General features: G+C 35.4%; 13 protein-coding genes and 1 long non-coding RNA gene across 30 annotated transcripts; 7 read left to right on the forward strand and 7 right to left on the reverse strand.

The window, feature by feature from the left end:
• Positions 1–15,071: 15,071 nt before the first annotated feature.
• On the reverse strand, positions 15,072–19,779 carry LOC122280501 (homogentisate 1,2-dioxygenase-like). 2 transcript variants are annotated; one of them, XM_043091420.1, is made up of 9 exons: positions 19,339–19,779; positions 18,677–18,907; positions 17,609–17,688; positions 17,094–17,261; positions 16,785–16,960; positions 16,603–16,612; positions 16,286–16,440; positions 15,698–15,781; positions 15,072–15,565 (listed from the first exon to the last, which is right to left on the reverse strand). In XM_043091420.1, exons 1-9 carry the CDS (start codon positions 19,548–19,550, stop codon positions 15,371–15,373), a joined length of 1,311 nt encoding a protein of 436 aa, XP_042947354.1. In that variant the 5' UTR covers positions 19,551–19,779; the 3' UTR covers positions 15,072–15,370. The 2 variants fall into 2 exon arrangements, with proteins under 2 accessions (XP_042947354.1, XP_042947353.1); XM_043091419.1 differs by having other exon boundaries at positions 16,543–16,612.
• Positions 19,780–23,425: 3,646 nt separating this feature from the next.
• Positions 23,426–24,262, forward strand: LOC122280502. Its single transcript, XR_006229920.1, has 2 exons — positions 23,426–23,572; positions 23,743–24,262. It is a non-coding gene; the product is annotated as an uncharacterized LOC122280502 (long non-coding RNA).
• A 1,570-nt stretch (positions 24,263–25,832) lies between these two features.
• LOC122280395 (ketol-acid reductoisomerase, chloroplastic-like) lies at positions 25,833–28,497 on the reverse strand. The gene is made up of 4 exons (XM_043091280.1): positions 27,894–28,497; positions 27,309–27,401; positions 26,294–26,359; positions 25,833–26,198 (listed from the first exon to the last, which is right to left on the reverse strand). The coding sequence occupies exons 1-4, from the start codon at positions 28,173–28,175 to the stop codon at positions 26,028–26,030; spliced, it is 612 nt and encodes a 203-aa protein (XP_042947214.1). The 5' UTR covers positions 28,176–28,497; the 3' UTR covers positions 25,833–26,027.
• Positions 28,498–38,358: 9,861 nt separating this feature from the next.
• Positions 38,359–51,560, forward strand: LOC122281327. Of its 5 annotated transcripts, none has more exons than XM_043092721.1 (9): positions 38,360–39,119; positions 39,864–39,980; positions 41,018–41,089; positions 42,331–42,791; positions 43,301–43,410; positions 48,874–48,959; positions 50,029–50,162; positions 50,512–50,811; positions 51,313–51,560. In XM_043092721.1, exons 4-8 carry the CDS (start codon positions 42,530–42,532, stop codon positions 50,577–50,579), a joined length of 660 nt encoding a protein of 219 aa, XP_042948655.1. In that variant the 5' UTR covers positions 38,360–39,119; positions 39,864–39,980; positions 41,018–41,089; positions 42,331–42,529; the 3' UTR covers positions 50,580–50,811; positions 51,313–51,560. The 5 variants fall into 5 exon arrangements, with proteins under 5 accessions (XP_042948656.1, XP_042948655.1, XP_042948653.1 ...); XM_043092719.1 differs by having other exon boundaries at positions 38,361–39,119; positions 41,018–41,094; positions 43,301–43,479; XM_043092718.1 differs by having other exon boundaries at positions 38,361–39,119; positions 43,301–43,479.
• Positions 51,561–52,320: 760 nt separating this feature from the next.
• On the reverse strand, positions 52,321–56,154 carry LOC122280902 (probable E3 ubiquitin-protein ligase ZFP1). 2 transcript variants are annotated; one of them, XM_043092023.1, is made up of 6 exons: positions 55,879–56,154; positions 54,319–55,126; positions 53,543–53,949; positions 53,282–53,383; positions 52,926–53,093; positions 52,321–52,747 (listed from the first exon to the last, which is right to left on the reverse strand). In XM_043092023.1, the coding sequence occupies exons 2-6, from the start codon at positions 55,112–55,114 to the stop codon at positions 52,601–52,603; spliced, it is 1,620 nt and encodes a 539-aa protein (XP_042947957.1). In that variant the 5' UTR covers positions 55,115–55,126; positions 55,879–56,154; the 3' UTR covers positions 52,321–52,600. The 2 variants fall into 2 exon arrangements, with proteins under 2 accessions (XP_042947957.1, XP_042947956.1); XM_043092022.1 differs by having other exon boundaries at positions 54,319–55,123; positions 55,879–56,153.
• A 2,466-nt stretch (positions 56,155–58,620) lies between these two features.
• LOC122282071 (28 kDa heat- and acid-stable phosphoprotein-like) lies at positions 58,621–63,061 on the forward strand. The gene is made up of 8 exons (XM_043094000.1): positions 58,621–58,791; positions 59,484–59,521; positions 60,914–60,979; positions 61,072–61,155; positions 61,243–61,277; positions 61,971–62,056; positions 62,503–62,568; positions 62,797–63,061. Exons 1-8 carry the CDS (start codon positions 58,725–58,727, stop codon positions 62,829–62,831), a joined length of 477 nt encoding a protein of 158 aa, XP_042949934.1. The 5' UTR covers positions 58,621–58,724; the 3' UTR covers positions 62,832–63,061.
• A 2,578-nt stretch (positions 63,062–65,639) lies between these two features.
• LOC122281585 (probable E3 ubiquitin-protein ligase ZFP1) lies at positions 65,640–70,600 on the forward strand. Of its 4 annotated transcripts, none has more exons than XM_043093205.1 (6): positions 65,640–65,833; positions 67,760–68,613; positions 68,984–69,381; positions 69,530–69,628; positions 69,864–70,031; positions 70,206–70,600. In XM_043093205.1, exons 2-6 carry the CDS (start codon positions 67,773–67,775, stop codon positions 70,350–70,352), a joined length of 1,653 nt encoding a protein of 550 aa, XP_042949139.1. In that variant the 5' UTR covers positions 65,640–65,833; positions 67,760–67,772; the 3' UTR covers positions 70,353–70,600. The 4 variants fall into 4 exon arrangements, with proteins under 4 accessions (XP_042949139.1, XP_042949141.1, XP_042949137.1 ...); XM_043093207.1 differs by having other exon boundaries at positions 67,763–68,574; XM_043093203.1 differs by having other exon boundaries at positions 65,641–65,833; positions 67,763–68,613.
• Positions 70,601–76,085: 5,485 nt separating this feature from the next.
• LOC122280482 (protein SAWADEE HOMEODOMAIN HOMOLOG 2-like) lies at positions 76,086–80,928 on the forward strand. 2 transcript variants are annotated; one of them, XM_043091384.1, is made up of 10 exons: positions 76,086–76,381; positions 77,074–77,159; positions 77,231–77,276; positions 77,353–77,506; positions 77,905–77,980; positions 78,142–78,193; positions 78,652–78,795; positions 79,128–79,247; positions 80,317–80,679; positions 80,776–80,928. In XM_043091384.1, the coding sequence occupies exons 1-9, from the start codon at positions 76,328–76,330 to the stop codon at positions 80,674–80,676; spliced, it is 1,092 nt and encodes a 363-aa protein (XP_042947318.1). In that variant the 5' UTR covers positions 76,086–76,327; the 3' UTR covers positions 80,677–80,679; positions 80,776–80,928. The 2 variants fall into 2 exon arrangements, with proteins under 2 accessions (XP_042947318.1, XP_042947317.1); XM_043091383.1 differs by having other exon boundaries at positions 80,317–80,928.
• A 444-nt stretch (positions 80,929–81,372) lies between these two features.
• On the forward strand, positions 81,373–87,215 carry LOC122280484 (reticulon-4-interacting protein 1, mitochondrial-like). Of its 4 annotated transcripts, XR_006229919.1 has the most exons (9): positions 81,373–81,852; positions 82,182–82,409; positions 83,074–83,147; positions 83,842–84,001; positions 84,091–84,210; positions 84,312–84,420; positions 85,620–85,775; positions 86,414–86,531; positions 87,109–87,215. XR_006229919.1 is itself a non-coding variant. In XM_043091389.1 (8 exons), the coding sequence occupies exons 1-8, from the start codon at positions 81,622–81,624 to the stop codon at positions 86,428–86,430; spliced, it is 1,095 nt and encodes a 364-aa protein (XP_042947323.1). In that variant the 5' UTR covers positions 81,373–81,621; the 3' UTR covers positions 86,431–87,215. The 4 variants fall into 4 exon arrangements, 3 of the variants coding, with proteins under 3 accessions (XP_042947323.1, XP_042947324.1, XP_042947322.1); XM_043091389.1 differs by having other exon boundaries at positions 86,414–87,215; XM_043091390.1 differs by lacking the exons at positions 86,414–86,531; positions 87,109–87,215 and having other exon boundaries at positions 81,375–81,852; positions 82,182–82,338; positions 83,074–83,125; positions 85,620–86,056.
• Positions 87,216–87,360: 145 nt separating this feature from the next.
• On the forward strand, positions 87,361–95,340 carry LOC122280483. 3 transcript variants are annotated; one of them, XR_006229918.1, is made up of 3 exons: positions 87,361–91,298; positions 92,578–92,783; positions 94,345–95,340. XR_006229918.1 is itself a non-coding variant. In XM_043091385.1 (2 exons), exon 1 carries the CDS (start codon positions 89,091–89,093, stop codon positions 91,290–91,292), a length of 2,202 nt encoding a protein of 733 aa, XP_042947319.1. In that variant the 5' UTR covers positions 87,361–89,090; the 3' UTR covers positions 91,293–91,298; positions 92,578–92,907. The 3 variants fall into 3 exon arrangements, 2 of the variants coding, with proteins under 2 accessions (XP_042947319.1, XP_042947320.1); XM_043091385.1 differs by lacking the exon at positions 94,345–95,340 and having other exon boundaries at positions 92,578–92,907; XM_043091386.1 differs by lacking the exons at positions 92,578–92,783; positions 94,345–95,340 and adding an exon at positions 92,285–92,568.
• Positions 95,341–95,525: 185 nt separating this feature from the next.
• Positions 95,526–97,484, reverse strand: LOC122280485. Its single transcript, XM_043091391.1, has 2 exons — positions 96,512–97,484; positions 95,526–96,239 (listed from the first exon to the last, which is right to left on the reverse strand). Exons 1-2 carry the CDS (start codon positions 97,109–97,111, stop codon positions 95,832–95,834), a joined length of 1,008 nt encoding a protein of 335 aa, XP_042947325.1. The 5' UTR covers positions 97,112–97,484; the 3' UTR covers positions 95,526–95,831.
• A 1,195-nt stretch (positions 97,485–98,679) lies between these two features.
• LOC122280486 lies at positions 98,680–108,245 on the reverse strand. The gene is made up of 6 exons (XM_043091392.1): positions 106,467–108,245; positions 105,167–105,307; positions 103,280–105,041; positions 101,978–102,258; positions 100,400–101,256; positions 98,680–100,312 (listed from the first exon to the last, which is right to left on the reverse strand). Exons 1-6 carry the CDS (start codon positions 107,793–107,795, stop codon positions 99,121–99,123), a joined length of 5,562 nt encoding a protein of 1,853 aa, XP_042947326.1. The 5' UTR covers positions 107,796–108,245; the 3' UTR covers positions 98,680–99,120.
• Positions 108,246–110,128: 1,883 nt separating this feature from the next.
• Positions 110,129–114,153, reverse strand: LOC122282104 (uncharacterized exonuclease domain-containing protein At3g15140). 2 transcript variants are annotated; one of them, XM_043094059.1, is made up of 6 exons: positions 113,768–114,152; positions 112,217–112,419; positions 111,679–111,759; positions 111,099–111,224; positions 110,682–110,805; positions 110,129–110,422 (listed from the first exon to the last, which is right to left on the reverse strand). In XM_043094059.1, the coding sequence occupies exons 1-6, from the start codon at positions 114,020–114,022 to the stop codon at positions 110,222–110,224; spliced, it is 990 nt and encodes a 329-aa protein (XP_042949993.1). In that variant the 5' UTR covers positions 114,023–114,152; the 3' UTR covers positions 110,129–110,221. The 2 variants fall into 2 exon arrangements, with proteins under 2 accessions (XP_042949993.1, XP_042949994.1); XM_043094060.1 differs by having other exon boundaries at positions 110,274–110,415; positions 113,768–114,153.
• Positions 114,154–114,745: 592 nt separating this feature from the next.
• Positions 114,746–119,222, reverse strand: LOC122282105 (E3 SUMO-protein ligase MMS21). Its single transcript, XM_043094061.1, has 7 exons — positions 119,005–119,222; positions 117,867–117,938; positions 117,023–117,133; positions 116,783–116,893; positions 115,605–115,744; positions 115,079–115,164; positions 114,746–115,000 (listed from the first exon to the last, which is right to left on the reverse strand). Exons 1-7 carry the CDS (start codon positions 119,098–119,100, stop codon positions 114,852–114,854), a joined length of 765 nt encoding a protein of 254 aa, XP_042949995.1. The 5' UTR covers positions 119,101–119,222; the 3' UTR covers positions 114,746–114,851.
• Positions 119,223–123,691: the final 4,469 nt, after the last annotated feature.

Below are 123,691 nucleotides of genomic sequence, written 5' to 3' on the forward strand. Positions count from 1 at the left end.
GGAAGGAAGAAAAGGGATCAATTAATGTGTCATGATCATAATTTGGATTGGTCTAAAGATGATGATCTAAAGGTCAATTCTCTGTGCAAGCGTATATATATTGTTGTGGAAAGAATACATGGGAGAAAATCTTTTTGGGAGGATAAAATATAAATATATTGTATAGTGGAATATATATAGTGGGATCAAGATGTATGCTGTAGCAGGATTTAGGGAGGATATCGATGAGCTGTGAAAACAAAACAAAGGTTGGGTTTGTAAGAATCCTCCCATGTGAGCTCTTTGTAAGAGCCCTCTTTGCTTTGTCTCCAAATCAGGCTCACATGGGAGGGCGTTTGTGACCCTATGTTCTCTCTCTCTCTCTCTCTCTCTCTCTCTCTCTCTCTCTCTCTCTCTCTCTCTCTCTCTCTCTCTCTCTATGTATGCAGGTTTCTTGATAACTTCCATCATCTCATGTCGGAATTTATTAATGAAAGTACTTGGAAGACAGCGATAATGATTAGTGGAAAAGGTTAGAATGCATGTTATGTACCTGATCCCCTGTTTAATACACAATGAACAGCTTGTCTATATCTTTGTTTTTTAACAGTACTGGTGATGATCTTCATGCTGCATGCAACTAATCCCATGTTCCGATTTGTAATTAGTTATAACCACCACCCAACCAATACAACCTTTTATCTTAAAAAACATATTTATGGATCATATATACACTAATATATATATATGCTGATAATTTAATTATTTGATCGTCACAAATAAATGCTACTTAAATGGTCTGCATGTGCATGCCATCAGTAGCTAGCTCACAGCTCACCAATTAATAACACAAATATATATATATTCCTACTATATATACAATATATAAAAATAATAATAATAAATAATTTTTCTTTATTTTAGGGATCCCAAAAACAAAAACTCTGAAGTACCGTACAGGAGAGTGAAGGGAGGGGGGGAAGGGGCAGAGGACTGCTGTGAACTGAACATAAAAGAAGCATTATTGCACGTGGAAGCAGCAAAGCAGAACCCAGTACCCTACTCGTGTACTCTTTGTGTGTGTGTGTTTTATATTATTATTATTATTATTACTTCAAACACTAAATAATAAAAGGTCCAAAAAGAGGACGCGCAAACACATTAATCAAGTAGCAACGGTGGGTGGTGACCACATTTTGCACAGTCCCATCCATTTGCACCAACTAGAGCGCTCTCTCTCTCTCTCCTCTTCTATTTTCTGACTTAATATATATATAGCTTTTTTGATAGTATATTATCTTAGTTTCTCACAATTTCTTGCATACTGTCGATGCCAGCATGCATGCCCTCGGTTGTTCCTGTTTTTATAAGGACCCCAAATGCAGGGCACATGATAATGAAGTTTCGCATGCATGCATGGTTGGTTCCCATCTAGCCAGCTCACCCCTGCCAGATGCTAGCTTAAGTGTATCATCATCAACAAGATATTCAGATTGAAAATTCCCACTTCTGATCTAATTTCCCTCTTCTTCTTCTTTTTTTTTTTTTTTTTTTTTTCTTTTTCTCTTGTTACATGAAAAAATATATGTGCTTGTGTGTGTATATATATAATTGCTACGGCCACAAAAAAATTTCACAAACATAAATCTATAAATTAACATGATTTCATATTTGTTAATATCGTATTTCATATCCCTGGATAAAATTCTAGCAATTCGAATTGGGGTCTTCACCTGCGAACAAAAAGGAGAAGAAGGGCTCAAGGTTGTTCGAGGAACTTCTAATGCCTAAATTAGTCTTATGCATTCTTAGCGTTAGCTTAAAATAATTGAGTTCAAAATCCTTTCTAATTTGTATATGGAACGTAGCTTTTATATGAAGTTCAGAGGGAACCTTTGTGTCAAAGTTGAGTCATCTTGCCCGCATCTATCTTAATCTAGTAGTTAATGTGATGTGGCTCCTAAGATAGCGCTTTTGAATGCGACATGGATTCCAAGGCGCATCCAGCGGTGGGTGAACGGTACGGTCATTTATGGTCCCATTCGTCAGAGAATGAAGGGTTGTCTGGGTCCTCTATTCACTTACCGACACAAGCCTTTTAATACTTGGCATCGCAGGGGATGTCAGAGTCGACGTGTCCCATCTATCCCCCCTTGTCTAGTTTTCTCACTCAAGGTGCCCCTCGTCAGCTAATGCAATTGAAAACGGTGGTTTTGGGCTTATAGAGGGTAAGGCCTAAGGGGCCCAGGCTGCCTTGGGCCTCACTGTTTTGCCCAAGCCCAACTATCATGGATCGGGTGGGAAGCATACCTCACATATATGATATGTTAAATCTACTTTATAATAAAAATAATTTTATAATTTAACGTACTACATAAATCCATGTCAATTTATTAATTTATTTTTGTGAAATCTTTTTATGAGTAAAATATTTCTCATATCTATTCTATTATAATAAGTGGCTATCTAACTACTACACTAACTTTTTTTATTTTTCCGTTAACATTTATTGTTTTTTATTAAATCTATTACTTTCTTATTTTAGGGATACAATTGTCTTTTTCTACCTCTATCTCATTCCCAATTCCCTCTCTCTTTTCATCTCGAATCTCTCTTCCACTCTCTGATGCCTGCCTCTCTACCACCCCCTCAAACCCACCCTCTCACACGTTTATCTAAAATACTCAGATCTTTATTTGAATAGAAATGTTTAGATCAGTACAAAAAAAAAAGGTCAATAAATAACAAGAGGTACAACACGGAAAAAAAAATTTCCACAAAGAAAAACACTCAAATCTGAACAAGATTTATTCAAATATGTCAAGATTAAAAAAATTATATCAAAAGATTCAAAACATATGATTTGGATTTATCATCCAATATCTCAAAAAAATTTTAAATCTCATGTATCTAAATATCTAATTATTATACTTACCGACGTATCATTATCCAAACATATTTGCTAAAGTTTTTTTTTTTTTTTCGTCTCTATACATTAAATTATTCATTAATCAAGTTTGATGAAAAAATCATATTATTTTTATAAAAAACTTTTTTAATCCAACTAGGCCAACGTGTTACACTTGCTCATGATCTAGTATAAATATATTCATATATATTGTTGTGATTTTCGGTTATTGAAATTTTGGGCCCTTGAGCTACTCAATCTGATCTCACCCGATTTCATAAATATACCTAACTTATATATAACTTCCTCTGGTTGTAAGTTATAATTATTAATTGCCGGTATCAAGTAGACATTATTATGATGAGTCCAATCCTATAAATAGAAAAGAAATTAAGCCAAAAAAAAAAAGAGGAGCAAATGGAGAAAGAATATTTTATTTCATTTTATCTTATTATTGTAATTTTTTAAAATTTTTATATAAAATATAATAAATAATTTATTTTTTAAAATTTTAAAATAATAATAAATTTTAATAATATTTTATTCAATTTCACCGGCTATGATCAGTTTCGACTTAAGCAATTATGATCCCCTGTGTCGTTGAGCTATGGTTCCTCCTATTTTTTTCTCCCAAATATTTTAATTCTGCATGATAGTTATATATATTTCTGCACTCGGAATTCAATAATTTTTAGGAATTATTAAAATACATGGTGCAGCTAGCTAGCCCGACCCTGTGATCTGCACTTAAAAAACAAGTCAACAATAATGATTATCTTAACTTTTGGTAGCATTCATTAATTCTTAGACAGGAAATATTTGTACGATATATATTTTTTGGAAATTTTTGTATGAATCTACACCAATTAGAAGCGTGAATAATAATATATTCCAAACTTTCCCACTCAAAATTAATCAAGAATACATAACAGCTCGGAGATCAGTAGTAGTGAAGGTCAAAATAATGTGATCTTATTGGTGTCTTAACGTGGTAAACAACACTACTAGTACATCCCATCTGTGAGGAGGTTTATTACCAGAGCTGGATCAAGCTAAACGGACTTGGTCCACAGAGCTCATAAAGACTTAGGGCCCAAGAGCAAAGGACGGACCGGCTCAAGCCTACCCAGGAAGTCCAAAAGTAGAGGCAGTTGGACAACACGTGCTGATCGAGAATCGCCTGATACCCCTACTGACTTACAAGTCTCTGCAAGCAAGGATAAGAACAGTCCCTACCTCAAAGCCATGACGACTAAGCATGTTCAGGAGTGGGTGCGCCTGATCGAGGACACACTATATTCAATGCTCCCCAAGGGCAGGCACGCTACGACATGCTTCCTAGGTGCTAGTGGTTGCCACAACCATGTCCTACTATACTGTTGCCTTGTAGAGGTTGACAGCGAAACTTGACCTAAGTACAAACTGACACCCCCACGATCTCCCCTAAGAGCCCAAGCCAAGTATAAATATCTCATTCCTCAATTTTTTTCTTTTTTTGGTTGGGGGGTTGTTCTATATACACTAACTTTAGCATCAAAGGTTCCCTCACCACCTTGAAGCTTTCATTTTTTCTTAAGTTGTAGGTCACCAAGTTAGACTTATGTGGAGTTACTCAGATTATGAAACACGCCATTAACATTATCATACTACAAAATTTAGTGAAGGTCTCGAGATTCGAGAATGTGATTTTAGTATATGATTTCAAGCATAATGAGGACAGCGTATATGTTAAAGGAAGGGGTTTTTTTCTTTTTTTTTTTTTCTTTCTAAAGAGAACGACAATGTGTAGGAGAGGTTTTCCCAACTCTTGAATTTATGGTTGATATTGACTAGAAAGAATATTTGGGAAAACCAAATTGTCGCTTTTGGTGTTCAATATATTCATATTCTAAATTCTCTTTCATATTCATAAAAGTTTTTCTATAATTAAGAGAGATATATAGACACAACATGTAACCTCATAATATTAAATATTGTTTATAAACAGTGTAAACTCTAGCTTTAAAGATTATGAAGTTTCTGTTGTAAAATAACATTGTTGTAAAATAAATTGTATGACCATCTTGAGCCAGCCATCAAATGCACAGTGCATAGTACTAGCATAGTGAGTTAGCCGTCAAATGCACAGTGCATAGTGAGCTAGTCGTCAAATACATAGTGCATAGTGCTAGCATAGTGAGAATGCATAGTGCTAGTCGTCAAAAGTATAGTCTCCTTTGTACTCCTATATATATCGTTGAATCCTTTAAGAAATTCATAAGTTTCATAACCTCTCTGAGTTCTATCTCTTTCTCTCTCCTTTCGAAAGTTTTATAACACGTTATCAGCACGAAAGTTCTGACGATTTTGAAGCTAGTAGTCCTCTACTTCAAGTAAGTTTTTCAATATATTTTTATAGTTTTCAAAATGAATATGAAATATTAAACATACTTATGTTTCTGATTTATATATGTAGAAAATGTCAAATCTTACAAAATTGGAATTCGTTGCTCTTGACATTTCTAGAAAAAATTATTTATCTTGGATCCTTGATGCTGAGATCCATCTGGATGCGATGAACCTGGGAGATACAATTAAAGAAGGAAATCAAGGGTCCCTGCAGGACCGTGCTAAGGCAATGATTTTCCTTCGGTACCATCTTCATGAAGAATTAAAAACTGAGTATCTAACGGTGAAAGATCCACTTATTTTGTGGAATGATTTAAGGGAGAGATATGAACACCAGAAAACTGTAATCCTCCCAAAAGCTCGTCATGATTGGATGCACCTGAGGTTGCAAGACTTCAAGAGTGTTAGTGAGTATAACTCTGCACTCTTTAAAATTAGCTCGCTATTGAAATTATGTGGTAAAAAAGTCACTGATGATGACTTATTAGAGAAGACATATACTACTTTTCATGCCTCGAATGTGCTCCTGTAGCAGCAGTATCAAGAGCAAAAGTTCAAAAAATATTCTGAACTTATATCTTGTCTTCTATTAGCTGAGCAAAATAATGAGCTTTTATTAAGAAATCACCAGTCACGTCCTACTAGTTCTATATCATTCCCTAAAGTGAATGATATTAGATTTACATCATTTTCAGAAGCGAATGGTGCATCTTTTCAAAGAAAAAGAGAGCGTGGACGTGGTAAGAAAAATTATAGAAGTAGAGGTCCTAGAAGTGACCACACTAAAAGGGATAATAATAGATATACACCGTACCACCAGAAGTGGTTCAACTCAGAAAAGGGCAAAGGTCCTCAAAACAAATTTTTAAATAATTTATTTTTTAAAATTTTAAAATAATAATAAATTTTAATAATATTTTATTCAACTTCACCGGCTATGATCAGTTTCGACTTAAGCAATTATGATCCGCTGCGTCGTTGAGCTATGGTTCCTCCTATTTTTTTCTCCCAAATATTTTAATTCTGCATGATAGTTATATATATTTCTGCACTCGGAATTCAATAATTTTTAGAAATTATTAAAATACATGGTGCAGCTAGCTAGCCCGACCCTGTGATCTGCACTTAAAAAACAAGTCAACAATAATGATTATCTTAACTTTTGGTAGCATTCATTAATTCTTAGACAGGAAATATTTGTACGATATATATTTTTTGGAAATTTTTGTACTGAATCTACACCAATTAGAAGCGTGAATAATAATATATTCCAAACTTTCCCACTCAAAATTAATCAAGAATACATAACAGCTCGGAGATCAGTAGTAGTGAAGGTCAAAAGAATGTGATCTTATTGGCGTCTTAACGTGGTAAACAACACTACTAGTACATTCCATCTGTGAGGAGGTTTATTCCCAGGGCTGGATCAAGTTAAACGGACTTGGTCCACAGAGCTCATAAAGACTTAGGGCCTGAGAGCAAAGGACGGACTGGCTCAAGCCTACCCAGGAAGTCCAAAAGTAGAGGCAGTTGGACAAAACATGCTAATCGAGAATCGCCTGATACTCCTACTGACTTACAAGTCTCTGCAAGCAAGGATAAGAACAGTCCCTACCTCAAAGCCATGACGACTAAGCACGTCCAGGAGTGGGTGCGCCTGATCGAAGACACACTATATTCAATGCTCCCCAAGGGCAGGCACGCTACGACATGCTTCCTAGGTGCTAGTGGTTGCCACAACCATGTCCTACTATACTGTTGCCTTGTAGGTAGGGGTGAACAAAATAACCGGTAATCGAACTCAGCCGAAAATTTCGATCCAAACTGACACAAATCAACCGACCTGGAAAGCAGAATTTGGAATTCAGAATCTTCCGTAACCGTTCCAGTCAAAAGGTTCGGAATCGGGTTATTAACCGATTTCCGTTTTTTTGCCCGTCTTCTTTCTCTGGGCTTTTGTTCTCTGGAATTTTTCATGTATTGTACTTGGTAAGCAAAGAAAATATTTTGAAGGAAAACGAAGGCAACGAAAAATTATGGATGTAAAAGACAATGTCTAATACAAATTCATGTAATAAGATTTTGAAGTTTGCACCCAAAACACCAGAGAAGGACGTGAGAGTGCAGAACAAACTGATTTCCAAAGAAAAAAATTTATGTGCAGATGGAACAGAAAATGAGAAATGAGAGAAGCTGGAGAATGAAATTATCAAAGCAAGAGTTGGCATCAATGAATTCCAACACAATAAAGAACTCTTAAAGCCTGTGATTCATCAATTGCTGCCATTTCCACTCCATTTAAGGAGGACCACAATCTGACAAGGGAGGCAACCATGGTATTTATCCAAATAAAATGCCACAGGAGAAACCAAGGTGAAAAAAGCACCGGCCCAAGGTGATCACAGAAGGAAAACACCGACTCCAAGACAGAAGTTATTCCAAGATTTCTCTGCTAACTCAAAGATGATGAAGCAATTATCAATGACGATGAAGAAAATAGAAGTAAACAATATTTTAGGCTTTATCTGGTTTTATCTGCTTTATCTGGTTTCAGATCTTGTTCTCCGAAACTTGATCTTCAAAAGATCTTCTTGAACATTCTGATAGCCCACTTGAAAGGGAAAACAAATATAAAATGAAAAAGATGATAAAAAATAAAAAATAAAGATGACTTGCATTAACAACGACGTGACTTAAAGTAAATTGAAGTACTAGACTAGTCTGCATGTTAGGCCATATAAAATGAAGAAAATGACAAAAAAACAAAAAAGTAGATGAATTGTCGAGTCATTAACTGCAGTCTACACTGTTATCACAAAGGCGTATTTAAAATATGAAAATAAAAAGGGGTCGGGTCGGAAACCCGCTTTTCCTAGAATTGAAATCAATTCGGTCAAACGGGTATTCGGCTTATCGATATAAATTGCAATCATTTAATCGGGTCGATTCGGAATTTGAACTTTTCGGTTCGGGTTGGGTCGGATGAACAGTCCTACTTATAGGGGTTGACAGCGAAACTTGACCTAAGTATAGACTGACACCCCCACGATCTCCCCTAAGAGCCCAAGCCAAGTATAAATATCTCATTCCTCAATTTTTTTCTTTTTTTGGTTGGGGGGTTGTTCTTTATACACTGACTTTAGCATCAAAGGTTCCCTCACCACCTTGAAGCTTTCACATCAAAGGTTCCCTCACCACCTTGAAGCTTTCATTTTTTCTTAAGTTGTAGATCACCAAGTTAGACTTATGTGGAGTTGCTCAGATTACGAAACACGCCATTAACATTATCATACTACAAAATTTAGTGAAGGTCTCGAGATTTGAGAATGTGATTTTAGTATATGATTTCAAGCATAATGAGGACAGCGTATATGTTAAAGGAAGGGGTTTTTTTCTTTTTTTTTTCTTTCTAAAGAGAACGACAATGTGTAGGAGAGGTTTTCCCAACTCTTGAATTTATGGTTGATATTGACTAGAAAGAATATTTGGGAAAACCAAATTGTCACTTTTGGTGTTCTTTTGGTGTTCAATATATTCATATTCTAAATTCTCTTTCATATTCATAAAAGTTTTTCTATAATTAAGAGAGATATATAGACACAACATGTAACCTCATAATATTAAATATTGTTTATAAACAGTGTAAACTCTAGCTTTAAAGATTATGAGGTTCCTGTTATAAAATAATATTGTTGTAAAATAAATTGTATGACCACCTTGAGTCAGCCTTCAAATGCACAGTGCATAGTACTAGCATAGTGAGCTAGCCGTCAAATGCACAGTGCATAGTACTAGCATAGTGAGCTAGCCGTCAAATGCATAGTGTATAGTGCTAGCATAGTGAGAATGCATAGTGCTAGTCGTCAAAAGCATAGTCCCCTTTGTACTCCTATATATATCGTTGAATCCTTTAAGAAATTCATAAGTTTCATAACCTCTCTGAGTTCTATATCTTTCTCTCTCCTTTCGAAAGTTTTATAACACGTTATCAGCACGAAAGTTCTGACGATTTTGAAGCTAGTAGTCCTCTACTTCAAGTAAGTTTTTCAATATATTTTTATAGTTTTCAAAATGAATATGAAATATTAAACATACTTATGTTCCTGATTTATATATGTAGAAAATGTCAAATCTTACAAAATTGGAATTCGTTGCTCTTGACATTTCTGAAAAAAATTATTTATCTTGGATCCTTGATGCTGAGATCCATCTGGATGCGATGAACCTGGGAGATACAATTAAAGAAGGAAATCAAGGGTCCCTGCAGGACCATGCTAAGGCAATGATTTTCCTTCGGCACCATCTTCATGAAGAATTAAAAACTGAGTATCTAACGGTGAAAGATCCATTTATTTTGTGGAATGATTTAAGGGAGAGATATGAACACCAGAAAACTGTAATCCTCCCAAAAGCTCGTCATGATTGGATGCATCTGATGTTGCAAGATTTCAAGAGTGTTAGTGAGTATAACTCTGCACTCTTTAAAATTAACTCGCTATTGAAATTATGTGGTGAAAAAGTCACTGATGATGACTTATTAGAGAAGACATATACTACTTTTCATGCCTCGAATGTACTCCTGCAGCAGCAGTATCGAGAGCAAAAGTTCAAAAAATATTCTGAACTTATATCTTGTCTTCTATTAGCTGAGCAAAATAATGAGCTTTTGTTAAGAAATCACCAGTCACGTCCTACTGGTTCTATATCATTCTCTGAAGTGAATGATACTAGATTTACATCATTCCCAGAAGCGAATGGTGCATCTTTTCAAAGAAAAAGAGGGCGTGAACGTGGTAAGAAAAATTATAGAAGTGGAGGTCCTAAAAGTGACAACACTAAAAGGGATAATAATAGATATACACCGTACCACCAGAAGTGGTTCAGTGGTTCAACTCAGAAAAGGGCAAAGGTCCTCAAAACAAATTTTTAAAGAAATATGAAGATGGATGCCATAGATGTGGTATGACTGGACATTGGGCTCGTACCTGTCGTACAGCTAAGCACTTGGTTAACTTATACCAATCTTCTATAAAAGAAAAAATAAAGAAATTTGAAACAAATTTTGCTGAACCATCATATGCTTTAAATTCTATAGATGGAGAAGATATTACAAGCCTTGATGTTTCTGATTTCTTTGAGGATTCTAGTGGTAGAGTTGATCATGGAAGTGTTCTTTTTTAATTAATGTATTTACTTTATATTATTGTAAAATATTTTTATATTCTGCAATGTTTTGTAATAATGAAAGTTTTATATATTTTGTAGAATCATGAGTCTTATTGATGAACTTTCTATCTCTAAGATGAATAATAGAGATGTATGTCTGGCTGACAGTGCTACAACTTACACAATTCTTAAGGATAAAAAATATTTTCAAAATCTAACATTGAGTAAAGCCTATGTTCATACCATTTCTGGTTCATCGAATCTAATTGAAGGCTTCGGAAGAGCTTATATTGTGTTGCCTAATGGCACCAAATTTTGTATTGATGATACTCTATTTTCTTCACAATTCAGAAGAAATTTATTGAGTTTTAAAGATATACGTCGTAATGGTTGTCATATTGAAACCATTAACGAAGATGATAAAGAGCATCTTCTCATTACTAAAATAATTTCGAGCCAGAAACTCGTATTAGGAAAACTGTCTGCCCTCTTATCTGGATTGTATTATACATAAATGAGAACAATTGAATCATATGTTGTAATGCACCAGAAATGCATTGATCCCAAAATATTTATGACTTGGCATGATCGCCTTAGACATCCGGGATCAATAATGATGAGACGAATAATTGATAATTCGTATGGGCATCCCCTAAAGAATCAGAAGATTATCTTACCTAATGAATATCCATACTCTGCATGTTCTCAAGGTAAATTGATTATCAAACCATCTATCTCAAAGGTTGTTTTTGAATCTCCATTTTTTTTACAAATGATTCATGGGGATATATGTGGGCCTATTCAACCATCAAGTGGACCGTTCAGATATTTTATGGTTTTAATTGATGCATCAAGTCGATGGTCACATGTTTGTCTACTTTCCACTAGAAATGTTACATTTGCTAAACTTCTTGCACAAATAATTAAGCTACGAGCACAATTTCCTGATTATCCAATTAAAACTATTCGATTGGACAATGCAGGAGAATTTACATCTCAAGTTTTTGGTAATTATTGCATGTCAATAGGAATAGATGTTGAACATCCAGTTGCCCACACACACACTCAAAATGGTTTAGCCGAATCATTGATTAAAAGGTTTCAGCTAATTGCTAGACCTTTACTCATGAAATCAAATATTCCTATTTCTGCTTGGGGACATGCTATAATTCATGCAGCATCATTAATTCGAGTTAGGCCATCATCATATCACAAATATTCACCATTACAGCTTGCATTTGGTCAACAACCAAATATTTCTCATCTTCGTATTTTTGGATGTACTATATATGTTCCAATTGCACCTCTACAACGTACAAAGATGGGCCATCAACGTAGACTTGGGATATATGTTGGGTTTGATTCTCCATCTATTATCAGATACCTTGAGCCTCTTACAGGGGATATGTTTAAGACACGTTTTGAGGATTGTCATTTTGACGAATCCATTTTTCCAACATTGGGTAATGAGAAGTCGGTGCCTGAAGCACGGCAAGAAATTACTTGGGAAAATAAAGCGCTTTCCCAATTTGATCATCGTACAAAAGAATGTAATCTAGAGGTTCAAAAGATTATTCGTTTGCAAAGTGTTGCAAACTAATTACCGGATGTATTTACTGACACTAAAGGTGTGGTAAAATCATATATTCCTGCTGTTAATGTTCCAGCAAGGATTGCAGTCCCTGAAGGACAAGTTGCCAAAATAGCAATAGGCGAGTCTAAGATACGCCTGAAGCGTGGACGGCCTATTGGTGCTAAGGACAAAATTCCTCGGAAGAGGAAAATACAAAATAAATTTGGTACTCCTGAAGAGTCCATACCAACATAGGCCATAAAAGTCATTGATGCTCCTGAAGAGAGTAAATCTCCTGAGAAAGAACCTCTTGAAGAGGTATTTCATGAAATATCTTCCCTTGAAGAGGGACAGGTACCTGAAAATAACGAGATCTCGATACATTTCATGAGTACAGGAGAAATTTTGAATAGAAATAAAACTATTGTTGACAACATATTTTCATATAAAATGGCTCTTGACATTACCAGAAGTAATGAAAAAATTGAGCCAAAAACTGTAGAAGAATGTCGACGTAGAAATGACTGGCCAAAATGGAAATCAGCTATTGAATCTGAATTAAACTCGCTAGCAAAGCGAGAGGTCTTTGGACCAATTATACAAATACCAAAGGGTGTAATGCCCGTTAGATATAAATGGGTATTTATACGTAAGCATAATGAAAGCAATAAAATTGTGCGATATAAATCACGACTTGTTGCACAAGGTTTCTTGCAAAAAACGGGGATTGATTATGAGGAAACATACTCTCCTGTTGTTGATGCAATCACATTCAGATATTTGATCAGTTTGACAGTTATAAAAAGATTGGATATGCAGTTGATGGATGTGGTCACTGCATATTTATATGGATCATTAGATCATGACATATATATGAAAATCCCTAAAGGATATAAAATGCCTAAAGCTTCTAATCTGAGTACATCCAGAAGTATGTATTCTATTAAACTTCAAAGATCTTTATATGGGTTAAAGCAATCCGGACGCATGTGGTATAACGCCTTAGCGAATATCTATTGAAAGAAGGATTTGAGAATAATCCAATATGCTCATGTGTTTTTATTAAGAAATCAGACTCCGGATTTGTTATTATTGCGGTTTATGTTGATGATCTAAATCTTGTTGGAACTCCTGAAGAGATCAGAAGAACCGCTACATATTTAAAAAATGAATTTGAAATGAAAGATCTTGGCAAAATGAAATTTTGTCTCGGCCTGCAGCTCGAGCATTTGCCAAATGGAATTCTCATTCATAAGTTAAATTATACAGAGAAAATCTTGAAACACTTTTACATGGACAAAACTCATCCCCTGAGTACTCCAATGGTTGTCCGATCACTTGATGTGCAGAAGGATCCATTTCGTCCTTGTGAAGACAATGAAGAAATTCTCGGTCCTGAAATACTTTATCTCAGTGCAATTGGAGCCCTGATGTATCTTGCAAATTGCACTCTGCCTGATATTGCATTTTCAGTTAATTTACTTGCAAGATATAGTTCCGCACCAACTCGAAGACATTGGAATGGCATTAAACATATCATTCGATACCTTCGAGGTACGGTTGATATGGTATTATTTTATCAACATGGTTCAAGTCCACAATTAGTTGGATATGCAGATGCAGGTTATCTTTCAGATCCACACAGAGGTAGATCTCAAACTGGATATGTATTTACTTATGGAAATTCTGCTATATCATGGAGATCTGTCAAACAAACACTATCTGCTACCTCTTCAAATCACTCAGAGACCATTGCAATTCATGAAACAAGTCGAGAATGCATTTGGCCAAGATCAATGATCCAACATATTCAAGAAAAGTGTGGTCTTCCAGTGATTAATGATAGTCCAACAACTTTATACGAAGATAATGCTGCTTGTATTACTCAAATTAGAGGAGGATATATCAAAGGTGCTAGAACCAAACATATTTCACCTAAATTCTTTTATACTCATGAATTTCAAGAAAAAGGTGAAATTAAAGTCAAGCAGATACGATCAAGTGATAATCTGGCAGATTTATTCATAAAAGCATTAACAACTGCAACATTTAAGAAGATTGTGCAGAACATTGGAATACGGAGACTTGAAGACCTTTTATCATGCACTTTTCAGGGGGAGTAATGTCTTGAAGACTTATGCTGATTGTACTCTTTTTCCTTCGCTAAAGTTTTATCCCACTGGGTTTTCCTTTGCAAGGTTTTAATGAGGCAATCTTAAAGCATTTTACGGTACACATGAATATTGTACTCTTTTTCCTTCGCCATTGATTTTTTTCCCACAGGGTTTTTCCTTGGCAAGGTTTTAACAAGGCATATTCATTATATGTGGTCATCCAAAGAGGGAGTGTTGTAAAATAACATTATTGTAAAATAAATTGTATGACCACCTTAAGCCAGCCGTCAAATGCACAATGCATAGTACTAGCATAGTGAGCTAGCTGTCAAATACACAGTGCATAGTACTAGTATAGTGAGCTAGCCGTCAAATGCATAGTGCATAGTGCTAGCATAGTGAGAATGCATAGTGCTAGTCGTCAAAAGCATAGTCCCATTTGTACTCCTATATATATCGTTGAATCCTTTAAAAAATTCATAAATTTCATAACCTCTCTGAGTTCTATCTCTTTCTCTCTCCTTTCGAAAGTTTTATAACGGTTCCCATATTATATATTTTTATTTTGAATTGTACACACAATTGAAAAGAATAAATCCTTTTAATTAATTGCAAATGGAATCCAAATCCATATTATACTAACTTGCCTAGTTGTACCGTACTGATAAAAATGGTGCAGATCAGCCGGCTTCCTCTCACAATTTTGATGCCCGCGGGGCCCAAGTTATACGATGTCGTTTTCTTTTGTATAGTTTTATCTATCGAGTGGATACCGATCCATCAAATATGTGTGTGTGTGTGTTGATGTACCTTAACATGTTCCCATCTTGCAATTACGAAGAAAAAAAGGCTTAGGAAAGTCCTTGAATTCCCTAACTTTTGCTGTAAAACAAACAGTACTTAAGGATCCAAATAGAGTATAAATAGCTTAAGAAAACAAATATTTAATAAGTAAATATTATGACAATCATATTTATAAACAGCAAATGTAATAGTTTGCACAATCACGAGATTATTATACAAAGACACGACAAGCAGCACCACAAGACAGACAGACAGACATGCACTCAATCCTCTCACACTTCCTATTATTATTATAATTTTTAATTGTGTTGTATATTAATTATATATGTACATTCTGGATGGAAATATATATTTTTGCCTTTAGCTTGGTAATGTCCATAGTGTAATATCAAGCACCACGAAAGGATGGAATTTAAATGTCATCGTGTCCATTCCCTATCATGATTTGTGTCTCGATGATCCAGGTTTAAAATGGGATCTCAGTCCAAGCCAACACTGGTAATAGTCAGGATCCATGAAAGGTGAGTCGAGAGCCCATGGGCAGATGCGGGGGATGAGACTGGATTCGAACATAAAAGCCATGGTATCAGCAATTCTACACGGCCCTGCCTCATTTCCGCGTGCAATGGTTCCCTGTGCATCACATAGATGGATGTGAGGTTAGAACTTCCTTGACCCTTGAAGGGGCTGCTGGCTCAAGAGTTGAGCCACAAAGTTTGAATTGCTCCACTGTCAGCTTCACTCGAGGTTTTAAAAGAGGAATACCTCATATGACTTGGTATCAGGACCATGGGGACTCATGCAGCTGTGAAGGCTTGCACCACCTGGGAAGAAACCATCAGCTTTTGCCTGAGAACAAAATTACGTAAATAGTTATTATCTGCCATACCAAAGAACAAAGCTGAATTTTCTGTTTCCACTTCCTCAAACATGTTGATCTTCCCATCTATTACCCTGGCACATCTCAACATGAGCATGATCCTAAAATTTGCTGGTTTTACAAGAACATCTATAGGCATAAGTGGCGATTTCACAGCCCTAGTATAATGATGCTATTCGCTTTAAATTTCAATGGCATTTGGAAAAGAAGCTTTACATTTTTTTCATAAGTAAGCCAATCTGATTCAGAGTGTAGAGAGGTGCAACCAAAATACAGTGGAAGTATACAATAGGAAACACCCAACTAGAGAGAATAAGAAAAAGAACACAATTCCATGTAATCTAGGCAGCTAGTCTCTTTTTCCATTCATATGAAGGTTTTTCTTATCTTTTACATTCACTAATCTCACTCAAAGATCAATACCAACACATACGAATATGCTGAGCTGAGCAGTTAGAAGTCAAATTTATTACCTCATAGCCACCGTGAATGAGGCCCATGAATTCACTCATACAATTGCGATGGTAATATGGAGGCCGGAATGTATGCTCAGCAACCACCCATCGAGGAGGGAAAATGACAAAATCGAGGAGCGCCACACCAGGTTTTTCAGTAGGCACTGTCAATACTGCATTATAGTTGGAAAATACCAATCAAGATTATTAAACACACGATATAATTGGACGAAAAAAAGAAAGAAAGGAAATCAAGGTTTCCCCATAAAGAATACCTGTGTTTATCGATGGATCACCATGATCAATTAAAACGGTATTGTAAGGGCAGAACTTACCTAGATCGTACTGCAAGTAAATAACATTTTACTTCAAATCAGGTCCACGCATAATCATACTAAGAAGTGATTTTTCAGTCTTTGTGTCTTATCAACAACAACTATACACAGTAAAGAAAAGCTGTCGGTTCTCATTGTTTCATATGTGTAGAAAGGATTAATTCTTTCCCAGTGACACCCACCTTGTATGGAAAATAGTTACCATGCCAAGCAACTACATTGAATGGAGAGAAATCCTGTCTCGCAGTAAACAGTTCACCGCCAAACTTTTGTACAATGGTATAGCCTGGACAGGAACCGTCTTCAAACCAGGCTATAGGAACAAGAAAATCCCTTGGAGCAGCAAGACCATTAGCACCTACATTTAATCAAAATAAGACCTCCACATAATGAAAATGTTCAAAAAAGTAATTTATGTAATATAATCTGTATATGATAAGAGTTACAAAGATTTCCACACAATGGCCACAGCTAAACAGGAGATTAGGTACCTATGAGTCCAAGATCAGGAAGTTGAAAATGGTTACCAAAAACCTCAGCAACATAACCACGTGACGGGCCATCAGGTAGATCAACAGCAAAACGAAATCCTTGAGGTAAAACAGCAATTTCACCAGGGGAAACGTGCAATTTCCCACATTCGGTAGTGATCCATAGCCCTACACAGTCAGCATGGTGTATTCAATTCCAAGGCAAGAAGGCATGATGGTTACGTGATTCATGTGAAAAAAAGAAACAAAAAGCTCATCACTCATCCTCGTCCAAAAATCAATAATTTGCCATGCATCTCCTTAATTAAGGGAAATGTGTTTCACAGAAGGTCGTCTATAAATTTCATTCCTCCCTAGTCTTTAGTGAAAGATGGCCTTCTAACAGGGTAATGGAGAATATATATATATCCAAACAAAGAAAAATCCCATAGTCATAAGCCAAAGAAACAATTCCTTTAATGAAAAGTGACATCAAGAATGGAAGCGCAGGTATCAAGATAGTGACAATCACTTACTTCCCTCTTGTGGAACTATTAAGAAGTCACCATCAGCATTGCAAAAGGCGCAGCTATCCATTGTTTTGTTGGCTGCGTACCTACAGATCGAATTCCTTCGTTATCAAGGTGAATATATAAACTGCAAAGTTTCAACAATAATTGCATCGAATCTGGTCATAAGGGAATGAAAGACAGTTAAATGAAGGCAGCTTAAAGTTGTGTTGATGACATAGACGAACTGCTTGTAAGCATTTCTTGCCACCGGGCATACAAGCATAATGCATAAAAAAGAAAGAATAATGCTAGATGCAGTTATAAAGTGTGCAAGTTCAGCACGATCCTTTTGGAAAGGAGTGGGATTCGCTATTAAAAAATGTATTTTTTTGTATGGGTCCATATTTGTTCAGTTTTTTCAAAGAGATTGCACTGCTGCATTTGCACACTCAATATCATTTCTCAAAAAGAAAATGCTTTTGGTCTACAACAGTTTAGTCAATACTGATATACAGACTAGTGGCGCCTAAGATAAGTATCTCATTTTGTTTAGCTTGTGAGACCAGTTCAAGCTTAGGTGTAACATCACAACTAGACTTTAAAGGTCCTTTACATTAAATCCATCAAAAGACAGCTGTTTGATAGTTGGAAAAATAAAAAACCCCAAATTAAAATCAAAGAAAGCTTCGACACATGGAAACCCGAAGTAAAATTTATGGTCATTCGACAATTATGGTTTCCCGGAAATAAAACAGAGCTCAAAGTAAATACTAGATCCTTTTCCCTTTTTTTTTTCTTTTTCTTTTTACAAAAAGAAAAAAATTCTTAATTCTGTTTCAAAACTTGGACCTTCGTTTAAGCTTGGTGCTCTTCACCATGTGTAGGTAAATTTAGTGGTTTTCAGAACACTAATGGGTGGGTTAATGCCAATTGGAGAAGTGTCAATAATGCTAGATTTCTCCTAATTCTCATTCGACTATCAGAAAATAGAAGAGAATCAATTGTAGATAACATATCAAACAAATCAAAATTCTGAAACTCAAACTGTGAATTGAATTGTAACTAATATACCGGCTATAGAATACCGATTACATGTGAATAGCAAATCCATGCCGTAGGAATGAGCTGCCAGCCCCGCATACAGTGTATAGCCCATCAATAAAATCTGTTGGTGAATGGGGAAGATCTGCAGGCTTCCATCGTAGTTGAGTCGGCGTGAGAGAACTGTTGGACTGGTTAAATTCACTCACGAGCTTCCCATGACCTGGTGCACGAGGTTTAAATGGCTCGTGGGTAACCGATGGTTTGATACGATATAGCCAACTGTCAAAGGGAAAAAGAAAACAAAAATTACATGTAAAAGCAGAACCATGAAAGATACATAGCACAACCTGAATCACAGAAGATAGAGCTACAAACACTGAATAAAAGAAACTGATCGAGAAATAAAAATTTTAACACTACAAACTCAAGAAATAATGCAAGGCTGCCATAAATGCACCAATGCAAGCGGCTGATTTCATAAAAGAACGAGTCCAAAAGAACATGGATACAGTAAATGCGAAAAGGCACGATTGCGATGATTTTGGCCGAGAAACTGCTTTCAACATCGAATAGTTAAGGATTCACGTAGTAATCCGCAATAATTATTTGACACCAGAGCTTTGTTGAGTTTTTTTTTATAAGTCCTCCGTAAATTTTAATCTTGAGAGATTAATATTCAAACAAAGGAAAGAAAGCCGCTAAATATGGACCTGCGCAGGTTGAGCTTGCGAGGGGAGGTGAAGGAGGTGCCAGATATCTGCTCGGCATAGAGGCCGTAGGGGCAGATGAGCGGGCTGTTTTGACCCTCAGGCAGAGCTCCGGGGATAGCCTCTGACGCCAAGTGGTTCCCAAACCCAGATTGGTAAGAAAGGTCTTGGGGGAAACCAGAGCTGTCGGTTTTGCTGACCGGTTTGCTATCCATGTGTAGTCCTACGAAGCACAAGGCAGACCAGAGGAATTATGGAGATGATGGTATTAATACCGATGACAGAATAGCGAAAGAGGATGACGGGGATTACGTGGCAAGATTGCCCGCCAAGGAATATAACTAATTCTCTTTCACAGCATGTGCATGAATAGTAAATTAATATAATTCGTTAACGAAATCCTGTCCGCCATGGGGAACTCGAGAGGATCCATCATCCCCTCTGGCCTATGGAATGGCGTTTCAGCAATGCTACTCGTGATTTTATATTATATATTTTAAAATTATTTTTTATTTTATTTTATTCTTATTAAATTAATTAAATTATTTTATTTATCATTCATACACTACATATTTAATATAATAAAAAAATAAAAAAGATATAATATATGATGTGTAAAGATGATAAGTATAATTATTATTTTTTTTCTTTCAAAAAAATTCATTTTACTTTCCCAAAATATATTTTTTAAAAATTGCCTAATATTATTAAATTATCATTTTATCTTTAATTTATTATTTAATTCATTTTCTCTTTTAAGAACAAGGAAAAAAAATATTATTTTCACTAATAAATTAGTATTATAACAAAATGTGTGATCATTTGAGCTTTAATAACTTCGATTGTTATCTAGTTTATTGCTTACTATTAGAGAACGTGGATATGATTGATCGGAGTCACTTATACCCAATATCCTATTGAGATAGTTTTGAAATGTTAAAATTATCTAATGTTATTATAGTTTAGGAAATGGGTGAAAGGGATTAAGAATCTCTCAAATTATTATCCAAATTTTAGTATCAAGTAATGTTGGACATAAGATATTAAAATGAAATGAACTGCAATGCTCTGCATATCCTAAGAGGCCTAAAAGAAATCATACTGGAAAGTGAAACATGCTTAAAAAGTAAAAGGAAACATTTGGAACAAAAACTGAAAAGGAAAAAGAAAAAGACACCTTTTAGTCACTGTGCCGAATGGGTGGCACTGCAGCCATCGCTCCCATTTGGGCCATTGGGAGTTGGGAGTTATCATTAGTTATGTTGGTATGCTTTTTTTTTTTTTTTTTTACATGTATTTTTTTAATATTTATATATATATATATTTAAAAATCACAATATCATTAACAAATAATTTTTTAATTATTGAGTAAAAAAAGATTACCAGCAATAGCTCCCAAAGTTTTTTGGTGTTAATCAATAGAAATAGCCAATTTCTTAGAAGTAAATTTTGTAGAAGAGCAATACTATACAACTTTTTAATTACACATTACTTTTTTTTTTAATTTTTCAAATTTTTAATATTTTTTTGAGTTTATTTTTCTTAAATTAATTCAATTTTTCTGTTTATTATTCTTATATTAAATACTTGATAAAAAAATATGATATATAAAAAAGATGTAAATAGGAAGAAGTTGCGTAAAATTCACAAAATGTTTACAACCTAATTATTGATACAGTGATATTTATATAAAAAGTAGTACAAAAATTAATTCATTTTTCTGAACACTTTGACTTGACACAGTCATTGTCGTTGTGCTTTGTGTAGCACGCCTTTCAATAGCCTTGACAACAAGCCAAGCATGACAAAACACGATTTGTTTTATCTCGTCGTATTATTATAATTTTTATATAAAATATAATAAATAATTTTAATTTTTTAAATATTAAAATAAAAATATTATTTAAAAATATTTTATTTAACTTTCATAATTAATTTATCTCATTTTAATTTACTATTCAAATTGTACCCAAACAAAAGGTTAAATGCTAATAAATATTTGAGTCTTCATGTTTATACAAATTGATATCATATTTTTCAAGTTTTGCGAGCTCGTAGGAATTAAAATATTCACAATTAAGTACATTTATCAATTACCTCTTAAAAAGTTAATTAGAGAATTGTCACGTGACATTCCGCTAATAATTATTTGTAAAAATATGAAAAATGTAATTTGTATCGTTTAATTACTCAATTCAAATTAGATAGTTTGTTAAAAATTAAATAAATTATTATTATAATATAATTTTTTAATATTAATTTTATTTTAAAATTTAAAAAAATTAAATTATTTATTATATTTTATGTAAAATTTTAAAAAATTATAATAATTATATTAAATAAAATAGTTTAATTTTGTGTAACTAAAATAGTTTATTTTACTAATCTTTTCTAATAATGACACATTTGGCAACTAGAATGTGCATTCGTATTTCCTCGTATTCTTAAAATAAAAGAGAAAAAAAATCAATTTTTTTTTTTAATTTGTCGGGTAACAACACATTATCCATTCGTTGGAATCAGATGAAACAATACAAATTATTCCAAATATAGATACAGTTGTGCACGTCTTTTATGATATCAGAATTTTTGCAAATACATATTTTATAGACAAGAGGAGAATTTGTATCATTAATAATTAATAATTACAACTTTTTTTATTTTTTCTAGACTTGAAACTAAATCATTATCTTTTATTTTTATTTTTATTTTTATTTTTATTTTGTAGTTGAGTCGTCCAATGTTAATCATCACATACAGTTTGGCCTTATCGATGATCCCAAAGGGGTTTAGGACAGACAGACACTTCCGTAACAACAATGCCATAGAAAAAAGCAACCCACCAAGTCCCTTTCGTTTGGAGGACAGGCCATTTCATCTAAAGTTTATTGTTTATCATAATATTAGGCATGCGAATTACCTCCATTATCTTGCCCCATTTGATTTCATCTTTTTAATTGAGATACAAGTGTAAAATAGATAAATGTTATATAATTTTTTTCATAACAAATGGGTATCATTAAAAATAAATATATATATTTTTATATTATTTTATAAAAGAATGACCTAAAAGTTATCTATTTAGAATTGTACAAATCATTTCTCTTTTAAAAATTTTTTCTTCTTGTTGAAAAACGTATGGAATCATGTGGTGTGATGGTACGAGGAGTTACCTCATAGTTTTAAATTATGTTTTGCTCCAACTATTGCGTTCAAAATTTTTAGTTTCGATTTAATATCTGATACACTATATTTCATTGTTTCATTCCGTTATAAATTCTAGCTTATTTTAGCTATTTTGGCCAGAATTGGCATTTCAGGATCCATTCCATTTTTGACTTTTTTAAATATTTTAAATATCATTAATTTTAATAATTTCTCTATTATTTTATTTTGTTTCTTTGTTTTTGTATCTCAATTATTTAAGTTTGTGATTTTTTCTATGTATATTCATTTTATAAATTTTTAATTTTTTCACATATATATATATACATATATATGATACACACTTACACATATATATTTATTCTATTAGTTCTTAGTTTATATAGACACATAAATATTTATATATAATATATAGTTAATTTTGAAACGATATATTAAAATATACTGCTATCGAAATATTTCAATTACTGTACTTAAATTAGAATGATCACTTAAATGGAATCTAAAACATTGAATTATATTAAGAGTAAATTCTTATGTGTGAGCGAGGACCCTTTCACTAGGCATTTAGTCATTGTCAAATCTTCAAGTCAACCTTCATCTCTAGTTGGCGGGTAAATATTGCAGTCGAGTTTCCGTTTGCCTTTGCCCTCTTCTAGCAAATCTAGGTTTAGTTGGAGAAAACATTTATGAATCATGATAGGGACATGAATGTTCTGCACAGGAACAGACATATATGCCAACCCGCCTCCGTTATAGAAATTGCTGATCTGAAATCAGGGATGAAAAACAATCAACATAAGCAAATATAAATAAATTAATCACACGATGTAGTTTAATACAAAAATGATGAATGCAATCGACGTGCGTAACCGGTGCGTCTCCATGTCCTTTGTGGATTAATGAAATGGAGGGTTTCATTCAGAAAACCAAGGAAACCAAAATTTCTGACCCTGCCAAACTAGAGAACATTTAAGATGCTGATTAGTAGTAGAAACTATACTGATTTCAGAATCCTCTTTCAAAAACAGCCAAATATTGCCTTCTTCTAAGTCATTGGAGATCACCTCAGGTAAACCAAGCTTTCCTCCCATTTTTCAAACTTTATCAAATTCAACCATCTCTCCAATATAGCTACATACTCAAGCTTTCAATGATTCTCTCTCGTAACTCAACCAAGAAATGTGGAACAAAAATATTGAACTAATTTATTGGATCCATTGTCCCTTTTTATTCCATCAGCCTTCAATGAGCTATGGAAAACAGTACGACTACATCCACGAAGATGAATGTTCAGCTGGATGGTATTGATGCCAAACCAGACAAAGATGAAGACGAATACACAAAGATTGATGAAGACGAAGCAACTCGCCCACGGAGACACTCGTGTGCACGACACCCATTTCGCCGGACACCCATATCTCTTTCTTCTCAACTATGGAAGACGAAGATGAAGAAGCTACCAAATATGCCGCTGCATCTCTTCCTCTTTCAGTCAGTTTTGAGTTTTGTTTCTTTTCAGTTGTGGAAGACCCAGACGAAGAAGCTCAACACCCACGAACGCTTCTTCCTCTTTCCACTTCTAATTTATGTTTTCTTTCTAATTTCGTCTAATTTCGTCTAGTTTCTTTTTTTTCGTTTTTTTTTTTTATTCAACTGATGTGGCTTGCCCGCTTCCCCCTCGGTTACCCGTCCTGGTGGTACGTAGAAGAACTGTTATGTTCCAGGCAAGATTTCGGTGTGTTTGAACCAAATTCCATTATTCTGACTGGAATACTAATTTTAGTCCAAAATATTAGATTAGGGGGTTTGCTAGACGCAGTCGGTAAATACAGTTGGTATGCAGTCGGCTGTATGGAATAAATAAAAAAAATTATAAAAATATTTTTTTTTTCATGATTGTACAGAATGAATAAAAAAAAATTTATTTTTTTCATATAGGTTCCATATTAATTCATTTTTTTCAAAGTGACTGCATGCCGACTGTATTTTTCGACTGCATAAATCATTTCTCAATAGATTATGGCATTTTTTTAAGTTTATTTGGTAATTTCAACAGTATCAAATATTAGATTATTGGCATTTTTTTAAGTCTAGTACATTTTGATGATCTTTCTCCACTTGACTCTTTCTTTTAAATCCGTTTTGGTTGAAAAATACTTTCAATCCATTTTATTTCATCATTAAAATTTTTTTAAATTTTTACATAAAATATAATAAATAATTCAACTTTTTTAAATCACAATTCAATCTTTTCAAATTCTATTACAATAATAATATTAAAAAAATAATATTTTAATAATATTTTATTTAATTTCATCTAAAATATTGTTAGAATTTTATTTTTTTAATATTATTATTGTTTTGAAATTTGAAAATATTGAATTGTTTATTATATTTTGTGTGAAAATTTAAAAAAATTAAAATGATAAGATAAAATGAGATGAGATAGTTTCTCAATCTAAACAACTTGTTAGTCACCAAATCCAGCCACTTACAATTCAACAAATGATGAATTTTTTTATTAATAAAACTTGGATTTATATTAGAATACGGGATTGTATGATGTAAGAATTAATATTATTCTTACTATTAGATCTATGTGATGGTTTTTTTTTTTTTTTGGTTTTTAAGTTAATAAACGTTAATCTATTATATATACACACATATATAATGATATACATTAGTTATCTTGGAATGGTATACTAATATCCAAATATTTAGTTGCAAGAATAATGCAAGTCCTACCATTGCTAACTCCCGCTGGAATTTTTTTTAAATTTTATATTTACTTCGTGATTAAGTAAATATATTTTTAATGATGTTATGAAATTTAAAAAAAAATATATTTAAAATTATTAAAAATATACATGTTAAAAAAAAACTAAAATAACTAGCGATAAGCTACCAGCTCTGCCTGTAGTGCGACCCTAGTTGCAATAACGTACTAAATCAAAATGATGAATTTAACTTTTGGTTCGAGGAGTTCGACCGTGCCATAGTCAAGAATGCTATCCCAAGAGCATTGACATTGGCTTCATCAAAGCTATCTTCAAATTTTGATGAAAAGTACAAATTTTCCATAATTCTAAATCTTCCTATCCATAATCTCACATTGGATTAGCCATTAGATTCATCAAAATAATAATATAATATTATATTTTTAATAATATTTTTTTTTCATATTTTACAATTAAACCTACTATATATACATTAATAATTTAATTTGATATTTAAATTATTGATTTCCAATTAATTTTTTTTCTCAACCTAATTACCAACAAACACATTTTGCCAATCCTTCTTCTACCTAACAATCAAATATATAATAATTTAAGGAACAACAAACACATATACAATTTGTTCATCCAAGATAAAATATGTTGAATGTTGGTAATTAAATATGTTGGTAATTAAATATGAGGCAGTGGATTAAAAGCTACACATCTCGTATGGATCTCTACAAATAAAACCAGCTTCATATTATCTACACAATATCACTAATATCACCCATACATCTCTACAAATCAGATTCTAAAATTCCCATATATCACTGCCTGTGCAGAGTCAGATATCAATAGCAACACAAGATCACTGCCTGAGACAGTTTCCCATATATCACCTAGAGTGCCATTCTCTTCAGTGAAACCAGCTGAGCGAGCTTCAGCAAAGGAACGGGAACCTTTCCTAAGTCCAATCTGTCAGAAGCAATAAACCACAGATGAGTAAAATCCTAGAGTGAATAAACACCTAGAGTGAATAAACACAATAAAACATACAAAATAATAACCACCTTGACCACGATATCAGATTTCACTTCGGCAAGAGAATCTCTTAAATTCTGGGCTTGAGAGGGTCCCTAAACACAAGAAACAGAGGTTAGTATATCCACACCTTCTGGGAACAGATGTCCAAACTGTGTCCAAAATTTCATTCAAGAAAACAAGGGTGAGAAGGTAATGAATTTACAGGGAGGAAATAAAGTATCCAAGCATGAGAAGGTGCCAATGGCCTTTAGGCAAAATGGCACCTCCAGCTTCATAAGCATGTGGTGCTGGTGGGTAAAGAGTTCAAAATTCATGTTCCCATGGGTATGCAAGTAAATTACAAGGTTAAGCAAAAATAAAGGGTTGGTCAGGCCTTGAATTTGCTCCCCAATGGTCACCAATTCGAGTCCCCTCAGGCCACTGGAGGTTTACTTGATAGTTAATTCTAGGGTTTTGTAGGATCAGTCGAGATGCATGCAAACTAGCCCAAACACCCACAGATATCAAAAAAATAAAAATAAATAAATAAAAAATAAACAACAATGGCAGTAAGCAAGAGACACGTTCTATAGGACAGCTAGCATGTTGTAACTTTAGTCTTTAGTAGAGAAAAAGAAGTAGCCAGTAGTGATTGATAATCAAGTACTGCAAATTATCTTCTAACCAACTTGCACTAAAAATAACAAGATGCCACACTACTTATCCGAGAGAAATATTTTCTCCATGGCCATTTATAAGCAAAAAACCTCTGAGAAGTTTGAAAAGACCTACTAATTCCCACATCACTGACATCTCAATTTTTCTTTTATCGAGAAATAAGATTTTATTGATCATAAGAATAGGTAAACAACTCAAATCTCTTGTAGAAATTAATTTTTTGCGCAAGTACAACTTGGACAAAAAAGTGCACTCAATGGATATAAGATACACTCTTTTCCAATAAAAAAAGTGATACCTCCTCAAAATTTATAACAAGTCACATAAAACTACTCAAGTAATTGCCTAATGATCAAGATATAATATTGAGCTCAATTAATTTACCTGGGAACCCCAGCCAATACAACCAATCTGCTTAATCCCCTTGAATGCATCCGGCAGCAAAGGGAATAAATCCCTCCCTTCTGTCACAATATACTGCATTAACAATTATATAGCACTAAATTATCATTCATCGTTCTGTTTTACGTATATATAAAAGTAAAACTATCATTCACCATTAAAACAGAGAATGCTATACATTCATGCACACGCAGCCACATATATAAGTAGATGTCTTTGCTGCAGAGCAGAATCGAGTTTTTATAATTTTAATTTACATCCCTCATACTCTATCTATACATCCAACGGACCAACAATCTTATTAAGTCAAGAACATTTTCTCCCAAAGAGTTCTCTTTTTTTCTATTAGTATGGTAATCTCCCCTAAGAAAATGAATAATTCCAAAAAAAATTTTGGTTCCCCAGAAAGAACGAGAGAAAATCAACACGAGTATTTACGCAAATCAACGAGAAATGTACACACCTGACTCATCCAGGAAAATAAAACGAACATTAGCTATAACTTTCCCACGCTTTCCCTCATATATTTCCTGAGAACAAGACAGACAGAGTGAGAAATCTATGTACCTCGTCGTGACGAGCGAGGTTGACCTTCTCCTTCTTAAAGATATTGGTCTCGAAATCAAGCGAGGTCAGGGGCTTTATGGCCGGCATCGAAACCATTTTGGCACCGAGAGCAGACGCGCCGACAAAACCAGGGGCTTTAGCTCTGAGAGCCCCCAGGCCCTTCGAAACCGACGTCGCGAAACCTAGACTGAAGGTTTTAGAGACGGGTTTAAGGGTTTTAGAAGACGACAATGATGAAGGCTCACAAAGAGCCAGAGAGAATGAAGAGGTAGCCGCCGCCATAAAAGAACGAGCTAAGGTTGAAGGAGAAAAAAAACAGCAACCAACCTGAAGCCACGAATCTGATCTGAGCCAACCCAGAGTATGCGAAGATGTTTCTGCTGAAGAATAGAAGGAATTTACCGATCGGCGTTAGAGCTTGAAAACGATAGAAAGAGGGAAAGGGGGAGAGAAAACATACGGGTTGGAAAGGAGATGAAGCTCGCGTGAATATCCGAGAGATACACACCCTTCTTCTCTGATGAAATCGGTTCTACGTGAAGAATCCGAGAGATTTTGTTTTCGTCGATGGCTAGAAATGAAAAAGAGAGGCACGGGGGAGAGAAAACGCGGGGAGGAAAAAGGAGAGAAGGAAGAGAGGGGGAAAATAAAACAGGCGGTTGGACATTAAATGATGAATAAAATAAGTAAAAGATGCACATTCCAAAGTTGAAGGAAACGGAAGATTTACTGTATGTCAAAACTTCAGATTTGAAATTTACCGAGACAAATGCAGTGGTTTTTCGTAGACATTCATCAATTTATGCATTTGCATTGGCTTTTCATGAAGCCAATGCCAATGCTCATCCCAAGATACCACCCTCATGGGCATTGGAGATTGGCTGACCACCGCATAGGTTATGGGGACTATTCATTTGTGTAGTCACGTGATTTTTATTTTTAAATTCTCTTACGTTTAAAAGAATTTAAGATTCTGTTTGGCCACTGAGAATTTTTAGATAAAAATTTTGAGTTTTAAGATTAAATATTAAAATATTATATTTTAATATTATTATTGTATTGAAATTTGAAAATGTTAAGAAAAAGTTAAATTGTTTATTATATTTTATATGAGAATTTAAGAAAGTTGTAATGATGAGATGAGAATTTTATGTTTGAGATAAAAATTTCTTAAGACCAAGCAAAACCTAACTCATTTTTTAACAATTTTTCTATATACAGTCACTAGTCACAAACGATTGGAAGTTGTTGATGGCACATCAGCTCAAAAAAAAACCAAAAACAAAAGGCTAAATTTCATCTGCACTAGGACGGCTAGATAGCTTTCATGATAAGAAAGGATAACAAACTTTGAAAGAAACTTGTTTGCTATCCTTTCATCTGCACCTTGTTTGCCGCCCTTTCATCAAAGAATAAGAAATAAACTTTTACACTGAAACAGAGCTCGTTAGCTTTCAGAGAGGTTTTGGCTAGATTTCATATGGGTTTTGGTTTGATCTGTTATGAAAAACGATGACAATGAATTGAAAAATAACAACGAACGAGAAAAAACGATCACACACGCAATCACACACGACACAAGATGTACGTGGTTCGGCAAATTGCCTACGTCCACGGGAGCTGCAGAGGATTTTATTATTGAGAAATATCACACTACAAGATGGGTCTCAACACTGTTCATCCACAGTGTTTTCGTGTCTACTGTGCACTGACATAAGAGGCAAAAAATCATATATATAGTTCAAACGGCGGAATCCCTAAATCGCATGTTCGCTCGAGCGGCGTGTCGAGCCCGCGTCGAGCGAACTTCCATTCCGCGTCTCGCTCGAGCTCACTGTCGAGCTGACGTCGAGCGTTCGACTCTGCCTGATTTCACTCGAGCGGCCAATGCCTCCGCTCGAGCGAACTCCTCCCGCTCGAGCTCACTGTCGAGCTGACGTCGAACGTTCGACTCTGCCTGACTTCACTCGAGCGGCCAATGCCTCCGCTCGAGCGGTGTGGACCAGACTCCACAGTACTCAACATGATAATGTTCATGTTAGTTCTATGTCTTCCTGCTCGTCTGTTCTAATTCGTTGTGTTCGTCTGGAATCGTCGATCGTTTCGTGGGTATTTTCCTACTTGTCTAAATATCCTTTTTTTCTCTCTCTGAAAGAAGAAAGTAACGTAGAAGCGAACGAGCTAAAGAATAATACGATATTAAAAATTGGCTGCTGAAACTCCTAGTTTCTTCTTTTTACTCACAAATTAGGAAAGTTTGATCTATCCTATAGGTATACACACCTTGCAAAGTCCTCTTTTTATTTATTTTTTATTTTATTTTTTCCCATTACTATGATGTGAATTATCTATATATGTAATGGGCTTTGAGTTTTCTTCGTTGAAATCATGTTGGTGGAGTAGCTCTGTTCACACTGAGTTTGCAGGACACATTGGTCCGCTTATACTCTTATTTATTTATGCAAATATTGATTCTATACTTGTCGAGTGCATTTATGGTTTTATTATAACATGCAAATCAATAAAATATGGTATAATTATAATATTCCTGCATTCAATTTGGTCTACCTGTACATAGGTTAGAGCTTGGAATAGAAATGAAAACGAGGGGGCTGACAAAGGGGAGGGAGGCTTTGAGGCTGGCTTCGAGGGAGGGAGACATGAGTGGCTTTCACTTGACGTTCGCGTGAGTCTGATTCAACAGGTAGCTTGAGCGAAAATTATACTGAGATCTTGCTCTAGAGGCACTCGATACTCCCTTTGAGTGAATAATGCATAAAAGTAAAAATTAAGATTTTTACTGCGTGACACTATAAATATATACTTAATAAAAGATTTAGCACATCTTGAGTGTTCTAAATAGTAAAATTTCATTTTAAAGTATATTTTATGATTCCTTAATATAATAAAATTCTTAGTTACTTTGTGGATATAGACACGTTATTAAACTCGAAAACTCTTCTTGCAGTCGACTGAAGGAAGCGTCGCGCAACCGTGTCTTACGTGGTTAATGAAACGGTTCGTTTCATGCATTTTTGGATTCCATGAAGACAAGCTACCCTTACAGTTCGTTTCTCCTTCTCCCCTCCACTTCGCCGTTCCCCTTCCTCCTCCATCTTGAGTTTCATTTCTCTCCTCCTTCTCCCGAGTTTCCATCCTCCTCTGATATTCTCCTTCATTTCATTTGCTGAATAGACTGAACAAGCATTACTTTGATCTCAAGGGAAAATAGACAGACAAATGCAACGATCAGAGAAAAGGAATTTCTTATTTGTGCTGTTCTTGTGCTCTAGAATTTTTTTCAAAGACAAGTGTTGTTCTTGTGCTGGTCAAAAAGTGCTGCTCATATGCTCTAGAATTTAAAAAACAAAACAAAAACAAAAATAACAAAAATTGATCTTAAAGTCTATCTTTACTTCCTACTTGATAATTATTTAGTCGGAATAATCAAGTTGTTCGAATTTTTTAATTATATTTAGGCAAACACAGAAAGGTATACAATTATTTTTTTAACAAAACTCAAATCGATATTAACAGCAACCTAAACATATCCAAAACTTCGATTATTTGGAAACTCACCCAGGTATAATTATAGAGCACAAGAACAACACTTCATAACATTTCATATTATTTGGAAACTCCCCCAGCTAGCTTCGAACTCACCCAGGTATGATTATACAAATATATTCTTCCTCCAGCCGACTGCAAGAAGAGTTTTTCTTTCATGGAAGGCTACCACAGTATTCCCCTTAGGTATTTAGTTAACAAAAAGTTATACAAAGGTAAATTTCAAATTTTTTAATTACATTCAGGCAACCTGAAACTAAGGCTTTGCCAACCGAGAGAGATCCGTTCCAAAATTTTTCAACCCTGCTCAAATGAAGCCCATATGCCTATATGTGGAGAACCCATGAAGAGAACACCTCCAACCCACGAAGAGAAGGTCGGTTACGCATGTAGACAAGCTCCACGAAAACGACGAAGCTCCAACCCACGATGAACAAATTGAAGATAACCCACAAAGAAACACCGAAGAGCAACTCAGTTACGCACGTAGACAAGCTTCTCGAAGATGACGAGAACCTCCAACCCATAAAGAGAACCCACCGCTCGATCGATTATGCACGAGATGCTCCACCCACGAAGACGAAGAGAACCTCAACGAATAGAACCTCTGCATCTGAATATTTCGGGACTACACGCACAAAGCAAACGTCTATTTTTGTTTTTGTTTTATTTTATTTTTTATAATTAAAATAGCAGCTGACGTAGCAGCCGACTCCGCGGCGATTGAATAAGACGACTGTATGTAGCAATTTTGATTTCTAAATGGGAAATTCCGACCGACCGAAATGGAACAAAATTGAAAACCTTGAAGCACTATCGTGGGCTTTTGTCTAGGGTTCATCATCCCAAGAACTTCATTTTCTTCAAAATTTATAGTCTTTTTTCAAAAGAGTTTTTTTTTTTTTTTTGAAAATTTCGTGTATAAATGTACTATACATATTGTCATTTTCCGAAAGAATATTCTCCCGAAAAATCTATTTCTCCTTATAAAAAGAAAAAATATACTTAATACCTAATATGATAAATATCAATAATTTAATTTTTAACTTGATTTTAATTTGATTAATACCGAGTCAAAATCTTTCAATCGCTTGAGCTGGTCACTTTTTTAAGATTTTGCAACTCTTATCCATTAATAGAAGAGAGCGTGAGGACATCGAGTAAGGTAGAGACAAATACATAAAAGAGAAATACTTTTTGCAGTCGGTAGATGCAGTCGGCGTGCAGTCGGTTGTAAAAAAATGAATTAATACGGGAGTTACATGAAAAAAAAAATTATTTTTATAACTTTTTTTTTATTCATGTAAGTCCCCCTGAATATAAAAAAAATTTTATAATTTTTTTTTATTCATTCCATACAGCCGACTGCACGCCGACTGTATTTGCCGACTGTATGTAGCAAATCCCTTTTTTTTTTGAACCCTTTCGTAAGAATTTGCAAAAACATTAATTCGAGAAGAACAAATGAAGTGTATAAAGACTCGCATGCTGCTTAGCTATAGTATTTATAAAAGTTTTTCTTTGGCAAATGATTGTTCATAGTCATCTGGATTGTTTTATTGTTATGTAATTGACTCGTGGTTTTCCTCGTGAATCTTCTTCTCCCAACACTCATTTTCTCTTCGTCGCCTTTTTTCCCTTCCCTCTACCTTGAATGCCTCTTTCATTTTTATTTTATTTTTTCCATTTTCACTTTCCCCTTTTCTTTTTCTCCCTTTCTCTCTTCCCTCTAGATGGGCCTGACCCTCCCTCTCTCCCCTTCGCTCCATTTTTTTCCCAGTTACATTACTGCTTTCATCCTTCGAAAGTTGTCGATTTCTTCTCTCTTGGCTTAGATCAGAAGCAGTCGGTAATTTTGTATCAGTGGAAAACCAAATCTCGACATCAAATATTTCACTCCTCTAGCTTATGCTTTCTACCCTAGACCGCCTCTCCGAGTTGGTCAATTTTGATTTCTATTGTGTGGCAATGGTAAAATTCCTACTTTAGCTTGTGGATTCGATTTGTATTTGTATTGGTTGGTTTTTTTTTTTTTTTTAAAAAAAAAAACTCATTTGATCAGTGGTGTTTTCGAAGGTTGGCAAGTATTATTTGATCTATAGATTCGATATGTGGTCCTTTTGGTATTTGTAAATTTTGAAAGTTGCTTCCTAATTGAGTTTGAATAGGTTATTTCTAGTTGTTAGGATTATTAGGTTGGCTATGCTAAAATGAAGCTGGCGTATAGTTTGAGTTGAGTGAAGTAAAATTGGATTCTTTCAAGTCTATTTAGTTTAATGCGTATTTCGGCAAAAGAGAAGATTTTGAGCAAACTGTGGGTGATATTTAGTTGCAAAAAACATAAATCTAATTTTTTTTATTAAGTTTTGGAAATTAGAATACATGGATGATATTTATGAGGAAGTTTATCAAAATTAATAATTCATTGGATTGATTTTACTTGGGAATGCCGAGAAGATATTAATTGGTCTCATAGATGTTAAGTTCAGATTGGAGTTTGAGTTTGGACTGCATAGTTCAGGATTATTCTCAGTTTGAGTTTGGTATATGAAAATGTGTAATGCTGTAATTGGGGCTGTAAGGATTTTTCTACATAATGCAGGCTTTTATTACTTATTAGAAGAGTAGAAGAGCATAGTGTGTAATAGCCCGCTAGAAATTTAATTGTGAAATTTCTATTAACTTTAAGAACCTCGTGAAAACCCCATAAGTTTTCACGAATCCATTAATCATATAGGTTTTTGTCTAATTACATAGTTAGTGTTATTATTTACTATGGTATCAGAAGTGTGTTTTTGATTATTGGAGATAGTTAGAAGTGTCAAAATGTATTATGGTTTGTGCCATTAGACTCGGAGGGTTATTTAAAGTCTTATGGCGCAATAACATTTTTTCATATTTCGGTAAAAAACGTCTGTTTAAAACTGTAGATATTATTGGATAAAAAGAAATATCTTGAGGTAATTTTCATGAATATTATTGGGTAAAAATATTTTGAGTTGATTTTTATAGATATTATTAGATAAAATATTATGAGATAATCTTTTATAGATATTTTGGGTAGGAGAAAACTACACTCAACTCTCAACTCCAGCCTCATTTCTTCCATATCTCATCCATAATTATCTCCAGCCACCTCTCCCCACGAAATTATCTAATTACACCTTCCAATAAAAGATTATCAAACACTCTCTCTCGGACAGCTTTTAGGAGGTCTTTTGCACGCCCATTTCGAAGCTGTTGTAAGTGTTTTATCATAAAGTCTCCTTCATATAAGTTGTTCCTTTTTGAGTCTAGTTTACATGGATATCTTATTTGCCCCCATTTGAAGATCATTTGGTCAGTCAAATATTGTATAAACTATAAAAAGGTCATTCTGGGAGATAAACTGGAGAATATGTTATAGTTTGGAGTTTTTGACCAAGCTAATGGATAGATATTGGTCCGAAATTTTTATGGAGTATTGTTAACATGTATATGTGACTATTGGTTGAGGATTTTTGCATGATTAAAGGTTTTGATGAAAGATTTACTTAGATTTAGAAACTTAGAAACTGGAAGAAGAAAAACAGTTTCTGTTTTGAGAAAGTTTAACTCTTTGGTGGTCTAAACCTATTCTAATGACTTTAATAATTTTATTGGAGGATCCTAAGTATCTTATATACATTTTATATTATTATTTTGAAGATATTTGATGTTAGTTTCAAAGATATGAAATTTTATGCAAAGAGATATTCAAACAAGCCAAAGTGTGGATATTCTTGGCTAAATTTATGTTTTGGTTAATTTCTAACCATGTGATCTTGAATTAGAAGCTTATATATGTTTTAGGACATCTTTTTAAACCATGTGATGATTTGGTTTGAAGATCATATATTTATAAGTCATAGATCAAGATATTTATCAAAACTAGTTGAGGAAAAAGTTTCTGTTTTTGGATTAAGTGTAAAACCAAAAACTCCAAATGTTATTTTGTGATTTTGGTGACTTTGGTTTGATGATTTAAAGCATGGTTGATGTTAGGATGATATTATGAATATGTTAGAAGTAAGATTTGATTTTTTGAAACTCTTGGAGATGTTTTGATTTAATGTCAAAACTTGTGATTCAAGTGCTTGGATCTTTTTACAAAAAAGTTTGGTGTTAATTATTAGCTTTTTCTAAATGGATGTTTTAAGTATGATTTTGAACTTAGGATTGGAAGATGTTTGTTGCAAAATTTTGGTTTAAGCATGAGTTTTGAAATTTGAAGGAATTGCAACAAAAATCAATGGAAATGGCCTATGGATGTTTCGGCCATAATGTGTTCTTCATAGTTGTGTTTTGTTTTAAATTTTTCTGAGTTGATATTTAAGTTTAGGACAAAATTTACATGATGAATGTAAATTTTGGAAACTTTTGGAGTTAGTATGCAAAATCCTTAAGTTATGGGTAAAACGGTCATTTTCCCACATGTAGAGAGTAAAATGAAAATTTTACTCTTTAAGTTAGTATTTTTCCATATTTCAAATTATTAGTGATTTAGTTCTAACTTTTAGAATCACTAATTACAGTTCCTCGTGATCGCACTTGAAGTTTTATAAGAAACGCGGAGATCGAGGTAAGTTAGCTTTTAACTTACTAGCAGTCTACTGTGTATGTGTGCTAAGTAAAGGAACTACAGTGTATGTATGTATGTTATCAAATATGTCATGTCATGCCAAGTTATCACGTAATTGTCTATTATACAGAATTTATTCTGTCATCAATTTTTATCTGTTACATAATATATTCTGTCATGTATTACTGTACATTACAAGTATGTCATGTTAAATATGTTGTCTGTTATATGTTATGCCATGTTATGAAATGTTTCTATCTCAAGTTGGTCATGTATTTCAAGTTATGTTCAAATCACGTTATGTTACGTTAGGGCTTCAATCCTTTCGTATTCTAGTCACGTTTCATATTAAGTTTGTGTAGAATACATGGGGCCACAACAACTGTGGAGTATGTATTTACACATAGAATACATGGGGCCACAACAACTGTGGAGTATGTATTTTTCATGTTAAGTCAAGTTTATGTAGGATACATGGGGCCACAACAACTGTGGAGTATGTATTTAACTGCATTGTGATGTGTAGAATACATGGGGCCACAACAACTGTGGAGTATGTATTTACACGTAGAATACATGGGGCCACAACAACTGTGGAGTATGTATTTTTAATGTTAAGTCAAGTTTGTGTAGAATACATGGGGCCACAACAACTGTGGAGTATGTATTTACACGTAGAATACATGGAGTCACAACAACTGTGGAGTATGTATTTTTCATGTTAAGTCAAGTTTGTGTAGAATACATGGGGCCACAACAATTGTGGAGTATGTATTTTTAAATGTTAAGTCAAGTTGTGTAGAATACATGGGGCCACAACAACTGTGGAGTATGTATTTAACTACAAATGTGATGCGTAAAATACATGGGACCACAACAACTGTGGAGTATGTATTTTTCATGTTAAGTCAAGTTTGTGTAGAATACATGGGGCCACAACAACTGTGGAGTATGTATTTTTAATGTTAAGTCAAGTTTGTGAAGAATACATGGGGCCACAACAACTGTGGAGTATGTATTTACACGTAGAATACATGGGGCCACAACAACTGTGGAGTATGTATTTTTCATGTTAATTCAAGTTTCAGAGCAAGTTCATGCTAAGTCAAGTTCACTTCATGATTCAATTTAAGCTATGTCAATTATGTTATGTTGTATACTAAGTTATGTTTTAATTACTTATGAATTTGATTATGCATTTATGCTTTTACTGTCATCCATGCATCATTAGTCTGTATGGAAGTTTTTTGTTAACTTGCTGAGATTTGTAATCAAATCTCACTGTGGTAGTCCCAACTACCATTCCCCCCGAATGGTAGATCTTGTTACAGGACCTGAAAGAAGATCAGGAGCTGACCAACTAGGTACAGTCGACTGAACGACGGTGCGTCGTTAAGGTTAATATAGTAGTTAAATTACTACTTGTACGATGAAGTTGCATCTCCAGTACTTTTAGATCATAACTATTTTGGAATAGTTCTGTGATCTTAGTTATTCAATGTATCTTTATATATGAAGTATGTTTTTAAGTATTTGGGATATTTTAATTTGGTGCATAGTATTGCTAAAGAAAAAAATTATCCGCTGCGAATATTGCATAATGTTAGATGCATGTTAGGATTATTGCATCTTATATGTCATGAACGGGGGCAGGTAACCTTGTGTTGCATGTCTCGACGCTTCAAATGTCCGTCCAATCCCAAACGGAATTTGGGGGCGTCACATAGTGCATGCTTTTATCATAATAGCAAAGTTTGTGATATTTTTCATCATTGATGCATCAAAATTAGACAGTATTGTGGACAACCATGTTATTGGTTTTTCTACGTTTATTAGCACTTATTGGTTTAGATTTACTTATCACCGACGGATAAATGGGTTGAGATTTTGAAAATGGGTTGGTTGAGTAGTCAGTTATTTTTATCTACACTCCATATTAAAAAAGAGAAAAGCTAATATGTCTTCTGTAGTTGACCGTTCTATTTGACTGCTTAGTAATTTTTTTTTAAATTTTCTTATTTAATGATTAAGTAATTGATTTTTAATGTATTGATATATCATTTTTATTTTTTAAAGATATTTAAAAATAATAAAAAAATGTGAATAAAAAAATGAGATAAAAATAAAAGAAGAATTTAAGACTTAACAGTCATAAGCTGCAAACGGCACCGATCCACTAAAAAATGGGTTGAATTGTATTTGCAAAATATTAAAAAAAAATATTATTATTAAAATATAAAATATTATATTATTATTTTAAAATCGCTGGTCTAATATAAATCACCATCTCGTCTGGATTTAGCCAAAAATTATAATTTTAGTCGAAAGCAATGCTCTTAACACTAGAACACTACCTTCTTTGCCCAGAACTCTCTCTCTCTCTCAAGAATTGCATAACTTGCTGCTAGTCCAACAAAACTCTCTCTCAATTTCTCTCTTCTCTGGTTTATTGGCAGTTGAACGACGTTTTTTTTTTTTTTTTTTTTTTTGCCAGGAATCTGCAAGATCAAGAATAGGGGAACCATGCTGAGTTGATCGGTCTTTTGGGGATCTGAAATACTCTGTTGAAAGTTTAATACGTATATTTATGTCGTTTTTATTGCTTTCAACATCTTGAGAAAATTTGTAGTTCGGAAGAGGAATTGGACTTTTGAGAGTAGTTTGGTTCTTCGGTATGGGTTCGGACTCCATAATGTTGGAAGCTCAAGAAGTAAAATTAGAAGACGGTGCTGAAAGATCCAAAAATCGGAAAAGAAAGTTAAATAAAACCGTGGATAATGCGCACGCCATACCAGAAAAACTTGTCAAAAGGATTATATTATCTTTGACCAAGCCATCTTCCGTTCTAGGACTTGGCCCAAGGACTGGCTCGAAGATTGTGAGATGGGAAAATCGTGTCAGGTTATGCTATCTGTTGCGCAAGCTCGCGAGACAGCACAATTGGATAGAATTAGGCGGCGTGCTGAGCATGTTCTTAAAAGGGACATGCAAGGACAGATCTCCCGCAAACAAGAACATGCAAGGACAGATCTCCCGCAAACAATCGTTTGAAGTATTCGGTATGGTTTTGAAGCTAGATTTCTGGCCTGGCGGTTTTGATATTTTCTGAGTAGCTTATGTTTTAATTGTTTGTCACACCTCGATAATTTAGTACGTTCGTTATAATGGTTATAGGTCTTTGTGGCTGAATAGGCGAGAGCTACCCTGCACTGAAACAGAAGAATGTTATGTGTGTATTAATGCGCTTGTTTCTGTATGGAATTAGAGAAATTACATGCAGCAGTGATTATATATCACAACACCAATGTGTACTTAAGTATATAATATCATTACATTCAATGTTTATGACCTGATATAAGTTCAAATTTGTTCTGATTGTATCATTCTTATAGGAGCATTGGTTTTTCCTATTATTGGATTAGGATCTTGAGCTTTGCATTGTAGTTTTAGTCCTCTAGAATTAAATCATCATCTGATTATATTAAGTATACAATCAGTTGCATATATAGAACCAATAGCACCCGACTAAACTAATGACATAATGCTCGATTGTTTTGGTCTGAATTCTACTGCAGATTTTCTTTGCATGATATATATATATAATGCATATATTCTTAAGACTTCATATATACTCATATATGTATATATATATATGTATATATAAAAGTTTCAGGTTCACAAGTATATTTATTTTAATGGGTTCTTCTTGAAGCTACTCATTTTTATACTTGATACATCTTTAACATTGATATCATGATTCTGAAATTATAGAACCCACTCATATACGTTACCAATACTTTTAGGTTTCAATGGAGCTTCTTAAGTATATGAAAAGTGATCGTATCAACCCCAGCAGGATTAAGAACATTTATGACGTTTGGATGAGAAAGAATGGATCAATGAAAGATTGCCCATCAGAGGTAATGCCTGGAAAACTTGATCTTAAATATCTCAGAATCATCGACATTAAGTGTTTGTGCTATTTTCAAGAATGAGCATATCATATTTCAAGCTGCCCTTTTATTTTCCTTTTTTTCCCAATAATAATAAAACTGGATTCAGGATATGGATTGTAATTCTTTGTTTTATCAATTACTCTGTTGTAGTAATTGAAAAGGGGTATCCAATGGAAGGAGGGGAATTTATAGAAGCACAAGAGATTTCTCCTGAAATAAACATAGACAATGCAAACTGCACTGCAACTAGATACGTTAAAGAGGAGAAATTTCCTCTCGAGACTTTATAATATTAGTCATTGCATTTTGTAATCAGGCCAATATGAAGAGTCAAGTCTTGCGTTTGATCCCATTAATAAAATTTCTTTCACCTATTAGAAAAAGAAGAAGAATAAAAAGAGTCAAGTCTTGTGTGCTATACTTGATAAAAGAAAAAAAATATTATTCTTCTTTTTTATCACTGCCTCCCTAACCGATGTTGATAATGGATATGTTTAGACATTTTCCTTCCGTAGACCAGAGGACAAGCTAAGCTGATCCCGAACTACATTCATAGTTCAGGTTTTGAATAGACACAGATAATTTTCCTGTAATGTGTTTATCGATAAATTTACTTAAAAAAATGTGTTGATTGGTACATTTATACGTGATTGAACCTGTATGTCTGTATAAACTCTTTTGGTGAAGTAGAAAGAAAATTTTCTATTGATGTTTGAGGAAATGAGAGATGGGATCCTCATTTTTAGATCTACAAAATGAGGTTGGTTTCTTGAATTATTTCAGAGGCTTTTGCACATTCCTATCATGGGATGAATTCCTGAAAAGCATATTGTCTAAATATATAGATTCCAATAGTGGGGAAGTTTATGCACCAAAGTTCATATTGTGAAGGATTTTAGTTGATAAGCGGAGGCCTTTTGGGCTTACATTATATCAAATATCGCACTTGACTCACTTCAAAAGGCTGAAGTTTCTCGTGTTTACCTTTTTTTGTTGAGCAGGATAAATTTGTGGTTCATCCTGTTCTGTCTTATGCACGATAATGTTGAGGAAGCACATCAGGCTGCCCTTTGGTAAGGTTATCATTTTTTCCTGTGCCTAGTAGCTGTGATGTTGAAGCTTCAGTTTCTGATGCGTAACCTTGTGGGGAGTTCTTCTTATATCTCAACAATGTGGTTTGTGCAGTGCTGCACATAGCTTTTGTTGATTACTGGAATTAAAATTGTGGTCAAAATTTTTAATCCATAAGCCAATGAGCTCTAGCTCCAGTGGCCACACTTGCTCCTTTAAGAATCTGATAGAGGGTATGGTCGTGATGTAAGATCCAACAGATCCTGCCAATTAGAAAAAATCACAATGGCCGGCAGAGTCTTAGTAAGGTTCCTTTTGAAATGTAACTAGATTTTGAAAAATCCCTCGTCTGATTGCATCTCAAAGCTAATAAGTTGTACCATAACATCTTTTTATCAGTAGCAAGAACTTAATTAAAAAATAGGCATAGCCAAGTACCATAACATATTGTAGATAGCATTCGAATTTTTTTAGGCTGTGCTGGTATCTATAGTATAGTATAGATGTTTTCTTAGTGTGCTCCTTTTTTAAATCTTAAGACATCCTTTATGAGGGGGATGAGATAAAAACAAAGCTTTAAAAAAAAGCTAATTAATCAGTTATAGTTAAAAGTGAAGAGTTCTATTGCTGTGTGTACCACATGTTAACCTTCTTTTCAACAAGCTTGAGAGCTAATTGTGAATTCAAATATATTCTATTCCTGTAGTTTGAAGTAAACGTGTTAATTTAGTTATTTTGTTTGCAACATGATTTGGTTTTGCAAAAAATGGTGAAGGCAAAAAGCACAATAAGATTGACTATATTTGTATAAGCACTTTTTTTTCTCTCTTGACTTCTTGAGTTTGCAGTGTTCTTTATTTGAATTATGTGGTCTTAAAAAATTGTGTCAATTTGTATGCTCCCTGTGTAAATGGACTATGCCTAATTACTTGGTTTAATAAAATTTCTTTTTACCTGTAAAAAAAAATTATGTGGTCTTGTAAAACATGCGTTTTCATACCTTGATACAATTGCATAATATACATATATATAATATAATATGGTCTACTGACAAAGGACATGATTAGCATCTTCAGAAACAGTTGTACTCTTGCTTTGGTTGCATCACTAATAAGTTTTGGCCTTCTTTGGTAATAAGTTTTACATGGATGCTGAACAATGGCATGATTCTAGGAAGAGTATGAATGGCTTAATGAGAAATTAGCAATGTTGGGTTTCAGTCATTTATCACTTTTCTTTTCAGCCTCAAGCAAGAACGTGAACTTGGTGCTGACCTATTTCAAATATGGTCTTGGGCTTGACATTCTATCAGCTTTGGTACTCAACTATCCCAAAAGAGATACAGTGGGGAGATTCAGATCAGTTTTACTCCCCCAGGCGTTCGGACATGTTGGGAACAAGATTCATCAACTCAGTTGGAAATTCTGAGTGGGATAATACAAATGATACTTACAAGGCTGATATTCCCTCTCGACGTGATTCAGAAACCTGTCATGAATGATAAACAAATATCTGGGGATGCTGATATTAATCAATCCAGAGAAGTATCTATGAATGTTGATGTTGGTCTGCAAGGAGAAAATCATACGCAGAATTTCCAGCCTCAAGATGTTTCCATGAACTCTGATGAAAATACTGGAAATGAAACCCCGTTCTTTAATCATGGTGATTATATGCAGTATGCTTCCAATTTATCTACTCTTTGTGAGTTCTAAATCCTTTTCACTTTTTTAGTGTTTTTACGTTTTACTCCTTAATCATCTCATTGTACCACCTCCACTCCCAGGAAATGGCACATATATCTATTATGAACTTCAATTAGGGCTTGCTTTTTTTAATTGTCTTGTTTTGTGATTCCTTTGCCACTATTGTTTATTAAAATGCATTCTTTTTCAGAATGCTTGCTTGATTTCCAATAGTAGGAGAAACTCTTACACCTGTGAGAATAATTTCTTATTTCCACACACACAGACACGCACACACACATATTCAGAAGCTAAGTATTCTAACAAGTGTATTAACCAATTTTAAATTCCTGAACTAACAAAATTGCTACTAAATGCTATCTCCAGCTAATATATATATATATATTAGAAGTATTTTTGCCCTTCCCCTAATCCTGAAGTTTTCATGTAGTAATCAACTACCTTAGGAGAAAGATCTGAATTACTTAAAAAAATTATCATTCACTGAATTTCTCTCTCTTGACTAAGGGGGCATGAATACCTGGCTGCTGCCCTTGCAATTGCCACAACCTACAGAGAATCCCAAGGACTTCATCAATTTGCATAGGAAAATGCTTAATGACTATTATATGGATGCAGTTAAGTATTTTCAACAGGCTCTTTACTCAACACCCCCTTTGTTGGTGGCCTTACTTCCTTTGATACAGGTATTTAAATATTTATTCCCATATTTTGCAAACAAACTTTTGAACTCCTATGAGATGTAATAGAATTTGAATTGATCCACAATATTCGTTCATTTCCAACATATATCAATAATGGAATTAGTGCGGCTTTCATTTTTGCTTTATTAGGCTCAAGTAGGAGATTTTGGTAAAAGATGGTCATTCAAAATGGTCTAGTGTTATTAAATTTCTCTTTCAGCCAAAAATGTATTAGAAGGGGAGTGTAGTGTGGAAAGGATGGACAATGTTCATGGGTCTTCTGGAATTTTGTCTCGGGGGTTCTCTGCTCTCAATCAGTTGCATCTGACTTGCATATGGTTGTCGGTGAAGATTCTGTTATTTCTCTTAGTGGGTCAGATGGTTCGGATGAGTTTGATGCAGATCCCTATCCTCTATGTTCTATTCATCTGGGGCTTGAATTGGCTAATATTTCTTCCGATTGGGTGCTTATAAAGTTTGATGAAATTAAGGAATGTGTGGGGATTTCTTGTGAAGGATTTGAAGAGCAGTTCAAAGCTCTCCTCATAGCCATTGAAAGCTGGTCATCCATCTTTGGCCAGATTCGCCTCTAAAAAGGAAAGGGAATTGAAGAGATTATCTTGTTCCATCAACTATGATGCTCGGGAAGGGAGTGCACTTAGAGGCAAAGGTAAGGAGAGGGCTGTCTCTAGCCTCTCATGAATCCCAAAATCTTTTCATGGAATGTTCGGGGGCTTAATAATTTTTAAAAGTGCCTCTGGGTGAAAAATTTATTTCGAAAATGGAAGGTGGATGTAATATGTTTACAGGAAACTAAACTGAAGTTTGTCGATCAAAACCTTATCTATAACTTATGGAGCTATCCCTATGTGGGTTAGTCCACTTTGGTCTCCAAGGGGCCTCGGGTGGCATTGTAGTTATGAGGGATAGGAGGGTAGTGGTACTGGTTGGAGAACTAGTGGAAGATTTTTCGGTGGCATGTCACTTTAAAAATGTGGAGGATGGTTTTGAGTGGGCTTCGCGGGTCTTTATGGCCCAAATATAGATAGTAGTAGGAGCCTTTTGTGGGATGAGATGGCTGGACTATATGGTTGTTGGGATCTTTCTTGGTGTTTTGGAGGGGATTTCAATATTATTCGCTTCCCTAATGAGCGTTTGGGCAAATCTTCTCTCTCTTCAGCAATATCTGATTTTTCAGATCTTATTTTTGAGCTGAATCTTGTTGACTTACCTATGATTGGAGGGGATTTCACGTGGTCTAATGGGAGATCATGGTCGAGGCTGGATAGATTCTTGGTTTCCTCTTCTTGGGAGGTTCATTTTCCTGATTTATGTTAGAAATGGCTTCCAAGATTATGCTTTGATCACTTTCCCATTCTTTTGCATTGTGGGGGTATTAATGGAGGGCACATATATTTTAAATTTGAAAATAATGTGGTTGAAGGAAAAGGGTTTCGTGGATAGGGTGAGGGCTTGGTGGTTGTCGTATCAGTTTTTTGGTTCTCTAAGTTTTGTTTTAGCTAGAAAACTCAAAGCATTAAAAAATGACAGATTTGGAATGCGGAAGTATTTGGGAATTTGGATAAACAAAGGAAGACTCTTGTTGATCAGCTGCAAGCATTGGAGGATAGGGAGGTGATGGGTCGAATCTCAAAGGAGGATAAATTGAGAAAAAGTGAGGTGGTTGCTGAACTAGAGAAGATTTCTCTATTGGAGGAGATCTCATGGAGGCAAAAATCTCAGGCTCTTCGGCTGAAGGAAGGTGACAATTGCACTAATTTTTTCATCATATGTTGAACTCTCATAGCAGAAATAATGCCATTGAATTTCTTCAATCTGGGGATACTATTCTTTCAGATCCTTTGAATATTAAGCATCACATTGTTACATTCTATGAGAAGCTTTTTCGGGAGGACTTCTCTTGGAGACCCAAACTTGATGGGCTGGATTTTAGGCATATTGACCAGCACTCCGTGGACTGGTTGGAGAGACCTTTTGAGAAAGAGGAGGTTCTTTATGTGGTTAGAGGGATGGTGCATGATAGAGCCCTAAGTCTTGATGGTTTTTCTATGGCTTTCTTCCAAGATTGTTGGGATATTGTGCAAGAGGATATTATGAAGGTTTTTCTCGAATTTCATGTGTACATGAAAGTTGAGAAAAGCCTTAATGCCACCTTTATTGCCCTTATTCTCAAAAAAGTGGGGGCTGTGGAGATGAAGGATTTCCGTCCTATAAGCTTGGTCAACTGGGACAAGATCATTTCGAAGGTTCTCACCAACCATATGAGTGTGGTGATGGAAAAGATCATTTTGAAAACTCAGAATGCATTCATTAGGGGGAGACAAATCCTTGATTTAGTTTTAGTTGGTAGTGAATGTTTGGAAAGCAGACTTAGAGAGGGAGTTCCTGACATTCTTGCTAAGCTGGACATGGAAAAGGTTTTTGATCATATCAACTCGGAGTTTTTTTTTTTTTTTTTTTTAATATTTACTTGGTAGACATAGCTTTGAAGAGAAATGGTGTGCTTGGATCAGATATTGTATCTCAACGGTCGGATTTTCGATCTTGGTGAACGACTCCCTAGCTGGATTTTTCACTAGTTCTCAAGGTTTGAGACAAGAAGATCCTTTGCCTCTTTTCCCCTTTATTATTGTTGAAAAATCAGTGGTTCTAACCTAATACAACACCTAGAGAGGAGGGGGGGGGGGGGTGAATAGGTGCTTTTCAATTTTACTGCACTATTTAAAAATGTTGTCAAACAAGCAGTCAATCAATGAAACAAATCATAGAAAAATAATCAACACAACAATTTGGTCACGAAGTGGAAACTCATTTGAAGAACATCTTCAAAATCTAAAACCACTCCGGTGTAAGTCACCACCTAAAATCCATTATAGAAATTTAGTTTGTTACAAACAATTTAGGAACACCTACAAGACTCTTGTAGTAGCTAAATTTGGTTTGCAATATCTCGAGTGATGGTCACACTCGAGCTTTACACGCATGCAGCTCCGAAACTCTGGCCTTTCTAAGCTTCACCACAAGAATCTCTCAATCTCTACTTCAACAACAGCTCTAGAATCCCTTCCTTTTATAGCCACAATGGGACACGATGCTGAAACTCTAGTCAGTCATATTTTTGAACATTCGCTCTAGCTGGGTGTTGAGCACAGGTCGAGCAAACTTTCTATTTGGGTTACTGCTTGAGCGCCATGTCAAGCTGGTGTCAAGCGAACTCTTTGTATGAACTTCTACTTGAGTGCCATGTCGAGCGAGTGCCAAGCGAAATCTCTGTATGAGCTTCGCTCGAGCAACAGATCAAGCACAGGTCAAGTTAACTTTCTGTTTGAAGTAGCTCGAGCCATGTTGAGCTGATTTCAATCCCTAGTCAATTTATTAGTTTTCTTCAACCACTTAACATTGAACAAGTTATAACACAATTTAACACAGGTTGTCACATGAATATGCTAACACACTCATTTTACATTAACAATATCCCCATTTGGCATTTCTGTTACAAAACCTTTAACCTAGACATGAACCTAATCCTGACATATCCCACAATAGATTCCCAAGTATAGGTACAGTCTCTGAACAAGATGGAATATTTCTGCAATTACTTAACAAACAGGTAAACGCACCAAAAACATAGAGATACAAGAAATATTCGCACATGTTTAATCAATGCCTGGTAACAAATCAAAAAACAAGAATTCAAGCATAAAAATGACAAGTACATTTTTAATCAAGGAAATCATCATTAAGAAACAATCAAACATTGAGTTTAATCAAGGACTCCAACAACATAAAAGATTGTTTTACAAAAAAATTTCAAAATTTTCCCTTTGTTTCCAAGCTACTCGCTCTATATGTAACCTATTCTACTCGTCCTACATATATGCCACTCCCCCTACATATCTGCCACTCCCCCTTTTTGTGACAAAATGACAAAGGGCTCTTACAATCAACTCTCACCATCCTCTTCAGTTGAGGCAGCTAGGATCTCTTGCATGTTGTTGAAGCACCATGTTACCAACCATTGGAGGCTATCTACGCGAGCATTCAGACGATCAAATCGAGCATCCATGTGATCAAGAAGAGCATCCATACAGATCAAGCACCATCTATATGGTTGGCTCAGTAGAATCCGGTGAAGAAGTGGATGGTGCCAAGTCGTATGGGGCAGAGCTGGATGGTCGAGTGGTGGGTGTTCAACATCCAAAGGATTAGGACGAATATGTGCATGACTCAACTAGATAGTCTTACGACCAATAGGAGCCTTAAGAGTAATTATGGGCTCATGAAGAGAAATAGCAACGGACTGGGACGAAGCAATACGCATGATAATACATGCAAAAGGTAATCCAGTCCGTATCTTGCTAGACTGAAACACCTCAAGAATAACTCGGCAAAGGTGACTCCCAAATCAATGGGAATGTCATTGATTAGAACATAGAGCAGAGTAGCTATGTCTAGGCCTATATTCCTTTTGATTGGTTGTAGGGTAGAGATTAGTGAGCACTACTCAATTGAGAAGGAGATAGTCAAGTGGAAACTCAACTAGTCGACTATATGAAGTGGTTGCCTACCATCCTGACCGAATTCATACCCACAAAGTCGCAATAGCGGCCTTACTGGGAGTAGAAGTGGAAGAATAGGTAATAGGAAGAGTTGGTCACACGAGGGACATTAAGCAAGTCAGCTAACATGCGTAGAGTTACTTGGAATTGGATGTTACGTAGACTAACTCCAAATGAGTTGTCTGCTGAGATGGCATGAAGGTTGGAGCAAAACTCCCAAACCAACTCCACAAAAGGAGATGGATGACAAGTGGTTAACACCACCCACCGACGAGGCTCAAAGATGCGAGGCACTATGGTCTTGTGAACCTCACTTAAACAAATCTCAAGCTCAACAATCAGAGTGCAAAGATAGAAGTTTTGAACATAAAGTTTCCTTGCCAAAGCATCATAGAATTGTGCTTGATGCACACGCTGAGACATGGTAGCACTTTGTAGACGGTCCACACAATAATAACCATTAGACTCTGTGTGCAAGAGTGACATGAATGACCCAATGAATGCATGCAATGCTTATGAGACCCAAGATGCCTAACATGCCTAAAATGAGATGACTCATTTTGGATGCCTTAGATGACTTTTTATATATTACCTGCGTACTAGAGCTGCAACGTTTCTTTCTTAATAATTTTTTCACTTAAAACTCGTTCAATTATGTATTTAGGTCTTCAATGGGCCTTGCAAAACATAATTTCTTTTAACACAAAAAAATATCATTTTTCTACGATTAAGTATAGGTTTGCAATTTCTGCAATAATTTTTTATCTGCATTCTTAAATTCAATTACTCTATTCTTAGTTTTTTCTCTTTATGTCAGTTGTTGCTGATTGGTGGTCAAGTTGACGAGGCCCTAATTGAGCTAGAGAAGCTCTGTTCTCATTCAAGCGCAGCACTTCCTATCAGGTACTGTCACCTTTGCATACTAGATTTCTTTCACTGATTGCTAAGAAATGGAAGGAGCCCGGAAATATAAAAACATTCTACATGGGAAATAAACTTGAAATTAATTTGATTGGGAAAGATGATTTAAGTTCATCTGATTGCTTGAGAAAGTATAGGATCAAAACAATTAAAGAATGGCTGCCATAGACTTTGACCATATGAAGTGGGCAGTGGTGCTTGTCATGTTGGAGGTCTATTGGCATCGGTGGTGGTGTTAGCTTAAAACTGGTAGGATGTTGTTACGGTTTGGTATAGGACTTTGTTCAGGTCAGTTGGCCTGCATTGTGGGAGATTTCTGTACTAAAATGAAGTGGATGGTTGCTCTCTTTTTCTTTTAATGGATAACCTAGCCAAGGCAGTTCACCAACCAGTGAGAACCGAAAATGTGATTATCTTGTCTCAAATGACAAATGTGATGAGCTTTGACAATTAGAACGTCACCAACCAGTGAAAACCGAAAATGTGATTGTGCTGTCTCGAATAACAAATGTGATGAGCTTGACGTATAGAATGGTGGCACTGCAAACAAAGTTCAAAGACACCACTGAAGCAGAGCAATAAAGGTGATTTAGAGAGAGAGAGAGAGAGAGAGAGAGAGAGAGAGAGAGAGAGAGAGAGAGTAGATGAAAATGAGAGAGGATTTGCATCTGTGGCAGCAATGGACACGGGTGTAAGGCAGCAACAAGGACTGAGGGGGAAGTGAGATGTGGAGGAGAGCATCGAATATCGAATCGAACTGAGGGTAAGCAGATTAGGTTTTAGTGGTAGTTTATCAGGTGTATACATGTTCGTGGTTACATATGAAACAGTCACTAGACTTTTGCCATGTTCCTTTTTTGACAAAATATTTATATCTTTGGTTATTCTTAATCCACCTGCAGAAACGACTCTAATACTGATAAAAAATATATATATATCTCTTAGCTCCAAATTCAGTTGTTATCTTTTTGTTGTTTGTAATTATATACTTTTTCACCAATGTTACTCATGCCGTGAGGTCTTGACACCAATAAAAACGCACATGCTGCAGGTTGAAGGCTAGTCTTTTGGAACATTTTAATTCCAACAACTCTGTGGTGCTTTCAGCCTGCTTTGAGGATATCCTAAAGAAGGACCCAACATGTTCCCATTCATTGGCAAAGCTTGTCAGGATGCATCAAAGTGGTATTTCATCATTCTGAGTGATCTTCAATACACTCTAGATGAGACATAATGTTTTCGTTTAATTCCCTTCTCTTGGTGATCAAGCTGTAAAATTTCCGCCCTAGTTTTGAAACTATTTTTTATTAAGTAATAAATATAATGAAAAGAGGAAAATAGGATGCACTAGTATGTAACTACTGTGCCAGTGGATAGTAGACCAAAAATTGGTTGAGTGATTCCCCACTTGATATTTTCATACCGAACCAAACTGTTATTACTTTTCATTTAATTTACTGTCATTTAAGATGACAATATTGCCCTTAACTAGATTACTAAGAAAGTATAATTTCTTCCTCCTTATATTTTGCAGGGGATTATGGTCTTGAATCCCTATTGGAAATGATAGCTTTGCATTTAGATGCTACCTATGCAGAGTAGAATACATGGAGAGAGTTTGCTTCATGTTTCATCAAACTTTCTCAATATGAAGAGGATCGATTGTCTGTGTGCCAGAATGAAAACGAAGATATGAGGAGCAACCTGACTCTATTCATTTTAGTAAGACCCCCAGGATATTTACAGAGGAAATTAGGAAAGAGTTGGAGGCTTTGATGCAGATGGTGGTTATGTCACTTCAGTAACAACATTCTTGTATCAGAAATTGCGGCAGGTATTTTCCATGATTCATATAAAGAAAACTGCTTCACTTTGTGCTACCCGTATCATGCTGTGCTGTTGCTTCTAAACTTGTCTGGGAAGCCAAAGTTAGTTAACCATGATGAAATTTTTGTGCATTGATTGATGTGCATGCATCTGAACTAGACAACAACCAATTTAATTGGAATATTGTTAGCCACCTTAGTGAATCAGTTTGATTCAGTTCCATTGGTTTATTTTTGATTGGCTAAAGCTCTTCCTAATGCACATAACTTAGTAAATTGGTCTCATGCGGTTGGATTGATTTAGTTGTGATTAGCTAAGGTTCCCCTTAATGCATGTTGTGAGAAACACAGGGCTTTCCACATTGAGTAACGGTTGAATATGACCTACAAGGGGATCTCCTAATTAGATCTGCATTGCAATGTCTCAGTGGATGTGAATTGTGTACTTTCAATCGCTTTCTTTTATCCAAATTAGCTAAAATTGGTTGTCTTGTTTTTACTTGCCACAGGTGATTTGCAGCTCCTGACTTATAAAGCTGTATGTGCAACACATCTTTATGGACAAGAGTTCAAATATGTTGTGGAAGCTTATAATTGTTTGGAAAAGCAAAATGAGAGGGATTTGTTCATGGTCTTGCAAAATCACATGTAGAACTCAATCAGAATATACGCAAACGCAAACTCACGTGCAGAACTCATTCGGCTTATACTCAAACTTTCTCTACAAAAATAGATTATATCATCTTCCATTTTGAAAGGCACAAAAGTTCATTTTCTTGATTGGTGAATTATAATCATTTTCTCTACAAAAATAAATTGTTCCTTGTACATCTACACGATTATTGGAAAAGTCAAGGGGCAACTGCTTTTAATAGATGTTTTTTATACAATTCGACCGGCAGTCGACCTTGGCTGGAGACCATGTACATTTTGTTACTCACTAACCATACCAACATCTCTCTCTCTCTCTCTCTCTCTCTCTCTCTCTCCACTGGCCAGTGAGTAATAATAATACTTACCACTCTTTTACTACTATTTTACTACTTGTAGTGTATTTATTTTTTTAAAGTATTTTTTTAATATCCTTAGCCATTAAGAAAAAATTTTAAAAATATATAATTTTAATGATAGTCACTTGCTTAATCATTAAGTAAAAGAAAAATTTTTAAAAAAATTAAAAAGAGTAGTAAAATAGTGGTAAGACTATCATTATTCATAATAATAATAAGTACACTCTACACACTCCAAAAAAAAATTATAATAATAATTGGGGAATGAAGAATGATGGACTGGCTTTCTCACGGTGCATGGAATTATGTTCTCAAGAGTTTCCGGCAGAGAGTTCTAGAATAGCAAAACCATACGGTCTGATAAAAGCATAGTCCCAAATGTAGTCTAAACTCGCAAAGTCAATTAAGCAATTACAACAGCATGTATATGGATATTCAGGACTAAAAAAGATGCATGCAAGCTCATGATATACCGTCATGGACATTGATTAGAAAAGCTTAAATCAATTCATCAACAAGTACCAATGGATTTTCATTGCGATCAGGTTCATTGCATATGATAGAATAAAGCCTACAGAGCATACTTTTTTAGTTTAGGCATACTCACACGAGAAAGTGCGTACAGTTTTCCAGAAACCAGCGAATAAATGAGTGGGGCAATGTAACTGTTAGTCTTATGCGCTAGTACACTTTCATAATATCAACTTGTTACTGTAGTGAGCTTTTTAAAGTGAAAATACAAATGGAAAATTTTTTCACTTTAATCTTCTAGCTCTCACCCCCATTTCTATGGGTCCTTCCTTCCTGTGGTCAGTGCTTCAGATTTGCATATGGGGCAGACATTCCTAACGAGCAGCCACTTCTTTAAGCAATCCGCATGATACTCATGCCCACAATCAAGAAGTCCTATATTCTCTTGGTTCTTGTATTCATCCTGCAAATTCATAAGAACCCATATTTTTAGTAGGAAAATGGATTAATTGTAACCTAAAGACTAATCCAATATTCTGAATTGCTTTAAGTTGTACGTGATAATGTCAGGAAACATGGTAGCAATATGAGCAGATACAATTTAAACTTAAACTCTCAGTTGACAGTAGGTTATAAGGTACCTGACATATAACGCATAAATCAGCTTCCTGATCCTCACAAATTGCCTCTTCCAAATTGTTAATGGTAGCGAATGATTCATAAGTTTTTGTCCTTAATTGACTTGTGATCATTTCCTTTGACAACCCAGTGCTTACATTGCCAATCTGTTCCCCCAATGCCAGAAGCTCCTGAGGGAATCAAAAATTTCCAGTTCAGAGGTTTTTTATAGAGGTCTACAAAAATCAAGGAGAACAACACGATCAATTTTTCAAACCTATGAAGGACTATCGCCATGCAATTCTCCTTGTTTCAATTATCTACACCAATATACTTTTCCTGGTTAAGGATTATTCGTAATTAGAAGTCCTGAGCGTACCTCATAAGACACATGCTCTTCAACATCCAACCGTGTGTCTCTGTTATGGTCCATCCGGTTCACCACCTGATAGAATTCTGGCAGATCTATCACAGCAGTTTCCTACACATTAACCAGAACAGTTTATCCAACTTATCTAAACAAGTAACATGAATGGTCACTTACATAAATATATATACTTGCATTCCAAATAAAAAACCACCACTTATTTTCAGATGAAAAAAAGTGAAATAAGAAGGGCACAATAGAAGAGAATACTACATCAGCCCGCAGAACTCTCAAGTGTGGCAAGCTACGTTGTCTAAGAGTTGCCTCAGGCACAAATCCCCTTATGTGAGGACGATATATCCGAAGTCCAGTTGATCGAACAGATACAGGATGCCTATGACCCATCTCCAAACTGTTATGAGCAGAACGCAGAGTGCTGTGCGAAGGATTTGTAGGAATTCTATATGAAGCTGCAGCCACTTGGGGGTGAGAATTAATATTCTGGCCTCTCACTCCTTGCATTGGCAGGTTTGGATGATGATGATAGTGGTGCCGGTGGTTGATGGGAGGAGGACGCGGAAAACTAGGAGAACTGCTGCTGCCAGCTGTTTCATGGTATCTCTGCATGCCAATGCTCCGGGTATCCATAGAACCTCCATTGACATTGCTGCCTGTGACGACTGTGAAAAAAAAAAGGTATCTAATTAGTGGAAAATAGCTTAGTAACCATAACATAGGCTCCATTTTCCGCAACAGAGATCTTCTCAGAAAACAGACACTTTAGAGTTATCTTTGAATGGTAACAACCATGCTTATCAGAATAGGATTGACTAATCTACACGAAACCAATAGAACTGCTTTCACAATTTTTAGGGGAGAGACAAAATCGACAAAACAAATTCAAAAGCTTTCTGCTAATTCTATCAGGTAAACCTAAAAATAGCTTGTTGCAGATCAATAAGAAATATGAGCTTCCTGACATTAAATTACTTCCATTGGTAAACCTGAGAACTAGGAAGGAGAAATGAATTAGGGAATAAATGATTTACCATGCACGTAAGGTGTTGCAGAAGCCTGGTTCCAGGACGAAGTACCCCTATCGCCAGGATGACTGCTCAACTGTTGGTCCAACGAGAGAGTACCAGCCGGTTGAATATACTGAACCGTATTGTTGTCTTGAATCAATTGAGTATGATCATGGAACCTAAGAAAATCCATCCCAGTAAAGCCTGATCTGTTCCTCAAACTACTTGGATGTCCTACTCTTATGATTGATGGAAAACGAGGCCCTCTATACACAGGCAGGGCAAAAGGTGCAGAATCAATCACAACAACTCCTTCAGGATGCCTATTATTTGAGGGGGCAACTGAAGAACTAAAGCTTGACGAGGAATTACCACGTTGGAAACTACCAGAAATTCCTTCAGAATATTTTCTCTCGCGTGGAACCCTGACATCATCCCTGAAGTGAGAGTTCCTTCCATGCTCATCTGCAGAACCTCCAATGACTCCATAATTGCTGGAAGATGACAACTGACTGGAGGCCCCAAATGAAGGCGTCATGTCGGAAGACTCGGAACAACAAAAGTTGGTTGCAGGTGCAACACTTAGATTATGATGATGCTGAATTTCATTGAACTGCGTCATCCCATGGTTTATGACATTGTCACAGTGGTCTAGTACAACTTGGGCGTCGACATTAGCTGCGTTATCTGAAGCTGATGCCATTGTTCTGACATTAGGTTGTGTAAAGGATGGGTTCTCAGGACGGATATAATTCTGGCCATGTCGACCCGATTCAAAATCAGTCATCTGATTAGTACATAGCTTAGTTCTTTGCCCCATGTTCTATACCTGCTGTCAAGCCACAATACTTACAAAAATTAGTCTGGTCAGGGGAATAATATACCATAATAACAACTATAACATTGATAAATATGTACGGTTTCAACGCAGAACAAAAAAACTCGTGTTTTTATTTAACTTATGAGGGGATGGAGCATATGACAACCTAAATTTCCGCAAGCATGTTATAGCTTCCGGTAAAGCATTCCAAGTTCTACACCAATAATATGGTACAAGGAACTCAATCTACAAGGACGCTACCATGTTAGATCCCTATTTCAACTCCATATTCCTTGCTTGTTTCGGGATTTCATTTGAAGAGTCATAGATAATAATAAAAATGCCCCTCAAGGTACATCCTGACATTGGATGAAAAGGAAGAGGAAAAAATCCCGGGAAGAGAGAGACAAAAATCCCAGGAAGAGGAGAAAAATCAGAGGCTTTGAGAGAGAGAGAGAGAGAGAGAGTTCTGCAGACGAGTCTACAATGGCATCAAGAACACCCAACGGTGTATAAGCAACAACTAAAAAAAGACACGATTCTGAAGTATCTCGTCAAAATCAATATGAGGAGCATCCATAAAGATCTTGCTCTCTTTAGTACTCTGAAACCGATCCTAAATCCTTTACTTTATCCTCTACAATCTACCAACCCCATGATGAGTGCATGAATAAACTTTGGTAAATCTTTGACGAACAAGAAAAAGAAGAAATCTTTTACACTGTATCAAACTAAACAAGCGAATACCCAGAAGAAAAATTTACCGATAACAAAAGTATTCCCTCGCTTTCAACCAACCAATACCGAAGAGAGATGAAAACCAAGAAAGCTGAGCGGCCGTGCGCCGGTGCGTTTTATTTTTACTTTTCGATACCTCTACGTCGGTGCTGGAAGCTAATGGCTGAGACGATCACAGAAGCTAGGTGCTTTGCTTTTCCTAGACAACTATGACGATGTTGATCTGATGGGGGTGAGCGGGCCGCGGCATGTGTTTATATACTGCAACAAAACGCATGCAGAGAAGGTTTCCTGTCGATTTCGGGTTTCGTGGAGCGAAAGTATTACCGTTTGAGTGCGGGTTTTCTCTTTATAATTTCCAATTAAAAACAAAAAACAAAAAGCCTTCATTCGTAGGATTGAGATCTTGATTCTTACCGGACCAAATCCCATGACTTTTCGAGAATCGCATGGACGTTTGGGTTACGTAGGTCACTGTTCCATTTATTTATGAGAGACAAAGGTAAACTTAAATGGAGCAGATACCATGAGAGACTAGACGATCATAAATTTCAGCTTAAAACCGGGTTTACGTTATTCATGTTGCGCGTATTGTAAAAGCGCGTAAATAAGTTGAGTTCCAACAAATAAAAGTGAGTAGATATTTCTGTGTAAAATACAAGTTGAGTTTAACTTCTCACTCGATTATATTTTATTCTTTTCTCGAATAATTTATTTATTCAATTTAGATGTTAAGATGAGTTTAGTTTTTTTTATAAATAATAATAAATTTTGTAAAGTCCATTTAATACAAGTTTATATATATTTAGATATTAATATGAGTTTAGATGTATTTATAGAAAGTTGAAAAAAATTATGAATCTCGCGTGTAAATAGGTGTTGAGTTAAAAAAGATTACAGGTCTCAAGTATAAAGAGATTTTGAATTAATATGAATTTAGTGATTTGGAAATTAGATATTTAGATGTTAGACTTAAGTTTAAATCATCTCAGTTTAGTTCAAGTTTTAAATAGAGTTATTTGTTTAGATCAATATTTTAAATTTTGTTATGGTGAAAATTACAATTTAAGTATTGGAATCGAATATTTCAATATTAATTTATTTTTGTGTACTATTTTGCTAATAGCTATATATATATATATATATATATTTATATATAAACTGATAATTAATTGAAGAAATACATATATGTATATGTGTGGAAGAATTTAATATTTTTAAAAGAGTGTTATTTACACCACACGAACCATATGTCATGTGTTGATTTGTAATATTAAAATTTTAAAATTTATCTTTTAAATTAAATTATGTAATGTAAATGGTGTATAGTATAAAAGCTTTCAAATAAAATTATTCTTTCTAAAATAAATATACGTTGAAAACATTAAAAAAAATAGAGATATTAGTGTCAAAATATAATGTTAAAAGAATATAAACTTTATATAAAATAAATTAAAGAAAAAAAAGAGCGGGCAAATTATTAAAAATAATGAGATTATAAAAAAGATAATGATGAGATATTTAAAGTTAGAGACAAAATTAAAATCATATAAATCTCTTTTAAATTTGAAAATTACATGAATACTATTGACATTTGAAATTTATAAAAAGGTAATCAAAACTCAAGAAAATTATAAAATTGTTGTTAAAATAGTATGGAACAAAACATAGTTTGGAATTGGCTGAAACATACCGAAATTGGCCAAAATAAGACAGTATCTAGAACAAAATAGAATGAGAATAAGGTTGAAAGTCTATCGGTTTGGACCGGACCGGACCAATAGTTTTATTGGTCATTTTTGGGATGTGGTTTTTTTTTTAACTGGACTGAATCCAAAACCAACCAAATGTATGCATATTTTTCAAATATTTTTTTATATATAATATATTATTTTATATAGTAATTGTATAAATTAATTATATGATTTTCATCTAAAAGATCATTAGCATTGACTATATATATAATGAAATTATTTAATATTCATTAAATATATATAAAATATTAAAGAGATCACTTAATTTTAATTTTACTAATTTAATTAATTTTTGTATTAATTTATTTGTAAAAAAAGAGGAAAAAGAATTAATGGATCGAATCAAACCAAATGAAATGACAAGACCAATAGTTAACAGTTCAGTTCGACAAAAATGATACATCAAAATTTTCGATTTGTGATCCCTTCTGGACCGAACCGATTACATCCTTAAATGAAAATATATAATATATCGAGCACTGCACTAAACCAAAAAGTCCAACTATTTCATCCAAAACATAACGGAATTTAAAACTATGGTATAGATGCGACAATTTGTTTGTTTCCTTTCAAAAGGGGAAAAAAAAAGCAAGAATGATATCAATAATGGAGTGAGGATCTTTAAAGCTTTCAAATCTCTCACATTTACAACCGCATATTTTCTATAGGTTATAGAAAATTTCATAAGCAGGGGATAAGTTTAGAGTCCAATTCTAATTAAAAATGAGTTCGAAAAAGTACTCATAATTTCTACATTATGTATTTGTTTTTATTTTTTATTTTTTTATTTTTTAAATAAGTGTGTAATGTAAAAATATGAGTAAAATAATTGATTAAAACGGGAGAGAATAATTATAAATTTTCCTTTTATTATTTGAAGAAAAGAAAGTAAATAATTCGATTAAAACGGGAAACAATAATTAATTATAAAGTTTCCTTTTATTATTTGAAGAAAAGAAAGTAGAGGAATACAGAAATTCGCAATAATGGCGAATGTGACATTATAAAAAGCCTAACAAATTAGTAGGGGTAGAACTGCGTGCAAGAGCTTCCACCCAAACACAGCGAAAAACCACCTCGCCCTCTCTCTCTCTCTCTCTCCGTTTTCTGCTTCAAAGATGGGCAGAGGAAAGTTCAAGGGCAAGCCCACCGGTCACCGCAACTTCTCGACTCGCGAAGAAATGAGTAACCCTTCTCTCTCTCTCTATTTATAATAATATGCTATATGTAGGGTTTTAGTTCTGCTCAATAGCATCGGATTCACCAAAATATCCTCTTTTTTATTTTTTTATTTTTTTTTACACCATTGAGTTTGGCTTAAATTATTGTCATTTTCTGTTCTCTGATTTTAGATTTATGGTAAATAAACTTCGTCTGCTTGCACGGTATATGGATTTGTACGATGTTATTTGTAATTTTTGGGAGACTCATTAATTTCATAGAAAAACGAAAGATTTTTAAAGAATTTGGTGGGAGTTGGTCGTATTAATGTTGATTTAGTCGAATCCGTTAGAAATTTGACCAACCTCGGAAACGAAAATAAAATTTTAAGGCAGTTGCGATCATCTTATTTGGAAGATTTTGTATTGTTGACCCGGCCTGTCCTTGGGTGTAAGTTTTGAAACTTGGTTCAGTAATTATCCAAAGTTTTGAGCTTGAAATTAGAAATTGTAGTGAACCATTGAATTACAAAACAATGGTTAATTGTGGGGCCGTTGTTTCTTAAGTGGTTTGGAATTTGTGAATGTTCATTACAGTTTAATGAGTGATTTTAGTGTAAGGTGCTTTTTAACATGCTTTTATTTTATTAGTTAGAGTTTGATGAAGTTCATTTATTTGATTTGACACATGTAATGAGCTGACTCTATGTGTTGCAGTTGCTGGTAGCTCTTCTCGCCCACGAACTTTTAAGAAGGTATGTATTTTATTAATTAGCCCAGCCAAATAAAGGTGATTTACTTCTTGGTTCATGTCATTCTACACTATTTGATGCACTCGGATTAGTCTCTGTGTTGAAACTTTACAGGAATGTGTGCTTCTTGACTTCATTATGTTTCCAAATTTCCAAGAACAAAAACTACCAGCAGAACTAAAATTTTCTTGTGTCAAGTCAATAGCTACTTTGCTGTTTAGAACTCAAATCATCTCCGGGACTTTTTATAGTTTCCGTCATGAGTTACACTGATGCTTTGCTTTTTAGAATTCAATTAAATGTTTGTAGCTGTTCACATGGGGCAAATTGCATGAATGTAAAAATATGATAAAACCGAGAAAAGAATCAAGAATGAAGTTCTGCAAATACAAACTAGGTTTGTTAGGGATTTATAAAGAAGGGCAATAACAGTCATCATTGATGTTTTGTTTAGCTTATTTCCTCGCCTTTTATGGTTCATTTGGACATTTGTATCCCCCCTCTAAGGAACAGTTTAGGAGGGCAATTCAATGGTATATGAGAATCCATTGTCCTGGTATAAACATTGCACTTATAGCTGGTGACAGGGTCTCAAAGAAGATATTTCCCCAAAACTAGCTTATCTTTTTTATCTATTTTTTAGGCATATAGGAGGAGTGGAGGGAAACAGGTATATGTTCTTATACAGCCCAGAATCATTTAAGTGTATTCTTGCTGGTAAGGAGTGTCCAAGCCTTGATTTTTTCAAAAATCTATTTCAAGAATATGGCAGATCCTATATCGTAAAACAAATATTGTTTCTCCTTTGACCCATGCCTGTAGCATATCCCAAGATTATGGACTAGTTGTGTTTGGTAATTGACTGTGTGGCCGACGGTGAACTTTGGGCTGTATTTGATTACTAGTGGGTGCCCCCCTCCCCTCCTCCCCTCCCGTAAGAAAAAGAGAGCTGAAACTAAAAAATAAAATAAAATTAGGCTAATCTGTGATTTGTTGGCTTTTGTTCTTTCTTTTTGCTACATGTTCAGAATCGTTAGTGCTGATTGTAACTTGAATTAAGCAATGGATTACGCTAATACCTGCCTTCTCTCTCTCTCTCTCTCTCTCTCTCTCTCTCTCTCTCTCTCTCTCTCTCTCTCTCTCTCTCTCTCTCTCTCTCTCTCTCTCTCTCTATATATATATATATATATATATATGTATGTATGTATGTATGTATATTTAAATTCCTTGAATTACCCGAGGTACACTTGTGGGAAACTTCTTGTCGAGGACCTATGCACCCTTAGGATTAGTCGGGATACTATTCCTAGACACCCGGTGCCAATCAAAAAAATTATTATATATTTAAATTGTTGTGCTTACGTTACAAAGAATTGATTTCTTTGGTACTCTTAGGAAGAAGTCGAAGAAGAGGTAGAAGAGTCTGAAGAGGAAGTAGAAGAAGAAGATGAAGAACCTGAGGTCAGTTCACTCTTTGGTGCTTCAGTTTTATATCTGTATGACTTTCTAGCTTCCAAATTATTTCTTGTTGAGCCTCTACCAAATTTTGGCAGAAGCGGAAAGGCACCCAAGGTCTAATTGAGATTGAAAATCCCAATTTGGTGAAAGCAAAGAATGTGAAGGCTGGAAATGTTGATGTAAGTTTGGCAAATTTATTTCTTGTTTGCTGCTTCAGTGGCTTGTTTGCAGCTTAATGATTTGAGTAATCTATATCCATGTTGCAGCTGGAGAAAACGACTGAACTCTCAAGGCGTGAAAGGTCAGTATGTGTTCTTGACTTCTCGTTTACTGGAAGACTTGAGTCCCACTGCATTAAATGCATATGGGTACTGCTTGATTTGGGAAACATAAATCATAATTTAGTAGAATTTACACTGCATTGCAATTTTACCTCTTAAGAGCACAATTTTGCAATACTCCAGGATGCTCACCAACCAAGCATGATTGATATATGAATGCTTTACTACAATCATGCTTGTTCTTTTTGGCATGTGATTGAGATTTGAAATATTTTTTGCTTTCATATTTGAAAGACTTGAGTCCAACTGCATTAAATACACTCAAGAGTATTGCAATTTTACCTCTCAAGAGCACAATTTTGCAATACTCCAGTATGTTCACCAGCCAATCATGATTGATGTATGAATGCTTTACTACAATCATGCTTGTTCTTTTTGGCATGTGATTCTGATTTGAAATATCTGTTACTTTCATATTTGGTTGGTGAACATACTGGACTCTTTAATGTTAATACTATATCACTTTTGAACTCTATATGTTTTAAGGCATCGATATTCTGTAGTTATTATTGTTGCATCTTTCTCTGACATTTATATACTGGGGCTTGTGATTATTGCACTTCAATTACTTTTGTGTCTTAACCTAGTAAGGAACTGCTTTAGGTAACAAACAACTTCTCTCATTGACTCAATTTCCATATATTTATTTACAGAGAAGAGATAGAAAAACAAAAAGCACATGAGCGATACATGAGGCTGCAGGAACAAGGAAAAACAGAACAAGCAAAAAAAGATTTAGGTAATTCATTTGAAAGTGAAAGGTCTTTAGCTTTTTTATTTTCTGTGGATTGAATTATCTTGGGCGTGGTATATACCAATCGACTTCACTTTAATATATGCAAGGACTGGACTACTCTTGATGTATTCTTGCATTAAAAAAAAATTATATTCTTTATCTTTCCTTTGTGATATGCCGTTCAACTTCTTTTGGTGGTTAATTTAGTATAAAGTGTGCATAAAACAAGGGAAACATATTTAAAGAATCATTGAATCTCGAGATCTGGAATCCTTGACAACCAAACAGGCCTTTAATGGCTTTCTCTTATCAAGATGTTACGCGATTGGGTTTAGCATCCTGCTTCCTGATCTATACCACCTGGCCTTATGCTTTGCCATCTTCATGAACCTTTGAAAATGTTACTTTTCTTCATGAACGTTGTTGTTTCACTAAAATTGTTATTGCAGAACGCTTAGCCATGATACGGCAACAAAGAGCGGAGGCTGCTAAGAAACGAGAAGAAGAAAAGGCTGGTATGATTCTAGTAATCCCTAACTGTGTGCCTTTGCTCTCTGAGCAGCCCTCTTATTGCTACACAATTCCCGATGCTTCCGCTCCATGGTCTTCCCTCATTTGGGTTAAAGCATTACAATGGAGCAGGAACAGGATGCCAATGGTTTCTTGTTTGGTTTTCTTGGTGCTTCTCTTTTCTACTTTCCCCGGGATAAAAAGATTGATTGTTACTTATTTATTCTTGTCAGCCAAGGAACAGAAAAAAGCGGAGGCCCGCAAGTGAAAGATTCAGAAGACGCCAACTAGATAAATCTTGGTTGTTTATCTCAATATTTAACTCTTCTACCTGTACTCTCATGCTATTAAATTTCCATAAATAGTGAAGCATTTTATCTTGCATCCGTCCGGAAAATGTCAAGAAAAATTGTAACAGCCGTTGTCCTGTCATGGAGGAAAACTTGGTGTTGACTGTTGACGCTTATTATTCTGGTAGATGGTTGGTTTTCTCTTTTATGAACTTGTACATATCTTCGTCATTTTCATTCTGAGCTCTTTTGGCTACAAAACGGCTTGCAAAGTGATTGGTGGTTGTGATCTTAGGCTTACTAGTCCAATCCTATCCCTTCCCTGAACCCCCACCACCAAACCCCAAAAAAAAGTATTTTTCAGCTAACCTGATGCTTATTGCAGTTGGAATCAATTGTTCTAGCCTGCATAAGGTTTGCTCTGTGTGTGTGTGTGTGTCTCTCTCTCTCTCTCTCGATTAGCTGAACTAGATAGCCACTTTAAGCTTTCCTGTGATTTTAATAAATACTAAAAGGATGAGAGAGGGCGACGTTCGTCGATCCTTCGGATTTCTTCCTTTAAAGAAATTGAACTCTTGGAAAGAAATGGTTGGTGGGAGAGGTAGCCCCCAAAACTGACGAAGCCACCTCATTTGGTTTGGTTGGTTTCAAGTTTCAACTTTGAGGGTAAAAGATCAGAACCTGATTCGACCCAATTGTTCAAGCAATTCACAAGCGGACGAATGAAGGAAGATACCTTTGATAATATGCCTTGTTCATCTCAGTTCGGCGGCTAGGTGCAAAAGGGCTACATAAAACAGACTTCCATTGAAGTTATTCTTTAGATTGTATATTAAGTTGGGAACTCAATCAACAGCCCAGTTTCTCACGAAACCCAGTTATGATAATTTAGTTGTCAGCCGATCGTTATTGTAATTTGTCGATGATGCAAAAATGGGAGAGAATCAGAGCACATTGATGCATGTGGATGAGAATAAGGAACCAGTGGGCCCAACTCAATGAAGTGTTTTTGCGGCTAAAAGAGAAGTGAGGAGAGGACGGACCCACATGAATATTTTAGCAATCTTATAAAACTTAACATTTGCTGAGAAGAATATACTTTGGCATTTATACCCCCAATGTTTTGGTCAACTACTTTCTACACTTTTATTCTCTTTTTATTGATGGATATTATATATTTTATTGTATACATTTGATTATCTTTTACAGTTAACATAAAAACACAAATTATCTTTTACACCTAATACCCAATGCTTTTGTTTTTATGCAATTATGCCTATCTTGATTAATAAAATAAAAATTATTCTTACTAATTTATTAAATAAAAATTGTATATATATTTATTTTTACATATTTTTTTATATATTTTACTAATGGTTAGATATTAATAAAATATATAAAAAATGATTATATATAATATTTTTATTTTTTAAAAATATTAACAACTTAAAAGGTTGTAACAGTAGTCGTACAAAAAGGTAATTTGATAAAAATGTACCTCTCATGAGTCATAACTCAGAAGTTGCTTTTTATCGTAATGCGATCAGAATATTGTAAGGTGTTGGTAACCTTGTGGGGCCGATTAAAAGGAAAATCTGTGGAGATTTTCCACTTTGTACTCAAGATTATCCCTCTCTCCCTTTTTTTTTTTTTTTTTAAATAAATTTTTATAATCCACACTGTGATCACTTTTATGGTGAGCTTTGATGACAAGATTTGGATTGGGATCATGTATTAAAATTGGGATTGAAACTTTCCAAATAAGATTTTAAGCTTTTTAAAATTGTGATTATTTAAAATCTACATCTAAATCTAAATTTTTATATCCAAACACAATCTTAGTTAATTTATAACCATTCCTCTCTTTATTTCGATAAAATAAAAAAAAATTATAGTTATAATCGTAAATGTACAAGTGTTGTATAATCATTTAAAGAAATAAATAAATATAAAATTTATGTGAAAAAAATTAATTTTTTAATAATAAATCTTACTATTTTTTAAAATAACTATACAATACTTATAGACTACACGACTGTATATAATATTATTTCTAAATTAGACAAAACTCTAGACATATGTCGTACACATTATATTTCTTAGGTGCAATATCTAAAATGCTTTGATTTTGAATATAGATCTTTCAAGAAATAATTTTACCCCGTACCCATATACCCTTAATTATGAATGTATGAAAGTGATTGTGGGTCATTCACTATGTAGGATGGTGATCCTCAAGCCAGTTAACCAATCCTTCTGAATCGGTTTTGTCTCCGATCCACAGTTTCTTGTCAATATCCTCCTAAGGCTGTTTGCTGTTGTTGCACTGTTTTAACATTTCCATTCAACTTGCTCTTCACATGGCAGATTTTGGGAAGATGCATTGCAAAAGAAGTTAAAACTCTTTAAAATATCAGCCACTGTTTGTCTGAAACTTCTCAGATTCCGATCATTCACTGTCAGTCTGTCACTGCATTTACCATCTATCTGCAACGCAGCGCATGCCTATCTACAGACCCAACTTTTTATTACTGAACTCCTATCCTATGCAAATGCAGACCCAACTGTTCTTGATTGCACGTAAACAACGCTTGGTAGAGAGTAGAGAATAGAGGATTAGATTAGGATTAGGTAATTTTAGGTGTCTTGGTTTTAGTTATATATTATTTATTTATAGGCATAATTGATTTTTTAATGTATATAATCATTTTTTCTTCCTTTTCTAGCCTTCTGGTCTCTAATATTTACATATATATATAATAATTAATATATGTAGACGGTGGACGTGACCCGCTTTCTCCATTGTTGCGCTATAAAAAATACGAACCGCTTCTCTCATCGAAGTTTCTCTCTCTCTCTCTCCCCGAGATCAAGCTTTATTATCTCCTTCCCGAACCTTTCGTTAATCCTCTCTGCATCTGTCTGAAGATTGTCTCTTTTCTCTCGGCGAGATCGTGGATCGCCTTCTCTACGATCACAAGTGAGTATTTTATGCTGGGAATTCTTATCCTCTCTTCAAAGTTCAACGTGATCGGTAATAAAATAACAGTAAAATCTTTTTTTTCTCTTTTATTTTTTCTTCTTGAAATTTCCGTATAGGGTTCAATATTATATGTTTGGTTACCTGGAAACCGAGGAAAGATGATGAAAGGAAAGGAATTTTTTAAGTGATGATAATTTTCTTCTGGGTGTACAAGAGTTGGGATAAAAATCGTATAAACAGCCCATACTCTTCGATGTATTTTTTGTTTTTTAAATTTCGGCATGATCGTTAACAAAATAACGCTGAAATCTTTAATATTATTCTTCAACTTTCCATAATGGGTTTCATTATCCATTTTTATGTTTACCTGGAAAACTCGGGAAAGAAGAAGTGTGAAAGAAATTTGTTTGCATCTGGTGATAAATCTCCTTCTGGGTATCAAAGAATTCGGTAAAAATATTATCGACAATTCGTGCTCTTTTATGTTTTTGTGTGTGTGTGTGTGTTTTCTTTTTAAATATTTCGAGCATGATCGTACTCTTCTTTTTTTTTTTCAAAAAACATAAAAGAAAAGGCCTTGGCTTTCTTATCCTCTGGTTTGATTACCCGGAAACTGGGGAAAGAGAAGGAAATTTTTGACTATTTTCTTCTGGGTATCCAAGAAACTGGTAAAAACCGTAACTTCTATTAAAAAAAAAAAAATGTTAAAAACCGTATCAAGATTTTTTTTTAATGTTTTACCATGGTCGAGCTCGTATTTTCCCTGCAATGAGACGGGTTACTTTTTGTTTTCCCCATTAGGCAAAAATCTGCTTGCAATTAAAAGTCAGGGTCTTTATTGGTTGAATTCAAATATAAATATTTTAGATGTTCTAACAAATGTAAGTCCCTCTCTATGGGGTCATGATGGTAGAAAGAGAGCGGGTGGTCATGCAGTCTTTGTTTGATAAAATTGTTGGGCGTTTTATGCAAGTGAGGTTTTCATCATTTGGCGAGAGCGCCATTCTCTTAGTTGTTTACAGTGAAGGTTGCGCTATTCATTGTTAATTTGTTATAGTGGAGAGAGAGAGAGAGAGAGAGAGAGAGAGAGAGAGAGAGAGAGAGAGAGAGAGGGGAGAAATGGAAAATTAGATCCTAGAATTTGGGTTTCTAGAAATACTAGCTGAAGGAGCGATATAAAAGTTTTTAAATAGGAGTCTCGAGGTGGTATCTAGAGAGACCATGTTTAAGAGTAGAAATTATTGACATGCATAGATTATTCTCATATTGATCGGGAGGTCTCTGAGCTTACCTTATAGATTTTGGAGGAGATAATGCAGATCTAGTTTTATTAAAATTGAGGCTCAGTAACTGTAGTGGGACCGTTGTGGCATTTTAGACTGAAGTGCTGTAGAATCTCTATTCCTCTATCTCAATGCTTCTGGTTCTTTTTCCCCTTGTTGGGGTTTTATAACTGGAAAAAGATCATTCCAATTCTAGAACATCAATTTAGGAACTTTGCACACCTTGTGGGAGCACTCTTTCTTTTGCGACTTGTTGAATGAAATCCTGAAAGAAGGAATATGGAGCCAAAATAGGGATAGTGCATGGTAGTGGCCTTGTAGGTTGAGTTCCTCACTTCCCTGCTCCATATCTTTGGTGTAGAATCTGCGATGCTTCAGAGGAAGCTATGGTTAAACATAAGGGAAATCTAATCTCATATCACATATTCTAGTTTTGAAGGTCTTTTAAATTTCTTTGCTGGGTGATGGGGATGTGTAGTCAATCACCTGACAAGTTGAATAGCAGCACATAAACATTTTTATATCTTGAATCGGTGCCTATTCACCAATATTTATGGTTATTGCTTTTGCATATATTGTGGAGCATCATTCTCCTGACTTGACTGATTTTTGTCGGTATTGTGGGCCTGTGGCTTGAAAGCAGGTAATTCAAGATGGGGCAGAGAAATATACTATGCCCTAATCAGATGATTGGTCTTGAACCAGATCGGAATGGCCAGAATTATCTCCATCCTGATCCTTGCATCCTTTTCGGGGCCAATACAAACTTTGCACAACCCAATATTCGGAATATGGTATCATCTTCAGGGAGCCTAGCTAATGTTGACCTCCAATATTCAGTAGAGCACTGCAACAATCCCATGATCTATGGGATGCCGCAGTACAATGGAATGCAGCGTCATCCTAATCTCGATTTAGCTGTTGCACCTGCAGGCAACTTTTATTATTCTTACATGACACCATCATCTGGTGGTGGGGCATTGCCTGCTCCCCAAAGCCATGGGGCCTCTGGTCAGTTGCCATCTTCTAGCAGTTATGGAGTCATTGGAATATCTGCAGATGAGCATGGAAGCAACGGACACTTTACGGATGACATCAGGGGTCCATGCAAGAGAAAATATGCTGAAGGAATTCCGGGGAGTTTTCAACATAATGTTGCCTCATCAAGCGCTAGTTCTTCAGCTTCCCCTTTGAATACAAGGCATCCAGATGGGGTTGCTGTGATGGATGTTACCTCTTTTGACCTGTCTCTGCACAGAGGGGCTGGTACTCCATCACTCATGGAAGTAGGACCGCAGAGTAGTTTGAGGAACAGATCAGGTGCTACTGGGATGGATTCTCTTATGATGCATGAACATAATCATTTGGTTCGAGGAAATTATATGGGACAGCCTTTTCAACCAGCGGGTGCTCTCTGGTTGGATCAACAGTTGAGCAGTACGTCTGGTGATGGAGGTACCTGGAACCAGCCTCCTGCAATGCCTTATGTGCACGGTTAATCACTCTTTCTTCAAGTCATTTCTCCTTTTCAGAGCTCCATTTGTACGAGCGGTAGTAATTTTATGTCAGAAAACTCATGTTTCTTGTTGGTTTGCAACAAGCTATTTGTGGGTTTACATGATGGATTTAGCAATTTAAAAATCAATACTATCAAGTTATAGATTTTGTCCTGTTCTGTATCTTTAATTTATTTTAGGATGTTAAAGCAGTTCCAGATCTTCGTATGGATCTAATGAAACCTATTCTGATAAGCATGGTTGTTTCTATTCGACCCCATGCTTCCATATCTCTGTCATGACAAATGAAGCCTAATTATATTGCTCGACATTTTGTACTAAGATACCTGTCTCCTCATTCCTCTTAGGGAGCAATGCCAATGGAGGTTCTATGGAGACTCGCAGCGTGGGTGTGCCAGGATATCATGATGCAGCTACCAACAGAACTCCCCCTAGTTTCCAGCATCCTCCTCCCGTCAATCACCGCCACCACAGCCATCACCATCCAAGCCCGCCAATGATAGGAGTGAGGGGCCCGAATATTAACTTTCAACCTCAAGTAGCTGCACCTGTATATAGAGGTTCTACAAATTCTTCTCGCAGCACTCTGAATCCTGCTCAGAACAGTTTTGAGATGGATCTTAGGCATCTGGGATCTGTTCTACCGACTGGGCTTCGGATATACCGTCCTCACAGAGGGGGATTTGTGTCAGAGGCAAACCTTAGACATCACAACATGCCACACCTGAGAGTTCTGCAGGCTGAAGTATTATTCTTTACTAATTTTTGTTCTTTCTCTATTTTAATTGAAATAAGCGGATGGTCTTTTATTTGGAACGAACCATATAATATTTGTGACTATTCATGTTACTTGTTTATACAAACTGGCTTAACTCTTGGCTTGATATGTGTAGGAAACTGCCATACTAGATATGCCAAACTTTTATGAGGTGGGGAATTCGATGGACCATCACAGAGACATGAGGCTGGATATAGAGCACATGTCTTATGAGGTTAGCAAAGGATGTTTAGTTTGGTATAGCTCTTGCTAGGAAATGAGTACGCTTTATAGATAATGGAATTTGGGAATTTGGAAAAGTTGTAATGATTAGATTAGATAAGATGAGTTGAAATCAACTTTCAATCCAAACGGGGAAGAAAATATTACTGCTTTGATTTTGAATTTGTATAAAGTTCAGAGACCTCTTAAGAACTTTTTTTTTAACTTGGCATTTTTAATTTCCTCAGGACCTTCTTGCTTTGGGGGAACAGATTGGGAATGTGAGCACCGGGTTGTCAGAGGAAACTGTCACAAGTCAATTAAGGACAAAAACCTATGCATCATCTGCTTCTGTTATAAATCTGGAGGAGGCACCTTCTGGGGATCAGGAAGTTGATTCTTGCATTATATGCCAGGTACCTTACAACATGCTGTTTAGTAATATAAAAATTGAATTGTATTTTGCTCATATTTCGATGAGGTATCCTGGCCTTGTTACTCAATTCAAATATGTTTCAGAATATTTTATTGTTTTTGACTTTATCATTGAAAACCCATATTCCTCGGTAACATATGGGTTGATTTTGCAGGATGAATATAAGAACCAAGAGAAAATTGGTATTCTTGATTGTGGGCATGAATATCATGCGGGTTGCTTGAAGAAGTGGCTGCTCCTGAAGAATGTCTGCCCCATCTGCAAATCCGAAGCACTGACCACAGGAAGGAAGGATGTATAGAGATGGGACAAAAATTGGAAGATCAAGAGAAAACTTCTTCCATTTTGCCTTTTCACTTTAAAGCTAATTATGTTAGCAAGTTTATATTTTGTACATGTACCTTAGGATATATATGACTAACGGCTGTATTATCCGACTCATTTATTTGTTGGCTCATGAGAACAACGGGTCTCGCGCCTTAAACAAAAACTGTACAGACTTCTCATGCTGCTCTGTATACTCTATTCTATCACATTCTTGTTCTTTCATGTGTTGATATATAAAGGCATGCTGATATATTGTTACTTATAAAACAAAACTAATATAGGCTTTTGCTATCAATGTCTTATACTTGCAGTTATATCTGTTTGTACGTAGAGTGCACACGACTATGCAAGGACAAAGTTGCTTTCCTTTCTCTCTTATAAAATGATGAAATCTTCACCACTTTGATACGTATGGTTTCCTTGTTCTTGAGATTGTTTATATTGAAGTTTGAGAAAGTGATGAGATCCATTGAAATGTTGTTTAGAGAGAGCTTTTTGTGAGAGGTTCATTGAAATGGACAAACTTGTCTTTGATACGCCAATCTCTCGACCCTCCTTGTCTGAGTCCGAAGTACACCAACAGATTGAGGAGAATGAAGGGTGCAAGTCTACCTTGAATGATGGATTCTCCAACAGTTTCCGTCACTGCAAGCACCTGCAACACCGCTTCAACTAGTGTTACACTATTCTCGAGCTTGTGACAGGCATGTTTGGACAGCTAAAGAATTCTCGTAATTATTAAAACTTTTTGTAATTTTATTTCTAAATATCACTCATATAAATTTTTAATACTGTTGGATAGTGAGTTAAAATAAGATAAAAGTTAAAATTTAAATAAAATACTGTTAGAATATTATTTTTTTAATCTATTTTAGAATTTGAAAAAGTTGAATTGTTTATTATATATTATATAGAAATCTGAAAAAATTATAAGGATAAGATGATATTAAATAAGATACTTATTGTATCCAAACTAGGCTGTGTTTTAAAAAAATATATTTAAATTTTCAATATTTTCATCTAATCACTATCTAATTATCATTTAAAGATAAATGATATTTACAGTTGTGAAGTGCGCAAGCGCTTTTAAAAAAGTGAGTAAATACATGATCCACATGAAAAAATATATATTTTTTTAATAGTGAATCTCATTTTTTTTTCAAAACGATTATGGGGTGTTTGTGCACTCCACAATTATATGTAGTATTATTCTTATTCAAATACAAAAAACAATACAACTTGTTAATGCCTATAAATAGTGCAACAGTTCGGAATGGGAGAAAGATCCGTTCACAGTCTGTTGAGGTTGTTTGAGTCTCAATCGGTGATATATGGAGCCTCCAATGGTGGTCTGTGCAGCTGTATGGTGTCCGTGCATACATCTATACGTCAGTGAATAATAATAAAATGTAGAGGAAATAAATAGAATGAGACACATGGATTTACCTAATTCGATAATGGGCCTACATCCACGAGAGTTCAGGGAATGAGAGAATCCACTATAATATGCTTGTTTACAATCTCTCATAATCTCTCGACCTCACTGTACAATAGAAATCTGAGTCCTATCATTTGGTTTCCATCCTCTCGCTTGAGTCTTTATGGTGAGGTTGAAGAATGTGAAGTCAATAAGAAGCCTAGCCAAAAGTTCATGAAGTTGTATTTGTTTGTGTCTTTTATCTCTTGCCCATCTTTGTTTTATGTCACATTTGTTTGCTTTATGTCATGTCATCCATTTTCTCTCTTGATACTTTGTCCTCCCTCATCCCTTTGTCTTATTCTTTACTCTTTTTTTTCCCTCTAGATAAGTTATCTCTCACCGTAGGGTTGGGCTTAAGAAATATTATGAGCTTATTATATTTTATCCCTTATACAATTTTTATAAATTTTAAAACAAAACATAAAAACCTATACAACTTTAACAAATTTCAAAATAAAAATTATATTCGAATAATCTTTTAACTTTATTACTTTTAATTTAACTTTTTATCTCGTTTTCTAAAGCCTAAAAAAGCATTTCGCTTGTACCATTTCATAATTATTTACAAATTTTTTAAAATAAACATTTCTTAAATCTTTTAACAAATTGTCAGAATTTTAAAATTAAAATATATATATATATATATATAAAATATATTTTATAGTGTTTGCTTATCATTTAAACATGTCCAAAAAATTTTACTTGCTAACTATAATTTTATATGTTTTTTTTTTCTTAAATCATCAACAGAAACTCCAAGAATTTAAAAGCCAAACATAACTCCATCGGCTCGTAATCTTTTAAAAGGAACCCAAGTTATTCTCTTGTAAAAATAGCTCTTTTTCTTTCCTTAAAAAAATAAAAAATAAAATAAGAGAACTCTTTTCTCGATGCGTCTCAGGTCGCTGTTGGCGTATGGACATGTGGCGCCGTAGGATAGTGATATGTACTACGACATGTGATTTCAAACAAAATTAATCTGTTTTTTTATCTGTTTATATTATATTTTAAAATTATAATTTTATTATTATTAAAGTGTAATATTGATATTTTTTAATATATTTATATTTTTATTATTGAGACTGAAGTTCTAGACTTATAGTTATATTTATTATTATAGGATCTGTAATATTTGTTTTACAATATGTTAAAATTTAAAAAATACTGATTTTCTTTTTTTTTTATAATTAGTCTTATTTCTTTTTTAAAAAATAATATGGCTACTAATAAATTTATATTTTAATATATACTTGAAATTATGTTAATTAGGTCTAATGACTTATGCGTGTTAATTTAACCTTTTACATAAAATAAATTTAAATGAATCGTGTCGTGTTGACTTATTTTTAATTAATTATTAAGATGATTAAAATAGATGACACAACACGACTAATTATCTAACTAATTCTAATTAGAAGTTAAAAATTTGACATGTTTAACTTAATGAATTGGGTTCGGATTGATTATACAGTCAGATGTTTGTAACTTGCAAAACACAATTCGTATACACGAATTGGAAAATGATACCATGCCCCCTAAGTTTGTTCCCTCAATTTGACCGCTCATGTATTTTGTTTTATTTAATGGTTAAAAAAGTGATTATTAGTATATTAACTTTTTCTTTTAAATTTTTTAAAATTATTTAAAAGAGAAAAAGTATAATTTATATTAATAAAAACTATATACAATCACTTTTATATACTTATTATATATAATTTATTTAAAAAATAATAATTGTATATAACAAAACCTATTAGTCACATGCCTAATGGACAAACTTGGATGGAATCCTATCACTAATTTCACTAACCCTCACACGAATTACCACCTATGTGGTCAAACCGTGCATTAGATAAGAATAATGATAGGGTTACTATCTCACTATTATCTATTTATTGCTCTTTTTGTATTTGATTTGATTTTTTATTTTACTTAATGATTAAAAGCTCTCTCTCTCCGTGCAAAAACATATTCTAAGCTACGCTCGTTTAGCTACGCTTACGTTCCTTTTGTTCCCTTGATTAGGTTCGGTTTGGTAATAAATAATTTTGAGATCAAAATTTTGAATTTTAAAATGAAATATTAAAATATTATATTTTAATGTATTATTGTTTTGAGATTTAAAAAAATTAAGAAAAAATTGAATTATTTATTATATTTTGTATAGGAATTTAGAAAAGTTATAATGATAAGATAATAATTTTAAATTTGAGATGAGAATTTTTATGTGCCAAACCGAATCTCTTCTTTTTCATTTTATTTTTTTGCTGTTGTGGAAATATTTAATCTTTCGATTTGGTTGCCAATAAAGAGAAGAAAAATTATTGAACTTCTGATTATTTGTTTTGGTTCTTGTGGGAGAAAAAGGTATCATTTACTAGAGTTTCCTGCTTCTTGGATGATCAATACTGTAAATCAAATAAAGTTAGGGACTTTTGTTTGTATTTATACTAGTTTACTTGTCAAGATAATTTGAACTTTAGATCTCGAGGGAGCATATCATAAAGACTAGATTCTGCTTGACCATTGAAATTTTTTAAATGAGAATTTTAAGTTTTAAGATTAAATATTAAAATATTATATTTTAATATTATTATTATTTTAAAATTTGAAAAAATTAAGAAAAAATTGAATTGTTTATTATATTTTGTATAAAGATTTGAAAAAGTTATAACAATGATATGTGAATTTTGTGTTTGAGATAAGAAATCTTGATGGCCAAACCGAACCTAAGATCTTTACCACTTGAGGTAACTCCCAGGGGTTCATTGGAGTTATTTGTAGCTGATATAAATAATAAATAATTGTGAGAGATACGATTATGTGACAATTTGACATATTCCATTTCACTTCTGGTTCTGAAGTATGTAGTTGTAATTCATTGGAGTTATTTTTAACTTAGAGTACTAGCATTGGCTTTATCAAAAATCAATGCATCTTCAAATTTTGATGAATTTATTTAAAATGAACATACATTGAATTCATCAAAGAGATATTTGGAAAGTTTTGAACTACATTAATTGTTGTTCTTTTTTCAAATTTGAAAGTTTATTATTCCACATTTAAACTAATATTTTATTCTAATTTTAATAGGCAATAGTTTTATTTTATTTTATTTTAAATTAGTTGGAAATTAATTATTTAAGTACTAAATTATACTATTAATGTCCATATGGTTAGTATAATTACAAAATATGAAAAAAAATTAAAAATATTATTATTAAAAAAATAATATTATATTATTATTTTGATGAATCTAATGGTTAATTAATGTGGAATTATAGATATGAAAGTTTTAGATTTATAAAAAATATGTATTTTTAATTAAAATTTAAAGGTGAATTTGATGAGTCTTTCATGAAGTCATAATTGCTGGTTCTGATCTTAAGCAGAGCAAACCGGGAAGTATGTAGTCGTACGTTGTGCTCGTATCTTGTATTGAGTCTACATTGTTGGCGAGGATGTTCTATTCCTGATTTCCACATACGATGTATTGCATGTATATGGTCTAATATTTGTAAATGACATCGATAAATATGAGCATTGCAATTTAAAGACAGACTAGACAAGAAGTTACCTTTTGAGGGCAACTCGTTTTCTTCTGGCTCTCTGGGTGCGTTCTGATGATGGCTTAGCAACGGAAGGAGGGATTGCCTCACAAAAGTTATTCTCGTACTATCACTTTTACGATATTGCAATGATATCAGATTTTGAAAGTTATCATCTTAATAATTTCTCATAATTTATTTATTTATTTATTTTTTATTCCTCACCTATTTTTCATTTATATCAACAATCAATCTTAATGAAAAATTGTGTTTTAAATTGGAAGACTTGACAATTGTGTTTTTATCGATGTAAAAATTAGGAATAGAATTACTACAATTGATATTTACGAATGCAAAGCAATATAATTGTTTCCAGTTATACCCTTTATCTATAAACGATATAAATTGATGGGATTTAATATGATATATTAAATTATAAAATTAAAATAGATATAATATTAATTTATAATTATTTTTTATAAAATTTTTTTGTGGATGTAATATCTTTTTTATTTTTTCTTGAGATAGGAGAAGCAAAAATTTATCTAGGAAGATGGTGATTGGTTTCAAGAACAGGAGTATCATTTTCCAAGAGTAGACCAAAAATAACCCTGTCCCCGAAATAGTCACGTGACTTTCGATTTGCTTTTGGCAACAAAATGTTCGCAGTTTGCACTCCAACACGCCTCTCTCTCTCTCTCTCTCTCTCTCTCTGTGCCATCGGAAAAGTTTGCAGGGATTTTTTAAACAAAAATTGTCTACAGCTCTCGGAGCCTTCTAAATTCTAATTATTAATTAATTATAATACCCATTTTGGCGACCACCAGCACTGGTTTTATCAGAATCGACCCACGTTTTTTTTTTTTTTCTCGTTGAAGCACTTCGTTCCGGAGGGAGATAAACAGAGAGGGGGAAGAGATTATGGGTCGGCCTCCTAGTAATGGAGGCCCTGCCTTCCGCTTCACACAAAACGAGGTATCTTTTTTTTTTTTTCTTATTCTTCTGCAACTTCTGTGTTACTAATTTGCGATTGATAATTCTATCTACGAGTATGGAAAACCAGTATATGGATGTATGTGGTATGTATTTATGTATTGATTTGACATATTACAGAATTGAAGCCAGAATTTTGGGTTTTGGAGTGTAAATTGCTTAATGGGTTAGCTTGATTTAAAAAATTTCTTTTCTTGATTTTCTGGGTTTTCGATATCTGCCTTCGTATGCGTGCGCGCGCGCTAAATTTTAAATTTAGCAGTGAAATTATTAAATGGTTCAACTAAATTGCGGGTCTATTTGCTACGTTTTCTGGGCTTTTTGAATCCCATGGTTGATAGTTGATTTAATATAGAGCGTTGCATTTACAGTTGCATGTGAATACGTGTCAAATTCGAAGTTGAAGTTCAATTCGTCAGATGGGTCCGTTCTATTGCAGTTATCCGCGTAATTTATTGAATTATTTGTTTGTTTGGTATCTTTGTAACTTAGATTGCATTTTGCACTGAACACGCAGGCAGAGGTAGATCTTATCACTGACCTTTATGTTCATGATGCCATATTAGTAACTATCTTCATTAATATGGGAACAGAATAGAAAAATGGCGTTTGATGGAGATTCTAGCTATAATTTTTATACCCTCAGTTATTTAATGTCTTGCTCCTTTACCAAGGTTGCTGAGATGGACGTCATTCTGCAACAACACAATAATACTATGCCATCACGTGATGTTCTCGTGTCACTTGCTGAGAAATTCAGGTGTGCCTTCATCTCTTTCAATATGTTAATCATTGAAATTGTACTTGTGATGCATCTGTCTTTTGATGTAGTGAGTCAGTGGAGCGTAAAGGCAAGATAACAGTTCAGATGAAGCAAGTATGAAAACTTACAGTATTTTTTCCTGAGGAGGAATCATTTGGAATCAATTTCTCATTTAGAATCTTCATTTTAGGTTTGGAATTGGTTCCAAAATAGGCGGTATGCTATAAGGGCAAAACTAAGCAAGGCTCCTGGGAAGTTAAATGTCTCTCCTATGCCTCGGGATGATTCAACTCCAGTGAGAAATGTGTCACAATCTATAGCTGCTCCTATACCTGCTCCTTCAGGTAGGATGTGTCCTGCTTTGTGTTCAAAGTTTTGATTAACTCCTCCTTTGCTTTATCTGGACATTTGGTCTTATGTGCTTGTTTGAAATAGAGCCAGGTAGCCAGATTAAAGTCACTCCCTACTCAGATTTCTTGAATATATATACGTGGCTTCATATCTATTAGAGTGCTTAACTTGGCTAAATTTGCTAGTTTTGTCAAGCAGTCTTGTATATAGCTCAATATGTGAATATATTGGCTTTCATGCACATGACTTGTTTGTTATTTCCCATTCTGGGCTATTACAAGGTGTAGCAAATATCTAGGCATCCCTCACATTTTCTGAGGCCTATTTGGTTAGGCATCTAGTTCTACATATCCTATTTCCAATATATTTAGCCTCATTTTCTTTTAGCCAGTTCCAAGTGCTGGAAAGGGTGCTCCCGAAAATTCTCCTATGGAGTTTGAAGCCAAATCTGGGAGGGATGGTGCATGGTTAGTATTTCTTGTCATTTATGTGTAGTAATTCTAGTGTATATTTTTTTATGCTTCCCTTATTCTATCTGATACTTGTCTTTTTTATTTATTTATTTATTTTAAATTCTGGTGAATGAGTTACTTCTATTTAATCTAAAACTATTGGGTTTTTTTCTTAGGTATGACGTTGCTTCTTTTCTTTCACATAGATATTTGGAAACTGGCAATCCAGTAAGTTTCAAGTTCTTCTTCAATACATTATTAAAGATACTTTACCTATAAAAAACATGGTTAAAGATACCTCAGTTTTTTAAAACACATTTTTATTTTTTTATTTTTTGTAAATATTCGTTTCATATGTGTCCATGCAGCCCTTTACATTGTGATTTCTTCACACATTATTATTAGGAATCACTTTATTTTGAGTGAATTAATGGTCATAGGATAATTCCTTGATTCCTGGGAGAAAGTTTAGTCATGAAGGTGTCAAGTCTGAATACTTGATTGGATTTGCTCCTTATCTCCCTGGTCAATCCCTCGCTATTGCTGTGCTTGTCTTAAATTTTGGTCCTTAATAAAGTGTGCCATGAAATGGAAATAACATTGGTGTTATGTTTTGGGACAAATTTTTTTGGTCTTAACCTGCTGCTTATCTCACATCATTTCTATCATCTTGCTGGATGTTTCAGGAAGTACTGGTCCGTTTTGCTGGTTTTGGACCCGAGGAGGACGAGTGGGTTAATGTTCGCAAGCATGTCAGGCCACGGTCTCTCCCATGTGAATCTTCAGAATGTGTAGCAGTTCTTCCTGGAGATCTTATACTCTGTTTTCAGGTGGGAATATATTTCTGTGAGTGCCAATAGGAAATATATATAATAAACGGAAATAAAAGGAGTTATTCTAGTCAGATTTCAGAACTTTTTTAACCCCTAGGGGTCTTGGTGGTATGCTCCCTCTAGGTTTAAGGTTCAAATCCCCTTGGGTGCAAACAATTTCTTGGGGCCATGGGATTGGGGGAACTTTTCCTTGAATTATTCAAGTTGCAGTTGTGGAAAACTCCTTGACGATGGCTTGTGCACCCTGGGGACTTTGTTCTCGGAGACCCCGTGCCAATAAAAAAATAAGATTTCAGAACTTTTTTGTTTAATGTTTTAAAAATTTTCAGGAAGGTAAAGAGCAGGCTCTGTACTTTGATGCCCATGTCCTTGACGCACAAAGACGAAGGCATGATGTGAGAGGTTGTCGTTGTAGGTTTTTAGTGCGCTATGACCATGATCAGTCTGAGGTATATAATTGCCCGTATTTTCCTAGTTTGGGATTTCATTCTCTTTTGTTTTTCAATAATTTAGCTCTCTATCTCTCTTCTCCTTGGCCTATCAGATATAAATTTTCTGACTTCGTATGATGTTGGGTTCTTTTACATTGTTTAGGTTGCCAATTTGTCTATTCATGGTGGAATTTTTATATTTCTTTGTGATCATTCTATGTGAGTTTCTGTTCAACAGTAAGATTTGAGTCCCATACACACCTTGTCATGTAGGTGTTTATTATCTAATGCTTCAGGGAATCCATTTGATTTCAAGAAGCCACGAAAGGGACTGAAAATTTTGATTTTCTCCTTTCCTTGCAATTTACCATGGCATTTCAGCCAATATAAGCCTTTTATCCTGTCCCCACCTCGCCTTCCTGTTCTTAGGTTTGAAGGAAATCATTTCTTGATACAAGACTAACGGAAGAGTGATTTAACTGGATTTGTTTGTTGATGTGGGGAAAAGGTGAGGAGCAATAAATGCAATTTAGCGAGGGTTTCCTGCGAAATAATTTAAGTGCTATACAGTAGAAATAAATCCCCCTTACGTTATGAAGTGAGCTGTTGAAGCATGAGTACCCTGTTAACGTTTAAGTAATGACTTCCATTGGAATGACTAATGGGAACGGATGCCCATGAATGCTATAAATGCAATTTTGTTTCATGTGGTCTTGGGAATGGATTTCTAGGGATGCTGGATGTGAATTTAAACATAATATGCAGCCCCCAACGCCCAATACCCAATGTTTCATGCGGTCGTAAAAAATTGATCGTTCTTTGACCTCTTTAATATGAATTGAATGGCTATTTTGGTTGTACATTTTTCAGTATCCGTAGTTTTGTTTTTCTTTTATGTGCTTTATCTTCTGAGCACATTACAACTTTATCAAAAGGCACTGGAGATGGTATTCAATAACTTGTACTGTGTACTTAACATAAGATGCATAGACTCTTAAACAGGACTTAATGATTGCAGTGTTATGCCCATTCAAATGCAGTTTATGATCTTCTCTTATATGTTTGCTTCATAAATTTTAACCCACAGGAAATTGTGCCACTGAGAAAGGTTTGCCGTAGGCCTGAAACTGACTACAGGTTGCACCAACTTCACGCCGTGAACGATGCAGCAGCATCCATAGAACAGCAGAAAAATAGCATGGATCCTTCAGCAGTTACTGTGCCAAGGTCAAGCACTCCTGCCGAAACAATGCAAAAGCAGCGGTATGTTGATGCAGCTGTGGTGGCCCCAGTATCGAATGCCAATGTTTCTGTAGCCACGCATACAGTAGCCCCAGAACCAAAACAAGCTGAAATTAGCAACACTAATATCGCAGGAAATTCTATTGTTCCTCCAGGTGCTGCACCCGTGAGCAGCGATGCTGCCGGTGGCCGTGGCTCTATATAGAAGGTTGATCAGACATTCTGCTATGATCTTTATTTTCATTCTCGCTTTCAAGTCTTAACGAGCTTAATTCCGTCTTCTTCCTTTTTTCTTTCAATTCAGTGATGTGATGGTTTCCCTCATCACTTCTGCTTTGTTTTCGTCTGAGCCTATGATTATTGAACATGAAATTACGCTCGTGATTTCTCTGAATGCTAAGAACAGCAAACTGGAAAGGAGAGGGAATGAAGAAATTATAGCTGTTACTATCTCCAATTATTTGGATTTTTTTAAATCTTTTTCTCAAGTTTCCTTGGCCTCGGAGCAAAGCATTATACCATTGTGTATTAATCTCTAAGGTATTAAAGCTCTTTTTAATTTCGAGACACACACATTGAAATGTATCCTCCCAATAGAAATAAAAAATAAAAATTTATTTACATTTTGAGATTTTTAATTTTAATTTAGTTTTTATATAAAGACGATTAATCAAATTGTATTTGTTTACTTATTATTAGTGAGAAAATAAGATGAAACAGATCAGTAATTATTATTATTATTATTTTATAAATTGGGGAGCGGGAAGTAATTAAATAATTAAAAAATATTATTATTTATGTGCTATTAAATAATTAAAAAAAACTGTTTTCTTAATAATCATTTAAATTTTAATGTCATCTCCTGAAGAAAGCATTAAAAGAGAAAAATAAATAAAAAAAATAAATCGGCGGCGCGGCTGATCAAAATGATGGTCAATGGCGCATGTTAGTAACAAGCCCAACGTCCCCCCCGCCATATTTGCGGACCAAAACACAAACACGTCTTCACTATGCACTCTTCTCTTCATTTATTGATTCGATTTGATTCCCGGATTTATCCAAACCCTGTCGAATACTCCGACTCTTCTTTTGTTCTATCTTTCCGATTACGTAACAAAATAATTTTCTCAGCTCACAAATTTATAGAAAAATGCGAATTCTGCGGTCTCGGAGCTTCGCAATGAACAGAAACTTTCTTAGTCCGAATTCAATGGCTGTGGGGCTGAGAGGCATCGTTACCAGCTGCAGAGCCGTGGTGTTACCGCGCTTTGGTGGCCCGGAGGTGCTTGAGCTCCTGCCCAACGTCGAAGTCCCCGATCTCAAGCCCAGTGAAGTCCTCGTCCGCACTCGTGCCGTCTCCATTAACCCCCTCGATACCAGAGTATGCTCTCATTTTTTTTTGTTAAATTTGTCCGTGTGCAGGAAGCTTGGTGAATTCGTTGCTGCAATTAGATATACTTAAACCGCCAAAAAATATTATTCGGAATAACTTGAATGTTCACCTATTTTACAATCTTAGAATTAGCGTAAGATTTTTTTTTTTTTAACCTGCAACTCCTGTGGATGCTAAAAATTTATATATACACACACACATATATCTATTAGCTATGTGCAGTGCTTGAACAGTCTAATCTTCTGACATACCCCGTGCCTCTTCCATTTCCCTCCACTTTGGGCACATATTGAATGTCTTAGATTTAATGTTTTCAGATGCGATCTGGTTATGGTCGTTCCATATTCGAACCACATCTACCTCTCATTTTGGGGCGTGATATTAGTGGTGAAGTTGCAGCGCTTGGAGCTTCAGTTCGGTCACTGAGTGTTGGGCAAGAAGTTTTCGGGGCATTGCATCCTACTGCCATTAGGGGTACTTATGCTGACTATGCTATTCTTTCTGAAGATGAGCTTGCTCCCAAACCCGTTGGAGTTACACATGTGGTAAATATTGGAGCGTTTTGCGGTTTTAGCCGAAGCATTATTGACATAAATCTTTACCTCATGCGAGTGGACGTTTTCATCGCAACTATCAAAATCTGTTGTAGTGCCAAATGAAGTTCGTTTACAGGATTATTTCAATAAACTTTGTGTCCTTTTGAACGAAGTGTTGAACGGTGATGTCTAATAATCAGAATGCCCTGACATTTTTGAGATGGAAAAAATAAAAATAAAAAAGCTGCAAAAAATATCATTTTAGGACATTACAGGTAGTCAAGAGAACAAAAACAAAAAAGAATTTGGCTTCAGATTGTTTGATTGGTGAGCACTACTTTGAATTCTGAAAATCGCCTCTTCAGAATGCACTGTTGCAAAAACTGTAGTTGGTATTTCCATACCTTGTTTTAGCCTGTGATTTGGAATTTTCATGCGAGAAAACATAAATTAGTTTTTTTTAATAAGAAATGGTTGATTTATGGAGAAAACATTGAATAAGTTGTGATGATAACATTTCCTTGTTGCAGTCCAGATTTTCTTATTTCAGCATGACATGTGGCCTAACAGCAGCTCTCAACATATGATGAATAACATAATTGAAAAGTTGTTAAAATGTGCATATTTCCTTGTCTGTGGAGATTGACTTTGCATATACCTTTTGTGCTCCTAGGAGGCAAGCGCCATTCCTTTTGCTGCACTGACAGCATGGCGTGGTTTAAAAGGTACTGCTAGGATAAGCGAGGGGTATGGTTTGATCTCTCTCTCTCTCTCTCTCTCTCTCTCTCAAATACGTTTTCATTGCCATTTCTTAGCCACTTTTTTTTTCATCAAGGTGTATAAATACTGAGTTACTTTGTATTGTTTATACGTTTCATTGTCATTTTCTTTTCCATAGTATTGAAGGTACAAAGCTGTCACCATTATAGATATTGGAGTCTTCACCACAAAATGGCTGAAAGCTGAGAAGAATTTATTTCAGGAATTTGGGCAATAATTTTACAAATGAGGACGGTTTTACAAAAAGATTTTCCTGGAAGTTTTCTGAATTTAGCATATTTTTGAGTTGATTGTGTGAATGTAGACATGCTTATTTAACGAGTGTCAGCCATTGATGGTGCTTACCCAGGAGAAAAAAAAAAAAGAAAAAAAAAGGTCATTGATGATGCTTGACTGGCCCTTTTTTTAATTTAATTTAATTTATTACAATTATCACTTCACTGGGATATGCTGGTATGATTGATACTGACGGAAGAATTTAGTAACTGGTATGCAATTTTAATATAATAGCAATTACATACTTAAGTTCATTACATGAGCTTTGGAAAAAATGATGAGATATGTGACCACGCATTTTTCAACCCGAAGTTACCATATGTTCTTTATGTTAGGTTTTCATTATGTATTCCCTCGTAATGCATCCTTGATCTCATCTTCACAGGCAAAGACTATTAGTTGTGGGTGGTGGAGGAGCAGTAGGGTTTGCTGCAATTCAGCTTTCAGTGGCTGCAGGGTGCCATGTTACAACTACATGTGGAAGTCAAAGTATTGGTCGATTATTGGCGGCCGGTGCTGAGCAGGCAGTTGACTACACTGCTGAGGTCACTATCACTCTCTTCAGATACCTTACTAGATAGTGATTTGATTGGAATGTGGGGACCGATACTGAAATTCCTTCATCAATTTACAGGACCTTGAATCGGCAATAAAAGGGAAGTTTGATGCTGTTTTGGACACTATTGGTGTATCAGAAACGGAAAGAATAAGCATCAACTTCTTGAAGAGAGGTGGACACTATATGACACTTCAGGTAGGAGATAATTTCATGGTTTTCTCTAAATAATTTATGTATGCTCCTTTGCTGAATTCTGCAACAGGAGCGTTTGAAGTTTTTAGCCTCTTACATTGTAGGGTGAGGCTGCAGCTTTGGCTGATAGGTATGGGCTAGCTGTTGGGCTTCCTTTAGCTACGGCTGTCTTACTGAAGAAACAAATTCAATACCGTTATTCTCATGGAATAGGTAAAAGGCTATAGGCTACATCTTTATTTTAGCAGAATATTTGATTTTTTTTTTTTTTGAGAAAAGTAAGAAGATATATTCAAAAGAATAGGCAAAATGCCACGTTCAGTACAAAGAATGTCCTACACTACGTAGGATCAAAAGAAATAAGAAACTCATGTCCTACACTACATCTTAATTTCTCAATAAATTGTTGGTTCAAAAGTCCCCGTTTTAGCCTCAGTGTAGGTTGCTTTTAAAGTTTTGATCTATGTACAAAAAAACAAATGCCAAACAAGATCAGGTAAAAGGCTATAAATGGGGAAGTAAGAAGGGAAAACATGATCGCACATGAAACACTTTGATTGTTCGTTGTGGCACTCTTGTTATTGGGTTTGTGGTTTATTGAGTGTAGTCATTAATCTGATGCGGCATACATCTCTAATCTGATAAATGATAAATTCAGAAATATATTATCACCCTTGTGAAAAGATCTTTAGGGAGTTAAGGTCCTTCCTCAAGCAATTTGTGAGTGTTAATTACCTTGTATTCAGAAGTTGGAGGATCAAACCTCTCTAGGGCCCAAACTCCACTTCTCCTCCTTTCTTGCTTAGGCCTTCTCAAAGGGGGTTGTTGCGCACCAACTTTAGGAATACCTTCGTCCTTGGTTATCTTTCTTAGAGCCTAGTTCAGTGGTGCATGTGTGAGAAATTATAAACCTTGACTCGAATCGGGTTGCGGGTCTTTGTCAGAAAAATGAGTTTATGCTAAAGAAAAAATTCAGGGTTAAAAATAAAAATCAATAAATAGCACTTGGAGGGAATGCTACTGCCATCTTTATAAAACATTTTATCAGATGAGGAAATTTTGGCATCCACTTACTGTTATTGTCCATGGTAGGACTTGAATGGTCTTGACATATCTGCAACTCTATTTAACTCTGTTAAAGTACATATCTAACTTCCAGAATGAAATTTTGACAAATTCCAATGTATTCTGTCATGGGTTCCAACCTTGATCCCATAATCGATCATTTTTAATGCCTATTAGCTCTGCTTATAATACACGAGGCCTCTTCATTGTGTGTTTGTTCATATTAATTTCTGTCTTCAAATTCTATGAATTACACATCTTCATACGGTTTTTGTACCCTGCATTAACATGTGCAAGCACCTTAAGGTCATTTAACCAATGCCTGCAATTTTGTTTTGATGGTGCAGAATATTGGTGGACTTACATGAGGGCTGACTCAGAAGGTTTAGATGAGATACGCAGGCTCTCTGAAGCTGGGAAGCTGAAAATGCCCGTGGAAAAAACGTTTCCCATCACACAGGTGGGAGAAGCTCACAAGGCCAAAGACAAGAGGCACATTCCCGGTAAAATAGTGCTGGAACTTGACTGAAGAATATGCCATGACTTCTACTTTTTGTTTTGCATGACTGGGATTTTAAGACCAAAGTGCCATTACATTGAAGTGCCATTTTGGTCGGTGGATACTGCATTATTGGTCGTTCCAGTACAATAAGTATTAGGATTTTGTACAAGAGCTGAAAGTTTTCGTGGTAGAAACATTAAATATCTAGTTGGCAATCTGTAAATGTTTGAGAACGATTTATTATGCTAAATGTTTGTTATTATTTCATTGTTATTGATCTCAGTTTGATGTTCACTGGAGATGGGCAGTACGTGTATTTACTAGTTTGGGTAGTGGAGTGTTTTGAGAATACTCCACTACTATTTATTATTTTATCATTATTTTTCACATAATTTTATTTATTTATTTTGTACTACTATTCAATATTATTTAATATTTTATTATTACTTCTTCATTACTATTCACAAAATATGATCACTTGAATCTATAGCATGCCTGAGGAATTACCAAATAAACCTGTCATATATAACTTCGTCTCTAACTACCATTTCCACCTAGTAAGGCAAAATCGAATTTCAGAAGCTTGAAGAAACAATATCTCTTTTTTATTTTTATTTTTTTCGTGCAATATGGATATAGGTACAAAAGAGGTCTAAAAGATAATCTTGAAATTGAAGAAACGCTGGTGGACTGTGGGACTGCAGCAAGGCAATCATGCCAGCCATATCCCAGGTGCCTTCGTTTGTGTTCAATTAGAGTAAGTTGGATTTTCTGTTTGCCTTCAACCCCAACTTTTCATTCCTTGCTTTCTTTGCCCTGATCTTGCCCAAGCACTACCCTACCACCACGTCCAGCACCACCTAACGGCAGCCTTTCTGAACCAGATAGTAGTACGAAATTTTTTTATTTGTCCCTACAAAAATTTTACACCAAATAATGCAAAGAACTTTCGATTATAATCATGGAAGTAGGAGAGAAAAACCATGTAGGGAGTAAAACTAATCGAGGATGAGAAAAGCAGAGCGCATGCATGGTCTCTGCACTGGCTCGAACCCCAGCATCTTGAAGTGTTGTCCTTCTTTAACAGTAACACTGCACTAAAAAAGAAAATACAATTAATGGTTGTTTCGTCAGGGATCAGTTGCTTTCTATGGTCTGGCTGGTCTGGTCAGCTTGGGGTATTAATTGTGGTCAAACTCATCCCTTCAGGAGCATTCTTTTACTTACGGGTCCAGCTTGTAAGGAGTTGTGAGCTGTTTCTGTGCATTAGCATTAGCTTAGGCTTTATACATGTACTTCGGTGTAAATTTGCACCAAATTCAGTTTCCGCACAGCCCGTCTACACAGTGAAAAGCGGCCATGGACCACCTAATCTTGAAGCACATGCAAAGTGGGTGATTTTCCGCTCAAAAAAAAAAAAAAAAAAGTGGGTGAGTCACCACCTCAGGTACAATATCATCTTTTAATCTACAGCCTTAAAAAAAAAAAAAAAAAAGGCACTCTTTTTGTCACATTCAAGCTGTTTATTTTCCTGCTTTCTGGGCAACATTTAAAAAGCCCATTATAATATTGGATCCTCTTTTTTTTGGGTTAAAAGAAATCATTAACTTATAGTCTGCTTTTAAAAAGTAATTAAGAAAAAAAGAAAAGAAAAGAAATAGTTTTGTTGTCTGCTTGTGGTGTAAATGTTTGGTCAAAGCCCTTCCCTTTAGGTGAAGTAACCTTGACCCACTCATTATTTTGGTTATCATTTCACTCTGAAGTTAGGGTTTATGATTCTTTTATTGTATTGTATTGGGGTTAGCTTTCTGCAGCTTAGGCTTTCACTATGAAATTACGACTTGGTACAAGCCGTGGGTCGAAGTATGCTTTTTTTTATCATAATTGATGCATGCATGGGAAAGATCATCATCATGGTCACCATCTGTATTGGGCTCCGGTCACGTGCACCTTTGGATTCTTATCTCTGTTAACACAGCCTACACCTCGTCCCTCTCGACCCCTCCCCATGTGAGCTCGAGCTCCCCTCCAAAAAGGACTTTCATTGTCGTATTTAATATCGAAAATACCACTTTGTCATTTAGCTTCGAGAAAACGGCTCCCGTGCGTTTGTGTGGGTAACTCTGAAGAGAGAGGCCGAGGCTGAGAGGCTCAGGGATGATGTCACACGTACGGATGGGTCATGGGTTCTTGATGTTCTTCCCAATACATACTTCCCCTTTTATCTCTGTTTCTTTTTCTTGTGTTGTCTTTGATCTGGCCGCGTTATTGTAATGTAAAAGACCAACCTTAGAACATGCTACACACATTTTTACCGTAAAAAATATGAATCAAGTCCTGACTATTCTCTTCTCCCACTATGCCATTAGAAATATAAACCAAGTGGTAAGAATTTAAGGCACAGTATATACTGTCAGTGCTTTAACTCGGGCATGTCTTGTATATTATAATGCTTGTTGTCATTGTATTCTGCTGCTTTTATCAGATGTTCATCTTGAAGGATGTTAATGGCATTAGAAACTTTATTCGATGAAAGTTGCTTGAAGGGCATAAATCTCATACTCTGTCCCCCAGTTTCTCTTATCTTGAACAAAGATGATAACTTATAAATCTATGACATTCTGGTAGGATCCATCAAGTATAATCTGTAATCTTACAACATTGGTGACTATTCTCAATCAACCTTATTGGTAATTTGGTCTACCATTTAGAGATTGCGACAGTTTGGTTGATGGGGTATTGTACCCCAAAATGAATGGGAAAAGAGCTAAAACACAAAGCAGAGCACTAGCTACTTTCTAGGAAAACATTGCTTTCCAGTTTTCTTTTTAGGGCTTTCCCTTTTCCTTTATGAGTTTCAGACTGGTAAGCATCAGAATTCCACACCTAGAACTGAAAACATCGTGGAAACCAGGACACAAAACCTCCTTGTCCACCTGTGTGAACTGAAAACCTCTGCCTAGATGCAAGTGATGAGCTTTATCGTTATCCTAGCACAAGTGTCCAAAGGCTTTGTTGTGGCAAAAGGTAAGGGCATTATTGTCGCTATAAGTTTTTAACACCGGGGCCCATATAAGCGGACCCTACCCTCACTTGGTTACATAAACTTACATTTTGCTAAAGACAGAGCCACCCCCTCTCTCTCTGTGGCTCTGCAGTCTGTACCTCTGAAGCCACAGCCCAACGATACCACCAACCAAAGATCTTCTTCATCCAATAGTCTCCTCCATTCGATTGACTGTCCCAAAAAAGGTCACACACGTATTTCACCTCCAATGGCCGAAACAAATTGAAAGATTACCGAGAAAAATTGAAAATGGAATCAGGGAGACCACATCGCACAGCAAGCACTAATAGCAGTAGCACCAGCGAGCTATTCATCTGCTTCACCTCGCGGCTTTCCTCCTCTTCCTCCATGAAGCTCTCCAAATCCATCCTCAGCCCAGGCCGTACAAGAGAACCATCCCAAATCTCTCTCTCCTCCTCTCTAAGCCGAAGATTGAAAAGCAGTGGTAGCATGAAGGGCGGCCAGGCATCGCCAATGTTCCCAACTGGGGGCAAGAAACGAGGGTGCGCTTTCGAAAACCCGGAGCCTTCGTCCCCCAAAGTCACCTGTATTGGCCAGGTGAGAGTCAAGACCAAGAAGCATGGGAAAAAGATGAGAACGAGATCGAAAAGAAGAGGCGAAGCGAGCTTCCGGATAGTGGAGCAGCAAAATGCGACAGTTGTCACACATCAAGAGCTTAACATTCAGAATAATGCGACTAGTCAGTTTCAAAGCCACCAGATTTTACAACAACAGCATCAGGAGTGCTTGCCGCATCGGAACCAAAGATGGGTACATCTACCAGTAACAATTTGCGAAGCTTTGAGGGCTTTCGGTGCTGAGTTTAATTGTTTCCTGCCGTGTCGGTCTTCTTGTATGACAAGCGAGAGGGAAAAGGAAGAAAAGGCCGCAAGATCGGACGGCGGTGAGAGTGGAAATGTCAGTTCTTGTGGGGCTGTGTTTGGGAGGTGGCTGGTGACAATGCAAGAAGGGGAAGACAAGGGGAGGGAGATAGAGTTAGTAGTGGGAGAGGAAGACGGAGTGACGGATAGGAGTCAGAGTCTGCGGAGGAGGGAGATTTTTGATGGGGGCTTTGAGATCAAGGAGCAGGGGAATGAGGTTGCTGAAGAAGAGGAAGCAAGGGTGAGTATTTGTATTCCTCCCAAGAACGCTCTGTTGCTCATGAGGTGCAGATCTGACCCAGTGAAAATGGCGGCCTTGGCGAATCGATTTTGGGAGTCCCCGGTTCAGAAAGATGAGGACGGCGATGAAGATGAGCGTCAGAAAGATGAGGGAGAAGACCAAGGGGATGTGGTAGTGGGTGAAGAAAGGCAAGGTAAAGTTGAGGTGGAAACAGAGGTAGAGGGGGATGAGATTCGTGAAAAGCGGGTTTCTGATGGTGAAGAGTATTCACACATGATTATTGAGGAACAAGACGGGGGTGTAGAAGAAAACCCAGAAAGGAGCCTAGAATATGTCAATGAGCTACAAGAACACCGATTGGAGCAAGATGACGACGAAGACGACGATGATGCAGAAGAAGACGTAGAAGACGAGGAAGAAGAAGAGTTAGAGTTGTGCCGGGTGGTACCAGCAGAAGAATCTCAGTTGAGTTCCTCACCTGAAGCTCTCGTAGCTCGAGAGAACTCAGAGACGGAACAAAATATGCACAAGCTTGTTCAAAAGGATGAGGAAGTCCACCAAAATGAAGCCGAGGCGGCTCATGAAGAACCAGAAGCAGAAGATGACAAAGTGGCTAGCTTTTCAACTTCTTCTGTAATTTCGGCACAGTCTGAGCAAGAATCAGAAGCGCAAGAAGAAGGGCAAGAAGAGAAGACTGGAGCTTTAGCCAAAGAAGCAGATGAGTCAAAGGAGGAGAAAGAGACGCAAGAGAGGCCTCGGGAAGACGGAGAGATAGCGACCCACGAAAAACCCAAACCCGAAGTACGGAGTACCAACGAAGATAATCCGAGTTTAGAGTCAAAGACACGAGAAAGTCGATCAAAGTCAGAGAGAGGGAGTTCGGGCTTGCCGGATTGCTTGCTGTTAATGATGTGCGAGCCGAAGCTGTCCATGGAGGTCTCCAAAGAAACCTGGGTTTGCAGTACGGACTTCATCCGATGCCTCCCAGAGAGACCGGTCAACAAAACGAACGGCGGAGATGTGATCAAGAAACGAGTCAGCACCGAGGACTCCAATCCAACGTATCCCGCGCAGCAGCAGCCGCCTCGATCTTCGTGTTCGTTTCCTATTGCGGCGGCTCCGGGAGCCGGCGCTTCGATGGCTGGCATGATAGAGCAGAAGCTGGTGGGGTCCAACGGGTACGAGCCGTTCGTGCTGACACGGTGCAAATCGGAACCAATGAGGCCGTCGAGAAAGTTCGCACCGGATGCTTGTTTCTGGAAGAATCGGAAGCTGGAGCCTCACCGCCCGGCGACGTTTGGGGTGGGCGCGGCTGGGGTCGGATTCTGAGCCGAGGTAATTATGGGAATATGATAAAAAGAAGAAACAAAGGCGTAGCAAATTCAGAATGTGTTTTTACTGTAGTTTTTACAGGCTGCTTTTATCGCTCTCTCATGTTTGTAAATCTCTGTTTAACGATTTCTGAGCAGTTTTTTTTTTTTTTCTCTTTTTTGTTCTTTTTCCTGTCCTTCTCTTATTTTTGTTCATCCAATTTCCCCCATTTGGGTAATAGTTATAAAGTTAAAATCTGTTTAATGGTCCATGTGTATATGTAGGCTTAATACTCTAAATTTTAATTCATTATTTCTGTAATTCTAAATTGTTATCAAATTGTCAAATAGTATAAAAAATAAGAAAAAAAATCATTTAAAAACACAAAAAATACAACTTAAGAAAACATCTACAGCATATAAAAATAATTGAAAGTCTAAAAAAGAAAAATGTAAAATTGAAGAAATAATGACTTTTAAAGTATGTTTTATTTTTGTATTTTTCTAATTTTTATTGTTTGGTTTCTCAGATGGTTTTTAATTATATATACCACTTGAAGCTTTTTTTTTTTTTTTTTTTCTTTATTGTGTCATGTCACGTGGCACGTCAAGTTAACTTGTGTTTATTATCTGAAGGTTAGTTAAACAGCATATGGTTCAAAATTAAAATATGAAAATAAGCTATTTAATCCTAATAATAATAATAATTCATGAATAATGATAGAGGGGGTGGGGTTGGCAAAAGGCACACCAGTGGGACAGTGAAGGGGGGAGGCAGTCAAGCTGGAACTTGATGGTTCTGGATGATTAAAGATTGGCAGTTTGCTTTAGCTGTTTATTACGTGTCTCTGAAATAATGTTTGGTAGTTATATGGTCTAATCATACACCTTCCTCTTCTAGCTATCTTTCTTTTCATTACGTGCCTCTGAAATATTACGAGTTTTTTGCTTCAATCAGCATTTTGATGAATATTCATGTTTGATTTTTTGCTGCGATCAAATTTGAAATAGACTCCACTGATTCTGTATCAAGTATCAACAGCTTTAGAAATTGACTATTTAAACCCTTGAAACAAAAGTCAAGAAACCGATGAAAGGGTTTATACAACTCCCTCCAGAACAGAAAATAAAGGAAAATGCCAAAATAGCTCCAGACCAGAATGGATGAGTTGTACTGTTGTAGGCTGCATGCACTAATCAATTTCCAAGGCAGCAGAAGCTAGTGGATTCAATATCATATCTTTTACAGAGATTCCAGCCTTTCTGAGGCTATATTTTTTCATTTTTCTTTCACCTGTACTCAGCTTTATGAGATGTGAACAAGAACAACGGCAAATACTGCAGAACAAAAAGAAGAAAAAGTAAGACCAGTACAGTACATTTGGCTTCAGAAGGACACATGCTGGATTTTTTGGACAGCTTCCTATTGGCCTAATTACTACATGCTTGAAGTTTCTCAATGAGTAAGTACCCTTTGGTGATCCACTTGTACAGGAAAAAGATACTGCAGGTTGTTGCTCAAGCTCTTGTCTCTACTTCTATGGTTTTGTTCTTTCAGCTTCATCGATATTGTAACTCGTCTAACTTAAAATTAAGGTCATTTGTCTAATAAATACAGAAATTAGGTTTAATTACATTTGATTCACATGTGATTTGAATCCAGCTTGATTTGTCGTTGTATGGTTTAAAAAGCATTTTTATCTGCTTAGGTCGCATCCTTGAAATAATTTCAATCCTAAATTTTAGAAACTCATGATTAAACAATATGCCTCAAAAGGAGTGTCTGAAAAGAATAATCTTATCGAAACCATTCATGGAAATGGCATGAAAAACAGTATATATATATATATATATAAAGAAAAGCATCAAAACTAAAAATGGAAGCACCAAAGTGATTTCTAAGCCTGAACTCTTATCTCATGTACTGGTTGTGTCCCAAAGTTGTTTCAAGGGAACAAGGCAAACATCATTCAAATTGAAATTTATATCATATAACCCCGAGAGTGCTGTTTTAACCACCCTCGAGCACGCATGGAAATAAGATATGTTATCTTCGACAAACATTTTGGCCACTCACATATGGAGAGAGATGCATTTAAAAGAATGCCGATAAAAACTAGAGACCCACAGGGAAGCTAGACGACAAGCTTATAAAGGTCCTCTAGGCACCTGCTCTCTCTTTTTGGTCAGTTTTGCTATAAAGTCGCTCACTAATCTGCGTACTAATATTGATTTATTCATATTTAAAATTTAAATTAATACTGTTTTCAATAAAATCTACTTTTTGACCAATCATATTAAATTAGTGCACAGATTAGTACATAATTGTGCTTGCAACTAGATTTTTTTCCTTCTTGATAGTGGTTTCCTCTTCGTCATGTTTAAGTCCATTCCAGTGTATATCCCACCAAACTTATTCCCAACAGCTACCTCCAAACGAAGGTGCCAGACATGGAGATAGTTAACGCAGCTTAGATAAAATATTTATCCTCCCATGGAAATGTGGAGTATGATTTCTACTCCAAAGTCCTTCCCCGTCCCCTGCCCAAGGATTCAGCAACAAATTAGACAACTGAAGCCTACAATTCAAAGTCTCAAAGTAAGACCTCAGACCTGGTGAGCTGCTTTTCCAATGATGAGTTTTTCAGAAAGATATGCATAGAAAGTTTTAGTAGCCTGAACTTTTCTACACCGTCCCTCCTTGATTTTCACCACTAGAACCAACAAAAATGAAAATTTTTATACATTATACTAGCATCCCACTAAATAAGATGTGGCACATTTACTACCATTGAATGATTATTTATTAAATGCTTCTTTATCATCAAATGGTGATAAATACACCACATCATATATAGTGGGATGCAAGTGGGATGGTGGTATGATGTATAGCTTTACTAAAAAAAAATATAGTAAGAAGTTTGCATTGGGTCTATAAAACAGTAATAATCTTTCTGCAATAATAGTCTAGTAGTTGCATGGAGAATTTAGTACACACCCATCAATGGTAAACACCAAGAACCATGATGAAGAAAATGAGTTCATAGCTTTTATGTTTTTTTTTTCGACAGGGCTTTTTACATTATCGTGCATCATTTGACCTTTGATCCCCCTTGCTGCTGCTTACTTCAGTAGTATTTGTGGCACTCTCAGCTGCTAAATTTGGTGGCCCATCACCTTTGCTTTGGTTTTCTATATTGGTAGAACCTTCCATAATGGAATAAATGGCGAGTTGACCAGAATGAAGAAATAAACCAATAGAGTTGGCGCAAAAAACAAAGTTTGCAAGGTAGCACAACCCATTTACAATAGTCCTGCCAACAGCAAAAACAGATGATAATGAGTTTTTTCACATCAACATGTGCTGGAAGGGAGTAGTAGTAGGAACTACCTCATGGTTATAGTTATGGAGGACCTAAAAGATTGGAAACAAGAGCAGTATCAGAATTATATGATGACCATCTCAAGACATATCAATCATCTCAAGCTTTTCTTGAACAGGCAAGGATACTATGTGTTATGTAAAGATAACATGAAAGGTGTTTGTTGTGGATTTTCCTTCATTGGTGTTTAGGAAAGACCTCTGTCACATGCATCTGCATAAAAAATAATTTCTCCCATTTTGTTTTCTTGTAGACAACAAATTGATTACAGACAACTATGCATGTATCACTGTCACATGGTTTTGTAATTAAAACATGAGTTCGATGGGACCCTCCTCAGCTGCAGAGGTGGATGTTGGTTCAGGAACCTGGGCAAGCCATGTCTCGGGTCTTGCTCGAGGGAGGGCTAAGAGATGGTGGAGAGCAATGGGTGTGTAAGGGAAGTTTATAAGAACAGATGAGGAAAGAGAGCAGTTGCGGATGTGAGGGAAGGAGCCAGGGAAGTTGAGGCTCAGAAAGTGGCAGGATTAAAGACTGCAACATTTGAGGTTTTTCACGTTATGGATCAGTCACTTTTCGGCTATTGTTGATTGAATTTGCGTTCCATGAAACGGTTATAAGACGTTGCTCCTGTTTTGAAATGGAAGACAGATACTAAAATATCTGGCATGAATTTTAGACTTTTGTTCTTTTCTTCCTGTGTTTAATTTTCCCTCTATTTTTTGTTCTTTTGGATTCTTGAAAACGACAACATTCGCAAATACGTAGTTCAGACTTTAGTATTTCTCATGATAAGTTCATAACATGAAACGGAATCAGGATTCAGTCAAAACTAACAAGCTCCCATAGTACATTTCATACATAGCAAATAAGACAAACGAAACTGTTTACATAAAACTTTATTAGAACTAAATACTTGCAACTTTATTTGCTTGATTCCTTCAGCAATCCCTGCAATTTCTTCCCTTTCATGGGTGTACAATTTGGATCAAAACTCAGTTTCGCTTTGGATGAAATGCTCATCAATCCCAATATACATCTATACTAAATTCAGGAATTGCAAAAGGACCAAAAAATTAATTAGCATTGTATGGAATTATGGATCAGATATCTGAGCATGATAGCCGATTGCATTCAGATGTCAAATTTCATAGGTTGATTGATCTTCAGCATTCTCAGCGGACATTGGATGCCACAGCTCTTGCCCAAAACTTGATCTGTGCCTTCATGTCTTCTGTAGATGCTTGGGGAGCCCAATTAGGAACTGGAGGGGCACAGTCTTGCACAAACCATGCCTCAGAAAGATAAGGCCTTCTCCCCTTATCTTCTTCCTCCAAATCCTCCTCAGGCTTATTACCCTGCAAACCAGGAAGTATCTTTACCACATTTGGGCTCAAGTCCTTGTCAAATGTGAACCCCAAGTCCTTAAATCCTTGCACTTCTTCAGACTCCAGATCGCTTTTGCTCTTCCTCAACTTGGTTTGTGGAAGGAGTCGTCGTCTCATTTCCTTGGTGCAGTCCGAGTTAATGCCTCCCACCTCCGGCGGTCTGTATCTAGGAAGACTGTAACTTTGTGCCATGCCCTACAGTCCAGAAGGTACGCTACATTATAAAGTGAAATAACGTAGAAAAATGGCATGGTCAACTAAAATTCACTGCCATTCAATCAGCACAAATGCAGAGTTTAGGCATTCAAATCAAACAAGACGATTCAAGACTTTCTGGATGGTCATCTCATCTGTGTTTAGTTCTCAAAGCTCAAAACGAATGTTTACTGTGAAAGGCAAGGAAATTCATGATTCAACCATTCATGAATCTGAGCTATGATCATTTAGAAGGTGATGGTTATGGTTACCTTGTGACGCAGAAGGTCAGGTGATGGATGCCTAGTAGATCTGCTCGGTCTAGGATCACTTTCTCTGTCTTGATCAGTTATTTCTTCCCTCCCTATACCTGGTGGTAGGGATGGTGTTCTAAGCAAATTGGCACGTGTTGATTGCCCAGTCAATGTATTTCTTCTACCATCACTTTCTTTTTCTTGAGATCCTTTTTTTCTCCCCATACAAGTTGGCAGCTGCTTTGGCGTTTGAAACAAATTGTGATGCAGTCTCTGCAGATTCAAGTTGCTCGTACTGTGATTGCCTTTATTTTCTCGAGTTTCTTCTTCCCTCCCTAAACAAGGTGGTAAAGATGGCGAGCGAACCAAACATGGAGGAACAAAACCATCGTCCTCTTTGAGCTTCCCTGTTGACAAAGCGTTTTCACCAGATAAATTCTTGACTGACATCTCTAGGCCGGAGTTTGAGGACGGACAAGGATCAGAATTGCACCTTGACATCCTTGTTTTTATATTAAGCGAGTTCCCAAAGAACCAACCATCCTCCAAAAGATCCAAAGCTACCACCTTTTCATCTATACTAAAAGAGGTATCGAAAAGGTCAGCAATCTGCTCCATGCTTGCCCAACTTCTCCCCCCTCAACAAGTTAAAAAGCGTCCACATGAGAGTTGTCTTATCTGATCCCATAACAATTTGTTATCCATTACAAGATGCAACATCCCACCTAAATATACATAAAAAATACAAATAAAAATAAGGCTGCAAATGGCTAACCATGTGGGATTCGGCACCATGTGATTGAACTTAAAAGGAAGTATATTCTATGTTGGAAATGGGACTTTGTGGAGGCGTTTGAAGCGTTGATCAGAGAGAGGAGGTAAGAAATCAAGGGGGGAAATGTAGTCGAACAAGGAAGGAAATATTAGGGAGGGTGGAATTGCTGAGGCGCATGTTTTGGTCATGCCAGCACACTTCCCATGTGAAGGCCTTTTTGTTTAGGCAATTAAATACTAGGGTCTTTTTTTATAGTTTCATGTGACAGCTATGGTTCTAGGTGTCTACTTAATAGATAAAAGGGACCTATGGTTCTAGGTGTCAACATATTGGAACAATAGCCGAAAAAATTTTTCTTCTTTTCTTTTTTAAGAAATAATATTTACAGCGCGGATTGTACAAGTATAGTGTAGTTTTTTAAAAAAAATAAATTAATACAAAATTTATATAAAAAATTTAATTTTTTAATCCTAAACTCTATTCTTCTTTAAAATGATTATATAATATTTATGCATTTTATAATTATATATAATATTACTTTTTATGATTATAGTACATCCTGATTTCTGATCTTGCAAACACCAGCCCAAATTATCCCAAACTTACGTGGAGAGGCTTCCCATTTGCAGAGACATATAGGCCCAAACCATGTCATAGAGAATGTAGAGAACAATCCATCATACCCACCTGTATCGTGGCAAAAGAAGTACCACCAAGTGGGTCGTTTTAGGCGCAGGTCGGGAGATGAACCTAATTTTATTTTATTTTTGGAATCAAAATATACCTCATTTCATTTATAAAATCGTGTCATTACAGCTTTTGTCATATACAATGTGTCGTATAATTTCCTGTGGCACTTCCTCTATCCAACCAATTTCTCCTTCTGTATGTAAAGCTAACTTTGCAAGATTATGGGCAACAAAATTGCCTTCTCTATGTATGAAACCTAAGGTCCACTGAGGATCTTAGGTCGGGAGATGAACCTAATTAGAATGGCATACTACATCAACGTGTTACCCACAAGAATATGAGCGAGTCCTAGCTACCTCCAAAAAATCCCTCTGTAAAGAAAAAAGTGACCAAATTTCAATTTTGTCGCTTAAAACTTAACTGAAGTCTCATTCCATTCCTATCCACCTACTCTATTGATACGGTATTCATCAATCAAAAATCATTATTTGGACCAAAAAAATAGAAAAAAGGAGTACTTGATCTGATGTTGGTGAGGAAGCTGCCACATCAGCAATTGTATCATGTGGCAGGTTCCAAAGATTGACTAAAGCTACGATCTTCATCTCTGCATAAGAGATTCCTCTGGCCCCAGCATGCAGAGTCTTCCAATTCATGCTAAGAAATTGCTTAATAAAAGCACAGCATCTACCTATTACCTCATCAAAACTGAACAGAACAATAACAAACTTCCAATGAATTGCTTACCTATAATATATTTCAACTACTAGTAAAACTACAGTACTTACTAATTGAAAAAATCAACAGTAAGTATCACCACATAAGAGATTGTACAGTTATTAATAGCATAACCTAACAGTCATGAAAAAATAAATGAAAGGATAAACCGAAAATTATACACGTACAGGGTATAAGATTAGCTCCTACAAGGGGGAGGGGGAGATAAAATATACTTCCATAAGATATTTGTGGGGGAGAGGAAGAAATGCCCTTGTATCGTTGCTTTTCAAAGACAGAACAACAAGGAGCTTCAGCGAGGCAGTAGACAAAATTGGGTTTCTTTTTTTTTCTTTTTTTCTTTTTTATCTCTTGAAAATTGTTTCACCTAAATCCCGTAGCAGCAGAAAATCACTGCGATGGCAGATGCTGAAAACACATCAAGTCAATCAAAAGGCTGCTTGGTCATTGCTATAAACTCTATAAGAGAACAGAGGCACAGAGTCTCGTATTTACAGTGAAAAGAAACATCCTTGTCAGGATCTAAATGAACCAGTACACCATCTCTGAAAAGAAATTTTGAATCAAGCATGATTCGGTTATTCCGGGAGGTGTTTTCTTTTGCAGTGCAACTTTGACTTATATTGTGACAACTGCATTCCACCGGCATGACAACTCTATTTCCCGACTTTTTGCAAGGACATGTTTTAAGTTCTGGACATTCAACATACTTTTTGCCTTTCAGGCTCTCATCACATGAATTGCTGAAATTTTCAGCAACATAAATTTTTGTAATTGCTGAAAGAAGATGCACCGATAATGATGCAACAACATCATGTACATCCTCCACCGTCCAATGACTCCTGTTCAATCCCCACTCATGAATAAGGATTTTCTGCGTCAAACCATGGAGGTTGTATAGGCATTCAGCACAACATTGATAAAAACAAACAACCCCCTTGGCAGAAATGCTGTTGTTGCTAGAAGAGAAGCTGTTGCCTATAATTTGCTCGTCAGTGTCTGGCTTACCATCACTGGCGGTAACGCCAGTCTTTCTTGAGGACACATTATTTACCTGGTTGCAGACTTCTTTGGCGTTGGATAACTTAACATTACCCAATTCACTAGAACTACCAAGACCATTCTCAGAAAGGCCAGCAGATTCTGTTGACCCAAATCCGTTGGAATGTTTTGATGACCCAGACTTGCTGCTCACCACTGCATGATTTTCACTATTTTCCAACCTGCAAAGTCCAGATTTTATCCCATTCTCCTCATTCAAAATCGCACCAACCAAATGACTTACAGCAGGTGAATTGTGAAGTTTATCCATTGTAGAATGGCCCAAGGTGACAATTTTCTGTGGAGAGCCTTCTTCAGAAATTGCAACTCTATTACCAGAGAAAGGATAACTTGAATCACCATTTCCTTGGTTCAGGTCACGATGTTCAATGTCTACAGCAGCAATTCCCGTAGTACTTTCCACCAGCACTTCAGGTACATGGCAGCTATCACCACAAACACTTGGCCTGCATTCTTCACTTTGAACTTCATTATCCACATGAGCATTCTGATTATCTAAAAATTCCTTACTAGTCAGGCTAGGGTTTGCCATGGTTGGAGTGTCCAGCTCCAAACTGAAAATGGAAGGAATTATTATCAGGTAACAGTTCAAAAGGTGAAATTAATTATACAAGCATGTTAGCGAGCAATGTCAACCGTACCTCTGCAGTGAGTATACCCAGCTGTTGACCATATCTTCCAGATAAGCAACTTGTGACAAAAGTCGAACATATTGATATCGATCTTTTCCAGCTTGAACCTTTTCATTGATCTGCCCAACTAGGAGTTCAAGAACCTTGCGTACCTCAATTGAGACTTCTCTAGGTGATGAGTAGACACCTCTATATGACAATAAACCAACAGCAATGAGGCCTCTAACCAACCCAGACTTTTCTTTGCTTCTAATATTGCTGGCACTACAAGCAACAGCCACCTTTTCTAATGAATTATTTGGACGAATAATACAGGAATTGAATGGCCAGCCCTTCCAATGCCCAATTACGTCAGCAGAGGGACCCTCTTTCAGCTTTGACGTGACCCAACAAAGTTCAGCAAAATGAGGATATCGCAGAATTTGATAGCCGAAAGTAGATGTTGCAAAGAGCAAGCTTGGTTTCCCCTTCACAGTTCTATTATTGGGTGGCTGTGGAACTTTTATAAAAGACTCATCAGGATAGTATGTTTTATCCTTGCGTTCATTGGCTAATCCATGATCAGAGCTGATATTTATTGTATCAGTGCGGCCTTCAATGGAATCACAATTTATGTACTCCTTGCATGAACTGGCATGGATGTGAGACTTCTTATGAATCAACTGAACAAGCTGTTGGACTATATCCTTGGATAATTCTGCCACAGAAAGATTGATCACCATATCACGGTTGAATTTCCCATCAATTTGGACTGAAAATCGAGGGACTGTGTGCTCTGAAGTTGACTGACTGCAATTTGATAATTCAGTCCTAAAGAACTGTCTTATTTTAACTGGAAGTGCCATATATGGAACTTCTGAAGTAGCCTGTGCGAGAATTAGAAACAATGATTGCATCATGATCTACAAGAATAAAAAATGGACTACAACACAAAGCATTGCAAAAGCTTGACTCAGGTGAAGGCTCTAACATTTAAAATATTTTTTAAAAAAGTAATTGATTTTATTGCTAGCAAATAAAGGTAAAGTCAAGTACACATAATGTATACAGGAGAAACACCAAATTGGAAAAAGAAATCTGACATTTAAACATATTAACATTATCTTTATAAGTAAACATATTAACAGATTATAAATTTAAATTACAACTGCGAGTAATAAATTCTGACTGATTCAATTGTATGTCACAAAGTGGTATCTATTATTTGTAACTTATAAATGCTTCACAGAAGAAAATAAAGATATGCAAATCTGGGAAAAAGGCTAAAATACAGCCAGTGTAGTAGTTCAAGTGTGTGTGTGTGTGAGTGAGAGAGAGAGAGAGAGACTCAGAAAAAAGGATAGGGACATGATTGTGAAATCATCCCAAAATGATGGAAAGGAAATGAATGTTAAATACGAACACAAAAGCTAAAAACTGACAGCTTTATTCTTTGGAGATAGATAAGGAACCACAGCAATCTTGATACAAGAGATACTATAAGGCATTGTCAAGAGAACATTCGAAATAATAAACCTGTAAATTAAGCCACAAGCACATAACCTCAGGAAATATTTGAGGTTGGGGGGCAGGGAGGAAGTACCATACCAGAATCATCAAAGATGTAGATACACATAGAGATTCTGCCTGTTCAATGAATGAGCTCCAGGCATGTGAAGCACTTCGACCAGCACATTGTTGGTCAGTCATCTCTGCTGATTTGAATTTCTTTTTATCTGACTCACTTTCCTTTTGAACATCTAGATCAGGAAATTGATGATGCTTTGAGCAGGAATCACTCTCCTCAGGAACTTGGTGATTTATCTCCATGGCCCACAAATCAATTCTTGGCATAAATACCACACAAGGCCCAGCACTAGCACATTTCACTGCCAATGACAGAGATAATTATGAGGAAATTTTCAATGAATTAAAACTAGCTATCTCAGTGGCATAACATCCACACAAGCACTTAATTCATCAAGTAATGGGCATAAATCTTGAGTTCTGGCCCGGAGGGGTGTTCCCTTGCTCAATTATGGCATACTAGGTTAGGTTGCCATCTAGGTCTCCTAAAAGATGCCACCCATATAAATGGTAATAATTTTGACATAAAGCTTACTGAGTTAAACCCTATCCACATTATGGTATGGGAGAAAAATGGAATAGCAACCACATTCACAAAATGGTCACAAGACATTAAAGTGAGCACTGTCTCTTGTGAGTGATATCCTTCCAACTACTTTCTCTCCTAGTATAGCGAGTCATTGAAAATACTTAAGGACTAGATGTATACTGAATACAGCTGCCACATGATGGGCTCGCAATAATGTTAATGAAGGCATCATGACAGTGTAAGTACATGGACTACTAGTTAGGGACTGATTTAAGGCTTTCATCAAAGTTGGCAAGGTAGGTTTTCACATCGTATACATCAAAACCACAGGCAAAAATTCCAAATGATAATATTAAACCACTTGTCAAGGCCCTGTAAATTAATGTCAAGAAATCTCCTCTCCCTTTCCCCTACCCTCTCATGCTAAGCCAAGTCAAAAAAGCGTTGCCACGAGTGACAATATTTTTAATTGTTATTTATTTTAACTGAGTGGCAATCTTTCTAAACTTTTTTGAGAGAAGTAATAATTGTATTAATCAAAGAATAGGCAAAAAGCCACGTTCAGTACAAAGAATGTCCTAAACTACGTAGGAACAGTAGAGATAAGGAAGTCATGTAAATTTTGGCCATTAAGCTTAATGATATATTTTCTAACATGCCAGAGCATGCCCAACAGCACGACTGAGACAAGTACAAGTCCAACTTACCACCTTGTGTTCTACATTGCAATGTCCCTAGTTTGCTCATAGTTTGAACCATATCACTGAAACAGAAGATAAAGAGGTGGAACATACTTAATAATTGTGTTATCCCTTGCACCACATCTCCATGTCCTTCTTGTGAAACTGTAGCCATATCAATCTTTTGAATATCGACATTCCCAACAAAGCAGTGGAGAAGACAAGATGCAAGATGCCTCTGGCCAGATCTGGGACTTCCAGCAATCAATATTCGAAAACCTGCTTTGCTTCTAGATGCAATTGACATGTTTCGGAACAAATTTGTGCAGGTGCCACCATGGTATTCAATGGAAGGTTCAAAGCTTACAACGTTATCAACACTACCATCATTCAAAGCATCAGAACCAGCAGAGTCAGCATCTCCAAGTAAAATGCCTGAATATGAAAGCTTACTCTCTATATCCTTCGCAATATCTGCTTCCTTCAGAAAATCATCAAGATGGGACCACCAACGTTCAGTAGACATTTTCTTCTTATCCAAAGCAGAAACTATTACACTTTTAATCATTGCTGCAGCTTTAGAGATAGGAGGTGGTAACCCAAGGCGTTCATCAAGATAAAGCGAAACAATCAAACTGCAAAATGATTGCAGCAGACAAGGGATAAGATATCTGGGGAGAGGAGCAGATACTACATCATTAGCAGCAATTCCTGCTTCTCTACGAGAGCATGGAGGCGGAGAAGACAACAGGGCCTCCAGCCAATCCCTCTCCTCCACTGCAAAGGCAGGAAGTGGAAGGCGCTTATGAACAGAAGCTTTCTCTGCAGCAGCAGATAAAATTCGTTGCAAAGGGAAATTTCTCTTCAAAGCAATGATGGCTGCTTGAGTACAGAGAGCCTGTAGATCAGCACCAGCAAAGCCTGCAGTTCTTTTCGCAATCCACTTGAGCAAGGATCCAGTAACGGGTTTTGGCCACCTTTCAGTGTGTAGCGACAAGATAGCAGCTCTGTCCTGAACTGAAGGCAGTGGAAAATAAATCTCCCGGTCAAATCTCCCAGGTCGCCTTAATGCCGGATCAACAGCATCAGGACGATTCGTTGCACCTATTACTATGACTGAGCCTCGAGACTTTAACCCATCCAATAAAGCAAGTAATGTTGACACAACTGAACTATGTGTCTGATCTTGCTGCCTTGTGCGGCAGGGTGCCAACCCATCTATCTCATCAAAGAATATGATAGAAGGTTGACATCTTTCGGCTACCTGAAACAAGAGTCTCAGCTGACGCTCTGCATCACCAACATATTTTCCTAAGCAATCTGCACCTTTGCGAGCAAAATATGCTATCCGTTTATCACCACGAGCACATGCACCTATCAGTGCCCGAACAACTAGAGTCTTACCTGTTCCAGGATACCCATGCAAAAGGACACCTCTAGGAGGTGTAAGCCCCAGATTATTAAAAAACTCAGGATATAGCAAAGGTAATATGACAACTTCCTTCATGCAACGTATGACATCTTGAAGCCCAGCAACAGAATCCCAACCCTGAAATAAATTGCCACTTTCTGATTCTGAGCCTCCAATATACACAGGTGCAATCCTTAATAAGTCTCGGTGAAGCCTCCTACTCTCACGCTTCAAAAATTCTTCATCCTCACCGCAGTTCTCTAACCATTTCTCTTCTGCTTCGATATCCTTTCGCCAAGAATCATTTGAAAGCTTCCTCATTTCCAACTTCAATTTCTTAGCCTTCAGTTTCTTTATCCGTGCTAGATATTGGTTACCTTGAGGTTGAAAAATATGCCGATGATCTGTGCAGGCAATAAGAAATTTGCGATGATCAAAGATGCAACCATTCGCTCGCGCACAAGGCTGCAAAATATAGATAGAATACAAATACTTCAAGGTTGGTAACATTAGATGATTGCCTTGTCCTCAAAACAGGAGAAACAAAATCCTAAAAAAAATATAAACATCATTGATACCAAATAACTAACCAAGTGGTATGTTTTTGGACACCGATCAACACGGCATCCAATAGTTGCTCCTGGCCTCCCACAGCGGGTGCACTTTAAAGCTCTTCCTCTGCAAAGTGCAGCTCTTACGTTCTTCAAGCATCCCAAACCAGCAAAATAAACCTGCAAACACAGATCACAAATATTTACTGCACTTTTGACAGTAAACTGAACTGCAAATGAATGAATGAAAAATGATGTCAACTTCCAGTAGCAAACATAGTGAACCAATGAAAATGTAAAGAAAAGAAAAGGGAAGATGAAGAAGGGATCTATTAATAGACACTCCCTTCATCCCTAAGTTTGTCCACATTTCTAATTTGGATGACCCTAAACTATTACCTATGTCAAAAGGTAAATACACAATGGGGTTCTTAGTTACATGATATTAATAATTACATGTTAAAAAATGAAAAATATATATATATATATATATATATGAAAATTAAAATGCAGTGCAAAAGAGTTCAAATAAAAAAGTGAAATGCTTTTAGTACCCTTCTTAAATAGCGTGCCCTCTCCAGAGAAATTATAAATTTGGGACAGAGGGGGTGTAAGTTGTGACGATTAAGAGAAGAAAGCTTTTAATTAAAGCCATATTTAGGCCTCGTTTGGTTTCACGTAAGATATGAGTTGGGAAATCTGTTAATAGTAATGAGATAGTTTGTGAATAGTAGTGAAATTGTTTAATTTAAGATGTTTTTTGGGGTTTTGAGAAATGAGAGAGAAAATTTGAATAAAAATATTATAAAGTTAAAATATTGTTAGAATATATTTTTTTAATATCATTTTTGTTTTGTGATTTGAAAATGTTTAATTGTTTTTTGTGTTTTGTTTGGAAGTTTGGGAAAGTTGTAATGATTAAGTAATTATTAGATGAAAAAGTTGAAAATTTGAAATTGAAAAGTGGTTGTGTTTGAATGGTGTTTGAATGTCAAGATAAAATGGGTTGAGATCATTTTAATACACTTCAGCAAGGAGACCACCACAATAATTTCTTGTAGAGATGTAGGGGTGTTTTAAAACTTAGAACTATTCAACAATGATAGCGAGGCTGACCTCCTATAATTCTTATGCAAACTATATCAACCAAGATTAAGGAATTTCTTTAAAATGGAAAGATAAGGTAACTATAAAACAATGAGCACGCAAACCAATATAAAATGGCACCAACAACAAATAGCATTAACATCTTCTCAATGCTAAATATATTAGCAACTTTCAAATAGATAATTCCATCCTGAAAAGAAGCAAATAATTAAAAGTGAGTAAAGAACCATACCTCTGGGCTCCATACAGCACAGTGTTGATGAACCCATATCCCAGCAATACCATAGCGATCGTTTATAGGACCCAGGAGCCGGCCAAGCCAGCCAGGTTCGTCGCCAAAACCATCCCATAAGTCATAGTTGGGTTCCTCTGAACCTGAAGTGCCACTATATGCCTCATTTTCACTGTCACCGGCATCTTGGATTAACCTCTTCGGTGGTTTACCATCAGTCCCTCCCCCACACAAACCACACCGTCTACCCTCTTTAATGCGTGGCTTGCCAAGTGTATCACTTGAAGCACATTTGGACTTTTCCACCTTCATGGTGTTCTCGTGTTCCACAGTTTTATTACCAACCCTAGCCAAAACAACATCCTCCCCATCATGAACCTTAGCCAAATCAACATCCTTCCCATCATGAGACCCTCCATCTTCAGCTTGGTGTGCCGAAATTCCAACATCATTTGGATTTTCTCCTTCCTCCCCACACTCTGATCGTTCCACTTGCTTATCACCAAGCTCCACAGTTTCCACATTGTCATTGCCAACACAACCCTCCTCTGTCCTTGAAACGTTTACTGTTCCTCTCTTCTCTTCCTCGACTAACTCTTGGGCATTAACATCCACCCTATCCCTTTCATTTTCACCACCCATTTCACACTCCAAAAGTAAGTCACCATCCTCATCCTTCTCCCCGATGACCTCCACTTCTTCCCTCTCATTCTTCTCCTCCATCCCAGTTAACACATTCTCGATCTCTCCTTCCCTCAAATCTCTCGTCATTTTAATCCTACCTGTTCTCTTTGACTTCACAATCATGGACTTCCCATCCTCCAAATCCCTTTTGTTCTCATCCAATTCACCCACTACCACCTTCTCCTCTTCCCTAATTCCACTCGTTTCCCATAAAAGCTTGCGTTTCCCACTGGGTGAGCCCCTATCCTCCTGAACCCCAACACTTACAATCTTCCCCCTCGATCTCAACCTTGATTTCCAACTACCCGGCGTCTCCTCCCCCCCTAAATCCCCACTCTCACAGGGTGAAGAACTCTTTGAAATCTTCTCACCACCCAACATTACACTCCTCGCAATCTTCCTTCTCTTCTTCACCGGAGGTGGTGAAACGTCGAGCAAAATAGGAGCCCGGCGCACCCGTGAGCTCCGTCTAAGCTCCGCAAGGTCATCCCCGCCGTCGCCCTCATTTGATTCACCATGGTTTCGATTATACTCCTCTTCACATATCGCATCGAGCCTCTTGTGCTTCTTCCGAAGCCGAGGACCCGACGGATTCGTATTCCCCCGCTTTAAAGACGAAGCTGGGGCCGTCGACGGCAATCGCATCACATAAACGACAATTATATCGATTCTATATGAAGGTATAAATATCAGTGCGTAAACGAGCTTATATAGGCGTATATAGTATAGTAATCTGCCGAGTGGAAAAAAGGGTATTGAGTGATCTACTTCTTCGTCAAACTGGGTGTTCAGTTAAGCTTAGATTGAGAGGGAAAACGCTGTGCGAAGGATACGTGAGGGACTCACCGGGGAACTGCCGAGTCGGATCGGTCCGAGATAGAAATGAAGAAGCTGAAAACAAAGAGAGAAAAAATAAACCCTAGGATACAAAAATTACAACGAAAGATTTGTCCCCCTTTCTGCCTCAGAATCCTACAAAAGTATGAGAAATCCGTGAAGAATGGCAGGGGATTTCAGGTAGGGGTGTCTCCGAGAGAAACCCATGTATCGCTGTGAAAGGTCTGTCTTTGCTGTTGGTTCATAGAAAGACTAGGGCGTGAGCTTAATAAGAAGAGGAGGGGTTCTTGATTCACAACGATATTTGTTTTTAACTTTTCAATCCCACGCGCGTCTAAAAGCACGTGTTGCTCTTCATATTTTACAAATTAGGCGGACCAGCCAATGAGATTTCGATTATGTGGGACCCATAGGAACACTTTTGGGGTGTATTTTTGGTAGTGTGAGAACCACGCACGTAAGAAGGGAGTGAGTAATTGGGGTTGCATTTTTGCGTTAATTTTTCATTTCACTAATTTTAGAGGGCCGAACGTTGCCGCCAAATATGCGTGTTTGCAATTTGCATATATATATAAAATATAGATATAGGAAAGGGTAAGGGAGATTGTTGTTTTGGGGGGGGGGGGGGGGGGGGGGGCATCTCTATATAGGGCTTGAGAAGAATGGAAGGGCAACGGCTCCTTCAGTGCCCCGAGTTCAATCTATTTGATAGGAAGGTCCCTTTTCTGTTTTTTTTTCTTTTTTTCTTTTTTCTTTTTTTCTTTTTTAGTTTTGTGGGGCTATTTTTTCAGAAGTGATGCTAGTGTACCGTCCAGCTTTAACTGTTAAACGTGCCTATTAGTACAAATTTTATTTATTTATTTATTTATTTATATTTTTTTAACATATTTAAATATTTTTAAAAAATAAAAAAAAAATATGTTATTACATTAAAAGTCACTTTTTTAACTATTAAATAATTAAATAAAATTAAATATATAAATGATGAAAATGAGGAAACAAACTCATGGAATATACTAACATTTTCCTTCCCTCAACAGTGATTTTCTCCCGCTACTTTTTCATAAGCTCGTATAAAATATAAATATATTTGTTTGGGGTTAGGGAGTTTTCATAAGATTAAAAAAAAAAATTAATATTTGTGTACAAAGCTGAAAAATATGGTAAATGGCTACAATTCCCACATTTTTTGTTGACAAGATTGGAATTCACTTGCTCACTTGATTCGAGACAATTCATAAAGCACATATACATCTAAACATATTATCAATCAGCCTTACCACTTTATAAGACGCTATTATAACCCCCTATTAGGGATTTTTTTTTTTTTTTAACAATTTCTTCATAAATATCTCTACACTAATTATGAAGACTTCGAGGATTTAAACATCCCCACAAGCCGTGGAGCTTAAACTTATGGGAGGAAGTAACAAGAGAAGGTCTAATAAGATTTTCTTACTGTGCCTTTAATAATTTTTATAGTAGGTGCTTAATATTAAGAAGAGGTAAATAAGATACTTGGTTGGCAGTGGTAGGTGCGTAATAATAACAGCTCCCTTGTCAAATTTGCTTTTCGATTGGTCAAGCATTATTGGGCTACAACAGGTGGCATAAAATAATTGGACAATACTCTCTGGATTGTACGAAGTGGGCTAACCAAGCTCATTCCGCCAAGCCCAAACAATTTCAGGTTAACCAAAGAAAGCGAACACTTCATTGAAAATTAAATTGATCTACCAAAGATAGCCTTTTATTGTTTTCATTCAATTGCAAAAAATGCTCATTTCATTGAACAAGTGAATTGTAATGTGAAAAATAATAGATTTCTATATTACCCTGAGGATGAAGAGAAAAGGTATAACCTGCAAATAACAGAGTTCACACAATCCATCTTCAACGGTTCCACTTGGAGAGAACCCAGCCGCGGGAATTACACCTACCGAAGAGAGCATGGCTGTAATATTCTTTTTCCAGCCAAACTTCCCAACTTTCTTCCAGTTCTTACTGCATGCTGTAATGGTATAATGTCTGTGTACGTGTTTGTTTGCTCTGTGTGTGTGTGTGTGTGTGTGTGTGTGTGTGTGTGTGTGTGTGTGTGTGTGTGAGAGAGAGAGAGAGAGAGAGAGAGAGAGATTAATGAATGGAATAAATTCGTTCATTTTTTTAATTTTTTCCTGAATACATGCATGAATACATGCAGTTAAGTGACAAATGACAAATCTAGCTGGAAGCAGCTATCTTATCCGATTCTTGAATAGGAATTCAACATTTTCAGGAGAAGTGGAACTCCTCTTAGCGGTGATCTGCATGACTGCACCATCAGCAAGCATATGTAGCAACACTCTCGCTATGTTCTTTGTGTCATCAATTCCAAGATGATGACTTCCCACCAATGGTATTCGAAGTTCCTTCATCATGGTCATCATTCCTGTGGCCTTCAACCATAATCAAATAAACATTCATCAAGAAAGGTAGAGAAACTTAATAAAAAAACATTGAAAATAAGGCGCATTTCCAGACAGTCAAATCAGAAACTTAGTTCTTGTGGGTCAGTTGACTTCGCCTCTTCTTTCATTTTTTGTTCTTACATCAAGTCTGTTTCTTTATTTTTCACCCCAATGCCGCATCACTTGTTAAAAGAAGAACATATAATCTTTCAGTTAAACAAAGAAGTTTGAAATTGTCCAAACGTACCCTCCTTTTATAGAAATTTAAATAGACATCTTTGAGATTGATCCACTCCATAAAATATGGGGGAACCTTCATCTTCGAGACTTTGCATTGCTGGGGGACCTTTGTTTTCAAATCCCAATTTCCACTGGTAAAGTAAAACAATATATGTTAGCAAACCAAATTGTAGAATTTGCTTATTCTTTGGCCTTTACTTGAATACCAGTTAATACAATACCATTGAAGTTGACATTATAAGGTCTGGATACACCCCTCAAAACTAGTATCCAGTATCATATGTATTTCAATATCGATGAATAATAACCATATTTCACAATCCATGTCAGAAGAGGAGCAAAATTAAAAATTAAAAAATTAAAAAAAAAAGTTTTCTAAGTGCATAGGAAAGGTATGAGAACGTAAAAGAGCAGTCAGACTCACCAAGTTAGAAATGCTGCCCGATTAAGACTGCCACCCAACTGCTTTTCCCACAAGCGATGCTGAGCCAACCAAACTTCAAATTGATGAAGTACTTCTTTAAATGGTATAGCTGTATCATGCCAGACACTGCACACTTACGTGAGTTATGTTAATCTGCCAGCTGTAGCATATATACAAAATTCGAAATACCAGTGATGTGCTTAAAAGAAGATATTATATATTTACTGATGGAATACTATGGTGTGGAAATTATCTATGATACAGGCATAAGCATGCATAAAACTAAATTCGTCATTAATGAATAATATACCATATGACCAAGGTGAAATGCTTAATTAAACTTTCAAACATTGAACTTGAATTTCTTGGAGAATTTATTGGGAACCTCAATTATTTGAGACAGACCTGAAGTGGAAATAAAAGGTATAGGTTGGGGAATGGATGTGAAGATAGAGCATGGGCATCCGTTAGTAGATTATTACTAAATAAAAAACAGTTGATTTAGTCACAAAGTTAACAAATCTACCAATTAATATTGATAGAAAGAGTTTGTAGGACTCAAGTAGTAGTAATAGCATACCGGTCAACTCCAAACTTGCCATACTTTCCTTCAATATATTCATTTATCCTTTGCTCACTCATTTCTGAGGGCCTTACAAACCTGCAAAAGATAATGGAAAAGTAAGATATGTTGCCAAAGACATCACAAGAAAATACAGCAAATTAATTATTTGAAATAGGTAAGATTCTTGAAGAAACATTAAGCCAGGAATGTTTCCTATAGTGATATGTCAAATATACCCAGGCTAAATGAACAAAGTGACCTCGTTCATAATAGGTCTGCTATGTAGAAAAGTGCAGAATCTGTTTTGCCCTAAAATGGTGATTTTCTAAAAAGCATGTTCTAAAATTTAAATACTCCAAATTAAGTTCATAATCGCACAAGCTTCATCAGGGCCACTTTTCCTTGCAGCAAAAATGCAATCATCTTTTTCTTGTACCCAGAAAAAAATAAAATAAAATAAAAAATTGAGAAAAAAGTCCATCTTTTCTTTTATTTCATAATGGTCCCAAGGGCAACGATCACACCAAACATAGTGAAACTATATCTAACAAACCTGTGGAAAAAGTCCCTGACCTCCATGGTTTTTGCATTTATCATCAGAACTGGAAACTCAAGAATCTCAACTCTGCCCTCCAAATCAAGCACCAGAAAAAAGTCTAAGTTCTGGGAGGGTATACATTTCAACTTAGAAATATTCACTTCAAGGTCCCTAGAGCAATCATGATTGAACTTCTCAAGGTGGATAGCATCATCCATCTGCCCAATACAGTAACCATAATTACAATTCAAAACTCTTTTAAGACATTTGAAATTAACATACACGTGTGACATATAACAGTTTGGGTTATATAACTTATGAATTTTAATGGTTAACTGCCACCAACAGCTAAGTATGAATCAGGAAACCAGTGGACAGGGATCATGAATAGAGTTTGAAACGACTGCAAAACTAACCTGTCCATATTCTTTTTATTTGGTTATCCTATAAAGCACCACATTGTCACTAACAATTTATATATTCCTATTTTTTCTGTCAGCATCGTCTTCTAACCAAAAAGTGAAGCTGAATTCAGGTTTTGAAGATAAGCATGCAGGTTCCAGCAATATATTTAGTAGTCAAGGAGACATTGTTTGAATTAATGCCCAGAGCATGTTGTGGCAAAAACAAAATAATGGGCTGTAAATGTGTTTCCTTCTTTCATTGATGGGTAGTTCTTGAATTCTTGTACATAGCTTCTTAGCTTATTAATATCCAAAAGTCGTGTTTGAACTTGCCCAAGTGAGTGAGGCAAATTGCTTTCCGCCTATCAGGCTGCATGACTGTTATAATGTATTATCACTATAAGGGCTCATGCGATGGCTGTAGAGGCTTAGAAGGAATTGTACAAGCCATTAGCCTGCCAAAGAAAAAAAAAATAAAAGCTATTTGAGGGGCTCATCTCAACAGTCAAAATAAGCTGTAGTTTGTAACAAAGCTTTTCTTTTTAATCCTACGCGTATATCTGAATTTGAGTTAAAGTGGTATGTTAGAGGCTTTTAGTTTTGATACTTGATGAGACACAACGCAGCTTGTGTTGCCAGTCTTTTGTTTAAGATTAAGAGATATTGGATTATACATAAACGTATAGTGTGACAGAAGTTTGAGTATTTTCAGTTAATAATTTATGAGTAGAAATCCATCCTTTTCTCTTTTCATTTTGTTCCATCCGATTATAATGATTTCAGTGTTTGATAAAAGAATCTCTATCACTATTAATCTAGTCTTATCAAACATGCTTCAAAAGTTCAATTTTCCCTTTTAACAGTCGACGTTTGTATAGCGTAACGTAACTGTAAGTCACATGGTAGATTATGTGTCATTTGACGATCCAAAAACAAACAAAGAACACAGAAATAGATAAGAGAACGTGATTTATTCACAAAAAGGAGTTTCTTACTCGTTGAAAGATTTCATCAAACAAATGGATTACAATGCATAGAGGCCAATCAATCACGACAAACAAATAAACATTGCCACAAAACTAAAACCTACTAGTACAGATACATGAATTGCAGAAAGCATCGAGGTTTAAGAAGGATGATGAGGTTGGTGGGTTAAGCTCACCTTAGTGCACTTGCCTTGCGTGTAGTACAAACACATGGGCTTCCAACGACTGCTGCTTCCTTTCTGAGATGGAAGTGTAGGAGGGGACGATTTGTCTTGGGGAGTAGTAGAGAGAGATGCAGAGAGATTGAAAGCACGCATTGGAGGGAGCGAACGAATTTGGGAAGAAAGAGCAATGGGAAGGAGAGGGTACAGATAGCTCGTGCGAAACGTAGAAACCCAGGAGAGAGAAGCTTTGGGAAAGGTATACGCCATTCCTGCTTTCCTACTGTAGGAGAGTATTTTGATGTTTTAAGGTTTTTTTTTAATGGATGTTTTAAGGTTTTTAACACACAAAAATGCTATCTATCGTAAAAGTCGGGTACCACTACCAACACTCGTGCGATCTTTCAACAGGCTAACGTAACAAAGAGATAATATTTATAAGAGTAGTAAAATCATTTTTAAAAGAAAAATAATAGAAAATTTACAAGAAAAATTCACGTAAAAAAATTATCTTTCTGATAATAAATTTTATCCTTTTTCAAAACGATTATACTTCGCTGTATATAACATAGCTCGTGTGCACTTCTAAGTTCTAACGATACAATGGTAGCCCAACGGTGCTTCGCAAAATTGGAGCCAGTCGGTGAAGGTGAGACGATAATCTATACTAAAGTCAAACTTACATCCCCAACTTGGAATGTTCTGTTCTTCAATTTTGAGAGAATTAGAACATGTTCCTGCCTAAGAAACCAACATAAATGAGCGACAAGTCATCCTTGAAAGTTGTCTCAAAAGCTAGTTAGTCACATTCTAACAGCTTTCAATTACATGCAAGATAATTAAACAACACTGCAAGTAAAAATAAAGCTCGATCTCTAAATCTGAAAAGGGAAGAGACGGAGTAGAACAATATATATATATATATATGTAGAGATATATATATATAGAGAGAGAGAGAGAGAGAGAGAGAGAGAGAGAGAGAGAGATGGCACATATCCAATGGACTGTACATATATATTCAGTTAGATCAAAAGTTGTAAACATCTTTAAATCCCAAAACTACAATCAGACATCCACCAGCAGGCAGCAGCCAATTTCATCAGTCATTTCCTTCTTCATCAAGCTCGGTACAATCTTCTATCACGTCAGTTCTAGCAGTTTGATTACTCATTGTGCGCATCTCATCAATTTCAAAAAGCAGCAATGGATCACACACCAATTTTTCTGCCTGCAGTAACTTAGGGCAACCTGACGCGAGAAAAAAATGGTAAGTAGTAAGGTTCAAGCAGAAAATTATAAATTCATGGGCACTAAAAAGCTATTTACCTGCTACAGGGCATTGAGAACGTGGATTCTTGGACCGCATGTAAAGCATGACAGCCTTCTTTTCATAAACGTGCTTGCAAGCCAAGCTGCATCCGCCAAAGAAAACGTTGGAAAATATGTAAGACAAATTGATGAGTCATGCTTGCTCCAGTGATTAAAATCAAAAGTAACAAGGTGAAAATTATGACTTGGAGAATCTTTTACTCCACAAAACTTGGAATGTATGACCCGTGTGTTTGGCAATGCTACAAATTTTACAAGTCAGTGATGGCCAAAATACACTAAACATGCTATGTCCGCTCACTGTTTTTATAAACCATCAATTTCTCTTCAAGCAGAAGCTTGCCAGAAAGGAAATTCACAAGGACCCAAAGCTAAGTATTAGAAATAATTATTAATTTATCTTCTTGTGCATTATAATATTCACTCATGCGGTAAGATATGAGTGGAAGAAGGACATCAGGTGAGATGAGAACTATTTTCGGAACAAAAAGCCAGAAAAACTTTAAAGTGATTCATAAAGTACCTGCGAACAGGTTCTGACAGTTCAGTAACAGGCTTTCCACTTAATGGGCAAGTGATATTCAAAAGGTTGCACTGGGTACTAGTCATTACAATGTCCTCCTGCTCTTCACCTGGCATTGGCTCTCCAGCATGATGAACATTCTGCAGGAAAATAGTGAGAGCATTGCTTAATTAGTACTAAAATCTTGAATAATTTTTGTATAAGTGAAAAAAAGCTTGAATGATTATATCAATAAAATGTTGCCTATAGAACCTGCTAGTATTGGCCATTGGGTATTAGTTGTTAGCTGATGCTATTCACTGTCACTATCACTACTGTGAGTTTGCAATTTTCCTTTTTTAAAGTAAGGTCAATTTCATTCAAAGTGCAAAAGGGTGCAACCCAAGTTCACCATAAGTTTTTTTATTTTTTTAATTGGCACCGGGTGTCCGAGAACAAAGCTCCAAGCTCCAACTAATACCGTTTTTTTTTTTTTGGGGGGGGGGGCGCAGGAGCCAGGCCCTCAGCAGGGAGTTTCTCCCAAGTGTACCTCAGGTGATTCAAGGGGAAGTTCCTCCAATCTGATAGCCCCTAAAAATTGTTTGCACCTAAGATGATTTGAAACTTAGACCTAGTGGGAGCAAACCACCGAAGACCAAGGCCTTTACCAATTGAGCCAACCCCTAGGGGTTGAGTGCACGAGAAGTATACAATAGACAATACCCAACTATAGGAATCAAGAATAAGTTTGCATATTTTTATTAGGACTCGGGCATGAACAAGAAAGGATACTTTTCCTTACTTCCATTCTCGAGCAGGACTGCGTTAAGAAGTAGAATTTTTTAAAACTCTTTGGAAGCCTATAAGGCATGGATCGTGAACAAGAATGACAGTGAAGAAGAACTACTTTTAAAAAGGTAATAGATAATATTTCAGTAAAGAGATTAGAATAAAACACCTAAACAGAAAATTTTAACACGTAAAAATTAAGAACAAAAACTGGAAAAAAAAAAAATTGATAAGTAAGAAAACTCCAAAGAAAAATAGTTAGTTTTTTTATAAGCAAAAAGTTTTAGTTAGTTTTTTTTTTTTTTTTAACAAAAACTAAAAAAATTAGTACCAAATTTTGAACATTTTGCCTATCCTTGTAATACAGCACCATCCAAGAAAACTTCGAAAGAAATTGATAGAAAGCATACCCAGATAGCTTCTCTAAATTGGCGTGTTATACGATCTTTTTGTGGAGCTGAAGACGAACTAGCCTTGAGCTTCACAATCTCCTCCTCAAGCAACTTCTTAAAACATGATAACTGCATTTCAAATGCCAAGTTGCCAACTGAAACATAAGCCAGCGAAAATGCAAAACAAATATTCTTATAAAAAAAAAAAAAAAATCACTGGAAGAGAAAAATGATGAATGAAATATAGAATTGAATCACCTCTCCTGTAGGCTGGTACCTATCTCCTACAGATTTAATTGCTGATGAAAAATGTGAACAATCTTCATGAGCAGCCAACAATTCAACAACAGTATTTTCAAGCTCCTTCACCTGCAACAACATCCAGTCATCATTGTTAAGTATCTAGAATACAAGGATCCATAGACTAGCAATATAATAAGTCCAATTATCAAACCATATGAGAGAGAACATATCAACCAAGGCATCAAGAAATAAAGAAACAGTGGCTTCAGTTCCAGTGGACTTAATATAAGTTTCTGAGGCCAAGATCATTCATATATCCAAACCATTCAAATTAATCACTCTTTTTTTCAAACACAAATTCTTGGAACCTCATCAATTCAAATCAAGGAATTCTTGGTAAAAACAAGGATCCATAAGATCTAATAGGGTTTCTCAGCATTGTAAAAATATATATATATATGTCATAAGATTTTCAAACCACATGTCATGCTCTTTATGCTGCTAAAGAATGAACTCACCCAGAGAAAGTCCATTAGTTATCCCAAGCTTAGTCAAGTGGAGAATTTTGTAACCTGAGGTTCCAAATGCCCAAAAAAAATTGACAGACAAATTTCAACTTCTTACCTTTCCCAACATTTTCTCAGCCAACAATCATAGGATTGAACTAGTGCTAAAAATTTTCAAGCATCAGTTGAGTGCATCTATTTTCTTCTAGAATAACAAATGCTAAAACGAAATTCAAATCCAAAAAGTTAATTTCCTTTCACTTTTACATTTTCTCTTGCCAACGAGGCGGCAGAAACAAAAATACTTGCAAAAGAAAAAAAAAAAAAAAAAAAAGACTCGTTCTCCAGAATACCTTCTGAGACTGATTATCTCTCTCCAAATCAACCGCAATTTCCTTCATCATATTCAACGCCTTTCGAATTTCCTGAGGAGAAAAAAAACCAAAATTGAGTTGTGGTAATACTGGAAGAGTAATGCTACACATCTATAAAGGAATTACACAAAATAATTTCACAAACAGATGTGACCTAATCTGATTATTTGAATTTACTTTACAATAAAAGTAACTTTACAATATGGTGAAACATGTCAAGCCACATCAATTTGTGGAATTGTTTTTATGTAATCCCTTTGTGGCTAGAGTACTTTCCGTACTAGACTATGAAATACAATGCAATTCGGAATCACTTGGCTAGGAATTCAAAGCGCTTATCTTTCTTTCAAAAAGAGTAAAAATCACAACCTATACTAAAAGCAAGAACCCCAAAAGGTTGGTCAAAGTGGTGAAGGCTTTGGTGTTGGAGTATCACTCCCTTCAAAATCTAAGGTTCAACACCTCATGGTGTAAACAATAGTTTGCAGCCACACCCCCTGATGATAAGCTAACGATTTAACTAGTTCCGTATAGAGAAATTTCTGAAGGTGCGATGTAGAGGACAGGGGTTTACTTTACAGGAGTGAGTCCAAAAGACCCTCCTTGGAGTGGCTCCCCGACATTAAAAATAAAATTAAAAAATAAAAATAAAAATAAAAAACAAGATAGAGCTTACAATGGAATCAAACATAAAGTAAATTAGGAGAAGCGATCAATAAGAATTACCATTTTTCAAATCCCAGGAAGCACTTATATTTCTTTTAAAAGCAAGGGCTCACCGTTCCTATCAAAAAAGTCTTATTCTTGCTTGTAAAAAAAGGGCTTACCAAGTTCACTTTCAGAAGAAAATGAAAAACTGCTTTCACAATCAAATAATAGACTACCTTAGGGTCTAAACTTCATTTCATAAAAACGCTTCCAGTATAAACGCTTCAACGATGCCGAACAAACAGCCCCTTTTGGATTTTGGGGGGATACGTACAGGCACCGCTAGGACAGCATTATCAAAGAACATAACTTTCTCTTCGAAACCGAAAATTGGAAACGAATTTGATTCTTAAGAGCAAGAAAAAGTACTTCCAAACCGGTAAATAAAGAAAAGATCAGAGAAGATTACGGCGATGAGGGACTGATTGTCGGAGTACAGAGTAGAAGCTGCAGTTTTGATTTTTCCGGTGGCGCCGTCAAACCGGGAGGCCGAGGTGGATGCCATGGGTGGTCTCTACTCTCTAGGGTTTCTCAATCTGAGAAGCCGGGTTGATTTGTGACCATTTTGGAGGCAGACGGAGAGAGGGAAAGTTTCCGCCCAGAAGAATTAGAGCACTTCAATGGTTTTCTATCCTATTCTTTAAAATATATTATTAAAAAAAAAAACTATTTTATATATTAATTTTTACAATATACTATATATCAATTTATCTATTTTTTCTTCATATCATTTAAATATTATATTTTTTACTTTTTTTATTCATTTCAAATATTTTTAAAAATATCTACACATAAAAAAAAAATGAGAAATCACATGAGGAGGAAAGAGAAAGTAATTAAAAATATTTACATTTGATAAATAGGATCAGATATCACTGTAGCAAAATGTATAATATTTTTAAAATACAAAATCTAATGAAGTAGCATTTTAAGAAAATTTTTTTATATTTTAAAGGAAAATATATTTTACAAGAACCCTCTTAAGAGAGTTTTGGACACGAGTTGAGTGAGATAATGAAATAATATGAAAAGTTAGATGTTAGATAAAATATTAATGAAATATTATTTTTATTTTAAATTTTTAAAAAATTAAATTATTTATTATATTAAAGCACTAATAATGAGTTATTTAAAATTAAATTGTAGCTAAAAAATAATTAAAGTGTCAAATAAAATGTAGTAATTGGCTCAACAAATAAATAGTATTTTTAACTTCAAATCGTATAGTTGGCCAAATTTGTTGAGCTGAATGAGCTGGTCAAATATTACTTTTAGATTAAAAAATGATGTTCCCACTAAGTTCTTTCATGGGATGCTCCTTCAAAATCTGTTTTCTATCTTCTGATCACAAAATTTTATTCCTGTTAAAAACATCTCTTTCATTTTAGTTTCTTGTACAATATATAAATTTGTTTTTATTTAATTTTGCTATCAGAAGAGTCATTGATAATTCTTATATTTCTGTCGGTGAAGTATGCAATTGTTTTTAAATGATTTTTAAGTTTTTTTTGTTGTAATCTATTGTTATGTGAAAATGATTATGTTCTTTCCCATAATTTCATAATTATGCTTTTCCCTCCATAATTCGGTTTTATGTGAAAATGAATTTTTAGAATTAAAATAATGAAAAGTTAAAAATCAATATTTTAATAAAATAGTAAAAAATTTGTTGAGTCTATTATTTAGTATTGTAAAAAGTGACTAGTTAAAATTTATAAAGTGAATTTTGTAGATAAATTTTAACTAAAGTTTATTGAGGCCACTACTAGTATTTTTAGTTGTGTGAGTTTAGATAAAGTTATAATAATAATTTAAAATCACATAAATTTATAGATTCACTTCAAAACAACTCCTTTAATAGGATTTTTTATTTTTTTTAAATGTTGGAAAACCTCTTTAAGGTAGAGCCTTTAAGACCGGTTCTATGTATCGCATTCTCAAAATTTTTCTATGCAAAACCGGTTAATTGCTAACTTTTCAATAAAGAGTATAGTCTAAAAAAATTGTTTACATCCATAAAATATTGAGACTTAGACATTGAAAGGAGTGACACCCCCACACCAAGGCCTTCACCCTTTAATAAGATATTGATAAATTCAAATTTTCATAAATATATCTTACTGAGAATTTATTAAAAACAGTTAAATTTATTTTATGATAAAAAGAAAATTACAAATATACCATCTCTTTTGTCGAAAGCTGATTCAATTTATAACAATTCGTAAGTTTAAAGAGTAATATTGGAGATGTAAAGTGACATTTGAGAATTAGGGTTAGTTTGGATACTAATATTTTAAAATATTTATGAATAGTAACAAAATTGTAAGTAAATAATAGAAAAATAATTTGAGTTAAAATTCAAAAATATTGTATTATTTGAGGTAGAAGGCCAAATTTGAACCTGAGTGATTGAAGAGCAACTTGGCACAAAGGCTAGGTGGAAATGTTTGCTAAAGTAGAGTTGGAAATAGAATGTACACTAAGATCAATAGTACCTTATGCATAACGACTGATATAGTTCACCATTTTAAAATGAGCATCGGCAGGAGAATGCATAAATCATGACACTAAATGGAAACTAAATGAAATATCAAGACATGTAATCAGAAAAAGGCATTTCACTATTAAGCGCTAGCATTGATTTCTCTATATGCAACTACAAAATCACATGTTTTGAAGATTTTTCTTTGCTATTCCATAAAAACTTTCATATTAGATTATGCATATTTTTCAAGGCCAAAACCCATTGTTTTCCCTTCTAAATTTATATTTTTAGTTATTTTTTTATTTTATGGTAGTATTTCATTTATTATTTAGAAAGTGATTTTGAATCTAATTTGTACCAGATTTTTGACAAATTATTTCTTTTATTACGTATTTAATTTTGCCATGATCATTGAGATTTTGTTATTTTTTATAAAATTATGATAATGACGGTTTTCAGTTATATAACCCGGCTTGTAGGCTGATTTACGACATTATGTAATTTGATAATTTTGAATTTAACATTATTATAGGCGTTTCTTTGTATTTATAGACAATTATCTTGTTTTCTTCCTTACAAATTATCTGTTGAAACTAACTTATAAAATAATCTCTATTTTGTTCGACGTTAGATATGTTCCAATAGTGAATATCAACATTTGGCCTTGTTTGGTTACACAGATAGATAAAATATTGTTACAATATAAATTTTTAATATAATTCTTATTTTGAGATTTGAATTTTTTTTTAATTTTTTTTTAAATATTTTTTATAAATTTGTAAAAGTTATAATGATTAAATAGAATGAGATGGTTTGTGAGAACCAATTCACATTTTTTGTTTTTGTTTTTTATTTAAACCCAACAAATAAAGTTTTACGTCTCTATAGTATACAAGTATCCTAAATCAAGAACATCATCACGTTAGGTTTGAATAGTGAAATGAGATAAAAGTTAACTAAAATATTATTAGAATATTATTTTTTAATATTAATATTATTAAAAAATTTAAAAAAATTAAATTATTTATTATATTTTATATAAAAATTATAATGATAAGATGGATTTGATAGCCAATCTCAATCCAAACCGATCCCATGGTGCCAAAAAACAGCTGATCAATGATAGAGATTCCATGGTTACAGCTAGCCGAGTAAGGTTGATCGAGCTAGATCATGACCAGTTACCAGCAAGAGAGAGACATGCAGTTGATCAAATCATGACAGCGACACCACTTTACATTCATTTGATCTGTCCATATCTGCAGGTTCATTCTGTCCAAATTGGCACATTCAAGATGTCTGAAGTTTTTGAAATTTTAATTTGGTACCCATGCATTAATTTATCTGAGGTCTCCGTAATATATTGACTTTCAAGTTTTACTTGCTAAGCATAGGGGTGAGTTCGGTCCGGTCCGGTCCGGTTCGGAGAGGTTTTGTGGACCGGACCGAACCTATTCGGTCCAGGGTTTTCCAACCCTGGACCGGACCGAACTCCATCAGGACCGGTCCGGTCCGGTCCGGTCGGTCCATTCGGTCCAAGGTTGATTTTTTTTTTTTTTTTTTTTTTTTTATCTAATGACATTTTTTTTAATATTTATGTAATTATATTGTAATATATTTAATATATATACATATAGTATTATATATATATTAGTAATATGCTAATACTATTAGTCTATTAGTAATAATACTATAACTAATAAATATATGTAATAATAACTATACTATAACTAATAACTATATGTAATAATAGTAATAGTGATAACTATATATTTATATAATATGCTAATATTTAATGACATTTTTTTTAATATTTATGTAATTATATTGTAATATATTTAATATATATACATATAGTATACTATTATATATATTAGTAATATGCTAATACTATTATATAAATAATATATATAAATAATATATATATTTTTTTCTATTCGGTCCGGTCCGGTCCGGTCCAGGGTGAAAAACTCCCGGACCTGGACCGGACCGAATCTTTTCGGTCCCTTAAAAATGGGACCGGACCGGACCGGACCCAATTCGGTCCGGTCCGGTCCGGTCCAAATAGTGCCGGTCCGGTCGGTTTTGCCGGTCCGGACCGGCCGATGCTCACCCCTAGCTAAGCAGCATGCAGCAACTTGTCAATGGCGTCTTTGCCACTTCACAATACATCTTTTTTTTTTCACCCCAAAAAAAAAAGTCTGCAGAAATAATATCTCAGATGGCCAAAGAATTCTAAATGATAAATTAATCAGCCTCCATTAATGCGCACATGAATTATATATATAAATTTTAAAAAAATGATGTGACTTATAGCCAAATTATGTTCAACATGTCTCAAGGATTAATGACAGAGTAGATGCGACTGATCATCACTTCAATATATATCCTAAAGTGCATCATGCATGTGTCACATATTAATAATATGATCATATATATAAACCAAAAATATATTCACTGGCCGAGAAGTGCATTCATCGTCGACATCGTAGATCACCGTGACGTTCTATATATAATAACCTTCATCAATATTGATAGGTTCAGAAACAGCAAGTCATTAATATATATTATTGGTATATATATATATATATTGCATGGTAGGTACGTATAT

This window comes from Carya illinoinensis, chromosome 11 (assembly GCF_018687715.1).
Source record: "Carya illinoinensis cultivar Pawnee chromosome 11, C.illinoinensisPawnee_v1, whole genome shotgun sequence".
Lineage (NCBI taxonomy): Eukaryota > Viridiplantae > Streptophyta > Magnoliopsida > Fagales > Juglandaceae > Carya > Carya illinoinensis.

Bases quoted from the DNA above. Each gene is read 5' to 3' on its own strand.
- LOC122280501 (XM_043091419.1), bottom strand. From the start codon at position 19,550: ATGGATAGCAAACCGGTCAGCAAAACCGACAGCTCTGGTTTCCCCCAA. The intron at 18,908-19,338 runs GTCCATATTTAG...TCCCTTTGACAG, and splicing joins CGCAAGCTCAACCTGCGCAG to TTGGCTATATCGTATCAAAC. The intron at 15,566-15,697 runs GTATTCCTCTTT...TGTGATGCACAG, and splicing joins CTGATACCAAGTCATATGAG to GGAACCATTGCACGCGGAAA.
- LOC122280395 (XM_043091280.1), bottom strand. From the start codon at position 28,175: ATGGCGGCGGCTACCTCTTCATTCTCTCTGGCTCTTTGTGAGCCTTCA. The intron at 27,402-27,893 runs GTACATAGATTT...TTGTTAATGCAG, and splicing joins ACCTCGCTCGTCACGACGAG to TATATTGTGACAGAAGGGAG. The intron at 26,360-27,308 runs GTAAATTAATTG...TCTTGTGTTTAG, and splicing joins GTATTGGCTGGGGTTCCCAG to GGACCCTCTCAAGCCCAGAA.
- LOC122281327 (XM_043092719.1), top strand. From the start codon at position 42,530: ATGATACTTACAAGGCTGATATTCCCTCTCGACGTGATTCAGAAACCT. The intron at 48,960-50,028 runs GTACTGTCACCT...CACATGCTGCAG, and splicing joins AGCGCAGCACTTCCTATCAG to GTTGAAGGCTAGTCTTTTGG. The intron at 50,163-50,511 runs GTATTTCATCAT...TATATTTTGCAG, and splicing joins TGTCAGGATGCATCAAAGTG to GGGATTATGGTCTTGAATCC.
- LOC122280902 (XM_043092023.1), bottom strand. From the start codon at position 55,114: ATGGGGCAAAGAACTAAGCTATGTACTAATCAGATGACTGATTTTGAA. The intron at 53,950-54,318 runs GTAAATCATTTA...TTTTTTTCACAG, and splicing joins TGCAACACCTTACGTGCATG to TCGTCACAGGCAGCAATGTC. The intron at 52,748-52,925 runs GTACCTTATAAC...ATGAATTTGCAG, and splicing joins ATTTATGCGTTATATGTCAG to GATGAATACAAGAACCAAGA.
- LOC122282071 (XM_043094000.1), top strand. From the start codon at position 58,725: ATGGGCAGAGGAAAGTTCAAGGGCAAGCCCACCGGTCACCGCAACTTC. The intron at 59,522-60,913 runs GTATGTATTTTA...TGGTACTCTTAG, and splicing joins GCCCACGAACTTTTAAGAAG to GAAGAAGTCGAAGAAGAGGT. The intron at 61,278-61,970 runs GTCAGTATGTGT...ATTTATTTACAG, and splicing joins GAACTCTCAAGGCGTGAAAG to AGAAGAGATAGAAAAACAAA.
- LOC122281585 (XM_043093205.1), top strand. From the start codon at position 67,773: ATGGGGCAGAGAAATATACTATGCCCTAATCAGATGATTGGTCTTGAA. The intron at 68,614-68,983 runs GTTAATCACTCT...CATTCCTCTTAG, and splicing joins TGCAATGCCTTATGTGCACG to GGAGCAATGCCAATGGAGGT. The intron at 69,382-69,529 runs GTATTATTCTTT...TGATATGTGTAG, and splicing joins TGAGAGTTCTGCAGGCTGAA to GAAACTGCCATACTAGATAT.
- LOC122280482 (XM_043091383.1), top strand. From the start codon at position 76,328: ATGGGTCGGCCTCCTAGTAATGGAGGCCCTGCCTTCCGCTTCACACAA. The intron at 76,382-77,073 runs GTATCTTTTTTT...TCCTTTACCAAG, and splicing joins TCCGCTTCACACAAAACGAG to GTTGCTGAGATGGACGTCAT. The intron at 79,248-80,316 runs GTATATAATTGC...TTTAACCCACAG, and splicing joins ATGACCATGATCAGTCTGAG to GAAATTGTGCCACTGAGAAA.
- LOC122280484 (XM_043091388.1), top strand. From the start codon at position 81,622: ATGCGAATTCTGCGGTCTCGGAGCTTCGCAATGAACAGAAACTTTCTT. The intron at 81,853-82,181 runs GTATGCTCTCAT...TAATGTTTTCAG, and splicing joins TTAACCCCCTCGATACCAGA to ATGCGATCTGGTTATGGTCG. The intron at 84,002-84,090 runs GTCACTATCACT...ATCAATTTACAG, and splicing joins CAGTTGACTACACTGCTGAG to GACCTTGAATCGGCAATAAA.
- LOC122280483 (XM_043091385.1), top strand. From the start codon at position 89,091: ATGGAATCAGGGAGACCACATCGCACAGCAAGCACTAATAGCAGTAGC.
- LOC122280485 (XM_043091391.1), bottom strand. From the start codon at position 97,111: ATGGAGCAGATTGCTGACCTTTTCGATACCTCTTTTAGTATAGATGAA. The intron at 96,240-96,511 runs GTAACCATAACC...TCTGGACTGTAG, and splicing joins CTGACCTTCTGCGTCACAAG to GGCATGGCACAAAGTTACAG.
- LOC122280486 (XM_043091392.1), bottom strand. From the start codon at position 107,795: ATGCGATTGCCGTCGACGGCCCCAGCTTCGTCTTTAAAGCGGGGGAAT. The intron at 102,259-103,279 runs GTATGTTCCACC...TGTCATTGGCAG, and splicing joins AGGGATAACACAATTATTAA to TGAAATGTGCTAGTGCTGGG. The intron at 100,313-100,399 runs GTACGGTTGACA...TTCCATTTTCAG, and splicing joins TGGGTATACTCACTGCAGAG to TTTGGAGCTGGACACTCCAA.
- LOC122282104 (XM_043094059.1), bottom strand. From the start codon at position 114,022: ATGGCGTATACCTTTCCCAAAGCTTCTCTCTCCTGGGTTTCTACGTTT. The intron at 112,420-113,767 runs GTGAGCTTAACC...TGTATTGGGCAG, and splicing joins CGCAAGGCAAGTGCACTAAG to ATGGATGATGCTATCCACCT. The intron at 111,225-111,678 runs GTATGCTATTAC...GTAAGTGTGCAG, and splicing joins GGCAAGTTTGGAGTTGACCG to TGTCTGGCATGATACAGCTA.
- LOC122282105 (XM_043094061.1), bottom strand. From the start codon at position 119,100: ATGGCATCCACCTCGGCCTCCCGGTTTGACGGCGCCACCGGAAAAATC. The intron at 115,745-116,782 runs GTATGCTTTCTA...ATTTTCCTGCAG, and splicing joins AATTTAGAGAAGCTATCTGG to AATGTTCATCATGCTGGAGA. The intron at 115,001-115,078 runs GTAAATAGCTTT...TTCTCGCGTCAG, and splicing joins TTCTCAATGCCCTGTAGCAG to GTTGCCCTAAGTTACTGCAG.